This window comes from Micrasema longulum, unplaced genomic scaffold, assembly GCF_059751315.1.
Source record: "Micrasema longulum isolate JH-2025_06_02 unplaced genomic scaffold, ASM5975131v1 h1tg002943l, whole genome shotgun sequence".
Taxonomy (NCBI): Eukaryota; Metazoa; Arthropoda; class Insecta; order Trichoptera; family Brachycentridae; genus Micrasema; species Micrasema longulum.
The window spans coordinates 1-134,303 of record NW_028280060.1 but is presented as its reverse complement, the minus strand read 5'-3'; the positions used below and the strand labels follow the sequence as shown (position 1 = coordinate 134,303).

General features: G+C 30.7%; 1 protein-coding gene across 2 annotated transcripts; it reads right to left on the bottom strand.

Moving 5' to 3' along the window:
- Positions 1-49,722: 49,722 nt before the first annotated feature.
- LOC148271309 (lachesin-like) lies at positions 49,723-107,770 on the bottom strand. 2 transcript variants are annotated; one of them, XM_088241542.1, is made up of 10 exons: positions 107,220-107,770; positions 78,985-79,088; positions 70,782-70,989; positions 69,288-69,443; positions 67,009-67,137; positions 66,120-66,257; positions 65,247-65,396; positions 64,873-64,935; positions 57,477-57,557; positions 49,723-51,893 (listed from the first exon to the last, which is right to left on the bottom strand). In XM_088241542.1, the coding sequence occupies exons 1-10, from the start codon at positions 107,329-107,331 to the stop codon at positions 51,748-51,750; spliced, it is 1,287 nt and encodes a 428-aa protein (XP_088097668.1). In that variant the 5' UTR covers positions 107,332-107,770; the 3' UTR covers positions 49,723-51,747. The 2 variants fall into 2 exon arrangements, with proteins under 2 accessions (XP_088097668.1, XP_088097669.1); XM_088241543.1 differs by having other exon boundaries at positions 65,247-65,393.
- Between the last annotated feature and the right edge of the window lie 26,533 nt (positions 107,771-134,303).

The window sequence follows — 134,303 nt, the reverse complement described above, 5'->3', positions numbered from 1 at the left end:
ATGATTAACAAAGTGTTTCAGGTTAACTAGTGAGTCGATTTAATGATATTTCTAATGAGTTTAAGTATTGTACATATATTATTTTTACTCTCCCATCCTTCGTGAGTCCGATTTTTGTCAATTATGATTTCAGGAAAACAAAGAGTAAAAAGTCATTAGTAAAATTTTTGCAATGGGTATAGAAATGGGGAATACACGTGTGTTAGCTGTTCATTAAGTAATTATATGCAGGTTTATTTTTTAATCTTTGTTTTTCAAGAATTTCTTGTTTGTTAAGTTGATGAGCACTGGATATTCCAAATTTGTGGATAAAAGTATCACTCTTCTTTTGTTTCTATAATAAATAACATACATAGCTGTAAAAAATATATATTGACTGTTTTTTCAATTTTAGTTTTAATGTCCCCTTATGTTTTATATGAATGAAATGTAAAAACAGTTGTTCTTTTTTCAAATAAATAAAATCAGTTTTTTTAACAATTTGATTTGACTAGTACGAAGACAAGGTTATAAAACTAACGCTCCAGCCCTGGTCCCCGATTGAAAGAATATTATTTTATCTTAAGAAACGTTCAACTACAAGATTCCGAGGAAGATATTTTAGTTTTTTGTACGATTTTACTTTATAGACAATTGAAGATAGCTTTATACACGTTGTATGTGGAGCTCAGCTACGAAGAAATATATTTAAAGTACATAATTTTCTTCCTTTTTATTTTTTTACAAAGGAAACACATGAGCTATTTTCAATATGGAATTTATATTCACGAAACATTAGTTGATAACCTAAAAATGAAGAAACAAAAGCGTCTCGTAAATAATTAACTGACCCAAAGTTTGACAACAAATAATAATAATAAAGACCGAAAGCGTTGGGCAAAACTTTCGTTTATTGGAAAAACTAGTCGGAAAATTGGACAAATAATAATTAAAAATAAATACACCGCAGCCTTTTACAGTAATAATTCATTAGCTTATTTGTTGGTAAATACTAAAGACAAAAAATATAAGTTTTCCAACTCAGGAACTTACCTTCTTAATTGTAACGACTTCAAAAATACATGCCACGTAGGCCAAACGGGTAGAGCCTTTAAAACATGCATAGAAAAGCACATACAATCATGGTCTCATAATAAAGAAAATTCAAATTCTGCCAATCATTTAATAGAGAATAAACATTCCTTTGAATTAAAAAATAATGTAAAAATAATTCATATTGCACTTAAAAACCATAAACTTGACAAATTAGAAATTCTCGAAATTAATAGATTAAAAAATAAACCCGACTTAGAATTACTTAATGAACAGATAACACACGTGCATTCTCCATTACTTTACCCACTGTATTTTATTTTAATAATGACTTTTTACTCTTTGTTTTTCAGAAATCATAATTAACAAAAATCACACTCACAAAGGATGGGACACTAAAAATAAAATAAAATACTTAAACTCGTTAAAATAGCATTATATCAACTCATTTGTTAACCCGGAAAAAAAGATAAAAATAACTTTATTTAATTGACCTTCATATAACTTTGAATTATCTATACTTACCTTTGTTTTGTATAAATACATTGAACTCCTTAACAAAGATACCAGTCTCGAAGATGTGGCCAAAGCGATGAAACCTGTCACTATATATTCAAAATTTGTGGATTAAAGTATCACTCGTCTTTTATTTATATAATAAATTGCAATGAATTTACATCAAGAATTTTCACTTACAAACTTAGATGTTTTGTATTCACAAAGTTAATGCAAAAAATAGTTTGTATTTCATGAAATTTAGCGTGTGCGTCGTTTTCAGTTTAGTTTTCTCTATCCTCAGTTTCATTTATATAATGGTTTAGACCAAAGAAAAGGCAGGTTTTCTTAGCTTCTACCTTTATACCTTTATAGAATGTCCAGTGAAACAGTTGTGCTGAGATAACGTTCCTAGCATGACAGGATGATAAATAGGGCTTAACAAGAAGATGGCGTACTAGGAAAAATAATAGGGGCGAAAGATATAATACTCTTGATTGAATACCTCCCATGCTGGGTTAATGAATCTAGCTTTCAATTGAAATTATTTGTATTCATGTTTGTTAGAGTTAGTGTTTTCTGTGTTCGGGCGAATGAAAAATACAGTTCTTTCCGTGAAATAAAACCAGAACCCTCGATGGAATCTCTGGTCGAAATCCGGTAAAATGTTAATATTTCATTTAAATAACCGAAATATAAAATATTATATTTATTAATTATCTTCTCATTTAAATAACTGTTTTTTTTTAATGTAGCGCGCTATGGAAATAAAAATGGAACAGATATATTATCCATTCCATTTTTCACAGTTTTCGTAAAGTGAGGAAGTTTAGTGGTTTTCATGTATTTTTTTTATTCGTTAATAAGATCAAACAAAGACATTTTTTTAAGTTATATAATTCTGAATTCACTCCGCTTGTGACGTCACAATTATAATTTAGTGAGTTTTCCAGACATTTAATAGTAGAACCCCGTACCTGTAAAAATACGGCAAACGTTTAAAAACATGGCTACTCAGAAACTGAACTTCATTACAACACATATTAATGCTAAAATTGAAAGGATACCTAAAACATTTAAGTTTGTATTTTTTTTTATGGAAGTTCGTAATTCAAATTTTGCCAAACATTAAATAGAACATACACAAAGTAGGTGATTCGGTTCAGCCAGATGAATCTCACCAGCATAATAAAGCTTTTAACTCCTTTACTTCACAAAGTCAACAGATGGAAGAGTTGAGAAAATGTTTATGTTAAATTATGGACCGAATGGTGAATGTTACAACAGCCAATGACAGGTCATAAGCCTTCTAAATGCCATATTCCCTTCTCAAAAATGTTTTCCCAATCTGTTGCAATAAATTTAAATGTGAATAACTCTCTAGGGAGGAAATCTAGCTAGTCTGCAAGCATTTGGACATAGTAAAACATTGTTGATATTTCATTGTTCAAATCCAATTATTTAGTTTATCAGCTCTCGATACCTCTCCGTTTCATCAGAGCTAGTGGTTCATAGTTCTATCGAAGAATACGTTCTCTTGTTCCCTACTATCTTGACTGCTTCTGATGCTAATCAAAACTTCGTCGTAGATTTTGGTACAATCAACCCTACAAAGGCCATTCAGAACTAAGATCCATTCGCTTCAATAGGGTCTGCATTGAATGCAACCTATTCAGGGGAACGTACCTAATATAAAATTCACTGTGAACTAGTTAATGGAATTTAATTTTGCATCGGATTCACTCAATTTGGGGCCGTTTAATCATAATGATGTTGAATTTCTTTGTGAGTGAATAATTAATTCTAGTTTTATTCCAGCAATATTTTGAATTTGTTAGTAAATTTACAGACAAGGATTGGCTTTTTACCCTCGAGAAAGTTATTCAAAATTCAGTAATATTTTTATTGATGTACGTTAAATTATTCAGTCGGATGAATCTTACCGGCATTAATTCAAGATAACTTCACAAAAAATGATCAGAAAAAACACAGATTTTCAAACACTGTGTAAAATGACCAATCAAACCAGCCAATGACAGGGTCATAAGCCCTATTGATTGATAAATTTCCGTATTATTTCCTTCTTCTAATTGTTTACCATGTCTGTTATTGTATTTGCCAATCCGCTCATTAAAAAAATATATAATTCATATCAAAAACAAGAGTAATAAGAACGTAAAATGTTAAAACATTTTAACTAGCCGTAAAAAAAGTATTGCTGTTTGGTAAGAATAAACATATTTTTTACATAGTTTGACGTCCAAAGGGTATTTAAACGAATGCTTTTTTAACCAGAATCACTTATATTCTCCTGAAACCTGAATAAAATCTGGCAGTTGTAAAAAAAAATTAAAACATGTTTTAAAATTATCTTTTTTTTTCTAACAGTTTAGTTATATTATTGTTATGTTAGTTTTAACATGAATAAGATTTATTTCAAAAGGTATTTTTTTTCTGTATGGGAAACAAATACCAGTAGCTAAAAATTATTTTATTTAATAAAAAATCAAATATAATCAAAGCATTTATAAAAATTATCATCATCATTCCCTAATCCGCACCTCATAGCGCATAGGCACACTAACTGCAGCGTATCTCAATATTTTAAGATGATCAGTCTAACGTTTCAGGTGCCAGTCCAGGGAATTTGTTTCTAGTGTAAAAACACCTTTTTAAATAAATGTTTCATGTCAAACGTGTCGGGAATGGTAGGCAAACGCGCTGACGACTACACCACGAGGCCGATTTAATACCAGATGTGGCAATGCCAGTGGCCACTTAAACTAGCCAATGACAGGTCGTAAGACCCTGTAAATGCCTTAACTTCCATAAACCCTTCTCAAAATATTTTCGCTTTCTGTTGCAACAAATTAAGATCTAAAAAACTCCCTAAATAGGAAATCCAGACGTCTACAAACATTTGGACACACTCAAAACATTATTGGTTAAAATTTTGTTTCACAATTGTTACGTTTTCGTTGGCAGACTCAAAAGTGTAATTGCTAAGACACTTGACTAACGAACGGAAAGTTCCTGGATCTATTTCCGGTTATTACACAGAATAAAGTTTTTTTTTTCAAGCATGGGTATTCTGTGCTGTGATTCTTCACTGAGATTGAGCCTCCTGGCGTGTTGTGGTGCAAAATAAATCAAATAAATTAAACGGTCTAAACGACACGGTTAAAAAAATTGGCACAAATGAAACAAATATATTTTTAAATAAAACTTAATTTCTTTTTAAAATTATAAATTAAAAAAATTATTTGAGTATGTTCAAATGCTTGCAGACTGGCCGGATTTTCTCCCTAGGGAGGTGTTCATATTTAAATTTGCTGCAACAGCGAGGGAAAACCCTTTTGAGAAGGGAATATGTGACTCTAGGCATTTACAGGGCTTATGACCTGTCATAGGCTGGTTTAAGTGTCCACTTAACACACTTTAAACCAAGACATTGTTGAATTGAACCTGGTAAAAGAAGAAGGAAAATTGTTTTCAGGCGTTGTCTAGTAAAGGTTTCAGCTCTTTTACTTCACAAAAGTCAACAGATAAAAGAGTTGAGGAAATGTGGATATTCAAACATAGGCAGAATGGTAAATGTTTATTTATTTATTTGACACTTTTTATACATATACAATAAATATACATTTAAGGGCGGGCATATTGCCTTAAGTCAATTTCTTCCTACCTACCCAAACCGTACAGTTTGAGAAAATTATAAATACGTGGACATATTGAATCTTACAATTTTATACAAAAATTAAAAACAAAGATTAACAAAAATAAATATATATATAAAAAAAATAACACTTTACTATGAAGAGAGGAGAGGGGATGGGAAGGAAAGAAGAAGGATAGAGGAACAATTTAAATATTTATAGTGACATTTCAATCTTGACTTAAATGTAAATAAAGAAAGGGCGTCTCTGACATTAGTGGGTAGATTATTCCACAATCGAGCGTGAATGTTACACAGTGTGTAAAGTGTCCACTTAAACCAGCCAATGACAGGTCATAAGTCCTGTAAATGCCTAGAACAAATTTAAGTGGTAAAATTATTTTTGTCAAAGTAGTCGAAATGGTTTGCATTATAAAAACTTACAAAACAACACATTTGCCCATTCGATAAAAACAAAACAATTATTTAACTTAAATCCAACATAACTTTGTTGACCCAACCGGCCCCTAGTGGCATTGTTCGCCGAGTGTGGTTATAAGAAGTGAAGTGTCTCATTGCTATTCTGGTCAGAGGCAAGACAAATTAGGGGGCTCGTTGTGTCTACAGCAACCCAACACGATATGTGGACTATGGAATCGTAGAACTGTGGATCACTGGATAGTTCTACTGAATCGTCTACTGCATACTGCTCCATAAACACAACAAGTGCAACTTAATATGGATGCGGTGAGGTGTTTTGTTTTGTTCATTGAGAGGAAAACAATTTAGAAATACATTTTTAGAAACAGTAAGTTTTTCCAAATATTTGAAAACTAATCATGGACTTAAACGAACTAGAAATATATTATAAGTGTAGTTAAGGCTCTCAGAGGTATGGGAAACCAAAACATCTAATAAAAACACTTGGTTTTTTAGATGAAAGGCGCTCTGACTTTTCTTCATACAAACGTTTTCACTTGTCAATTTTTAGGTGACAAGCTAAGAAAATAAAAGGAAAATATATACATATTTTTTTTAATTTTTAAAGTAATAACAGTGTATAAAATACCGTCCAGTAAAAAAAAAATGTTGCTGCTTATTAGTAGCATAAAAAATATTTTAAATTTGTAATTTTGAATTCCTGCAAAAACGGTCATTACATTGGCTACGCTTCTAATGCGTCACGATTTATATTCATTTTGTACTCTGTTCCAAACAATTAAAAAAAAATCTTTTACTATCAATGCCAAAGATGTCACGTTTTTCCAGTGATTTTTTTTTACATTTTCTTTTTAAAGTTATATATGAAAACATTTCTTCACACTATCCATACTAATTTTGAAAGTACAATTAATCATTCTATATCCATTTCATATCATTTTATCGGTATTCGTACGACGTGAAATTTCCATATTGACGAACATAAAAGAGCGTGTTTACTTGGCCACCCTTAAACATTTGCATTTGCGGAACACTTTATAGACACAGGACATCTTTTCACCTTCGAACCAAAGATTTTGTATACAGCTAAATTACAGCGCACGAATAATAAAAGAGGCAATTGAGATACACAAACCTTGTGGTCTTGTGGCTAGTGTCTCGGACTCACGGACCAATGGTCCGTGGTTCGAATTCCTCTCAACTCCAACTTTACTTCCATTTTCTAATAGTGAGTTATTTACAACTTGTTGAAAATGGCCCTAAAAATTAAATATTTGGGTTAATCATAAGAACGCAAATATTTGTTTTTTATAAATAAAAAAAAACACCCAAATAACACAAACAAAGACTACGGGCTGAAAATAAGCCCAACATGGTTCCCTGTACTACACACTACAAGTGACACGTAATGTCCCTACTGCCCACTGTGACACAGTACAAATTACTAATACATAAACACATATTTTTTTTTACAAAACACACACACAAAGTTTACCATGAAAATGGCTCCTGCAATGTTGGCCGAAATGTTGGAACGAATCCAACTTTCACTGGATCACCCAAAAACGATTTATATTGATAGCAGTGACCGTGAAGATCTACGCACTTTTGTATTCCTGTATTTTCTCCCTGAATTATGGTACTACAGCAGTGATTTTTTACACAGTACAGATATATATGTAACGTCTGGTGTTTTTTTTTGTTATGAATTGTTTCTTATGAGAGCTAGAACCATCCAAACTTTATGAGCTACTAAGCACTATTTTATCAAGGAATATCACTATGTGTTCAGGTGGATAATGAATGCAGTTCTGTGTGTAAAAAAGAACTTGAAACCTGGACGATTGCTGATCTCTCCCCTCGTAGTTTGCCTCGTAGTGCAGTGGTAAACGCATTCTCCTACTACTCTTGAGATCTTGGGTTTTCTATAGAACAAACCTTTTGAATTTTTTCAAAGATGGTGAATGGTAATTATATTTATTTATTCATGCATTTCATAATATAATTATATATATACATATACAGTTTTTTGTTCACTTTGCCTAGCTGTGTGAAACAGTTCTTATGATTTTCTTGTTGTTTTACTGTGGAATGTTTTTTTTTTATTTTGTCTTTAAATAGTACAAACATAATAAATGAATGTCCTAATATTAACTTATATCTAATTTTTATTAAAACATTTACCAATTATTACCATTTTTCAAACGATATACGTACACTTAAAAAGAAAACTTCTTTAAAGCTAACACGAATAAGATTACTTTTTAAAATTTATCTGCTAAACACATGTTTTTTTTAATTGACATTTAAATTAAATAATATTTTTTTGCTCTCTTATTTCCAATTGTATTTCCTTTCTTTTATAATTTCAACTTTCTACTAAATATTATGTATAATTTTTAGGTTAATTCTTTTAACATAAATTTTGTAATTTTTTTTTTTTATAAATCTTGTTTTTAAAATTCATATTTGAAAAAATATATATTTATATATATTAAGCCAAAAATGTTAATATTATAAATTTTAGTAAAATGCAGACTTGCCGTTTATGTTAATAAAATAAAATAAAATAAAATGAAAATAACTGGCACAGTTGATGTGCAATATTGATTTTAAAGTTTTTTGGAACTCCAATATTTCATAGTTACTGGACAGGCATCAGAAACGTGAAACTGAGTACCTTACCTTCGAGTAACATATGATTGAGATACGCTGCATTTGGTTTACAATGCATTGTTCTATGCATCACTTAGTGCAAAAAAGAGCACGATGATGTTTAAACTCATTTTAAAATTGAATGTGAACATTGCAATTCAAATGATTTGTTTCCCTTACTGTTAGGAGTTAGCGTTGGGCGTTAGGGTTTTTTTTCGCGAAAATGCTTCGTACAATGGGGCTTGCGGTAACAGGTATATATGTAGCTGCACAACCAATTTATTTCAGTTAAGAAAAACACAAAAAGTAAGATGAGGACATATAACCAAATAAGAAATGACATATTTCTTCTGAAAAAAGAGCAAACAAATATTTTTTTGCTCCACAAAAGAGCAGCAAACTTAATTACTAACTGTAAAGAAAAAATGTGAAAAGTGTAAATGTATTCCAAGTTATAGAGTTTATACATAAAAAGTATTAGGATGGATAATTTTTTTAAATAAATTTGTACATATAAAACAAAAGTGTAATTCAACAATATTTTGAGTTTGTCCTAATTTTTGTAGGCAAAGACTGGATTCAACTCCCTGGGGAGCTGTTTATATTAACATATCACAAAAGGGATGAAGAACATTTAAGATAAGGTAATATAGAAGTCTAGGCATCTACAGGGCTTATGGCCTGTCAATGGCTGGTTTAAGTGGCCACCAAAAATGATCCCCCAAAATTTTCCACTAATTAAAATTTACCTTCAATACATTACAAAGAAAGTATATATGATAATGTAATTAGGTTTTATAATATTTAAAAAAAAAAACCATCATGGAAATATATAAAGACCTTTTAATCTTCATGTTTTTTAAAGATTTTGTCTATAATACTATTAAACACGCGCACCGTCAAATATTTATGTAATGTCGAATGCGCGGGTTATTTCTGTAACTGTCCCAAAGCTAATGTCTTATCTCTAGATTTTCTAATGAGAAAGAAAGAGATGAAACGTTCCGTGCGTACATGAACATCGAAACATTTTGCCCAAAATTAGTTCGATCACGGGCATTATCCTGGGAGATATTAATATGAAACAAGGAAGATAAAAATAAGATTGATAGTAAAAATATGATATTGGCATTGGTCTAAACTGGTTAGAGATACGATGATAAATGAATTCCTATTCTTTTTACATACTTACACAAGGACGAATTCTTAATGGAAAGGATTAATTATAATAATAAAAAACATATATAGTTTTATTCTACTGTAATTTATATTTTTTAACTAGTGACCGGGTTTCGTCGTGACCGACATCGTCAAACTGGCTACTGACAAGAAATATCAGTAGAAAAACTCAATCTATTTGGAAAGGATTAACATAAGTTTATATTTTCACGTCCCTTTTTAAAAGATTGAAATGAACTTTGTGAATTAATATTATAATAATATTTTATTGTTTCTTGCACGTATTCAATTACCTGGTATTTGTCCTGTTTCGTATGCACTAAACTCATGTTGACTGGTAAAATTTAAATCCTGTACATTTTTAGTAATTTGCTTGTGTTTTAAAAGTTAAATGTACTAGTAATTTTCATTTGTGGAATTACGATGATGCAGCTAAAAATAAAGGATGTTTTTCGACGCTAAAGCAAATTAAGACCCTTAAAGAAACTTTATGAGCCAAAATAAAGTGCAGTCACTATGTTAGGTATTTTATAAATTTGTGAATCATATTGGAAAAATCTATATAGATATAAATAATAAATTCATGTATTTTTACAAAAAAAAAATTGTGTAAAAATTGTTGTGAAATACACATGTACCTATTAAGTCAAATAAATGACCCCCCCCCATTTTTACCCCTTCAGCCGTCACTGACAGAAGTGTTAATATTATAAAAAAGGACAATAAGTTAACAAAAGTTTAAGAACAATCATAAACTAGCAGGCAACGGTTGGTTATCGTAAACCATTTCATGCTTTCAAATTTGGCCCTATAGGCCTCGGTTGATTACGATCTCGAGCACCTAGAAATATCACCTCTTTGGGCCCAATAATTTAATTTTTTGTTGTTCGAAACAATCCAAGCGTAATACAAAAGAATCGGTCGCTCAAAAAAATGCTTTCAAAATAAGTAGATATATTAAATCCGAGTTTTAAGAACCAGGTTATGGTTCCGTGGCTAATGTCGTCGACTTACCATCAAAAATCCAAGGTTCGAACTCCCGCTCTACCGCAACTCTTATTCTGCCACGATTCAAATAGTCTTGTGGTGAGTTATTTAACTTGTTAATATTACTCTAAAATAAAATAAAAAATGTAAATCATAAGAACCCAATATTAATTTTTAAACAAAAATATGTCTATGCGAAAACTTCGGTAAGTAAAGCGATTAAAATCGAATAGTAAAGAAATCGGTTATTCAAAATATAATAACAGTCAGCGTTTGGCAACTGTTAAATACTAGTTATTTCCTCATTGATTCAGCTCAACGAGTCTTAGTAAATCTTCCCTCTAAGCCTCATTAAATTAGCCTTACGGACTTCAATTGATAGGTTATTCGAGCCTCGGTTAGTTAGGATCTCGAATGCGCTATACAAGTAATCCATAATACAAATTAAAATCAATATTCATGAAGCAATTTGTAAAGTGCCATTGAGGAACTAATCCCTATAAGGAGACACCATAGAGCTAGCAAATAACGAACATTACAAAAATGGGGCTTTATAAGTTATTCAAAATAATAATAATTATAATAGACATTATGTCAAAAAAAAAAATGGCAATTTTACTATTTTAATTTTATATTCTACTAGCGGACCCGACAGACGTTGTCCTACCCAAACGTTGGCAAAAGACTTTTCATTGATAAGTAGGTACCTAGATACATATAGTTTGTGATTAAATTCTAAAACTAAAAATTGACAATATTCAAAAACTATTTAATTTAAGTAGGTACTTGTTTATGGTTGAGTTTTCTTTTTTTAAACTCTTCCTGGACTATTCTTAATTCTATGGTCAACACATATGGCAAGTAATTTTAACTACTTTTAATTTGAAATTTTATTAACATCTATTCTGAACGGCGACAAAATACTTTTTTTGTAGTCTTAGTCAGTTTTTTCAAAGTGAGGTTTTCAATGTTCAAATAAAGTCAAAATTATTTTAGGGAATGAATTTTTTTTTAAATATTTACAGTGTATTCTTTGACAAAAGCAAGCATTCCCTTTTACCATGTTAATGGTTTTGTAAATTTGACTAGAGTAAAAATATAACACTGTAGGTACCTACTTTTCTGTACATCTTACATACCGTATCATAAGAAGAGCGTGTTTTATCTTGAAAGTATGAGATATTTTTAAAAAATAGGGGTATTCAATAATGTGAAATACATTTATACATATTTTAAAAATTTAACATGTTTTATAAATACAAATAAAATTTTACATATTAAAGCAAAAAGTATTTAAGAAAAAACTTAACATTTTTGTTAAAAAATATTAAGACATGCGTTACACGTTCTACTAAATTTCAAAAATATTATTACAAAAAACAAAAGAAATTGTATAAATACAAACAGCAAACCATCGCGCTGTTTGCCCGTAGAAGTAGGCAGAGAGATTACAAACCTTGTTTCCTTTATTATTACAATCTGTAAGAATTTGTTGGATTTGGTCATGCCATGTCTTTCTCGGCCGTATTCATTTTCTGCATTTATCAAAATTTGCATCGTTAACCTTCCAAGCCGTTATTTCGCCGTCCGTTCGCTGTACATGTCCAAATCAACGCTGAATTCGTTTATTGATTTTGTCAAAATTTTTGTAGACAATATAGGAAGAATGGTGAATGTTACACAGTGTGTATATGGCGACTTAGACCAGCCAATGATAGATCATAAGCCCTGTAGATGCCTAGACTTCTATATTACATTCTCTAAAATGTTCTTGATTTCTGTTGTAATATGTAAATAATGCTTATCTTATGCTTATATGTGCACCTATCGTGCATAGTTCAACCACACAATCGTCTGAGATATCGTGTTTCGAAAGCCCTCAGCCTGCTTTTATCCTTATTTTACCAAATTCAATCTTCACTTGCATGCTTGAGGATCAGCACCAGGACTCCATTGTGAACGGTTAATTTTGCCTACTACGATAAACGTTTTTTTCATCGTAGTGAAATATCTCTCTCAAAGACGTTTTGTAAATTAATTTGATTTTTTGCGGGTTCCATGTTTATTATCCCTGGTTCAGAATGATGAGCAATTTGATCCCATCAGGGACTCCCAAGTCATGTATTAAATTACGGTCCGGACGTCACAGAGCCTTTTTAGCGTAGCTTCATATCTACATTTACGTGAACCAAGCCATATAACGTACGTCAGTAATGGAATAATTAGCATAAACATTGTGAATTCATGATGCAATATGATTTGTGTCAGTAAATGCTAATTGAAACGCTAAAAAAAAGGATGGTATTTTACATATATATTTTTTAAATAAAATACTTTTTACATGCTTTTCGGCTACTTGTTTTATCTTTTCTTGACGTCTATCTTCGGAGGCGGTTTCTAACGATGTGCTTTCCTTCTGCAAACTTGACCACAAGTTCTCTCTGCCAAAAGCAAACAACTAGAAAAAAAGATCTTTAGTAATAGTTAAAAATCAAATCAAATGCTTAGTTAATGTTCTGAAATTGAATTGTTCTTTCTGCTGACGTATAAATAATAGACACGTTATGGCCTTACCAACCGCCTCTCATATTTAGCAAATATTGCGTTGCCCTCAACTATTTGACATAACGACAGAGCAAATAACGATATACATGAAAACATTGGTGTGAAAAATATACATTTACGTTTTCTCGGTTCATATTGCTGTGTAATTCATTATCGTAGCAATGAAACTATCATTGTATTATTTGTGTTTAATTTGTGGGACCTTAAAGTGAAACCTTTCATGTATGCAAATAATGGATTGTCAAAACATTAAACCAACTAATAACAAACTGCTGATATGAGCGGACATAAAATCGCTGAGACGCGCGGAATCAGTACTAGATTTCAAGATATCACCGGGAAGTAAAATTAACACTGGACAATAACTATTTAATTAGTTAGTTTGAAAATTCATGGAGTCTACTCATGCATTCAGTTGAAGTAGTTAATTGAGTTTACCAGTTACGAACAGACGCAGTTACTCTCTGTATTACTCTATTTATTCAAGAAATAGATAAGCCTCAACGCATGACATAGCATTTTTTTATTTGATGCACTAACTTTGAGGTTATTCATTATAAAAATACAATAAAATTCCCTTCTATCATACATTTAACCGGCTTTCTACACAACTAATAATATAGGAACATTGTTAAAAATCACAAAGACAAAGTCCATAAATACAATAAATCTGGGATATACCAATTCAATTTTAATGATTGCGATTCAACTAACATTGGAAAAACTAAAAGAAAATTTTATATAAGAGTAAAAGAACACTTAAAATGCTTAAAAAACAATAATATTTCTGAATTCGCAAATCATCTGATAGAAAATAATCATAACTTCAATAAAGACACTGGATTAAAAGTACTGCATGTTGAAAATACAATATTTAAATTAGACAACTTAGAAATTAAAAAAGCGATTCATAATAAATAAAATAATAATTGATAACCAAATAAACAATATTTCGTTTAGTCCTCTCCTATCTAACTTCGAAAATAATGATATCAAATTACCACCCGTGTAAGGAAAAAACAACTTTATTCATTGGATCCACGTGTAGTATTTAGTGAACATGATAAAATAAAATAGGAATCAATACATTAGTTACGTAAAACTTGACGAAGAAGCTTGTTTGCTTTGAAACCGGTCGGTGGAAAAAAAATAATAATAAAAAAATTAGTCCTTAAAAACCAAGTTGTTTTATTTATTTTATTTATTTTTGCACTACAACAGGCCAGGAGGCCTAACGACAGTAGTGAATTACATCACAGAACACCCAGTCTTGAAAAAAATCTAATTCAAATTTTTGTGTTCTCACCAGGAATCGAACCCGAAACCTTCCGTGCTTCAGTCAAGCGTCTTGACCACTACACCACGAAGGCCGCCTATTATGATACAAATATACATTTTGTATGATCACCTGAACATCACACTCTGCACCATTTGAGCACCATATAATAATTTTAAATAAATAAATATTTGCAATGTCGCGTAGTGCAGTCTCATGCAATTGTCTCTATCCCTAGACAAAATCCAATTTTAAATATTTCATTTTTAGACATTGAACACTTTTGGGCCCACAAAAGAAAAATCCGCCTAAACTACTAAAAATTGCCTCTGGTTCAATCGACTGTCCTGTGAACTACTATGCAAACTTTCTATCAATGTTCCTCCCAAAGTTCTAAGAAATAATATTTTTGTTCACATACTTCTTGTTTCATCTAATTATAGGCAAAATGCATATTTATGGCGAACTTTCAATAACTTTATTGTAATAACTAAATCATTAAACATAGATTTATTTTGAAATAATCTTAATACGAAAACCGATAACGAAAACCTTTAACTGGCTCATTTGTTTTGTTTTAAATATAAGATAAATATAGCTGTTGGTTATCCAAATAAAGAATAAGAAAATAGAAAAAAAGAATAAACCAATTCACCTACTAGAAAACACTATTTTAACGTTTGGATATACTCAAAACATTGTTGGTTAGCATTTTGGCATTCGATTCTATTTGGATTCGCATGCTAACGAAATGAAAAAAATGCATTAATTTAAATCAAGTAAAATAACATGTCTCCATATTAAGTTACCACGTAATTGCCAAGATGTAAATATGGGTAAAACTCGTTAATTCGCACTGTATACGTTATCCGAAAATTCGGCGTCTTATGACACGAAAGGCTCATTAAAAATTCCGATCAATCACGATCGGGTATCACGAACTTTCGATAAATCAATCCAAATTGTACGGATTCCCCCTCAGTGTTAATAATTATCTTTGAGATGCGCGTAAAATGGTGTTTCGATTACATGCTTTTGTTTTTGTTTCGCTTAATGTGGAAGTTTAGTGAAGTGAAAAATAGGATTAAAAAAATATTTTCTTACACGCGGTAAAAATTAGTACATATAATTGAATATATTCTCGAAAACGTGGGAAAAAAGCACAAAGTAGTAACTCAAAAATATTTTACCTCTCTTTTGCTACGAGTTTAAATTTAAATAACTTCCTCGGGAAGAGATCCAGCCGGTCTGCAAGCATTTGGACATACTCAAAACATTGTTAAATCAAATATTGTTATTGAAACGTAAAAGTTATCGAAAACTTAAACTTGTGGAAAACATTTGCGAGTTAAACCGCTTTGAGTTTTTGGTGCTTTCTCTTAATTCACCCCCCATGTCGAACATAAAATATTATTTCCGAAAAATAATCTCCAACAACAAAGTTAACCCTAAGCTGAGGTTAAGGGTTGAAACGAAGGTACTTAAAGGTATTTACCCCCCGGAAGTCCTGTGGTAACCTTCCAAAGAGCAACTCAGTGACAAAGGTTAAAATCCTCCCCTAACTCAAAAAAACCACCGAATTTTATTAAAATTATCATCCTTATTTCTTACAGTGGGGGCTGTATTTTTAAATATCTGGTATAGGATTTTGAATATAAGCTACAGTATCAAAATGTTATTAAATTATTAAAATACCTTTACAATCTAAGCAAAGTACTATCTTAAATAAATAAATTTATTTAAAATATAATTTTGTAAAAACACACTGCTTACTTTTAAAACCTTGGAATAAAATAAATAACTAATTTCAGTTTTGGTAACATTAATTTACGTTCCTGGATATTTCAAAATGTTTTTTGATGCCATTTTTTTATTAATATTTTTAAAATCAACAGTTTTTTTGTATTTGTAATAGAACAGGAAAAGTTAAAATGTCATATTTCATCCAGATTGTGGTCCCGCGGTAGTATTGTGGACTCAACGAAAAAAAAATCGATGCTCAAATCCTACTCTACCACAACTCGATTTCTATTTATCCAGCACATGTTATTTACAATTTTTAGGAATTGGTTTCAAAATTAAAATATTTGAAGAAATAATAAAAACATAAGTCTTCCTCTTTTTTAATTTTTTTTTTTACAAAAATTCACGCACATTGTTAAATAAATAAAAATAATCCAAAAACAATTATTTTGTAAATGAATATTTTTTGAAGGTAGATCTATTTTTTCAAGACCGATACTGCATTGAACTCTCCGACGCGGCGGCTAGTTTAGATTAATTTCTATTTTAAGAGAAATGCAGGCACTAGAATCATTTTTTTTTACATTTCATAAAAAAATATCCCTATCATAATATGTTTACATTTTGAGTTTACCCAAATTTTTGTAGACAGGATCATTTCATTCCCTAGGAAGTTACAAAAATTAACGCCTTACTACATAGATGAAGAACATTTTAGACATTTTCAATTCAATTCAATTTTTTTTTTTTTTATATAACATATACATTACAAACATACATTTAATACGTACATATTAAAAAAAAGAAAAAAATTCATGAAAGAGATTCATGTCAAAGTAGTAGGAGAATCTTGCTCCAGAAAACCCCTTTAGACACATGGAACAGATCAATATCCAGAGCGATGTTGTTCAGCATAGCGGTAGCCTTTCCAACAGGCATAACCATCGGCAAGTTGGTCCTGTATATCGGAATATGAAACAATCTATGCTGACGCTGTTTAAGGTAATTATCAGGAACATACAAACCAATGCTCATCATAATATCAGGATTATCGACAATACCGCGCAACAATCGATAAAAATGTGCAGTCAAATACACATTCCTTCTAGTCTCTAAACGGTTTTAGCCAAGCATACCCTGGAGAAACTCGGTCGGGTAGAGATATCTCAGAAACTTCTTTTGGATTTTCTCTATCATAAGATAGTATTTTAGTTCATGTAGCCCCCAAATCATCGAGCCACTCTCGAGTCTACTTCGCACCAAGGAGTTGTAGAGAGTTCTCAGTACGCGGGCATTTTCAAAAACCCTAGCAGTACGCAAAACAAATCCTAACATCTTCAATGTATTACCTCTGATTGTCTCTATGTGTTCATAAAATGTCAGGGTGCTCACAAATCTAATTCCCAGATCCGAAAGGAACGTAGGAAGTAGTTCCGGTAGGAACGAAGTGTGTAATGAAGGTAATGTACTGCAGGATCTTGCTCTTATGTAGATGGACGTTTTGAGTGCAATACTGTTAGTCTTACAGAATACAATGTATTGTATTGAATATAAAATGATGCCTTGCTTCATCGGTCGTTGTTCTATATTTCAGGTGAAATCATTGCACATATGTGTATCATTGGTCAATTAAGTATGACCGCCAAAAATAAATTAATTTATATTATATTGATTAAAATCAAAAATACTGTTTTTTAATTCAATTCTTTTATACAGCACTATTTACTATAAAATAATATTGTTTAATGTTTTATATTAAATACAGTATTGTTTTTATATTCACGTATTTTGAAGTAACTGATTTTTGTTCAAATTATGTTATGTATTGTGTTTGATTTCTTCATTTCTTTTGGTTTTTAATTAAATGTCAAGGTCAGGTCAATACCCGACTGGCGGTTAAAAAATTACTCGATTTGCGTTAAACATGAGTTAAGTGTCATAACTTTTGAATGCTTAGGGTAAAACGTGGTCTGACTTTTCTTCATTAACACTCGTATTTTCTCCATGGATTATGTCACTAAAGAAGTGATTTTTGCACGATTTTGATTTGAGCACGACGAAACCTCTTAGTCAATCACATGAGGAGATAAAGCGAAAAACTAACCCTTATAAGGAATATATAAATAGCTCAAAAAAGGCAAAAATAAACAACGTGTGTCCTAATTTACGAAAAAGCGTTTGCTGAACCAGCTTATAGCAGGCAAGCCAACGTTCCGGAATATTATTTTTTTTAGTTTTGGAATTCAATCATAAACAAGTACCTAGGTACCTACTTATAAATGAAAAGTTTTTTTCCTTTTATCCAAACACTTTTTGCACACTTTCACGACACAATCAGGATTTTTTCTTTCCATATATTTTGGTTTCGAATTAAATGTCAAGTTCACGTCAAAATACGGCTGGCGGTTAAGAAATGACTAAATTTGCGTTGGGCATGGATTAAGTTTCATAGTTTTAGACTCTGGGTAAATCGCGTTTAGATTTCTCTTCATTAACACGTATTACCGTATTTTCTCGGTGTATTATGGCACTAGAGCAGTTATTTCTGCACAATTTTGATTTAAGCACGACGAAGACTTTAAGCCAATCACATGAGGAGATAAAACAAAAAACTTACTCTTATTACGAATATGTAAATAGCTCAAAAAAGTCCAAAATAAAAAACGTGTGTCCTTATTTACGAAAAAATGTTTGTTCAACCAGCTATAGAAGGCAAGGCGACGTTTGGGCAGGACAACGTCTGTCGGGTCCGCTAGTACTGTGCAAATATATTCTATTTAATTAAAAACATAAACTCATAAATTTTATATAGTTAAAAACATGTTTATGATATTGTATTGGTCGACGCACCTTTTATAATTTATAAAGATACTTAAATGAAAATAAGTTCGTACCGAAATCTTCAATCGAACAATTTGCATTGTATTACAATTTGGTATAAATATATTCCAGCAAAAACGGTCGTCATTTGATTTTCCTAAAAACATTTATTTTACGTAACTACATCTCTAGAGGCTATTTTTTTTTAACAAAATAAGATTATATCACCGCAGACGTAGTGTTTGGTTATGCGTAGGCCATTGAAGTGCTTTGTAAGGTTGTATGCCAAAAAATATCACTGTTTGTCAAAGAGGTAATAATGTTTTACCCTTCGGAGGTAATAGAGTAATGCAGGCAGTCCCCAAGGGCTTCGAAACCATCGTAAGAAAATTCCCATCACTCCCGAAGATTCAGTTTGAAAAGGGCAGACCTTTTGAACAGCTTTCCTGAAAAGAGCTTTCAGATTTTTACTTCACTTTTCAAAATACTTTGCATTGCTTACCTGTATACATTGAGTTCCTTTTGAAAGAAAAAATAAACAAAATGTTTTTACACACTTTGTTCGCGAGGGTTGGTTCCTCATTCACTCCGAAAGCTCTTTGGAAGCATAAGCTAGTTTTAAATCCAGCCTTCTATGTAAAATAAGGCGAATAAATTTTATCAGGATTATAAAAGAGTTAATGTTTGAGTGGATTTGGATATTTTGGATTCAATCACATTTTTTAGTAAAGGGTCTGTTGTGAAAATAGAGTGCAAGTTACTTTATTCAAGTATAGAAACTAGACATTTGAATATCAATGGCTTTCAGAAAGGGACAATTTTTATTAAGAAATGTACAGAAAAAAATTCCCTTTTAAGCCAGAAACCTATTTTTACAGGTTTTTTAAAATTACAAAATTAAGTAATCAGGTTATTTTGATTTAGCCAAATATTTCGATTTCAGGGGTCGTTTTTAATGAATTGTTTAAAATTTGAATCTAGAATCTAAACCCTCTCTGTTCTGCGGATGGCACGACGCGACGCCCGCGTCTTTACAACAAAGCTTGAGAGACACTAATTGTCACCAATAAAAAAGATCGCAATCTTTTGATGATGTGATAAGAAACCAGTACACCTCAAAATGTGCCAACAATTTATTTTACATTTTTAATATCAAAAACATTTTTCGATTTTTGGTATGACATTTTACATTTATTTATTTATGAAGTTTTAAATTTATTGAGTTATAGAAAAATGGGTTTTGAGGTTACTTCCTCATCATCAGAATTTGAATTAACTTGGAATTACTCAAACAATATTTTATAATATATTTATAAACGTACGACTAGATATGTACTTCATAGTCCTAACGCTCCTTTATACCTGTGTGAAAAATTTCAACGCTTATCAGTTCATAGTTTACCTCTTCGTTCTCATTCTCATGGCACTCTCTTAATACCCATACACAATTCCTCTTTCTTCTCTAACTCATATAGTGTCCATGCGGCTCGACTGTGGAATCATCTCCCATCCACCATCAGAGATGTTACTACATTATCTCTGTTTAAATCACGTCTGAAGAAACATCTCCTTTCTCTTCCTTAATCTCTCCTCCTTTCCTTTTTTCTCTTTCCTCTTTTTTCCTTTTTCCCATTGAGCAATAGTTTTGATTTAAGGTAATTTATAAACAAATACGTTTATTTCTATTTTTATATATTGTTAACTTTTTAATCTTTTTTTTTTTCTATTGAATATGTTCTGTAACTTGAATTATAAAAATAAAACTTTTATTTTATTGGTTGGTTGAAAGAAATTGCCATTTGGCAATAAGCCCGCCAATGTACAAATAACATTATGTACAAAAAGTTTAATAAATAGATATTTGTTATTTATTTTTTTTATTTTTTATTTTTAAAATTAAATTTTTATATTATTTTGTTTATTTTTATATTTTATTTTTATAACGGCTGAGAACCCCTTAGCTCTTATCAGGAGACAGTTAGTATTATTCCTGGGGCATTCAATATATATTGCAACAATACCAACAAATCAATGATTTATGATTTTTGCTATTTCGAATATACCGCGTTATCTTTATTTTTATTATTTTTCTACCTTAGTATGTTAAGTATTAAAATGCCAAAGTTATTATATAGAGCATTTATAAAACAACTGTGTAATATGTAAAGATATATTGTTATTATATTATTTCATAATTTTGTAATAGAACACTGTATATTAATTGTATTTATGTTTATAAAAGGCATTTGTGCCGTGTATACACGAATAAATAAATAAATAAATAAGATAGATAGCAAAGCTAGTAATTCAAAGTGAGTTCAAGTCCTTATGATGAGAAAGTAACTCGAAACCGGTCGACGCATAACATACTGAACAATTGCTGAATATACTACTTGATACAAGAAAAAATACCAAAATTATTTTCAGGCGTTGCCTAGTAAGTGAATTAATTCAGTCAGATGAATCTCACCCCCATAATAAAGGTTTCAGCTCCTTTACTTCACAAAAGTCAACAGATGGAAGAGTTGAGAAAATGTGGGTGTTTAAACATGGGCAGAATGGTAAATGTTACACAGTGTATAAAGTTTCCACTTAAACCCATATATTAACAAATTCCATTCTCAAAAATGTTTTCCCTCTCTGTTGCAACAAATTAAGATCTAAATGAAATTAATTTTATTTTTAGAAAACTCTCAAACGATCAGAAAATATCTCAACAGAGCCAAAGAAATATTTTTTGAGAAGCAAATATAGAACCCGTCGGCCTTGTGATATCTAACTTTTTTTTTAATACCCCCATTTTCACTATCATTCCTATGTTTATCCAAAGCCAAAATTCGTATTGATTTGGTGAAAAATCATAGTCTTTATACATCTAGTTTATAAAACTTTTGAGATGGAGATATGGAAATCTGAAAATTGACGGAGCTTATGATTTGTCTGATTCAAGTGATCACTATACATGCTGTGCAACAATTACCATTTTGCTCAGGCTTAAACATTTGTATTTCTTCGAATCCTTCATATCAATTTCTGTGAAGTAGAGGAATTAACACACTCTATGACCCGGGTTGAATTCTCATAAATTATTTCTTCTTCTGAGAACACCTGAAAATACATATCAATATTTATTTAAGACTAGTTGGTCTTATTGCGAATGTTATTTGTACGTTTAAACAAAACCCCTGGGGTGTTAAATGCGCTTTTTGTCTACACAAATAAGGCGTATTCAAAATAATCATGTTATTTGAGTAATTTTACAAGGAAGACATTAAATTTGTTAAAACTTAACGATATAAGAAAAATTATAGACCTTTTAAATCTATTCAAAATTGTAAATTCAATATGAGATTGCTCTGAACTATTATCTCTCATCAAATCCAGGGTGCCTGAAAAAATGACAAGACAGATGCCACCATTTTGTAGCAACAATTCACGGACAGTGTATACTTGTAATGCCGTATTAAATAGACTTTATGAAGGCAAAAGTTATTTCCACGGTTCTGATAAATTTAGTGTAGGGTATTGTTCCTATAGAACAAACCTTTCGATCTTTTTCAAAGATGGTGAATGGTAATTATATTTATTTATTCATACATTTCATAATATATACAGTTTTTTGTTCACTTTGCCCAGCTGTATGAAACAGTACTTATGATTTTCTTGGTGTATTACTGTAGAATGTTTTATTATTTAAACTTTCTACTGAATATGCAGTATAATTTTTAGTTTTTTTTTTATAAGGAAATTTATGTTTTAAAAAAAATATATATATTAAGGCAAATATTTGGGTATTATAAATGTTTGTAAAAGGCAGATTTGCCGTTTATGTCAATAGAATAAAATAAATAAGGCCAAATAAAAAAAATATTCACGTTTTGCTAATTCATATCCGAGTTACGGATTAAAATAATTATAAAACTGCTTTTCATAAACTTTTAACACCCACTTTTAAATGTTAGCGAAAGTTTAAATCTACCTTAGCTTGCACGTAAGTGTAAAATTTATACCTTTATATTAGTAATGAGTGAACTTTGAACTCCGTTTGACACTGTGAAGATTTAGCCTAACGAACCGTCTCATTAAAATGTTTGAACACTCCTTATCCTCATATTCAGAGTCCAAACAAATCCCCAAAGGAGAGAAACGATACGAACGTTTCAGTGTAGGATGATGCAATTTTAAATATATTAATCGTATTTAAGAAATATATTTGACCATCCTAATCCAAAACATTCGTTTGAAAATGGATAGTCGAATTACCGAACCAAGTACTGCGTGAGCAGGGAAGTGTCTTGGGACCCGTTCTCTTTCCTATATATTTAGTCCTTCTGTGATCTAAGCAAAGGTAGAAAAACTATATCGTTTGTCGATGACACAGTTTTGTTGTTTGAACCAAGGGGTTTAAACTCTGTATTTAAAAAAGCTAATTGTGGTATGAGAGCGGTTAAAACCTAGCTTAACAATAATCTATTTACTCTGAATATGGATGAAACAAAACATATCACGTTTAATACAGGTAAAAGATATACCTAAATGCCACCTTAATCTGGAAAAAAATCTAATTTTTTGTGCCTGCTTATAAAACCTATTGACTTCATTAAATTTATGGGAATAGTTATTGACAAAAATCTACGATGGGAGGTTCAGGTTTAATTGCTGGTTTCCAGAACTAAGAAAGCTGTGTAATGTATTCAACTAACTCAAGAACATCTTGGATATTGACCCTCTCAGAACTGTGTATTTTTCTCTTTTCCAGTCAGTAGTACCTATAGTATAAGTGGACTGAGGAGGTTGCACGGCGTGTATCATGTACTCCCTAATAAATATTCAAAAATGAATTAAAAGAGTGATGCTTCGAAGTCCCCCAACTTTAACATCTGAGAAATCGTTGTAATATATGAAGTTACACACATAAAGAGAGACATTTACCCAAGCGTCAACCACAACCATAATACAAGATACTCTAATAGGGATCTGATACTAAGTGAAGGGGTCAACACTGTTCTGGCATCGAGACAACACTATAACGTAGGCAAAAAGGTCCATAACCTTTTGCCAGAATCGTGGAAAGACGGGAGTGTTGTCAAGTTACGGAAGGTGTTGACCTCGCTCTTTCATGACATTGGTCGTAGGGAGTCAGAAAAGTTGATGCATGCCACGGATTGGAGAACCTTACTGGATGTCAAAAATAAAATATAAAAAATTAGGAATAATTTAAAAAAATATATATTTATAGATGACAACCATGAAGTTTCGCATAAATAAATTGTCTATGTTTTTATGAATGTATGTATGTGTATGTGCATGGGTGTATGTACGTGTGTGTGTATGTACATGTGTATATATGTGTATATTTATACATACATGTGTGTATATGTGTGTATGTCTGTATGTATATGAATCAAAATGTGTATCCGAATAAGTGTATATTTTGTTTGTTTGTGCTCTATATTAATTTGTTAAATATTATAATATATAAAAATGTAATTGCCTAGCTTGGAACGGGGTATGTACCCTTGTTAGCTGGGCAAAGTGAATATGGAATTGTATTTTGATAAAGAGTGTGAATAAATAAATAAATAAATAAATAAACTGGATCTAAGAAAAGAAAAAAAAGAGTTATTGACATATTTCTGGTCATGTGGTTACAAGAAATCCAGGCAGAATGCTCGTACGAGGTTTTCCTGTAATTTGAATTATTTAATACCAAAACCACGTACGACTTTCACTGCGATAAATTTATCTTTGGTGGTTCCTAGAGTGTTTAATATCCTGGATGAACATATTCTCCAAAACGAAAGCCATTTTCGAGAAAAGTGTACAAGTTAAGGGAAGAGACCATTGCAGAGGACTGTTGCAAGACATTGTATAGATTAATATTTATCTATTTATTTGCACCACAACAGGCCAGAAGGCCCAATTACTGTGGTGAATTACATCACAGAATACCCAAGATTGAGAAAAAACTTTTTTTTTGTGTTCGCACCGGGAATCGAACCCGGAACCTTCCGTGTGTGAGTCAAGCGTCTTAACCACTACACCACGGAGACCGCTATATATAATACTACTAAGCGTGTTGTCCAGACGTTTAATAAAATGTATGCTTATGATTTAGTTTTTATTTGTAGTATTATTTAATAATTTGCATGCTCTCACATTTTATTATGTTGTTTCACATATTCGCATTTTGAAAAAAAATATTATTCATAAAATAAACATTAAAAAAATAAGTGAACTCAAATCTCATTGTTCGATTAAAATGAATATAAAGGTTTTATGACGGAGTTCTAAATATTCAACTCCAAATCAATAAATAAATTGAAATAAGTTGATCGATAGAAGATAAATTTTCGGTAAATAAATTAACAATATAAAAAGATTAAAAAAAAACTGGCAGAAGCGTTCTAGCAAAAAAAAAGAGGGACATATGAACTAATGTTATATATATATATATATATGAATATTAAAGTCAATGTTCATATGTGTGTCGTCGGTGGACTTAATAACTTCTAAGCCGATTGACTTGCGGTTTTCAGTAAGATGAGCTTTGCCATGAGCATATTTAAAGCATTCAAAATCTTTAATCTGTTAAGTAAAAAAAGTTATGAGTGTTGGTGTTTTATTTATCGTTCACCGAGGCTGCATTCGACCAGAATGCATATTAGAAAAATTGAAAGATTTTGTTTTCTTTGGGTATAAAAAAAAAAAATTGAATGTTTCCAAACAACATTCGCTTTTTATGGATCCCAATAAATTATTTCCCTAAATGCCTCACAATTTCTACTAATTTACTCCTTTTTAATGGATTTTCAGTAATGATAAAACTATATTAGCTAACATAAAACGTTGACAAGTAGGTACTTAGGTGCCAACTTAAATTCAATTTTTGAATTTGAATTATTTTTAGATTTGGAATTGAGTCGTAATTAGGTACCTACCTAGGTTCTTACTTATCAATGAAAAGTTACACCATCTTTTTTCTTTTATCCAAACAGTTTTCACAGGCTTTCACGCACAATCAAGTATTTGGATTTCAAATGAAATATCAAGCTCATGTCAAAACTGGCTGGCGGTTTAAGAACGACTAAATACGTATTGGCCATAACTGAGCTTTTGAGGTAACATAGTTTTAGAGGGCTAGGAGTACGTCTACGCATACTAATAGGTCAATGGTTTTATTTAAGAAAACCATACCTGTTTTTGATGAAGAAAACTTTGTAAGTATACTTAATAATGTTATATCTAGAGAGGAAACGCGGTCTGACTTTTTTTCATATAAATGTATTCCCGTATTCTTACCCTGGACTATGGTACTATAAATATTAACCATTAGCATGTTCCAATAGTTTTGCTTTTTTGATAAATAGATTATTAAAGGAACAAGAAACATGCAAAAACCCATAAAAATGACCAGCTTTATCTGCGTATAGTATACAAATATGATGAGACTATTTTTGAAAAATACAAAAAGTACCAATACAGAAAATTTCATTCTGATACTTTATTTTTATAAAAATAAAAAAACAATTCAGTTTTGAGGTGCGAAAAAAAGAACAACAAAACGTCGATTTTGTCTATTTCAGTTAAGCATAAAAGATCTGAAATGCAGTTGTTTTTTTCGCATAGTAACGGGGAGGCATTTTAAAGACAGTGACAGGAAAACAATATTACCTTTACCTATTTATTGAAATTCTCTGTTCCCGCATATCCTCACAATTTATGTAATCCAAAAAACAAAAATAATAATATATATGTACATATCTAATTTTAACTCAATATAAAATGATTGATAACAAACAATCGATTGTGTTCATTTAATATATATATAAACACGAGTGTGTACTCAAATTTAACAATAGCAAAGCATTGCCGCCGAGTTAAGCTCGTTCAAAATAAAGTAAAATCAATTTTTGAAATCAATGCGCTTTTAATGTAATTTTTTTAATCATTGATTATTTTTGCTATTGGTAATTTTTATGATTCATTATTTAGAACGCATGAAGAAAAAACTTGGTTTATGATTTTACTTTCAGCTGACTGTGGTTCATTTCAACCTGCTTTAGGGAGAACGGATATTTTTTCAAGAATCCCCCAGCGTCTATGAATACTTGTAAAGCAAGTTTATGGCGAATATCTTAGCGTACACTCAACTCATGAATTTCCACCAATTTTCTTCCATCAACCTCACCAGGTACATTGAAATATTACCTGGAAAGTGTACGCTTGTCGTCTGGGCACGTTTCGATTCGAGATTTTCAATAATAATTATCTAATGAACGAAAATCCAATAATGAGATATTTGCTTTGTTTCTTTAATCTACTGAAAGCTCAGATTTCTAAGGAGAATTTCATTTTAAGGATTAAAGTATTTGTTTTTTGCTATTAGCAACCTGTTTAAATTGAAATTTTCCTTTTTTTTATGATCACAGTTAATTGACTTCAAAACTTAATTGAAGATTGAAACTGACTTAAAATTAAATGTTACGTTTATGTATACTCTCGTGTTTTTGTCTGATGTATATATTATACGAGCTGAACCCGGCAATACTTTGCTGTAGCTAGATTTGAGTTCATACTCGTATATAGATTAATTGATGTAGTCAAGTCCATCAGAGATTTAGGAGTTGTTTTGGACTATAAACTGACATACAACGAACATATAGATAATACAGTAAATAAATCACTGAAATTACTTGGCTTCATTAACAGAATATCCTCTGATTTTACTAATGTCCGTACAATCAAAACTCTTCATTGCTCAACTGTTCGCCCTCTTCTTGAATATGCCTCAGTGGTCTGGTCTCCATTCTATGTCAATCGCATAAATCACATTGAATCAGTCCAACATCGCTTGCTTCAAAAAATAGCGTGGATGCTTGGACTAGAGAGAGATAATTATTCTTATGCTGAAATAGAGTCAATGTTAAATATTTCTAGTCTACAAAAACGTAGAACTAATATTGACTCCATATATATGTTCGGCATACTAAATGGTATAATCGATGTTCCATCATTACTGGGACAAGTAAAATTCAATATTCCGACTCGTAAATTGAGAAACAATGAAGTACTGTTCATCGATCAGCATAGAACAAACTATGGCCTAAATTCTCCAATGACCCGCCTTTGTCGTATTGTTAACTCAAGACAAAATCTGGACTTTTTTGGTTTAAGTTTACAACGATTTAAACGAGCACTAAATAAATAGTCCAGATCTTGTCTCGATGTCCCTTATGTTTGTCAATGCTTCTTTCTTTTTTTTTTTAATGTTTTAAACTATTCTAATATTGTAATATTTAAACCTTATAAATTGTATACATGGACAATGTCCGTTAATAAATAAATAAAAAAATTAAAAAAAATAACAAAATCAAATGCTGTCAAAATACAATATCTCATGTGAATGTGTCGTAAAAATAAATACTATAAATGCACAAATGTTGGGATCCGTACATTACGTTAGGCTGAGATAAGAATTAACAACAAAATCAAGAAAAGAGCTCTGCGTTGGTTTGAACATGTACAACGAATGGACAACGAAAGAACGGCTAAAAATATTTACAATGCTGATGTTCATGGATGCAGAAACAGAGGAAGACCGAGAAAGACATGGCAAGACCAAATCCTACAAATACTTGATTATGGATATGGCAAAAGTTGGAATAATTGGCGCGCATGTATGAGAAGATCTATAAATGTAGAAAAAGCGAGATCTGAATGCAAAGATAGAGGGATGTGGCGTTAAATCTTCTCTCCCTACCCTTACGGGGAAACGTCGTGATAGTTTGTTGTTGCTGTTGTTGTTATTAAAAAAAAATTCTCTAATGCCATAATTCAGAGAGAAAATACCTGAATCCGTTGGTATGAAGAAAAGTCGGACCGCGTTTCCTCTTAAGGTTAAACATAATTAAGTATACAAACAAAATTTTACTAAAAAATCTTTAGTAAAAACCGTTCGGATAAACATAAATACGATTTCGTCAAGTTTTTTTGGTAAGTAGGTACATAGATACATGTTTATGATTGAATTTCAAATCTAAAAATAATATGATATCCAAATATTGAATTTAAGTAGGTACCTAAGTACTTGTTTTTGTTTGAATTCCAAACCGTAAACTAATCAATTATTTTCAAATAAAGAATTCTTTTAGCAAATGTCAAATTCTGCTCAGGGATGCACTTGAGTCAGAAATGCGATTTTAAAAAATGTGTAAAATATCAGTTGATATTATTTTAGTACAGCCAAAAATCCAGTAAAAAGAAATAAATGGGTGGAAATTATAAGGAATAAAATGAAATTATCTGATTGGGATCGATAAAAAACTAATGTCGTTTGTAAACATAAAAAAAAACCTTTTTTTAAAAACAAAAAATATTGTCCATCCATTTTTTTGTAAACGCATTCTCGGCAAATGCAACCCTGGTGATGGATAAAAAAAAACATTTACGCTAACATTTTTTTTTTACTTAATAAATTGAAAACTTTATGAGCTATTTACCCTCTCGCGGCAAAGATGTACATTTATCAGAAAACCGCACGTAAATCGGTCCGGTAGTCATCGAGTCCATCGAGGACGACCATTCGAACATTGCCTTTTTTTTATTTTTTTTTTATTAATAAATTTCATAAAAGGTACATGTTTTTTTAAAAATTCCATACATATCTACTTTTACAAATCTAGTAAATGTTATCACTGTAACTCTCCAAAAAAAGAGACTTGCTTGGAGAGTGACTTACACTGTTGTAGTATTTTAATTATAAGAGTTTATATAATTTTAAATACGAGTACATGAGAAAAAAAAACAGGAAATATAAAAAAAAACATAAAACAATAATACATTCATACTAATTAAATTTTAAAGTAGTTTTTACACGTGTTTACATTTATTTATTGATATATAAAGACATATAATACAATGAACAGTAGGTCTCTGATGAACAAAATGACTTTCCTACAAATCTTAATAGCAACTTTTATTTATTTAATTTTTTATGTCCATGGATTTCATAAAACTTACATTTTTACGAAAAAAGTTAAAGAAAATGGCCTACTGGGTTTATTGATCAAGTTTATTTATCAAGAGCATTTTTCACTTCAAAATCAATTACCCATGGTTAATTTCTCTTGTTTAAATACATGTTTTGTACTTGTATTCACAGCGCAGTGCCTCGATGATTATATTATGTCATATGTATTTGGCATTTGTGCGGAATTTGAGCCACCGGGAACTTATTGCAAACATTGCAATGTGGCTCTCCATAAAGGCCAATGTTGGCAAAACTATCATACAGAAATGATTTTTTGAATTATTTCAAATAAATTTGAGAAGTTTCAATTGATTTAACCCAGTATTTTCATAATTATGACACTTTTAAGAAATCCTTCACAAAGCATGAAATTTCACAAAAATGGGCCGGGCACAGAGTGAATTCTATGTGTATTCGGCCGGTACTCAAAATTTAAAAAAAACAAAAGAATCAGTTATAAATTTTTAAATTACGGTTAACAAAAAACATTAAATTTGTTAAAATTTAACGATAGAAGAAAAAATATAGACCTTTTAAATGTATTCAAAATTGTAAATTCAATATAGGATTACCCTGAACTGTTATCTATCATCAACTTCAGGGTGCCTGGAAGAATGACTAGACAGGTGCCACCGTTTTGTAGCAACAATTCACGGACAGCCCAACGGAGAATTAAGGACGCCTAATATTTTCCCTTCCATCAGCAATTTGACATCCGTGCTAGGCAAGCTTTCGGATGCTTTGATTATATTGTTGTCTACGTACCTACTTGAAATGCAACTTACCTTCAACACTGTCCTTCAGGCGATAGTAAATCAAACGACAGTAGCCATTGTTTTAAGGATAAACTTGAAAAGTATACAAGCATCTTACAAAATGTATCTCAAGTCATTAGAAATAACGAAACATATAAGAGTTTATGAACGAACTTGCGATAAATATTGCTATTGATAACTTTAACATTATTTACTTTTAACACTGTAATTAAAACAATAATAGATTAGACGACAGAAAGTGGATATTGTTTTAAGAGTGAACATGTAAAATAACATAAAAGTATCTCAAATCATTAGAATAAAATTATTCAAATTTATTTCATATTTTCATTTTCTATTTTAGTTTTTTGAAAATCCTTTTTCGTTTTATTGATGTAGGTGTGTTTTAATTTTTTAAATATTTTTATTTCTTTTGAATTCTTACAAAATTGATGTGAAATTATGTACAATTATATAAATAATACACTGACTCTCCGGAACGTACCTGTGGGCCAGTGGAGTGGCTACATCCATAAATAAAAATAAAAATATATTGAATATACCGTACCTATCGTATAAACATATTTGTTAACGATGTATTTGTATTTTATTTTGGATTAAATAAATAAAATAAAAATAAGTATTACAGAACGTAAGATTTTTTGTGTTATTGATAAATATTTGGTGAAAGTAAATGATGGCTATCACTGGAAGGGGATTATGTTCCCGTGGGGTATTCCTGTATTGTATTAGCAGTAGGAAACATTGCCAGGACTATAAGAGTGATCATAGATTCAGTTCACTGGGAATAATCGGAGCTATTGGTATGCAAAGCTACTAAACCTATCTTCGAACTTCTCTCGATAATTTATGTATGCAATTCGTACTGCATACACCAAAATACATTCATACTCAAGGGATATAAGGTATAAAGATTTTTATAGTATAAAGAACTAACTAAATGTGCAATGACGATTGGTAGACAATTGTTGCAACTGAATTCTAGTCCTGTAGTAGTTTAGCGTACTCATTAGTCAGATGTCCAAGGTTTAAAACCTGCTCTACCTAACTTTACGTAAACACGAAGAATTTATATCTCAATTGATTTAATCACGAATGACGGAAGTTTTAACAAAAGTGAGTACAGCTCTTGTTTTACAGCTGTTCTTTTTGTCATGTTTTTTTAAAAGTACATTGTATTTTTTTCTGTTTGCCTGCTTTCAACTTGATAGTCCAAATCTAATCTCAGATATAAATTTTGAAAAAATAATCGAATGAAGATAAGTTTACCTCAAATTGTAGCGGTCGGCGGGCTCGATTTTAATACTTGAGGTCCTGGGCTTAATATCTGGCAGGGTGAACAAAAATATTGGTTAAAAGGTGGTTGTAAATCGAAATATTAAAACTGTCCCTGGACTGGCACTGAAGCTAATAAAGGATCACCTAATCTTCCTGGAATAAAAATGATGGAGATATGATGTATATTGGAACGACAGTGAGATTCCCTATGCACCATTTGGTGCGGATATGCACCACTTGGTCTTGGATGATGACTTTAACCAATCCAATAAATAACAAAGATAAATCCCTTGTCGACAAAAATTTGAAAATACTTTAGTGGTTTTGCGTTTGCCTACTATACAGGACATTTTGGGTTCGATTTTCAACATAGCGATATAAAAAAATTTCAGTTTTAAAGATGTTCTTACATCAAAACATTCACGGTCCCTAGATTGGCATCTAAAGCGTTTGTATGATTATCTCGCCTTTATCTAACAAAATGATCGAGATACGCTGTAATTTATGCACCAGTCCAGAGCCCTATGCACCATTATTAGAGGTTAAAGAAATGATGACGATTTATATGTTTATTCCAAAAATACAGGTTATTTAAAGTAAATAATTTAAATGGATATGGAACAAGAAGAGGCTTTTCATTTGAAATAAAAATGTTTTACGCTGTTTATTTTGAACCCTCAAAAAGCCTATATAACGCAACCCTTAGAAATTATATTGCCTGAATTTTGTTTCTTTAAAAATGAAATCCTGCTTTTGACATAAATCTTTAATTAAACATCGAACGAGGGATGTTTTATAAACATTCTCCTTTATCTTGTCCTAATTTGGGGCTGTGGCGTACTCAAGAATAAATATTAAATAACAAAAAGCTTTCGATCAAAGCAGATTTTTTTCCATGATCTCCAATCAGCAAGAGTGATTAGTTAAATAATCAGAAAATGTTTAAATTTATTTCAACAGAGAAGAAAAAAAAATTGTGAAGGGAATATGGAAGTCTAGGCATTTACAGGGCTTACGACCTGTCATTGGCTGGTTTAATTAGTCACTTTATACACTGTGCATCATTCACCATTTTGGCTGTGTTAAAACTTCCGCATTTTCTCTTACAACTCTTCCATCTGTTTACTTTTGTGAAGTAAAAGAGCTGAAACCTTTATCACGTGAGTGAGATTCATCCGGCTGAACCGAATCACCTACTAGGCAACGCCTGAAAACAATTGTTCTGACTGCTGCGAGATATTGCATAGATTTATATACTATCAAGCGTGTTGTCCAGATGTTTAAAACATATGTTTTTGTATTTTTTTTTTTAAATAAATATTTGCGTTCTTACGATTTACCCAAATATTTCACTTTGACGGCCATTTTCAACGAGTTGTATTTATTGTTATTTAACTCACTATTAGAAAATGGGAATCAAGTTGAAGTAGAGTGGGATTTGAACCACGGATCTTTGGTCCGTAAGTCCGAGATACTAGCCACAGGATCACTACCCGATTAGTTAGTTAATTTTTATTTTGGCTATTATTTAATAATGTGCATGCTTTTACTTTCCATTATGTCGAATCCCAACTTAGCACAGGGCTCATGGCCTCATTGAGTTGGGACTATGTTTTGTTTTTTCGGATTATATATGTATTTGTATAAATAAATATATATTTTTTAAATAAATGTAAATATATATTGAATTGTCATTAGCTGCAGTAAAAACTGTTTTTCAGTAAAGAAAAATAAAGGACTGTTACTGTTAGGGACTCGTAAACTAGGCATCAAGTTACGCCTAAGTATAGTGGAATACTTCGTATGGAAATACCATACTTGTTTTACTGGTAGAATAAAGATGGTAGTACACTATACTATGGCGTGTCTTTATCCAAGTTTATGAGTAAGTCCCCTCGCATTTCACTGTTCCCCACCTGACCCTATGCAAAAATGTACAAAAATTTAAATAAATAATATAAGTCTTCATATTTTCAAGTAAAGTGCTTTAAGCATCATAAATATATTTCACGATTATACGAAGGTACTTCGTTCATAAAGGAAAAACTTTTATTATTCACGTTTTATATCTCATAATTACCTGAATTTTTTCAGGACTCATTACTTGGAGCAAAAAACTCTTTCTTCGGGCTATTAAGATACTCCCCGATGATTTGGTATCTCGGAACATAATTGAATTAAATTTTCTGCGGGATCCTCGTGCAAAATCTGTTCAATTATATTTTCGTCATTTTCTGGGTGTTTTTGCCGCCTCGTTCTTCTTCTCTTTTTTTAATATACGCTTTGCGGCGTTTTTATGTTGTAATTCTTTTTTGTGTAAAGGAACCCTTAAAGTGGTTAATTAATTTAAATTACGTGTTTTAGAGAGTTTGTATTTTGTAAAAGTACAATCTAAAACAAAACAAGTAAAATATAAGAAAAAAACATAAAGTTCTATGTGAAATGAATATGCAATGTGATAGGCTGAATTTAAAAAATAATATTTTTTAGAGTTTCAGTGCGGCAAAACAGCGTTTATTTGTTATTTTTAGTATCATGATATAATTAATTACCTACAATGTCTAAAAAATTTTCGCCGGTTAATTTTTCACACTTTGGTATTACATAAATTTATTTATTATCTTTTAACAGTCACTAGAAAGTACTAGGCAGGTATTTTTTTTTTTTCAATAGAAGATTTTCCTTGTCGATGATGGTTTGCTGGAGATCATTTAACGACCTTGGAATATTACTTGAATAACGCGATTAAATATTCGTTTTCCGAAGTCGTTTGTAATTCGGAGAACAACAAGGGAACGTTTTGTTTTTAATCTAGTGTTGTGAGTGTAGGATACTTTTTTTTTAAATTCCAGATCAACAAAGTGAGCTACAATCAATTTGCAATCACAAAGTTGTTTTACCGGCAGGACATAACAGAATTTCAAATTTACACCTTTGCCTATATGTTTCACTCCATGAATTATGCTATTCATGAGTTACATTTACCATTCTGCCTATATTCGCATAATATCACAAATAGTCAAAAAATTGTGGTGAGTGGGGGAAAAAATGTAAATTTAAAAATCGGTAGAGTTACTATCTAATCGGGTAGATTAATTTCAAATTGATAGATCTACCGAAAAATCGATAGAGTTGACAACGCTGCGGGGTTTGATGAACACGTGTTTACAATAACCAATCAATTATGGCGTTATGTGTTGCGATAGACTTTCAGCTTTCGCGTAGCCACGTTCAGGGTATTTTGCGAATACGGGGTCTTTTTCAATGCTAGAATAACTCACTGACTTGAAGTCGTCGGGTCACAGGTGGTGTTGTTTCAAAGTTTTGGTGGGGGTTTCCAAAATTGCACAACCTTAAAAAAATCATAGCGATGATAAAATGATACATCATTTTTTTTTTTGCAATCGATAGTCTATAAACCTTTTTTTTATCAAACCACTGAAATTCATCACTTCCTTGCATTTGTAGACTTTGCTGATGAGAGCGTTTGGAGTCACGAGTTTCACAAACGCTATTAAATATTATATTTCTCCTATTCAGCTTACTTTATTCATTCCGTTCATAAATTATTCAATTTTCTTACAAATACAATAAAAATAGGTTGTCTGAGAAAATAAAGTGCTTAATAAATGAAGATAACAAGGAAATATTTATGGAAAACACATTTTGCTAAGAACCTTGAGCAAAAAAAGGTTTTGACTTAATACAGAATTTTTAGCTGGTAAAAATGAGAAACAATGCTTTTTCGTGACTAAAAATAAAATAATTATGAATTTATATTATTTTTGACCAGATAAACAAACAGTACGTAAGAAAGGTTTTTTATTTTCTTCTGAGTTTAGATCGGTTTATCTGTTATTGGTCAGAAGGTGATTCCTGATACGATGAGTTTCAGCTGTCATTCCATCTCTTTGGGGTTCTTCCGGGCAGCCGGCGACCAGCTGGGATTTCATGGGCCACGATAAAGGGCATTCTGAAGCTGTCTATTCTACTGACGTGATCTCTCTAGAATCTTCTCCTTGTTCGTGCCACCGTACTATGTCATGGGTATCGCAAGTCCGTCTAATTTCTAAATTCCGTATTCTATCTCTTAGAGTTTTTCCAGCTATTGCCCTGAGTACTTTTATCTCTGACGTTCTGAGCAGATTTTCTGTTCTCACCGTTCTCGTCTCTACTGCCGCCATAAAAAAAAATGACGCATCTAACATTTTTTTCAAAAATGAGTTAAATATATATTTGGAATCAGGAAAAAAATACGCATCTACTAAAAATATATCTATCATCCTTAAATAACCACAACCCTAATTTCACTAATAAATGAGTCTTAACTACAAAAACTCTTAAAGATCACTACATATAAAAGGCTGTTCTGACTTATATAATTCTAAAAGACTGATTAAAATACTTATTTTTTCTTCTATTCCGTTTTTAAAAACATTTGAAATTAATGAACATACTTGTTTTCAATTAAATTTAAGATCTGCGGGTAATTTTGAAGTTAATTGATAATAAGGTCGGCGTTACTGGTTTGAAAAGCAGTAAATGGCCAGTAACGTCTTTTTTATTTTGTTGAGTAGAATCAATTGGCATATTAACACTAAAAAAGAAAAATGAGTACTTAATTACTAAATAAAAAGGGTGTTTCTAGATAGAAACGTCTTTTCATTGCAGTAAAAAATATTTTCTTTTTTTTTTTATTAAAAAAAAGATGAAAATATTATTTTTAAATTAATATATAAACTCCGTTAGAACGACCCATAATACATACTGTCGCATAATAATATACTTATTTTTTGTAGTATTTTTCAAACAGCGAATTTTTCAATCTCCGAGTTAAAGAATTTTTATTTTCTCCGTTTTTTTGTTTTATGTAGAAACGTTCTTCTTTCTTATGACGGCAGTCTACTGCATACGTCATCATTGGTCTGACACACGTTTAATACATACGGACCTTGCTTTCAATCGGCATGTGTTTATTGTGATACAATATTCCTCAAGTATCTGGATAATATCTGGATATTCCCGAGGCTTTATTACTTTTTTCCCTAATTTCTGGGTATAGGTCGCTGTGGTTCGAGATTTAAACACCTAAATATTTTAAAGACAAACACGTTTTCACTGAAGATATAACAATTCAATGGGTGCGTAAATTTTCACAATCACTGTTATATAAAAAAATGACACGAAATGTACCTACTGCCAACTACGACACGGTACAAATTAGTAGTACATTATCATTGGAAGTCAGCGCGTTTGCATTGACTTCGTGGCAAAGTTGTCAGCACGTTTACCTACCATGCAAGAGGTTTCGGGTTCGATTCCTGAAACGGTTGAAATTAAGTATTTTATTAAAAGGGTGTTTTCACACTAGAATACTTCATAGTCCCTAGACTGGTACCTGAGGCGTGAAACTGATCATCCTACCTTCATGTTACAAAAATAAAAAAATTGTCTTGCTCACAGTAAAACAATAAATTAAATATAATGTGGCAATTTATAAACATAAAATAATAAAGGGGATGAGTAAAATAAAAACCATAATAAAGTCTAACCAATAATGTCATACATATGAAACAAGGGGTAAAAAAAGGATAAAATTACCAATGAGGAGAAAAACAGAATCTCAAAACTCATTGTACAAGGGATTGAAGCTGTACAGTGAGTTACCTGAAGAAATAAAGGGAATAGAAAAATCTAAATATTTAAAGTTAATTTGAAAATATATGTTGTAAAAAAATTTGACAGAAAATTTGTATTATTATCTAAGTTTATATTAGTTCTTGAGAACTTACGAACTAACTTAATAAAGCATAAATAATAAAATAAAAATTATAAAAATACGCTGTGATTGGTGTATCAATAAAAAATTAGGTGCGGAAAGGGAATAATGAAAAAAAATAATCGTAAGATTTTTTCCATGCTATTGTAATTAATGATGTTTGAGAAATATTGAAAAACGTTCGTTTTAATGATTCGTATTTTTTTGTTTTTTTAAGACTGTATTTCACCTTCTAGGGAATTTAAATATTACAACAGAGACGGGGAACATTTTAGAGAAGAGAATATGGAAGTTGAGGCACACAAAGGGGTCATGACCTGTGTTTACGGAGGTAAGGTGATCTTATGATCAGTCTTACGCTTTAGATGTCAGTCAAAAAACAATGAAATGTAGCAATATTTTAAAAAAATATTTCGTGTCCACCTTCTCGGGAATGGAGCCCGGGATCTCAAATTTGATAGGCGAATGCTCCGACTATTAAACTACAAGACGGAGTTATCTTCACTCCATTTTCATACATTAGAGTGGACATAAACTTAAAAACTCTCTTCGAAGATTCCGTTTTTTTTTCACATTCAAAATTGTATTTTTTATAACCCAGACATGGAGTCTTTACTAACTATAGCTTAAGAAAAATATTTCGATGACAAAAATATTTTGAATCCCTCCTTACAAACAAACAAATCCGCATTATTATATTAAAAGTCAGAAAAGTTAGCTCTATGAAAACAAATATTGAATTAAATTTATATTTTGTTCGTTTATTTTAGACGAAACTTCATCTTTCCAGTTTCAATTCCAAAATTAATATTTACCTGTGTGATTGGAGTGTGTGTCATGTAAAGCAAAATGATAATGACAATTGGTTCCTTAAATATATTCGTGGTAAAATAATCAGTTTATCAAAGCCTTATTATCTATAAATAGCAATGAGCTTTCAAAATGAATCTCTGAAAACAATTTATTGTTTGGCTGTTCGAACTTTGATTAAATTGTTGTTTCTATTATTTTGTTAGCAAAATTATTTTGCGTTGAATTTCACTGAATTTTATCCTTAATTTAAGATTTTTTTTTTACCTACAGGGTCGGTTAGTTGTATTTGAAAATCGGTTAAAGTTATTGTGAAGCTAAATATAGTTTAATAAAAAAAAATAGGAAAAAGTTAAATAGTACCAAAATATCATGGTCAGTATTACTTTTACCTTTTTGATCATGGTCTATAACAGAGGTTCCCAAACTTTTTTGTGTCGTAAACCCCTTGCCATGTCTTTCGGTTTTTGGTAGACTTACTTGATATATTTTTCATAAATTTCTAACTGTAGTGAAGTTTAGTGTTAAAAACTTAAAGTGAAAACAAATTTTAAGTTTTATACATTTATTAATTTAATTTAAATTAAAACTACTCAAAATAAAATTATGTGTCATTTATATTAAATAAAGGTAGCATAAAATAAACTAAGCAATAAGTAAATGTTTTTAGTAGGAAGGATGAACCTAATGCTTTAATAATAAATTATCAACATTTGGCGTCAATTTTGTCAGGTTTAATCTTAAATCTCCTCGGCCAATGATATCCAGTCTGATTCTTTTTTTCGTTAGGAGATTGGTAACAGCGCCCAACCCCCTTTCCACTGGGTATGACGATGGAAAGGAAATTAAAAATTTCCTCGCTATATTCCATAATACAGGATAAGTAACGGGTAAGTTTTTTTGCAGCCAAAAGTACAGAAGTACTATCAGTGTATGTTGAGATCCACTATCGTGGACCCCCATTTTCATTTCATGGACCCCCAAATTATTTTTTCGTTGTTGTAGACCCCTTGCAGGTTGTCATAGACCCCTGGGGGTCGATATAGACCACTTTGGGAATCACTGGTCTATAACTTTGCTATTCTTAGGAGAAAAACATTTGTCATTCCTCTACATTCATCGTTCTACAGCTATTCCTTTTATACTCAATATGTCAGGTTTTGGAATGTGCTGTTTTTTTTCTCTTTAATTTAGGAAACACACAGTACAATTACCTACTAGGTGTATGCTTAAGTCTTTTCCGGTTTCACAAGAGATGGCGCCAACAAACAGTACGCAGCGTATGAATTTGACACAACGTCAATTTGTTCGTCTGAATTTACCTACAAACACACACAAGTTGAGTCTGCCGAACAATTGCTTCGTTCAGTGATCTTGTCGACGTTTGTATCTGAAAAAACATTTGTACCACGCATTGCTTTTTTTATTAAATCAACAGAAAAGGGCCTTAGAAAAACGTCGTTTGCTGGTAGAAACATATGATGAACACGTTCCATTGATTAGAACATGTCAGACATGGTTTCGATCATTTAAACGCGGTGATTTCAATGTGAAAGACAGTGCGCGCTCTGGTTAGCCACAAAAGTGCGAAGACAAGTAATTGCAGGCGTTATTGGATGATGACCCAACTCAAGCTCAACAGCAATTGGTAAAGGCATTGAATGTGTCACAAGAAACCATCAGCAGACGTTTGCAAGCAATGGGGAAGATCAATAAACTTGGTTAATGGGTTCCACACGATTTGAATGAACGGCAAATAGAAAATCACCTAGTCATTTGTAAAATGCTGCTTCGACGCTACGAATAAAAATCATTTATGTACTATTTTTCAAGTATCCCAAAAACAACAGGTGAAAAAGTTATGTAAAAAGAATCTTATCAGTATTAACATAAGTGGAAATAAAATTTAAAATGAATAAACTTACTTAAAGTAACCATTTAAGTAAATAAGAATAAAAAAACATGCTCAAATGCCCAAAAAAAACATTTTCGAAAAGGGAAAATACATATTTATTTTAAAAAATTTAAAAAAGAGCAGGTGAGAGGTAACAATAAAAAAATTAAAGACTGTAAATTAAAGTTAATTTAAAAATCGGCTTAAAAAATAATTACATATTACGGTGAGAAAAGTTAAATATTATTTTTAAAAGCTATTGTTAAAGTTATTAAAAGTAGCTAAAAATTAAAAAAACATACTCAGAGTAAATAAAAAAAATAAAATAATATTTCATGTAATTTTCAAGTTATATCTTCGTATTATGACGCATTTCTATTTTTTCCTACTTTTGTGTAAAATACATGTCTGCCTTTATATTTAAAAATGCACTTCTGTTTTTACCACTGCAATAAATGTATGAATTATATGTTTAATTGTATAGTATACCCATATATTTTATACTAATATGTCAAGATGTTTTTTTTTCATATTTTTTACTTTTATTTTTCTTCCTGGAATCATTTTTATTTTTTGCTACTTTTGTGTAAAGTACATGTCTTTCTTTATATGTATGTATGTATGTAAAACAAGTAAAAGCCTACGAGGCGTTTAAATAAATAACAAATATTAAAAAGTCACCTTCCTTATCTAGTTAAAATTGTTTAAGTTTTTTTAAAACTATCTTAATAAATACAAGACAATGCATTTATGAAACGCCTGAAACACTATTATAATATCCCTAGGATATTTTTTTTCATTCTTTTTTTTTTCTTTCTTGGACTATCTTCCTGTCACATTCTAAACTCATTATCTGATTCTACATTCCTTATCGAGTAATATGTAAAACATTTATATTTTTATGAATAAGTTTATACATGCAAGCTCTGTCTGCGTATTAAAAATGCAGTTATTTAAAAATAAATCTGGGTATCTACATACATTTTTTAAAAACACCTACAAATTTTGACTAATTGTCTTGTGACTGGTCTGTTTTTTGGCTAGCTGGAAGTGCTTTTGGGAATAAACCCGCCTATATGTTTTAAGTGCATATATTTTTTGCATCCGTAGTTTAAAATAAATAAATATTACTGTCACGCTTACGTCAAAATTTGTGAAAATGGGTTATATGTATGAAAAAAGTTTAATGAGTAACTCGTTTTGCTAATTTCAGCAAAAACAAGACAATTATTTAAGTTGAATATTAACTCTTTATTACATTATTGTATTTTTATTACGGATAATTTATATAATGCCATTTTAGTGAAAACCACCTCAAGGGCGCTGAAAATAACTTTTTTATGCATTTTCCAAATATTTTAATTTTGTTTTCGTTTAGTATATTGTGTGTTATGTATTTTAAAGAAGGCAAGAAAAACGATGATTATTTTTACAGACTATTATAATATCTTTTCGTTTAAACTATGGTACCTTTCACATTTATTTATTTTTGATATAGGTGTTTTTCGTCTCTTCCGTTCACCAATATTCCTACTAAAACCTTTGAATTGTCTATCCGTTTGTTATATAATCGTTTTTTTTCTCATTTTTTTCTCTTATTTTATCATACTTACAATCTTGTTCAGCTGTATGAAAAATATGCTAAAACGTAATTTTTCCAAACGAATATGTATTAAATACATGTTATCATTTTGTTATAATAATACGCTTTTTAGTATTAATTTAATACATTGAGTGCGTACAATCATTTACCTAACTACTCGTATTTTTAAAAAAAGAGATAAGTAGGAAAAATAATTTAAGTAACGCTAATAGTTTCTTCCAAAGCAATAAAAAATATATTTATTTATTTATTTCTTTATTTTATTTTACAATACGCCCAAGGGGCATTTACAAAAAAAATACAGGTAAGTACAAACATAGTAAGTATTAATTTAAAAAATAAACGACACTTTTTTTGTATACATGTAGAAACAAAAAAAGCGTACTGCATGGCAAAATAAAAAGTTAAACTTTGCATAATGAAAAAGAAAAAAAATGATAAAATAAAAATTTTAGAATTAAAAACCAATTGTAAATAACTTGTTAAGAATAAAAAAAAATCGTATCAACAAATTAATGTAAATAATTACATTTTATTTTAAAAATGCGTAACGTTTTGAGACATTAAAAATAAAAATTTCTCTCGTAGTGAAATTCCGCGAACCGTTTTAAAAAATGTTTTACTGGGTAATTCGCCATTTTTCCTTTCCTTTTTTCAGAAAACATCGTCATACATTTTACATCCATGTTGTATCTTCAATAATTACAGAATTACACAGATTTAATAGAATTTCATTTGACACTTAAGTATTTAAAAAAAATATTTTTTTGTAGAATCAGTTGTAAACTTTTACTTGTAGAATACTGTTAATTAAAGTGGATTAGCGACATCCATAGTGAAGTGGTTAAGATGCTTAACTTACACACGAAAGGTTCCGGGTTCGATTTCCGATGAGCACACCAAATTTAAAGAGATTATTCGCAAAGGTTGCGAACAGATCGTGCTATTAGTTTTATATAAAAAAAATATTCTACTCTTGTGTTTAGCGGGATTTTTTTTTTATTAGAATAATAAATGTGCTATTATAATAGAAACAAAGTTTAAACCAGGTTATTATTGTCAAGTTTTGTCTTTACTTTTTTTCACAAGACATATGCCGGGAAGAACAAAAAAATCGTCTATCATGCGAACATATCTCAATGATAATTATTCGACAAGTAAAGGGAACGATTATTTTCATTATTTGTCACATTAACATATATATGTATATTTATATATCTTAAAATCATAACTCCGCTAAAGATTTAATTTAACAATGCCACAAAAGCAGTTGTATTTCTTTTGAAAAAAAAATAAATAAAGCCCAAAAGGCCTTTTCTGTGATACAGATTTTTTTTTTTTCTAACTCAGCGATTGAAGCTAGCTAAAATATTATTTACGATAATTCACCGATTTTATATTTTAAATGCAATAGTTTTAAACAATTGCATCAATAATTTTAAAGATTTTAATTTTAAAAAGGCAGTAATATTTCACTTTGTAAATATAAAATCTTTGTTGTGATATTTAGAAATACAGCTCTTACGTTCAAAGACATTGTCTGTATTTGAGCTTTAAGCTACTTGTATTTTAATAAGCATCAGAAATGCTTAAAGTAATTAACCCTTCATTGTTGATCTTAAGATTCCAACTCCAGCATCGCTATCCTGTAAATATAATAAATGTTAAAATTATATACTGCTTCTAAACAACACGTTTGTCTCTTTAGCTATAAAATATAAACCGTTTATAAAATTTCCCAAATAATAACTTTGATAAGAAATGAACACAGAAAAGAATATGCGTTTATGTAAACGTCATTTTTCTCAATTTATTCTACGCATTTTATGTCATTATTGAAACTCAAAAGTAGTATCTATATGATTGGGTTTTAGGGTTTATATAGAAATGTTTTTCTTTCAGATTGATAATAATTCGAACAGGGTTGTGATCCTGTGGCTAGTGTTGTGGACTCACGGATCAGAGAGCTGAAGTTCGAATCCCACTCTACCACAACTTGATTTTCATTTTCTAATAATGAGTTATTTTTAACTCGCTGAAAATGGCCCTTAAAAATTTAATCATTTGAGGTAATCATAAAAAATAAATATTTTTTTTTCCTTAAAAAATTGTTTAAAAATATTTACTTTTTTGACAAAGCGATATAATCGTGTCATTGACGACAAAATTTTAACTCAAACTTTTTTGGTTTTGTTGAGACAAAATTTTGGTTCTTCGAGTTCCATTACACACAGTTAAGCATGCACTGTTATTCCTCTCTATCTGGTGCACAAGAAAATGTTCTTCTTCTTCGTTTTTTAATGGCCTTTTCACCTCTCAACTGATGTTTTTTGATGCACTCCCCAAAAGATTGTGAATGTCAACCAAAAACAACTTTAAAAACTTGATAATATTATTAGCGTCACTTCAAAAATATTCTTAATAAATACTTTAAATATCGTCAACATAGATTGTTCCGAATTCGACTAAACAGGACCAACCTGCCAATTTGATAGAACATTGATATTTTTAACTTGTCTGAAGAGTATCTCGGTACAATATTCTCTTGGTTTTTTAACATATTATCATGATATAACATATGTATGTGTTATTTTTATATTGACAAAACTTTATCGAAACTTTTATTACATTTGCAATATATTGTAATATAGGTACATATAAACAAATAAAACGAATTGAAAACTGAATTGAATTGAATTGTTCAATACACGATTTGATGTGATTATAAAAATAGCAATGTCTTTCTCATTGTCGCTGAACTTGTAATTTGAAAATGTTTGACTAATGAACTGGACGTTCGATATCATTAAAATTAAACAATATCATTACGCAAAAAAAACTAGTTCTAATTATTAGAGATGATTTATTTGATTACTCAATTCATTCAAATGAAAGCCCAAATGCAGTTATTCATTAAAATTAATTACTCATCAAAAAAATTAGTAATTGTACCGAACAAAACGAAATAATTATGGTGAAAATTATTAACTTAGAAACTAAAAAAATCTGTCACTACCCACCCCCAAAATGACAGTCTTTAGTAACCATGACTACGATATACCGGAAATGAATGATTTATTTGATTTATCGAAAAATTAATCTTTAAAATTAATAAAAAAATATCGTAAAATTATAAAAAATATAAGTGGTACATAAAAACCAAGTGATTTTATTTTATTTTTATATGTTAAATAATAATGTATCACAAAGAAAGTGCTTCAGCATCAAAAATATTTAAAAAATCGTTTTGATTGCCATTTAATTATAAAACTGTTCGAAAATATTTCTTATTGTCTGCAAAATTCATATGTTTTATCGTAAAATACTATCGCGAGAGGATGCTGAAAGGCATCGAGCTCCTCTCACAGTGACACCTTGAAGAGCACAGATCCAATGTCACGCCACCCGTTAGCGGGGAGGTACAGCGGAGAGTGAGGAAGTGGAATGCATGTAAAATGTAAAGCATGAAATCCGGTTTTTATTCACAATTACAACACGCGTTACTCAGGGAATCTTCATGCGTCTTAGTTTCGCTCAACGTTGGAAAATATTGGCCATACCGAATTTAATAAACTGCCCGATGAGCTAAAACACGAAAAGTCGAATAGAAAATCCAAAAGTGTCACAACTAAAAAATATTATTGAAATCTTTTTGATAACTCATTCATTAATGTTTTTTATATAGATGGTGTAAAATACTGTGTTTTATGTTTCTTAAATGATGTTTTCTTACTATTTTGGATGTATTAACTATGTACGGTATTATGTATTGTCACAGAAATGTCTTCTTTATATTTTCGGCCCAAATATATTTTTTTAAATAACTCCTCGAAGTATAATATGTACTTTATCTATTTTTTGTTTTATTAATAATAAAAAATAAGTTATAAAGAGAATACACCTGAATTTTAATTTTAATAATTTTTTTTTAATAAACTACCTGAGGGCCCAAAATCACCCCTTCAGGCCCGGAAAGGTAAAATAACTAATTATTCGATTATTTACATCCCTAGTTATTAAATCAAGTTTTTCAAACTGAAATTCTATTTCTTTATGCCCAAAGCTTGTATGCATAGTTAATAAGTGGAATGTTTCGCTTTGTATCGTTTTAATTTAAACTAGTTTTAGTTGTGTTCGAAACTTGTTAGATTTGTGTTTGAAACTTGTTTTCGCCTAAAATCGTGGGACTGTGTTGTTTTCCTGAAGTGATAAGACACGCACTTGTTTGCCCACAAAGATCAAATTATCAAGGGTCGTTACACCCGCGGCCGCTTGATTTATACCCCTGCGTATACCCGTATAACCTCACCTCCGTTCTCCCCACAATGCTGAGATAATTGGCTGAAACGGTTGGATCTAGTTAAAACGTCAGACACGAACCTCGGAATACGGAACTTTTATCCCTTTTCTTTATTTAGGTGAATAAAAACACATATCAACGAGTCACAAGTATTCTGAATCAACTGCAAAAAAAGTTGTTAATTAAAACAAGTTCATTTTTTTTTCATCGCCACCACAGGCCAAGAGGCCCCATTTCAGTCGTGAATAAGATCACAACATCCAGGCTTGAGAATAATTACATTTATTTTTTGTGGTCTCACCGGGAATCAAACCCGGACTTTTATTGGCCACTTAACCATGGAGGCAGACTTTTTCTTCATTTTTTAAAAAAAATTTGAAGAAAAAGAATTGTGGATGTTTGAACAAATGCAGAATGGTAAATGTTACACAAGATATAAAATGACCACATAAACCACCTAGTGACAGGTCATAAGCCCTGTAAATGCTTAGACTTTCATATTTTTTCCTCTCAGTTTGCAACAAATTTAGATCTAAAATAAAGTTATTTTATTAGATATTGATATTTTTTGCTCTGCGTTGGTTCATCATTCACGGCGTTTTTTGTCGTTTTGTTACATACATTTATTAGATGATCATTTTGACGCGCCAGTCCAAGGACTATGAAATATTTTAGTGTAAAAACACATTTTAAATATTTTATATCAACTACTTGTAAGTCGGGAATCGAACCCTAGACCTCTTGCATGGTAGACAAACGTGCTGCTACGAGTATGTTAATAAGCAAATGCGCTAATACACAGATTGTCTTTGTAAAATAGAACAAAAATCCCGGAATAGTGTTTTTTTACTAGAAATAGAGTAGCCTGCCACGTAGTGTAGTGGTTGGTGCATTTGCCTACCGAGCTTGAGATCCCGGATTCGATTCCCGGCAAGTATGATATGAAATATTGATTTATCAAGTGATTTTACACAGCATTATTTTATTATTTCTTGACTGGCACCTGAATCGTAAGTCTGGCGACCTTACCTTCATGCAACAGAGAACAAGATGCACTGCATTTATTGTGTGGGTATTTTACGAAATTGAACCAACTACTGTACTTACAACAGTATACGTTGAGGATAATTTTTGAATTTTTTAAAAAACTTTTTCCTCGTGAAAATTTTCAACGGTTATCAGTTTATGGATTACCTTACCTCTTCATTATTATTTTCATCCATAATCTCCTTATTTTCTAACTCATATAGTGTCCACGCGGCTAGTCTGAGGAATCATCTCCCGTCCACTATCATGGCCTTGTTTAAATCACGACTGAAGAAACTTCTCGTTTCTTCTCTTCTTTCCTCTATTCCTCTCGATTAATACTTCTTTTCCAATTAAAGACAAGTATCTTTATTTATATACACATATTTCTAATTCTATTTTTGTACCAACTTTTTTCGCCTACGTACAAATATGAATTTACAAAAAGTTTGATAAATTTGAAAAAATTAAAAAACTGAAATTTTAAAAAAATTAAAAATCAGTTTTTTGTTCCAAATGCACAGAACATTAAGCAAAACCATTATTTTATTTTGGTTTAATATTTTTACCTTTTTGGTAATCGTGTTCCTAATACTTTATCACCATAGTAATTTACTTAGATTAACAGGAATGAATGATTTAATATATTAACTACTATTTTAGATAAACATTTTTGATATTGAAAAATTAGAAATAATTTCAATTGAAAATTAAAGTGTAATTTACGTTTACTTATATGATAGTTTATTTAAAAATAAATTTGAATTCAGAAAAGGGTGAAGGAGAAATAAACAACACTTTTTCAAAATATCACTTTTTAATAACATATTATGTAGTTAATTATCATCAAGCAAATACCATTCTTACACATAGGTACATAAACAACGTATTGGCATATAAAAAGCAACTATCCATTCATTTAAGAGTATACTATTTTAGCAGTCTTACCAATCATTTGATATTGCGAAACTCTAATCATTTTTCTTTTTTATACTATTTACAATTTACGGTAAATATATTAAATCATAAAGTTTAATTTTAATTCCGTTAATTTATTAGGAAAGGCTAGTAAAAATGTTTTATTTTATTTTATTTTATTTACATCAATAATTATTATCACCTGTGTTACAAAATTAATATGCCTTCACAATATACTAAAACAATGTATAATTAAGCATACCTATGGTGCTTTTTTATTTTAACTTGTTTTAAGGCCTGTTGCACCAAACATTTTTTTAGTAAAATGTAAGTACGTAAAAACGTTGACAAAAGTCAAAATGAACGAAACGTGTTGCTAGAAAAATATTACATAAATGAACCAATTTTGTCAATTTCGACAAAACGCTACAATGATTTTGTAACTTAAACCTTTTTTAAATTTTATTTTTGTTGGTGCAACAGACTCTTAATGCCGTTGAAAACGGAAATATATATTTTTATAATTTTAAAAAAATCTTTGCGTTATTTTATGAAAGCGGCCTGGCTGTTTTTTTGCAGAACATAGAATTGACCTTACTGCACCCAATTACACAAATATATTTTTTTTTTTCAAAACTGTGGACTTGCTGTTTTCTGCATAACTACGTTCAACAAAAAAATTAACCAAATACCAACATTTAATTTTATTTTTTAGCTTACAAAATTTATATAATAATTTTATAAGTACGTAATAGTTCAGAATAACATCGTGACTCAAACTAAATGTCAAATTATCTTACATTTACTTATCTTAATACAAAATATTACTATTTTTAACCTTAATTTATAAAATATCTACATCCTAAATGTTTTAGATGCATTGTATTATATTATGTAGCTACAAAAATTTAATTTATTTAATAATCTTACACATGTGACTTTTTAACAAGTTGATAAACGTATTATTATTTCTAACTATTTACAATTTTAACATTATACACAATAATTAATAGTAAATATAGTTTATAATAATGTTTTTACCTATGCATTTTTAAGAATACAAGTTATCGATGTATTTTATAACACAATAATAATGCTTTTACAGTTCAACCCTTCAATAGTTCAAATGTGTCCAGTGTAAATTAAATCTTTTTTTATATGATAACGCATTTGATGTTATTAATCACTTTCAGTAAATATTATGACGCTTTTAAGTAGTTTCTTCCATTTGCAGTAATTAATTTCAAGAAAATATTCCTGGGGATCAGTTTCGATTAGATCTATCATCCGTTTAGCTGTGTAAAATTACTGGTCCTTTACAAACCTTAATACGATAATTATGATAGGAGTAAATAGGTGCGAAGGTTTTCACGGTCACTGTTATCAATATTATGTATCTTTTTTGGGTGATACCGTGTATGTTGGATTTGATCCGACGTTTCGGCTACCATTACAGGAGCCATCTTCAGGGAAAACTGTGTGTTTTATAAAGAAATGTACATAAACACATACATTTCTTTTAACACACAGTTTTCCCTGAAGATGGCTCCTGCAATGGTGGCCAAAACGTCGGATCAAATCCAACATACACGGTATCACCCAAAAAAGATACATAATAATGATAGGAGTAAGTTGTTTTTTTTTCAAATATTTTTGTGGTTTGATTATAATGCGGGTTATCTATTTCTTTTTGTAAACATATTCATAAAACAACTTTTAAAATTACAATTTCCTGACGGTATAAATTTTTTGCACAGTTTTTTTATTTAAAAAAAACCAAGAAACACATGTAATCGTTTTCAAGCTTTAAATAAAATAATTCTAAAATAAAAAGTTCAAAAACTCCATTTAATCTCTGTTCATAGATCAAATGGTTAAGGCCGCTAAAAATACAACCTTTGGTGATGTTCTAATTTATAGATTCGTCTCAAAGCAGTTATTCAAAATTAAATAAATTATTGTCACTGTTATTCTACAAATTTGGGAAAAAAATGACCAAGAAAAAAGATGTATCATATTCTTTTCTGTTTTGTATTATTTGATATTTCCCCATAGGGTAAAAAAAATGTACTGCATGGTAAAATAGCGTAGGCTGAATTTATTTTATTGGGTTTTTTCTTTTTAAATTTGTTTCATCGAACTTACTTACCTAACCTAACTGATGTACCATGTTTTGTAACTTTAGTTGAAAGTTACTCACGTCACTTTCAATTTACGCAACTTTTGGCATACAATGACGTGCCCTATGCACCACTCGCACAGGCGTGCATTGGCTCGCAGTTCAAGAAACTCGTTAACCGGTAGGTTACCATGACGCGTTAGTGCGGACAACATGAACACATATTGCTAGACCGCTGCCCGTTACTATAAATCGTATGTAAGCAAGCACTAAATATATGTATTTTTAAAAGAAGCAAGTTAATTAGTATTGCGAAAAAAAAATGCGTTTTCATATTCATTTTCTGAATAAAAATAATAAAGTTTTTTTAACCATATTAAGATTTTTTGTCGTTTAATTCTACGACTCATTAAGTTTTCTGTTATGTCGATGATTTTGCTATGAAGATATTCAGTGATTTATTTGTTTAATAAAACACAATATTTTATTTAATAATACACTATCATACCATGTGAGAAAAAAATGTGTTTCCTATTGTCATCGTAACGATTATAAATGTTTATTCTTTTATGTTCTCTTCGGAGAGTTGTCCTGATTAATGGGTTCACAACACTTTCATTGGTTGATTTCGTAGAAACTGTGAAGTCAATTTTAGTTTTTTTTTCATACGTTTTAGAGAAACTTCTCACTACAATAAAATGCTTAAATTTTTTCCGCGTGAAAGAAAACATTTTTTCCATACAATTTCCCGTAGTACTGAACTTTTTCATTTAGCTTAAAATACAAATAAGTTTTAAATACAAAAAAACATAATAATTAGAAATAATACAGGAAAATATATATTTATAATGTTAAAACATGTTTTAAAGATATTCTTATCTTTTTATAACGGAATGAATATTACAATAGTTACAATGACTTACATATTACATAGCTTTTTACATATCATTATGCTTACTTATCACTATTGTTAGGGAAAATAAAAATATTCAGTTTACAAACAACCACATTTTTTTGAGTAAATATATTTTATAAAATAAGTATGCCTAAAAGCCTCGAAATTCTCGTGTATGAGACACAACCCAATTTTCAACAAAAAAAATAACAGAACAATAAAAAATGTTATTTTTTGTATTAAAAATAACCAACCAAAAAAAAAAGCAAAACAACAAAATTGTAGAAATATGTGTAATATGAAACTTTTATTCAAAAGAAAATTCGTTGAATTATATCTACGGGTATATCTATATAAACATTTCGTTCTCTCAATATTAATTAGTAACATAAAATAAAAATACGTTAAGGGATTTCATTAATATAATACACACTTTGTTATTTTCCCATTTGCCTCATATTTATGAATCTCAACTCAATAATTTTATGTTGTACATAAGGGTTTTAATCGTCATTAGGAATAGTAGTATTAGCTTGTGTGAAGGAGCACTTCGACAAGAAGAAGATCCAAGACCCCAAAAAGTAGATCCCGAAGTTCCGAATGTGTAATCATTTTCTGTAACATACATTTATTTTACTAACCTACTTGCACAATCAGTCTAAAGAGTTGTTCGATTAATGTAATTCAGATTTAAACTAAATATAACATTTTGAGTAGTCGAAAGTTCATTTTATTAAAGCTATTAACATATTACAACAGAGACGGAGAACATTTAAGAGAAGGTAATATAGAAGTCTAGGCATCTACAGGGCTTATGACCTGTCAATTGCTGGTTTAAGTGGCCACTTTACACACTGTGTAACATTCACCATTCTGCCTATATTTGAACATCTATATTCCTTCAACTCTTTCATCTGTTGTTGTTTGTGAAGTTAAAGAGCTGAAACCTTTATTAATGCGGGTAAGATTCATCTAATTGAATTATTTCACCTACATACTAGGCAACGCCTGAAAATGTTATTTTTTCAATTTCTATACTTTTTTTTTTTGCACCACAACAGGCCAGATGGCCTAATTACAGTGGTGAATTACATCATAGAGCACCCAGGCTTGAGAAAAATCACATTTTTTAATTTTTGTGTTCTCACCGGGAATCAAACCCGGAACCTTACGTGCGTGAGTCAAGCGTCTTGACCGCTACACCACGGAGGCCGCCATGGACCAGGTAATTTATCAACAATATTTTGAATGAGCCCTGTAAATGCCTAGACTTCTATATTACCTTCTTTTAAATGTTCTTCGTCTCTGTGGAAATATGTTAATATAAACAGCTACACAGGGAGTTGAATCCAGTCGTTGTCTACAAAAATTTGGGCAAACTCAAAATATTGTTATTAAGCTATTTTTTAAATATTATGAATGAACTGACAATTTAAAGTCTACAATATTTTGAGTTTGTCAATTTTTTTGTAGACAAGAACTGGATTCAATTTCCTAGAGAGCTGTTAATATTACCATATTACAACAGATATGAAGAACATTTTAAAGAAGGTAATATAAAAGTCGAGGCATCTACAGGGCTTATGACCTACCATTAGCTGGTTTAAGTGGCATAAATAAAAGTTTCAGCTCCTTAACTTCACAAATATCAACAGATGGAAAGCATTGAAGTAATATAGATGTTGAAATAAGGGCAGAATAGTGAATGTTACACAGTCCACTTAAACCAGCCAATGACAGTTCATGAGCCTTGTAGATGCCTAGACTTCTACATTACCTTCTTTAAAATTTTCTTCATCTATGTTGTAATATGTAAATTTAAAATCTAACTTAAAGCCTAAAAAAATATTTCTCAATAGTTCCAAATGCAAGCATTATGACTACCCATCCTTGATTACGCTGATGTTTTCTTAACTGATTTAAGCAATAAACTGCTTGATAACTCGAATGACTTCAAAATGCATTCATTAGGTAAATGTTTGTTCCTAGGAAATGGTTAAAAATTAAGCAGCAAAGAGGCTATCACATCTTCATTCGTCACAATAGATCTTTACAGGTCGCAGTGACGTCAGGAGCTTGAATAGCACTGACCCCTACCTCTAAGAAAAAGAATCACACCCTCTTACTGTTTTCACTATACTTCATTGTCCTAAAGCTCCAATATACCTCCGTGAAATTTTTCACGCTTATCAGTCCATGGTTTACGTCTTCGTACTCATTCTCAAAGCAACCTCTTAATCCCCATCCATAATTTCTCCATCTCTGTCTCCGGGTTTCCCAAACTACGTTCCGCGGAACACCAGAGTTCCGCGGAGCCTCAACAGGTGATATAAAACAGGTGTTCGAAAATTGAAACAAGAAGACGGGAAAACATAAAAAAAAATAAACCTACTCTTAATGAAGTCGAAATTGGTTCTTTATAAAAAGGGAATGTTTTATGTATGAAAAAACTGTAATAAAAGAAATGGCTTGCCAAAAATTAGGTGCACTGAAAATGTGTTGGATAAAAAACGCGTCGTAATCGTTTATGTCTTTTGTTAATAGATTTTTATATATTTGTGGGTGTCTGTTTTATTTCATTGATTTAATAAAAAATAATATGCTTAAAGTAAGTTTGGATTCAAACAGAAGTTGGACCCCGTACATTGTAATAAAACAATGAATGTTTTTCAAAAAATAGAATATTCTCTTAAAGTACACCGCCAACACATGTTTAATAATTTGTCTCACTCTGTTTCATTGAAATATTGCGTATTGTATCTTTTTCAACTTACTTTTAAATGTACCCACACTTAAGATAATATTTAGTTTTATATAAAATATCCTTACATTGTATAATATTCACCAGTCTGAAGATGCCAATTAGAGGGTGGAAGCGCTAATTGGTCAAATAAATAAGTGGAAGTGTACCAAGTATTTTTTTAATTAATAATTTACATGTTAATATAAGTTATTACATCATTTTCAATAAATAATTTAACTAAAACCTTTTATTGGTTTCTCTACTGGATATTTAATTTCAATATACATCATGATCATCATTCTCTTTCCGCACCTTATGGTGCAAAGGGCACTGCATTGGTGCACCAATCGCAGCGTGTCTAGATTTTTTTTGTTACATGAAGGAAAGATGATCAGTCTTACGCTTCGGGTACCAGTCAAGGGACTATGAAATATTGTAGAGTAAAAACACTGTTTTAAATAAATATTTCATATCAACCATGTCAAAAATCAAACCCGAGACCTATTGAATGGTAGGCAAACGCGTTGACCATTACACCACGAGGCTTACAAACTTATAAACAATAAAAAACATTTATTTATTCTAATATTTTGAGTTTGTCCTAATGTTTGTAGACAATCACTGTATTTCACCCCCTAAGGTGTCATTAGGATTAACTAAACATAAAACAAACAGGTCCAAAAAAAAGTCTAGAAATTCAAAAATTGTTATCGGGCGTTTCAGCTCTTTAATTTCAATAAAATAAACATGTTCAAACATGGGCAAAATGGTAAATATCATTCAGTACATAAAATGGCCACTTACACAAGCCAATGACACGTCATCAGCCCTGTAAATGCCTAGACTTCCTTATTCTTTTCTATAAAATATTTTCCATCCCTGTTGTAACTTTTTTATTTATTTATTAATTAAAAAAAGCCTACTTATATATTTATGATTCATTCCAACTACGATTTAAGCAACTTGTTACCAAAATTATACCGAACGGAGGACATCGGAAAAGTGCTAAAAAATCTACCTGACATGAAATAAAAAATCTAAAATATTTTTTCCAAACATATTAAATATCTAGCCCTATGTTATATATTAAAAAATAAAGCCTAATATTATGCAAGTAGAGCTATGGCAAAATTTTTAGAAAGTGGTTCGATATAGGCTACTACTAACCTAACCTAAAAAATTAGCTTAGTATTCCGTTAAAATATTCGGATTTGCAAGTGTTTCGCTGCTGCAAAACTTTGGAAAACCCTGCCTTAACTCATATGGTGTCAGTACGGCTCGACTGTAGAATCATCTCACATCCATTATCAAAGATGTTTCTACAATAGCTTAGTTTAAAGCACGCCTGAAGAAACATCTCCTTTCTCTTCTTTAATCTCTCAATTTTTCTTCTTCCTTAATTCCCTTCTATTTTTATATCTCTTATATTATTTCCGCAAAAGTTTTGAAACCAAAATATATAAACAAAATCGTTTATTATATTGGTTGGTTGAAATAAATTGCCACTGGGCTATTAGCCCACCAATATGCAAATATGAATGTAAAAAAGTTTAATAAATAAATAATAAGTGATGTCCCATCTCTGTTGCAATCAATTTTTTTTCATGTTCCCAACCGTGTCACCAGAAGTCAAAATCTGCTATTTATAAAATCTTCTAAGAGCAACTTTGGTTTTTATGCCCCAATGTCCAGAATGTGTAGATTAGTCAATTCATCAAACGACTTGGAATTTTTTGGGATAGATCTTCCGGCTTTTCGTAGATCTCTTCGTGACTAAACAGTGTGGGATGAAGTTGGATTGGCATGGTTTAGCTCAAAGTTTTAGGTCGTTCGTTTTTTTTAATATATTGTATACAATTATTGTTTTGCCCTTGTTTGTCTTTTCTAAATAATTTTATGTTCTTTTTGTACAGTTTTTTGCATTTATGTTTCTTTATGTAACTGTTGTAATTGGCTTAGGCCATATATAAAATAAATAAATAAATAATCAAATAAGAAAACGAAATTAATGGCTTGTTAAAATGTGAAATAAATTTAATTCTGTAATGATTGTAATAATTCGTATAGGATCAAGGTAGAGTTGAGAATATAAAATAGTATTAACTCAGTTTTAGAACTTCCATATTTATTCCTACATGAATATATTTCTTCAACGAATCTTACCCTAAATATTATTAAATATTTTGAGATAACCAATCACCGAGTTTTCTATGTCTACCGGTTTTAAAACGCACCCGTCTCTTTGCCAGGACACCAATTAAACCAACATGGAAAACCCTATTCAAACCTTCGCCATAGTTGTTGCACAAAAATATAAAACCAACATTTTATCCATTTTAATAAGCAACATGCAATGATTAGGTTATGAAAATATTTTATGTTGTTGGAAAAATAGCGGTCAAAGAGAGGGAGGGTATGAATAAGAGGGAGTGAGTTTAATAAGTAAAGGGTGACCATTACATTGGAACAACGTTTAATGGGCTATATTGAAAGATTGTTAAATTATTGATCAAAGAAGCATTATTTTTTAAAGCTTTCTATATTATTTTTTTTAAACCTTTATTATTTGTATGTAAAATTTTAACTCCTGTGTCTTTATTAAATACCCTTCTTTCATCCCTTCCTCTCTTTTGTCAACTTTTTCTCCCTCAACATAAAATGTTTTCACAACTTAATCACTGTATGTAAGGGTTGCTTATTAAAATGCGTGGTCTGTTGGTTTTCTATTTTTGTGCTAAAACTATGGGAAGGTGTATAGTAGAATTTGTATGTTGGTTTAATAGGTGTCCTGACGAAGAAACGGGTTCGTTTCGAAACCGGTAGATAAAGAAAAGTCGATAAATGGTTATGTACAAATATTTAATGACATTTTGTAAAATGATTAACCATAAAGTTAATGTTCACAATAATAAAGGATTCAGCTCTTTTACTTCACTAAAATCAACAGATGAAAGAATTGAAGAAATATGGATGTTTAAACATAGAAAAAATGATGAATGTTGAAAAACCAAGTAAACCACCCAACGACAGGTCATAAGCCCTGTAAATGCCTAGACTTTCATATTCCATTCTCTAGAGTGTTTTCCAGCCCTGTTGTGATTTGTTAAACAAAGTAAATGTTTTAAATATGAAGAATGTTAACCTTTTTTTCTATACGTTTAAATTAAATCATTTTATATCTTTTCTAATTTGTTTATTAAAGTTTTTTATAAGTAAAATGTATGGTTTTTGCTAAAAATCACCTAAAAATTTTTGCTATTCAGCAATCTTTGCACTGGTTTGGTCAGTTCCAACTTTTATGGTTCTTATTTTATATTTTCTGTTTAACATTTACCATATTATGTCTTAATAAAATTTGAATAACCAATTTTCGCTTTACATACTTTCACGGTAAACTTTCAAAATAACATGGGAATTTTAAAACTCCATAAACGAAATGATTATATTATACAGACCTGCATTTTTCCATTCCTTGGTCTCGTAATCTCCAACGACGTTGTTTTCGGCAGAAAGCGGTTTCCAGTTTTTACGATGATCTAAAAACACATGGGGAATAATAATAATATCATGGTGTCTATTATGTTATAGTTAATTTTTTTTTAATTTACTTATAGGTTTTTCATTACACATTCTTTGAGACATAAGTCCCAACTCCATAGGACTAAACGTCCTGAATTGAGTTGGGAAAAGCCATAAATTGACACAGACTCATATAGTATCTGATAAATCCAACAAAAACCCTAATTATACTTGTTGGTGGTAAAAAAACGTATTTAAAAGTAAACTTTTCCACACGTTCTCTTTTCTAAATAGATGGTTCAGAAATTCCATTTATGACTTCAGTCAAAAACTTAGGTATTATCATTCATGAGCATTGAGGGTGACACGATCAAGTTAACGAAGTTAGTCGTAAACTTTATAGCAGTTTGCACTTACTTAAAAGATTACAGAATTTCTTGCCAAATTATTTTAAGCAAACATTAGTCCATAGCTTACTTTTTCCGGTCCTTGACTTTGCAGATGTATGTTACCCAGATGCTAACTCTAAATTGATCTTCACGAATTCGACCACATAACCGAATATCGCACGCAACTTCAATGGCTCCAGTATCAGGCATAGAATAAACATTTACATTTTCTTCTTCACAATATTTTAAATAATCCCATTTCGCCTGTTTGTCTGAAAGGGCTCTTCCAACCACTATCACAACGCGGACTATCCCTTCGTCCTAGTAACGAAAGAACCTTTTGAATACCCTTTCATCGCTCTATTTTCTTGCCTCCTCTTTTACAATAGTAGTTGCTCAATTGAGGAATAATCTACTCACTTATTTTAGAGACGCCCTTTTTTAATTACATTTTAGTCAAAATTGAAATGTCGCTATCTAAATATTTGAATTGTTCCTTCCTTCTTCTTTTCTTCCCTCCCCTTTTCTCTCTTCATCGTTTAATGTTTTTTTTTTTTTTAAGTTTTTTTTTGGTTTTTAATTATGTATAAAATCATAAAATTAAATATGTCCATGTATTTGTAATTTTCTTAAACTGAACGGTTTGGGTAGATAGGAAAAAATTGCCTGAAGGCAATATACCCGCCCTGATATGTATATATATATTGTATATGTATAAAAAGTGTTAAATAAGTAAATAAAAATATCATGAAAAATATTATAAAAGATCAGAAACATAACAATAATAATAAAAAAACAAATATACGGCACATCAATACGTTAAACAGTAAACTCAAACATTCGGAAAATCATCAAGAAGCAACAGTATTACAAAAAATTCTATTACGGCATTCTTCCTGAGGATAGGCAGAGGATCCCCTCCGGTATGCCACACAAGTATATAATTATTAAAATGCTTTATTTTCATGAAAACTGCTAAAATCTACTACATTTTTGTGGTAAAAGATTTCTCTACTTAGTCGACTTCGTGATGTCTACCTGCCAAGCAAGAGGTCTCGGATTTGATTCCCGACATGATTAATGTGAAATACTTATTTAAAAAACCAATGTTTAAACACTAAAATATATCGTTATCCCTGAACTGGTGGTACCTGAAGCGTTAAATTAATCATCTTTCCTTCATGTAACAAAAATGATAAAGATACCAATTGGTGTACCAAACAGTGCCCTATTAACCATAAGTTGACGAAAGAGAAAAAAGATTTCTAGTCAAAGACAAGTCTTTTTGGCGGTGCCCACATACACGAAAATTTTGCTGGTTGCCAAACAAGAAAAGCTGCCAGAGGAAGCTCTTTGTAATCTGGTAGCCTTAGCAACTTTGTGCTGAAAGTAGGTAATCATGTAATAGCTTAATTTTATGATTTATTTTTCTTAAGTGTATTTTTGTAATTATATTTCTATGTAAATTAATATACTCGTATGTATGGAAAAATATTTAACAAATAAAAAAATTAATCCAGAAATACTTAATACGTACTTCATTAAATTGATAAAAAGAGGGAATAGTACTTTTTACTGACTGTTTTAAGGCGGACGTTTTTGCATGCAGTGTATAATAATTGTTATAAATTATGGAAAAAATAATTATTTAACAGCATGTCTATATCCTTTTTTAAGGTCTGGACTTCAACCGTTTGCTTGTGGTTACACGATGTTACATCATGGCGTGTAAAGCAATTTTGCAGCACAGCTTTTTAACAATGAATTAATCATAATTTAATGATACTCGTAATATTACAAACGATTTTGGATTTCAAAATAATTTTTGTATTTAGATTTTTACTGCGTAATTATAAGGATACTGTTTTCGAATATAAAAACTTTTTACAAATCAATAATTATTATTTTCCAATCAGGATGTTTTTGATTAACTTCATGAAATTGGCATGACAAAATACGATAAATAATTAATAAACTGATAAGTCATTTTGAATCGAGGTAAGTATCTTTGACAAACCAATCAAATAAACAAATTTAGTTGACAGCAACAATGGTGTGTTATTGCAGCTTGCGGTCGGTGCAATTTCCTAAACAATTAATTTCATTTTAATCAATTGAGGCTCAATATTCATTGTTTGCAGTTGAACAATATTTGGCGCACTTCCAAATCATTTATGGAAATTGATACAATCTATTTGTTCCAGTCGAGCAAAAAGGATTTACCTAACACGCTCTCATTCGGTGAATTGGGAACGTAGGGTACGGAACAAGAGAAATGTATATGCTCTAGATTTATTATTAAATGAGGAAAAACTTAAATTATTTGAAATAACGTAAAAACATCACATTGAGAAATTTTCGCACTCTAGAAATAACAGTAATACCATTTAGGTTTCTTTTTTTTATCAAATCAATACTTTTCTATGAGGTTAAGAGAACTGCAATACAATTTCGATGCATATATGAGCATTTTAAATTTCTTTAAAAACTTTTTAAAAAACATTTAATTATTCGCAATAAATGTTATTTCAATTGAAGTTGAGAAAAACACCTAATCAAAACTATCTCAAAGAGGCGAGCCTAATGGATCGGCCACATTTTACGCCATGGGGGTCTCCTGCATGATATCATACAGGGAATGGCTGAGGGGACAAATCACAGAGGGCGCCCCCGACGAGAGTATTTGGAGCAAGTGTGCGAGGATTTAAACTGCGCCTCATATACCGAGTTGAAGAGGGCTGCAGAGAATAGAGTCCAGTGGAAAACGAGATCCAGGACTTTGCTGCAAACTTATCTCCAAGATTGAAACTGCGAAGAAGAAGAAAATTTTGTCCATTTTAAATCGTAGTTTTCAATATTAAAATATTCGGTGTAAACAAGTTTTTTTTTTAATGTAAAAATGAGCACAAAATCATTATCATAATCATTATCATTCCCTTTACTCACCCAATGGTGCATAGGACACTGAATAGTAAAACTATTGCAGAGTATTTTGATCATTTCTGTTACATGAAGGTAGAAGATCAGTTCCAGTGTGAAAAAACCCTTTTAAATCAATATTCGAACAAGAATTCTATAAAAATCGAACCCCAAACCTCTTGCATGATAGGCAAACGCGTTGATTATTTTTTTTAAATAAATGAGCACAAAAAAAAGCAAAATGCTAAATATCATTTGGAAGAAAATTTTCTGATTTGCTTCTGCGTAACGTTGTTACACTTATTATTTTATATGATTACAAGACTTCAAAATGGAATGTCAAGTAAACGAAAGTGAGCATTTTCAACGCTTCTTTGTGTTCACGTTCAATCGAAGGAATAAAGCTGCCAAAGTTGCTCGCGATATTTGCTCAGCGTACGGAGAGAATGCTACGAATTATTGATTTATTTGACGGACTTGTGCAGTCCATTCTAACGATGGTAAATACAATATCTTATAATAAATACAGGCACTGATAAAATAAAATACAACTAAATAAAATTAAGGCTAGGATAAAAATATAAAAAAATTACTACCTCAAGACAAGATCCGGTCTATCCCAGTGATTTTTAAAATCTATAAATACTTTCACCAAAAAAGTCCAGATCTTGTCTCAAGTTTAAAATACGACACAATCGGGACATTGGTGCATGCAGGCCATAGTTTTTGCTGTGTTGATCGAGGAACAGCACATTATTATTTCGCAGCCGGCGGATTAGAACATTGAATGCCACTTTTTCCAGTAACGATGGTACATCAACTAAGCCATTCAGTAAATTAAAAATAAATATGGAGTCAATTTTATTTCTACGTTTTTGTAAACTTGAGATATTTGACATTGACTCCATTTCTCCGTAAGTGTAGTCTCCCCTCTCGAGGCCGATCATCCATGGTACTTTTCTTAGCAAACGATGTTGCACCGATTCGATATGATTTATCCGGCCAACATAGAAAGAAGACCAAATCACGGATGCATATTTTAAAAGAGGACGAACAAGTGAGCAATTAGTGTTTTAACCGTTTATTGGCTTATTTGTCGTTATTTTCTTGTTTTAATTATGTCCTTTTGTTCTCTTCGTTCGAAAAAAAGGGACACAACTTATGTTAACGCGCAATGGAAGATTTAAAATATATTTATAACAAACAAACCATCACGCCGTTTCCCCGTAGGGGTAGGCAGAGAGGATAGAACAACATATCACTCTATCTTGGCATACAGACCTCGCTTCCTCTACATTCATACATCTTCTCGTGCACGCACGCCGATTATTCCTACTTTTGACATGTCCATCTTCAAGTATTTGATGGACTCTCTCGTGCCATGTCGTTCTCGGCCTTCCTCGTTTTCTGCATCCATCAACACTCGCATCGTAGATCCTTTTAGCCGTTCTTTTGTTGTCCATTCGCTCTACATGTCAAAACCAACGCAGCACCCCTTTTTTGATTCTGTCGATAATGCATATCTCAGCCTTACACAGTTCACGGATCTCGACATTTGTGCACCTATCATACATCGTTTTGCCACACATTCGCCCGAGGGATCGCATTTCGACAGCATTTTACCTACTTTCATCATAATTTTTCCAATTCCATTTTTCGCTCCCATACATTAGAGTTGGCACTAGAACTCCGTTGTGAACTGCTAGTTTAGCCCCCTGAGATAAACATTTGTTTGCCAAAGTAGATTTCAGTGCACCGTTCACCCTGATCCCGGCACTCACCCTCCTTTCAATATCGTTCTTGGTCTTTCCATCCCTCGTAAACATACTTCCCAGATACACAAATTTATCTACCTGATTCAGAATATCTCCGTTCACACTGATCTCACATTTAGTTGTATTTTCATCCATCTCGAAAACCATCACTTTCGATTTATCAACATTCATAAGCAAATCGCTTGCATACATCGTAGACTTTTGTTACCAAGAATTGCAGGTCTTTTTTGCTGCTAGCAAGAAGCACGGCATCATCCGCATACAGAAGACAGCTAACAGTTATACCACTCATTTTTGCTCCTGTTTTTAAATCTTTCAGTTCTTTCATACAGTTATCGATGTTTATGTTGAACAACATTTATTATTATCATAATGCATGAAGTCAATCTTAAAATTATCGAAAGTATTTAATTTTGAATTTTATTCGCATACGTATCTTTGCAGATCAGTTAAATAATGTTTTAAAATATTTTCTCTGCAAAAATTCGGATATTTATCCATTGAATCTATCAAGTGCAACCAATTGCCTCAAGCAGTACTACAAATTCTCAAAAAAATCCTATCAAGTCAGCAAAATCTTATTCCCCTTCTAAAGGTCGTTTGCTGAGCTGTGAAAGATTCAGTTGGCCAGCAATCCGGATATGTACATGGTGTTTCGAAACAAATCCGAAAACTTCATAAAACCATTTCTAATAAAAATGAAAACAAATAACTTTTTTACTGTTTTTTTTAGTTTAAGACAATTCGAACATGATTATAATACCAGAGAAAAGGTTTGAAACAGGCTTTTATTTATAAAAAAAAGCACAAAATTCAATTTCAGTAAAAAATTATTAGGATATGGAAAAAAAACATTTATTATGAAACAAATTAACCAAATTTTAAACTTATATAAGTGCAACAGTAATACAACATGCAATATATGAAATACAATTTAAAAAATTTCATTATTAGAGCACACATAAAAATATATTTATGGGTACCACATTTCAAGATTTTTAAAAGCCTTAAATGTTTCAATTATTTTGGAAAGATCTCGATTAAAAGTGTGTCTTATTTAATTTATTTCAATGCAAATTCAAATGCAATATCACGAAAGGAGCCTTTGCGCTGGTTTGGAAACGAAGAGCGAATGCATAACGAAATAACGGCTAAAAATATTTAAAATCCAAATATTGATAGATGCAGAAATAGATTAAGTCCAAAAAAGACGTGGCATGACCAAATCCAACAAATGCTTGAAGATGAACATGCCAAAAGTCAGAATAATTGGCGCGCGTGCGTGAGAAAATATATGAACGTAGATGAAAAAAAATGTAAAAAAATGTAATGAAGCGAGGTCTGCGTGCAAAGATAGAGTGCTGTGGCGTTCTATATTATCTGCCTATTCTTACGGGGAAACGGCATAATGGTTTGTTGTTGTTGTTTTTTTTTTGCATTTCCGTAAAGTAATGTTTCTAAAAAAAACCTCATTGCTGATACTCAAACTGATCTGCCATACCAATCAAGTTTTCGGGCTACCATCCCCTTTATTACACACCAATGTGAGATTTTTGTTTTTTTTATAAATACCGTGATATATTATGTAATAAAAAATGCAACAAATGTCAACAAAAAAAATGTAAATAAAAAATAAAAAAAACTACTAAAAATACTGAGGGACTAGTTAGCCATAGATTTGGTGTGGTGCGAATGATGTCTGAGTGTGGAGGTGTTTGTATATAAATGCAAGTATACATTTATGGAAGAGTTGATTGATGGTTAACACAGGGAATTTAAAGAACAGTGTATTTGATAGATAACTATTGGTTCTTTGTTGATTATTCTAATTATTGTACTTTATGCTTGAAATAAAGATTTAGTTAGATATTGCTACTGCACCCTAACTGATTTTTTTTACAATATTTTTTTTTTGTAAAAATATTAGTAGAATGGCAGAATTCCTAGGCTTCACTAGTCAGGGGCGTAAAATATTGCAAACAGTTTTTTTTTTTCTCCAAATCGTTTGTATTATGTACAATTATTTTATGTAGTTGATTTTGCGTGATGATAATTTACTTTACATTTTTTTAAATACAAAGTTAAAATATTTTTTTGATTTGAGTGTTTATCTTATTTTTTTAATTGAGATTTATGTAATTGTTTTACATACGTGATCATGTGGGATACGTTTTTAAAAATTCACAGATAATTCTGAAACACGCTGTAGACTCAATCCGACCCTGATGGAATTATTCAAATGTACTGACCTTTTTTCTTGTTGGAGTCCGAAGCCGCAGTGGGAGGGGTCACGGTGGAAGGGGCGGGTATTTCTGCGAACAAAATGGACCACAAATACTGTCAACAAATAATATTGATAAAGTTAGACCTGATTCCGATCAGTTCTGGCTTTTATTTTTAATATTGAAGAAGAAAAATATTGCGAATCGAAATAGAAATTTCATTAATAAATGTCAATATCATCCTTCCATTCTTTTGACGTTTTAAAAATGTTTACTGTTTTATCAATATTTAATGTTTCTAAAATATGAAAGCGGCTATATTTAAACACGATTAATAACACCTGTTATTCATAAATGTTGCTTTCTGTAATGTATTTTACTAAAAATCGTGGTTATCTTACCATCAAGTCTGATGACGCCATCCGTTTCTCCCAGAGAGTTTTTGGCCACACACTTGTAAGAGCCAAAATCTCTTGAAGAGACGCTTCTTATCTTCAGCATCATGTAACGATTGTACCCACTGTCCATTGAAACTGTCTCGTACTTATCTCCTGGACAAATGAAACAGTTGTTATTCACTGATATGTGAATCAATTTATTTATTTGATAGCGTTTTAAAGCTTATTATAACGTTTATTTTTATTTATTGCTTACAAACTGTTTAAAATGCATTGCAAATGATCATCTGTACCCGAAATAACAGTTCGCTGTACCTATGACTTCTACAAAATTAGTGGAATTTTTCTAAACATATGGAGGCTCTATTTTTTAAAACAGTGGGCATGAAGCAGTGATAAATAAATCAAAACAATTGTGAACTAGGAATTATACAAAATGTTTTTGATCCGGTCGACCAGAGAAATTAGCGCTTGTTGAACATCAAATAAAAAAACCCATACCCCATAAATGGTAGATCAAAACATTACTAAATTAGTCTAGCTAAAAGTTACTGAATACCATTAGCACTTCAACAATTATAATAAATATAGGGAAAGCGCATAAATCAGATTGCTGGTAACAGATATTACGCATTATTTCAAAATATAATTTTATAAATCGGACGGTTGTAGTATTTTGCAATGCAAATTAAACTTTTGACATCACTGAGACCTGTATAGATCTATTATGATGAAGATGATAACAATATAGTACGATTTTGAATTTTATAAGGTTCAACAAGCAACGACTGTAGTACAAATCATACTATTAACTTGCCATAGTTATAACAACCAAGAAAACGCTATCAGACCATGAAAATCTGTTAAGACTCTTACCAGATATGATCATATCTCCTCGCTCTGTCGTCCAGTAATTTATAGAAGCTGGGTATGCTTCTGTATGACACTCAAGTGACACGTCTTGTCCTAAATATGCACCTTCCAACTGGTTTGGGATTGAGAGCATTGGTGGAACTAGAATCAAAAGAATAACCTAGCACTTTATTTCCCCATTTATCCGTTATAATTATTTTATTGTTGGAATCTGCGTATTGAGTATGGTAACACTGGAGTTAATAGAACAGTTTGTTTTTATTTGGAAAATATGAAAACAACGCAGTTATACATAATATATAATAACTCCTGTACCGTAATTTAAGTGCATTTGTAAAAAATTTTCTTTGCCATTAATCGACCCATTTAAAGCATTTGTAGGTTAGGTTTATACATTTTTTTAATTATATGATTTCTATTTTATCACAAAAATGAGTTTTAATAACGACTCATAAAAAAAATCTAAAATGAGTTTCGTTCCTTTTTATTTAACAATCAATAGGGTAATTAGAGTTTTAAAAATGGTATTGTTTCGTAGCCCAAGGGGCTTAAAACTGGTGAATAACCTCAATAACAGAAAAAAATCAATTAGAAATAAAGTTTTTTCTTGATTTTTATGCCGTACATATGTCTTTTGCAGTTTTGTAACCCAGAAAAAATAATCTGCTCCTGAACAGCTATGAAAGCCTTAAAAATGAGATGTCATATTTATTTACAAAGTTGTACACAGAATTTTGTATTGTTAAGAAAGAGCGCTTCTTTTTTTAATCATTACATTAGTGCAATTGTATTATGATATGCATTATTATTCAACATTTAAACCTTCGTGTCAAACTGTTTACCCCACTGTTACCCTACTCAGATTCATTTCATTCAAATTATGAATTCTTACATTGCACCATCAGCATTACTCTCTTGCTTATAGAAGGAGGAACTCCATTTGATGCTATGCATAAGTAAGCTCCCATATGAAGTCGGGACACTTTGGTTATAGATAGCACTTCTCCGTCAACTACATTAACTGAAAATAGAAAGATATTTTGTAAAACAAACATAGTAAAACACTTAAATGGCTTCATAAATTGAAGAATATTCTGAGGTTTTAACAAAAACAAAACTGTTTCAACATTTACAAATATCTCACAGGTGAATGAAGAAACATATGAAAATTGGAAATGTGGAAAACAAGCATAGAAGCAAAAACAAAAGGTAGCTGGATTCGATCATAGACAAAATTGTAAATGTTTGACAAAGTGTAGTGTTCACTTGAACTAGCTTACGATAGCTCAGAAGACATGTAAACAGAAATAGAAAAGATTTAAAAGTCCACTGCCCACACGCAACCGCAACTGTTATACAGTTCTATAGCTCAATCACAGATGTTTAAAACGTTGATAAGAAGTCTTTAGCCAACTTGATCGATAACAGGAGAAGTGGATTAGTTTATTGTGGTCAAGTGGGTAAGCGCCAAACGTCAAAATCAACCTGAGTCGTGGTTTGTATAATCTGCACGAGTTTCGGTTTATCCGTTTGTCGTTTATCGTTTATTTCGCACGTTGCAAGGTTATCTTTCTAAAAGAACTTATTAGGGAAATATCACAAACTACGCAAAGCGATAAAAATATATGAAAATCAATATGAATATTGTGTAGAAATGTTTTTATACATAAATTTAAGAAATACATTTTTTAAAATACGTCACTAGAAAAACGCGACATGTTTGGTCTTGATGGTTGTGATGTCAAGATTTGTGACAATTTTCTTAACAAATTTGAATGGTCATGAACAAATAAACATTAATCGTGACGTATTAGGGGCGCGGCCAATGAAATTACCGTTTTTGAGGGAATTTGAAATTACAAATTTAAAATGCTACTTATAAGTAACATTTTTTTTTACTGGATAGTATTTTATGCTACTTTATTACCGTAAAAATGTAAAAAAAGTGATGTTTTCTTATTTCAACTTCATTAAAAAGTATAGGCTTCCCTCTCTGTTGAAATAAATTTAAATATGAATAACTCCCTTGGGAGGAAATCACGCCAATCTGCAAGCATTTGAACATACTCAAACATTGTTGGATAATGAAAGTGTTTAGGTTGTGTGTTTTTTATTTTTTTTATTCTTTTACAATCATATTATTCTAGACTTTGTCTTACTAAATTAATATTTACAATTTTTTTTTTTATTTCAGCATCAAATTGATTTACAAATATACTTGTATCATTGTAAAATGCGCAAAAACAATTATAATACTATAAAACAATTTTTTTTTGGTGTATTTTCCATTATTAACAATTATAATAATGAAACGACGCCAAATATCGTCATTTGGAAAACGAAAATACTAGCGAAAAGTATTGCCACGCATGAGTTTAAAGTATGGCAATATTTAAAAAAATATAATAACTCCTAGTTGACAAATTTTAACCGATGTTCCATTAGAAACGCTAAAATGATAAACAATCGCGGTGAGATGCTTTTATCGCGTTGATTATTACCGACTAGTGCGGCGATTGTGATTGAGCAACTGGAGAACTGGTTAACAGTGCATGGAGAAAAGTTAACTAAATCAATGTAAAGGAATAAAAATTCTATCCAGATTAACGAAGATGACAAGGATGCTTGTATGTACAAAGGTCTACATGTCATCTCCTCGCCTGTGATTACGTCAATGTTTCTGATTTTAATAAACCAAATTTATATATAAAAAAAATATCATGAGATTCGAGGGTGTTGTAATCCAGCATTAATGATGGATACAAAAAATAATTAATTTTATATTCTTAAAAATATAAGTAGCGTAAATATATATATTTAACTTTCTCTATTTTAAGAATGGGGTTGGACTCAGTTGGGTTCCAAATTATGGAACAGGATTTTAGTACGCTGCGGACAAGTGCATCATACAATGTAAATACTGCAGTTATATTATTGAAATATCTAGTTTCGAAGTACAAATCCAAGTTTAAATGCATTGACTTTCGTATTCGAAGATATTTGTATTGATTCATGAAATTGGTTGTTCAAATATCAAATACGATTTTCAAGAATCAGGGGTTTTGAGATAAATCTCTCTTTTCGCGAAAAATTATCATTTTTCAATATCTAGAGAAATTCATGTTAAAACCTCAGAATACAAATGTATTTCTTTATGATTCTTCCACATACCATTGTCACCATTATAGTTTATATCTTCTCCATCTTCTCTCCTCCACATAACGTATGGTTCTGGATATCCGGCGGCTTTGCAGACCAGAGTGATATTGCTAGATTCCCGAACCACGAGGTCAGTAGAAGTCTTATTGTCTATTATGGCCGGCGGAACTGTTAAAAAAACAGAGAAATTACCGACTCATCTTATTTTTAATGTGGCATGAGGCGAAAAGCAACTAGAAATTTTACTGTTTTTTTGTATTGGGTGTTAACATAAGATGTGTCCGTTTTTTTCAAATGAAGAGAACAAGAAAACACAAAAAAATAATACAACAAGTTGGTCAATTAATTAAATGTTGTTTTTAAACATTTAAGTCATATTTGAGTTTTTATTTTAAAATTAAGAACACAAAATTAAGGAAATATTATTTTTTTTCAATATTTTTTCTACAGTACTTGAAGTTCTTGAAAACCTTATATTATAATTTTCTTCACCGTGTAATAATATGTATGTGGGCGAATGTGCATGTGCGTGTGAGTGAATGTGAGTGTGTGTATGTATATAATTATACATGCGTGCGCACGCATGCGCATTTGCATGCACATGTACATGCACTTAATAATAAAAAATGTTTTCTAGACCTTCATTTTTTTTTTTGAAATATATGTTTATTTTGTACGTTAATTATTAATATTTTAATCCCACAGCAAGCATAAGAGGTTGCCTTTTTTTGGTGTGTTATTTCGTTTAGTTTTTTGTTTCTGTACTTTTGCTTCATTATGTATTATTTTGTGTTAACATGTTTTAACTTAAAAGTTTATTTAATATTAAAAAAATCGATTCTATTTTACAGCAAATGAGTCAATAATTCATTGCATCATCACCGTACACTGCTCAAATATCGCGAGCAGCTTTATTTCCACGATTGAACGCCATCAGAAAGAGTTGTTGATCATGCTCACTTTCGTCTACTTGACCTTCCATTTTGAACGTTTGTTAGACTAAAATAAATGTATGTTACCAAAAAGCAAACGCAATATCTTGTAGATCAAATAATTTTCTTTCGACTTACTTTAAATCTTTACTATTTTGGTTTCTCATTTTTTGGTGTTCATTTTTTAATTTAGGAAAAAATGGAAGGAACTCATGTTAAGACATATGAATTCTAAAAAAATGTGTTTTATTTTGACTTGACATTTATTTTGTAGAACTCCATATTATAATTTTAATATTGAGAACATGCATTGATTTAAGTCTAATAAAACAGTTAATTAAATCTTCACATTCGGTTAAAAATGTCTTAACTAGGCGAAAAAGTTGTCTGATTTTTATGTTTGTGTTTAAAAATTAAACAAGTCGTTTAAGAAAACTCAAATCAGTGTTTTATTTAAGTATTAAAATAAAAAAAATGTGAATAAGAGTATTGCTATGCTTTCCATTTTACTAGACAATGTGTGTGAAAAGTCTTGCCATTCAACCGATTCGATAAATTAATGTTAATTTCTTACCTACAACTTGGAGATATCCTTGCCTGGACCGCATCGGGTCTGTGTTGACTTGGCACATGTACCAACCTCTATCACTCTCTTGCACGCTCTTGATGTGGAGGTACCAAGAGCGATGATCATTGTATGATAGGCTGATTCGAGGATTTTGAGATATGATGTTGTGATGTATACTGAGAATGGTTTGCGTGTCAACCTTTACCCACGCCACCTGTACAAAACAAATGAATAAATAAATCAAACATATTCTTTCTTTTACTTTAATCTACTCCTGATAAGGCACTGCATTTATTTTCACTCATGTCCAGACCGAATAAAAAATACAGTTCTCTGAGTGAAAAAGAACCATAATCATAGACGAACGTTCACCTTATTCGTTACTTTAAAAAAATGAAATAGAGTAGAGGATAATCCGCTTCATCCGTTTCGCCTTTTCTAACTCTGTTTTTCAATTTAAAAAATAAATATTTCATTTTGATTTTATCCTGGTTATGTAAAAGCCATGCGGGCGTATAAAGATAATTAATAAATAAATCATATATGTCAATAACATTATTTACAGAGTTTGGTAATCGTCTACGTAAATTCAAATCACGAGTTTAATAAGGATACATGAGGTAAAATTTTACATTTAAATACTAAGAACGGACTTAAATAAAATAACATGAAGATGTATCGCATTCAAAAAAGGTTTAAAAAATTTTACTCCCTAATAAATAATGAAATATGTTTTCAATCAACCTACTTTTTTATTTAAAAAATAAGCAATTGTGTAACATTCTTCCTCCAAAACCCTCCCCTTTCCAAACTCCCACCCCCACCCATTCTCAAACGTAAGATTAATTATTTGTAACCCTATTTTTAGTGCATGTTTGGACGGAGTGGTAATTGCGTCCCCCTATAACTCTCCATGTATTTGATTTATTTTTGTATACTACGGTGAAGGTGAAAGCGTATCTTAGTATTAGCATGTTAGTATAATGATTGTCCTGACAAAGAGACGTGCACGTTTTAAAACCAGAAGATATTAAAAAAATGTGAGGGTTTCGACACTAATATTAATTAACTTTAGTTAAAATGTCAATTATACTAAAACTCCAATTGAAATATCTTAAAAAAACTCAATACTCTTAAGAATACATTTCATATTGAGTTTTGCGCTTTATAAGCATAAACTTTTAGTAACAACGACGTGGAATAATCTCCGCTTGATTTTCATTTGAAGAGATTTTTAATTGATTGTTTTTCCGCAAAAAAATATGCTATTGGCCAGAATATCAAATAAAATTACCTTTAATTGAGGAGGAATTCCGTTAACGAATTCTAAATTTAATTTACGTAAGTTGATTTTTTAATTAGTCATAATGTTGCCAGCATTGTCATTAACCGGCAGGTACTTACCTAATAAAGCAAGTCTCGCTAGGTCAGTATATTTAATTTGTCTAAAACTCGCCATCTCGCTACCGCGCTACTCGCTACCGAGGGTAACTTTTCCAACTTCTTAATTTAATCGCTAAAATGAATATCTCACTTAAGTTGGCGCTTCGGCGGTTCGCAATATTATATTTTCCATTCATTTTGCAGTGATAATGGTGATCAAGATTTATTGTTCCTAACTTGAACAGAAGTGACTGAAAAATATTCGCCACCATTAATATTTTTATTCATTTTTCATTCAACAAAATTGAAACCACAAATACAAATCTTTGCATAAAAGTGGTGGATTATTAATCCACTTAAGATTTTAGTCCGCCTTGTGGTTTCATGATTTTCTTTTCAATTTCGTAATCATTAGATTGGCATGATACTGATTATCCTGCCATCTTCTGACATGAGCCGTGGAGAATTCGGTTAGATGGCCAACAGTGAAACAGGTTTCGCAGGTTCGATTCAAGTAGATATGGTTAATTTGGTAAGTGGCTTTATATGAACATTGAATGAAATAGGAAATAATTTTTTTTTTAAATTTTTTTTTATTAATAAATTTCATAAAAAGTACATGTTTTTGTAAAATTCTGTAACTCTCCAAAAAAAGAGACTAACTCTTGAGACTTACACTGTTTTAGTTGTTTATTTATAGGAGTTTATATATTTTTAAATTCGAGTACATGAAAAAGAAAAATAAAAACATAGGATATATAAAGAAAAAATATAAAACAATTATACATTCATAGTATTTAAAATTTAATGTTATTTTTACACTTATTCAAAAAATTTCTTTAGATTAGCTTTAAATTTATTTATTGACATATTATTTTTTATAGTTTTTAGTTTATTAAGAAGACTATTCTATTTTTTTACACCTTTGAAGGCAAAGCTATTTTGACCACGACATGTATGGAATTTAGGAATTTTAATATTCATATAAATGTTCATATAGTTCAATAGTTCAATAGTTCATAGTTCAATAGTTCATATAAATGTTTGTAGAATCCCTTAATTGTTCTTGAAAACCACAAAGTTAGATATCACATATAACTAGGTGTTTAAAGGTTATTTGCACAACTATCTAAATAAATACATTGCACACAACATTTTTAAACGAGGCAAGGACTGTCTTGACTAATGAACCGGGACTTATGACCAGAAATTATACAATAAACTACAAGACGAAACTTAACAAAAGATTCAGACAGCCTTTACAAAAGATGTGAAAAATATTACAACTAACAGGAGTATGAATAAAAAATATGAATTTTAAATAAACACCAATAAGCTACAGAATGTGGCTAGGTGGGATTTTCTTCTTTTTTCTGTGCCATATCAGGTCTCCCCGACGTTGGCGATCACTCTTGAGTAGGCATTCCGGTCCTGGGCCAACTGGAACAGCGCCTCAACCCCACGCACTCCCGTCCAGTCGCGGATGTTTCTCAGCCAGGGCATCTGTCGCCTTCCAACCCCACGCTTTCCCTCGATCTTTCCCATCATAGTAAGCTGTAGAAGCGTATATTTGCTTCCGCGCATGATATGGCCCAGATATGCGAGTTTTCTCTGTTTTATTGAGGACAGTAGGTTTTTTTGGCACTGGCTCGTCTCAACACCTCCACGTTGGTCACTAAATCTGTCCACGGGATTTTCAGCATTCTCCGGTGAAGCCACATTTCAAAAGCCTCTAATCGGTTCATGGAGTTCACCTTGAGAGTCCATGTTTCAACCCCGTAGAGCAGTATTGACCACACATAGCACTTGACCATCCTCTGTCTCAGTTTTAAATTAAGACTTTTACTGCAGAAGAATGATTTCATGCCATTGAATGCTGATCGTGCTATTTCTATTCTGCATCTAATTTCCTTATCCGGATCCAGATCAGAAGTGATTTGACTGCCGAGGTATTTAAAGTTAGTCATTCTCTCTATCGTTTGACCATTTATTCGCAAAACAGCATTATTGTGAGGGTTTCGGCTAAACACTATCATCTTTGTTTTGGCCACATTGATGTTCAAGCCCATTACTCTACCAGCTTTGTCAATTTTATTAAGAAGTTCCTGAAAGACACATGCGTTGTCAGCCAGGATAACGGTATCGTCAGCATATCGGATGTTATTGATAATTTCGCCGTTAATTCTTATTCCCTTTCTGAGAAAGCATTCTTAAATATCTTGTCCGAGTATAAGTTAAAAAGTAAGGGCGATAATATGCAGCCTTGTCTCACTCCACGCTTAATTGCAATATCTCTCGTTACATTGTGACCTAATCTTATCACAGCTGTCTGCTGCCAGTAGAGGTTTTTTATGAAATTAACATCTTTGTCATCCAGCTGGCATTCCCGTAACAGTTTCAGTAATTCTGAATGCTTTACTCTGTCGAATGCCTTCTCTTAATCAATAAATCAAGCAAAAACGTCTTTTCGCTGATCTCGACATTTTTGTAGAAGGACATTCATTCCAAATAGTGCTTAGTGTGGTGGGATTTTAATTTTTGCAAAATAAAATTTTATCTCTTGTTGATTGTTAACTCAGTGCTTGCCATGGTCTTCCGAGAGATAATAATGTCTCACGGGTAAGTACACAATGTTTCGACATATTGCGAATCTATTCGTCATTTCGACGAATGGTTAGGGTTTGCGTGTATTTTTATATATTAAAGAACTAAATATTGATAAAGAAACTGGTGAAACAAAGTTGTTTTGTATTTATTTAATTAAAATGAATAACCACAAAGTCAGTGATTCAAATATAAATGGTGTAACAATATGTTTCTTTTTTGGGTGATACCGTGTGTGTTGGATTTGTTCCGATGTTTTGGCTACCATTGCAGGAGCCATCTTCGAGGTAAACAAATCCAACACACACGATATTACCCAAAAAAGAAACATATTGATAACAGTGACCGTGAAAACCTTCGCACCTAAATAAATAGTGTATTTTAGTATTTGCATGTTAGAGTAGTGAACGACCCGAGAAGAGGCGGGGACATTTCGAAACTGGTAGACATAGAAAGTCGGTAAGTGGTTATGTACAAATATTTACTTACATTAATGAAAGTTGTATTATTTTTTTTAACTCACACGTCCTGTGTTGATATTCCGAAATCGATATTTTAAATCCTTCTAATAGTTAAACTATAAAAAAACTTCAAATTACGCTATATATACAAGTATAAATAAATGCTTTTACAGGCCTCCCAAATTGTTATTTGCCGGTTTAATTAGAAAATGTTATTTGTGACTATTGATTTGATTAAAGGAGAGTCAGTTGATACTTTGTTTATTAAATCATGTATTCCAACATAATTTGCACTAATTAAAATGTTTTTTAAACAACATGCATTAAGCTGCAAGTAGAATAAAGTGCACATGTCTATGATCTGTTGTAATAAAAATTCATGAGCTGCTGTTGAAAGTTTCTCCTTGTTCTGAGCTGTGCATTTGGAAGTTCGGAACATTGTTTTATTCCAACGTACAAACATACATAGGTGGTGCTTTATACCCAGCAATAATACAATTCTTGGAAACTCCTCAAATGGAATTTCTCTGTTATCCAAGGGAAATCATATCGAAGTGTTTTCTCTCTTGTACGTATGTAAATGCGTATATGTTAGTTTATATATGTATTGCATGTGACTGAATCATAACACGCTCACTCCCTCTGTTTTAAATTTAAAGATAATACAAAAAAATCCATATTATATTGGCAAATCAGCCGCATACTCGTTGATCACCAGAACTCTAGCCAAAAGTAATGGAGTGGAGATTAATCCGCACGTGGATAGTAACTAGTCAAAAATTTTGCCGACACTGCTTGAGTACCCGGGTTTGATTCCCTGGAAAGTCAATGTAAAACATGCCTTTTAAATCTAGGGTTTCATGATGATATTTCATAGCTTTGCCTCTGGACTGAATCTGAAAAGTTATACTGATCATCTTGCCTGCAGGTATTAAATTGTAAAGAGTCAAGCAGTTTGACTGCTTGACTCTTACGACTGAACTGTACAAAAATAACTTTGATAGTCAATAGAGAAATATCACATACTACAAATACCGATAAAAATATATGAAATGGATTAAGAATAATTTATTGTATTTTCAAATCAATATGGAAATTGTGGAGAAATGTTTTCATACATAAATGTAAAAAAGAAATTTAATTAAAATAAGTTGGTATAAAAACGCGACGTGTTTGGCTTCGATTGTTGTAACGTCAAGATTTGTGATAATGTTCTAAACAAATTTAATGGCCAGGAATAAATAAATATGAATCGTGACGTATTAGGGGCGTCACCAATGGAATGACCGTTTTTGCGGGAATTCATAATTGCAAATTTAAAATGCTACTGATAATTAGCAAAAAAAAATAATTATTTACAGTATTTCATAGAATATTGTTACTTGTAAAATGTAAATAGAAAAAACGTGATATTTTCCTATTCTTGACTGAAATTGAGACGGTGAAAATTTTACAAAAAAATTGCGTTGGGAAATACAAAAAACAGTATTCAAAAATACTGACATACACATAACAGCATACAACAATACCACCCCATAAAAAAGTAGAAAAAAACGCAAGACAGTCAAAAATACTATGTTATGAAATTCTGAGTTACCCGACTACTTGAAAAATTGTATTAGAGCCAAAAATCAATATAAAAAAGCACTTATGACTACTGACCAGACGAGACATAACATGACTTGACCTTATGATGTTACATACCGTTTTTTTCCGAAATTCAAGGCCTTATTGGAAAAAAACTAGTTATTTATTTATCATTCGAAATTTTTTTTATCGCTGATCGCTACTATCTTCCATACTTTGGGCAGCGAACAAATCTGACATTGAAAAAACTACTCATCATTTGAAACGATCCACGAATAGATTTAATTTTTTACTTCTTTATAAGACTGGAGGTGGAATTTGGCTCGCAAACTGACATTTTCAATCGAGAATAACTTTAATTATTTATTTATTTATACGCCCATTATAATATGTATACATAGAATTATTATAAAAGAAAGTAGAAACAATGGTTTAAAGTAGACTTCGTGGGAGTAAATGAGGGAGAGAGGTGTTTATAATTGAATTTGATTCAGTGATCGTATGAAATAAGACACCTTGTTATCAAAGAAATCAAGACTGGTATGTTGTTGGCAGACCTAAGGATTCTGGGCATAGAGAAATGAAAACCATAGTTAGTCCTATGGTTATCGGTATGAAAAAGTATGTTTTGTCAGAGGTTTTTAGTTCGGTTATTTTATTTTATTGAGCTCAGTAGTTCAGGCGCATAGAAGAGTGAGTTGAGAATTTTTAATAGGACTAGAAGGTCGGATTTATTTCAACGGTCTTGAAGAAAATATATATTTAAGCAAGTTTCTAACTCATTATAGGAAACTAGTCTCTAAATAAGCCAGACAAATGATGCAGTCACAAGTCGACCAACGTTTCGTCGAGGTTATGTTGACAGATGCCCCAGTTTACTGCATGGCATGTATGATATATTTATTGCAATTACTATTACGGCAGAAGTAATATTACACACCTAATAATACAACCATAACGGTTTTATTTTTATTTGAAAATAAAAATAAATAAATATCGAATTGTCCTGAAAGTTAGTAGTGTAAGTACCAACTTTTTTTTGATATGGTACTAAAAAATATTAACGCAGAAAGCTTCCTGCCATATAAAAATAAAACGGAGATAATAGCACTTAGTGAAAAGAGTGAATAATCAAATCTACAAAACAGTTGGAATGTTTTTGACTTTGACAAATGATAAACTTAATGCATTAGTTTTTTTGTATATTTCAAACAAGTATCTAATTACGTATTTGACCAGTTTGAGTGGTAGTTTTTAAGTACCGTACGATTTTTTTAGAGCTGTGGGTGTTTTCTGCAAATTAAAAATGCCGTTTCTGAAATCGACACTAGTTTCAGAAGATGATTATTTCAGTTTCTTGTTTGAAATTGGCTTGGCTGTTTTTAACAGAACATAGAATTGACCTTACTCCACCCGATAACACAAATATCTATTTTTTTCGAAAATGTGGACTGGCTGCTTTTTACTTAACTACGTTCAATTTTAATGAATTTTTCCGTGTATTTTGGATAAATTTTATCATCATCACTGCACTCAATTGGTTCCTACAACAATCGCAGCGTATCTTGATATTAATTTATTTTTTTTATATTTTCTTTTTCGCACCACAAGAGGCCAGGAGGTCCAATCACAGTGGTGAATGACAGCACTGAACACCAAGACTGGGGAAAAAATTAAGTTAAATATTTGTGTTCTCATCGGAAATCGAACCCGGGACCTTCCATGCGGGAGTCAAGTCACGGAGGCCGCCATCAATCAAACATAAATATATGTTTATATTTTTTATGTTTTATGAAAATAAGATGAAAACTTAATTGGTACACCAATCGCAGCGTATCTTGATCATTTCTTTTGTTCAAGAAGATAAGATGATCAGTCTTACGCTCTAGCTGTCAATCTAGGGATTTTGAAATGTTCTAATGCAAAGGTACCCTTTTAAATAAATATTTCATATCAACCATGTCAAGAATCAAATCCGAGACTTCTTACATTTTAGGCAAATGCGCTAAACAAAATAAAAGGTTATTAATTTCACCATACAATAAAGGGCCATTCAATATTTTCAAGATTTTTTTTCCAATTTCGTGCATCACTAAGCTTCATCGCCGTACTGTAAGTACCATATCCCGTCGATTCCATATTGACTAGGCTATGTTTATTTTTATGTTTCCTACCTTAAATGTTTTAAGGTTATCTACTACACAGGCCAGCAGCGCGTCCCTCCCTACGGAGACAGTAACGTTCGGGATTGGCTCCGCAAAGCGCGGGAACTGCGACTCTGAAAACAAAAATCACATTCCTTATTCAAATTTCAAATACAGTAACAGAAAGAGATTTTTTATTTTGAATGTTGCAAGGAAGACGGTAGTAGATATTTGTTTATTTATTTGACGGACTTATGCATTCCATTCTAACGATGGTAAATACATTTTTTTATTAAAAATACAGGTACTAATAAAATAAAATACAATTAAATAAAACTAAAGCAAAGACAAAAAAAATAAAAATAACGACCTCAAGACAAAATCCGGTCTGTTTTACTAATTTTTTAAATCTATAAATACTTACACCAAAAAGGCCAGATATTGTATCGAGTTTAATAGATATAACAGTAGATTATTTAAGTTTGTAGTTATAACAGTTTTAGGTATTTTATAAAGGAGCACATGAGTATATGTTATTTAAAAAAAAAAAACAATTATAAACCCATTTTATAATATATATTAAAATACGTCGCGCTTCAACAGAGATGGAAGGTATTTTTAAGAAGAATATGAAAGTCAAGCCTGATTAGTCATTTTTTGTAATAAAATAAATAAAACAACTATGTTTGCTGTAAACTTATATTTTAAGTTATTTTGTGTTTTATTTTATTTATTTGAAACGCCTTAGCGGGCTTGCACAATTAAAAAATATAGATAAGGGGTCAAAATTTGTTGCAACAGAAAGGGTAAACATTATTGAGGAGGCAATATGAAAGTCTATGGCTTGTGACCTGTCAATGGCCGGTTTCAGTGGCCACTTTACACACTGTATAACATTCACCATTTTGCCTATGATTTCCCTCCCAAGTGAAAAAATCCAGCCTGTCTACAAACATATGGACATTTAAAAACATTGTTGATACATTCGCAGGATGAGACTTCAAATTGCAAAGTGATACACTGTACAAAATAAAAAAACGCGAAAATAGAAATGGAAATGAAATTATATAACTCAAATCATACAAACAATAATTATACTCGGAAACAAAATGGTTTTATGACCCAATAAATTATTCTACCATTAATAAAAGTCTTTATTTAAATTTCGATATTGAACGGCAAAAGATATGCTCACAGGCAATGCCTACGGGGGATTTTTGTTTTAATAAATGTAGTAATACGTCTGTACCTTAAAGCTAAAAGGCTGGAAGTCACATTTTTTGCAAAATTGAGTTATAAATGTCATTTTTACTTTTTATACTTAAGTTCGAGAAGGAATTAGGACGCGGGCTGGGCGGTTAAAACAAAAAACATTGAAGTCCCATAGTTATTTGATAGTCAATATTTTTAATGTTTTTTTCTTAAATATTCTTATCAATAGCCTATGAATCCAAAAAAACAGCAATAAATGGTGATTTTACTTCGAGAGATATATTTGAAACAGTTTTACAACTTCTTCTGAACAATTTACCGAATGTGATTTTTGGCATTTCACCTTTAAGGTACAGATATGTAATTTTTTTATTTTAATAATGTAATTATACATATGTACAAATTTCAAAAAAATTCAAATGTCATATTTTTACTAAAACTAAAATCCCACCAAGCCACTTTCTGTAGCTTGTTGGTGGAGATTATACTACTTTCTTTCTTTCTTATTTTTTGTACCACAACAGACCAGGAGGCCCAATTACAGTGGTGAATTACATCACAGAACACCCAGGCTTGAGAGAAATCACATTTCAAAATTTGTGTGCTCTCACCGGGAATCGAACCCGGAACCTTCCGTGTGTGAGTCAAGCGACTTGACCACTGCACCACGGAGGCCGCCGATTATATTTACACTAACTTAATAATATTACTTACATTTATAAAAACAATGAATAACAGATATAAATCAACAGCCGGAGAGATCAAAATATACATGTATATACAAATAATAATAAATAAATTTATTATTAAAAACAAGAAAATATATGACAAATTAAAATAATTACAGTTTATATTATTCATATATAAACTTTTGATCGAGTAGCCACTCTTTTATTTTGCTCTTGTTACAATGTGATTTAAAATTCTTTCGGGAATAAATTAAAAATCCTAGGTACTAAATATTTGAGAGTTATATGACCATACTTATTACGTACTTTTGGTACTATGGTAATGAGAAATGTATTTAAATGAAAACAAAAAAATATAAATAAATAAATATCAATAAAACTAAATGCATTACCAAATTTATGTAGTCTTTGAATAGGCCTGTGTTTGTCGCGTACGACTCTTAGGCTAACGCCACATTCAGAGATTTTTGCCAATACACTATGGGTCTTACTCATAAACTTGGTATAAAATTACGGCTAGGCATAGTAGTAGAATACTGGATACCACTATGCCTATTCATAACTTTATACCAGATTTATAAGTAATACTCATTAAATCAAGGACATCCAACAGGCCATTTAAAATTTATGACCTATTGCTTGTTTTAGGTGATCATTTTATATTATTTATTTATTTGATATAAATACCAAAATACATTTTCACAATACTTATAAATTATTCAACATTTTAGAGTATAGAATGTCACGCTTGTGTGATGTGTAGGTGTCTAAAAGAGATTGTTAATCTTATAACACCTATTCTGGCCCTTGGTGTCACTCAAGGGGAAAAAAAGAAATTATTCAATCCATTCTATTTTGGTAAGGCCATTTTGTGATTTTTGTTTCAAATGGTCTAATTCCAAATTTTTTTATTTATTTTTTTGGTTGTCGTATTTGTTTATATTAAAAACATTTAACATTAAGACGAATTATTGAATGTTAAATGTAAATTGAGGGCTTTGTTATAAGACGGATAGTGGTGCTTTTAAATTCAATATTTTACCGGTCGAAAAAATACAAAAATGAATTGTGAGAGTTATATTTAAAAACGTCTACTTTTCCCACTGTCCAATAGGGAAATATCGCGTTTTTTTTCATTCTGTGAATTAACAAGCATCTATAAAGTACTGTTAATTAAAAAAAATACTGCTTATTAGTAACATAAAAAATATATAATTTTGAATTCCGGCGAAACCAGTTCATTGCATTGGCCACGCACCTAATACGTCGCGATTCGCGTAAGATTTGATTGTAACGATTTAAATTTAATGAGAACATCGTCACGAATATTGATGTCACAATTATCAAGATCAAACATGTCGCGTTTTTGTATGGACATATTAAAAAATAATTTCGTATGTAAAGTTATGTATGAAAACGTTTCTCTACAATATTCATATTGATTTAGAAATTACAATCGATTTTTCTTAATCTATTTCATATATTTTTGTTGGTATTTGTGGAATGTGATATTTCTAAATTGTTTAAGACATTCGGGGATTTAAAACAATCGTTTTATTTAAATTCATGAAGGCAACATGCCCATACATTGAAGTGTTTCTACGTCACAAAATGTAAATACGCGACCTAGAGCAATCGATAACACCTTAATTCCAAAATTAAAACATCTACAGCACATAATTATACTTACAGGGAATATTTTTTTCAATTAAATGAACAAAGGACATAAAAAGAGAAGTCAGAAATACAACGTATTTAAGAAAGAAGTCAAAACTCATATACATAATCATTCTTTGTGTGGCACTGATTGCAAACACCGCATTTTTTTTTGTAATTTATATTTTATTCTGAAAACATTTATTAACTAAAAATAAAATAAGCCTATTATTGTAAGACGTCACTCCCTATTATGTAAACAAGAATTGTTTTTTTATTCTACGTAATGGGAAAGTTTATAAAGGTTAAGGTTATACAAATTTAATTAATAAATTTATAAAATTTGTATAATAATTATATCTAGTTTTAATAATTTATTTTTTATTTAAATTTTTCATTGATAAACCCATACGGGTTACATACATTTAACCAAATATTTTTACTTTTAAAATTCACATTCTACTGTTAATGATAATATTTTTAACATCTTTTGTAAAGGTTGTCTGAGTCTTTTGTTAAGTTTTGTCTGGTAGTTTATTGTATAACTTCAGTCCATGGTTTTTAGTCTCGATTGTCCTTTTCTCATTCTAAATTATATTTTTATATTTTTTTTCTGAATAAACCATAAGATTTCTTTTCTGTTATTGAGACATTCTGCTAAAATTTGATCGTTTCGGCCTCGAACAAGTTGCGTTTTTACAAAATAAAAAACAATTCTTACATTATTATATCAACAATCCAACGCTAAACAATCATCATGTGATCATCACATGATCATAACGTAATCACCACACAATCACCACATAATCACAGCAACATCATCACACAATCTAGATATCGTCAGGTTTCTGGAATATGTTGGTAACTATAAACATACGAAAAGTGAGATTTTTTTATTACGTAATTGTGGTTTTATTTAAATATTTGATTTGGGATTACATTTTAGCTTTTAAAGTGCAATATAGCACAACTAGTGAAATGTAAGTTACCAACTTGTGCCAGATACTTGACGGTTCAATCATCACGGGATCACCGAGTGACAATCTCTTTTTTTAATTTGAATATTAAAATCAATCGCTGATTTGAGTCCATTCATTTATTTATTTTATCTTCTAAAACAAAAACGAAAATCGAACAATTGTTGGGGCATTTTCTAACAAGTGATGATCTTCTTAACACCAAGCGATCATCACGTGATTGCCGGGTATTTATCACATAATTTCTGTGTATAAGATTACAGTTCATCACAGATTTAAAAAAAAATAAACGGGGTTTCTATGCTGTAAATTCACTCTCATAATTGGGGCTTTGTATATATCAACATTTATTTTATTCACAATGTATTTATGTAACATTTATCTTAGACAAAAATCCCAACTCCATGGAACTAAAGTTCTGTGTTGAGTTGGAAAGAATATAGATATGCATAACAAAAACATGGTTAAAAAAATACATGGTATATTCAGATATGAAATTACATACAGTAAAAATACATTCGAAGTACAAAAATAATAATTTTAAAAAATATCGAGATACGTTGTAATAAGTTAACAAATTAAATGCCCTATGCATAATTTTGAACAAATATTAAAGCAATGATTACGATTGAAAAATTATATTATAATGTCTTTACAAGCTTTTTGTACAAAGCATAAATTTGGGGAAACTTTAAAAGTAATGAATAAATTGAATACCCCTGAGGCCGTATTAATAAATGCGCTTTATTAGTATTAGTAGAGTTTACCGAGGGTAAATTTTCGTTCTCGTTGGTTGCTTTTTACCTCTTAAAACCTAAACCTAACTATACGCCATAACAAGTCAAACTTATTGCAATATTAAGACAAATTGTGGCTATTCATTTTCTCCATAACAGCTTTGAATGGGTTAACTAATTTCTCCTTAACCCGCAACACTTAAAACAGGGTTTTACAATCGTTTAATTAATATGGATATAAATTTGATATTTGAAAATAAACGATTGGCTTAACTTACTTATAAGATATTAATTATACAATTTTAAACATTTTAAATTGATGGATATAAATTATACCATTTTAATTTAATTTGATATTAATTTTACCATTTCAAACATTCTACATTGATGGAAATGTTGAGGGAGTGTATTATAGACACCAAAGATCAATTGTTTATCCAAAACCTATACTGGTACTAAACAGCTGAAATCAGACGCGGAAACGAAATATCAGATGCAATGCCCATTCAGCGGTGAGTGCGACAAGGTTGAATCCTGTCCCCTTTGCTTTTCAACTTGTATTCTGACTATGTTTTTAAAGCGTTGAATGACAATGAAAAAGGCCCAAAGATCAATGGAGTTGTAATCAACAATATCAGGTACGCTGACGACACTGTTTTGCTGGCGGATACCATTGCCGATCTTCAAGAGTTGTTTAATAGTGACGTGGGAGAAGAAATATTTGTTCTCAATACTTAGAAAGGCCTTCTCGAATTTACTATTTCCTTCGGTCCTCTGTCAATCTTCCCGTGTCAATTCTCCTTTCTTCCTATCCTGATGTTGGACAAAGTACATGTGGTTATTATATATTTCAGAATGTTGTAAATCTATGTATCTTGTAAACTGATATATTTTAAATGATGGGGATTTGGGTTGGATTATAAAGTCATATATAATTCTATTTACTTAGCTGATGATTCCGCTCTTTACATCAAATTGATTTATTTATTCATGTTTTTAGTACGCTGACGACACTGTTTTGCTGGCGGATACCATTGCCGATCTTCAAGAGTTGTTTAATAGTGACGTGGGAGAAGAAATATTTGTTCTCAATACTTAGAAAGGCCTTCTCGAATTTACTATTTCCTTCGGTCCTCTGTCAATCTTCCCGTGTCAATTCTCCTTTCTTCCTATCCTGATGTTGGACCAAGTACATGTGGTTATTATATATTTCAGAATGTTGTAAATCTATGTATCTTGTAAACTGATATATTTTAAATGATGGGGATTTGGGTTGGATTATAAAGTCATATATAATTCTATTTACTTAGCTGATGATTCCGCTCTTTACATCAAATTGATTTATTTATTCATGTTTTTAGTACGCCGACGACACTGTTTTGCTGGCGGATACCATTGCCGATCTTCTGGAGTTGTTAAATAGTGTGGATTTATTTGGCAAACAACTGGGTTTAACAATTAATGTTGGCAAAACTAAATGGATAACATTTGGCCGCCTTGATTACTCCGCATTTTCTCTCAAATTAAAGGGTATTGACATTGAAAAGGTGGACAAATTTGAATATAGAAATTAAATGCAGAATTGAGGCAGCAAGAGCTGCTTTTAATAAAATAAAATCCCTCTTCTGCAATGCTAATCTCAACTTGAAAATAAGGCAAAGGTTGGTAAAATGTTATGTGTGGTCTGTATTGTTGTATCGCTTTGAGACTTGGACTCTGAAAGTGAACACTATGAATAGGCTAGAGGCTTTTGAGATGTGGTTGCATAGCAGAATGCTTAAGATATCTTGGACAGACCTGAAAATGAGCTCAGAAGTTTTAAGTCAAGCTATAACGAAGAGAGAAATCTTAACCACCATAAAAATTCGAAAAATTTCAAATCTGGGGCATATAATGCGTGGAGAAAAGTACCACGTGCTTCATTTAATTTTGAAAGGTAAGATTGAGGGTCACAGAGGGGCTGGAAGAAGACATATGTCCTGGCTGTGAAATATACTAGACTGGACTGACTTCAGGACTGTGGAGCAGATTTTCCGGGCAGCACAGGACAAGGAGACTTTTGCCAGGGTGATTGTCAAGTTGGGGATACCTGACAGGGCACTAAGAGAACATGAAGAAAAATTGTATAAGGGTTGAAAATTTTTTAAACAAAACAAAAAACAAACCATCATGCCGTTTCTCTGTAGGGGTAGGCAGAGAGTATAGAACGCTACATCACTCTGTCTCGGCACACAGATCTCGCTTCCTGTACATTTATACATATTCTCATGCATACGCGCCCATTATTCCAAATTTCGACATGTCCATCTTCAAGTGTTTGTGGACTTTGGTCATGCCCAGTCTTTCTCGGTCTTTTTCTATTTCTGCGTCCATCAACATTCGCATCGTAAATCTTTTTAGCCGTTCTTTTGCCGCCCATTTGCTCTGCATGTCCAAACCAACGGAGAGCTTTTTTCTTGATGTTGTCGATAACGCTTATCTCAGCCTTACATAATGTACGGACTTCGACATTTGTGCATTTATCGTACATAGTTTTACTAGATATTTACCTGAGAGATCGCATTTTGACAGCATTCAGCATACTTTCATCCTTCTTTTTCCAAGTACATACTTCACTCCCATACATCAGAGTTCATTTATCAAGGTTGATTTAAATGCACCGTCACTCTGTTCCCGACACTAACTCTCCTTTGAATATTTTTCTCAGTCATTTCACTCCTACTCAACTTACTTTTTAGTAAACAATGTTTTCATTAAACATATTCATTTATTTTATTGTGGAACAATTACAGACAACTAGACATTCATTTGCAAAAGTAACATGCAAGATATATTACATAAGTGGACTCGTCACTCTTTTTTAATTGTTATCATTATTAATTAACATAGTTACATAAAATGATTCTTTGAAGTCTTTTTATATATTCTGTATTTATATATTTAGTTAATCATTTAAATTCTTGGAGAGTGATGTACACTGTTATGGTCATTTTGTAATTAGAAGTTATATATGTACATAATTTCAAATGTACTTATACAAGAGAATGAAAATAAAAAATTATACGAAAAAAAGAGAAAAATTAAATTAAATAATATTGTAATACTAATCGAAACTACATGTTGTTTTTATTCCAGTTAAAAACATTATTAAAATATACTTTGAATTTGTTAAGTCATAAAAAGTTTTAATAGTTTCTAGTTTATTATAAGTTGTTGCTATGCATATATGTACTGCATAAATATTGTTCAAAGCATGCAATGTGTTACAAAAAGGTCTTTTTAATTTTTTATAATTATTTAAGCTTAAAAAAACAGTTAAGTAATGGAAATGTAATTTAAAATATTTAAAAAAATATTATTCTAGATACTGGTTCACTCATAAACGCGAACTCAGCTATTTCAATCCACTGTAACCTATTGAATAATTTATTGGCTAGGAGGGTTGTGTTCCTAAAAAGCTAATACGACTCACGAAGATGATAATGTTTAAAACACAATGCTTAGTGAAGGTCCAAAACAGTAAATTACATCCATTTCAGACGTACCTTGGTCTAAGGCAAGGTGATTCCCTGGCATTTTTGTTTAATATTCATGAGATATGCAGGAGCAGAAACAAAAGGAAGTATGTGTAGAAAGACCTTGCAGATATTAGCCTATGCAGATGACCTAGACTTAATCTCCCGAATTATCCCGTGATTAAAAAATGAATTCTTTAAGCTGGGGATGGCTGCAAGTGACATGGGTCTTAAAATAAATACATCCAACACGTTAGTAAGAAAGTCACAAATAAATTATGCACACCAGGCAATTGACATTAGGTTACACAATAGACAATGTCAACTCCTCTAAATATTGAAGTGCTAAAATAACTAGTTACAACAATTATAGTGCTGCAATTAAAATACAGCTATCGGCAGCAAATAAATGTTAGTATGGCTTGTTTAATCATTGGGATCCAAATTGTGCTCTAGAAAAACTAAGACCATTATTTACAAAACTCTCCTCAAACCGGTCATCGCATATAGTGCCGTATGTTGTGTTATGACCAAAAGAGATTAAAACATGGTATTTGTGTTCGAAAGAAAAATATTTAGGAAGATGTTTGGTGCTATCAACTAAAATGGAGTGTGAAGAATACAGTTTAAACATGAATAAGATGCATTATATGGCAAACCCAATATTACACAATTCATAAAAATAAGAAGATAATAATGGTTGGGCTATGTGCACAGAATAAAAAATAATCGTACTCCAAATAAAATCTTTATACCACTCCAAAAGGCAGAGGAAGCAGATTCAGACCATAATTAAGATGACTGGATAATGTCGAAAGTGACATTAGAGCAATTGGTATGACAAACTGGAGAAGAGCCGCGGGGTGCAGGAAGGAATGGAGACCGATTCTGGAGGAGGCCAGGGCCCACAACGGGTTGTAGCGCCACTGATGATGATGATGGTGGGGTTGTGTGGTATCCATCCTAAAACCTCTTATCATTTTATAGAAGTAATCACTAAGAATTATTTTCTGTCGCCCTTCAAGATAATCGTCAGAACAGGTATTCCAATGCCCAAATGTACTGGTTCTGAGACAACTCTACCTAAAAGAAGCATTGACACTCTTCTGATCGAACAATAACGAGTGACCTCGGCAAAATATCCGTACGAAGTTTTAAGAGCACGTATTACGTTATTTCCGAAACCCGTGCGACTTTTGCTCGGGGCCACCTCCTCCTTTATCGCACTGAGAGTGTTAAGTATTTTGGAAGAACGCATTGAACTCTCAAAAACAAAACCCATTTTCACCAAATTTAAAACAAAAAAGCGGTCGCGGAATGGATTTTCCTTTGCAGGAGAGATTTAAGTAGGAAACTTTTATTTTTTAAATATTTTAGTTTTTTTTTTCATATCGATGAGCCATGTATATTTTTTGAACTATGTTTCTGATTTTGTAGTGTTTGAGATATTTGTTTAAGTTAATTAATCGTTACAACTCAACACAGGACTTTGATCCCTTGGGGTTGGGGCCTATTTCTCAAAAAATAAAATACTGTGAGTAAACAAAAAAATTAAATATTTAATAAGGGAGTCGATAAAAAGGCAATCAAAAACGTAAGGAAAATGACTTAATAACCAACTATGAAAGCTGAATTCGCTAAGTGAATTACCAAAAATATCTACATACATCTTTTGCATTGTGCTTGTAAACCTTATAGTACTGCCTGTACGTGCGAGAGAGGATATTACGTATAATATCCTGTATTCGAGGAAAAGTGCTCAATTTTTAAGTTGTCAGGATTACGAAGTCATATATTAGCGTGCTGGTTTATTCATTTATTTTACGGAAACAAACAGTCGTCAATGATTTAATAACATTAAAAAGATACGGTTTAAAGACAGACCAGCGAAGTTTCTAAATAAAAATCATACTTTTTAAATGGTGGTATGTTAGCGTGTTTATTGTATGAAACCTTTTTTTCGATTATTTACTGTATGCTTTTTGAATAATAAACAAATATTCCTTAAATAAGTTGACCAAAAAATAATTGTAATAAACAACAAATAAAAATGTTCATAAAACTATGTATGTACACGTTTAAGATTAAATCAATAAATAAATATTAATAATACTTGAAAATATTGAATTAGTGATTATGTAACAACTCATATTTATATATAAATAAAAGACAAGTGATACTTTAATCCACAAATTTGTAAAATCCACTAAACGGTTTCATCGCTTCGAGACTAGTATCTTTATTAAGAAGTTCAATGTATTTATACAAAACAGAAGTAAGGATAGAGAATTTAAAATTGTATGAAAGCAAATTAAATAAAGTTATTTTTATCTTAAGGATCATTATCAAAACTTTTTCGGGTAAACTAATGAGTTGATATAATGCAATTTTAATGAGTTTAAGTATTTTAATGTAAGTGCCCCATCTTTCGTGAGTGTGAGTTTTTTCAATTATCATTTCTGAAAAACAAAGGGTAAAAAGTACGTATATATATATATTTATTTATTTATTTTTACTTATGACTTCCATCAAGAATTTTCACTTACAAACTTAAAACTCATGTTTTTACATTAGTATATTATTGGTACATTTAGTGAACCAAGTATTTTAATTTATAACTCATGTGAAAATCTAAATAAATAAAATAAATCGAATAAATTAGTAATGCCTTGCCACCCCTGCTTTCTATTGTTACGCGCAGATTGATCGACAATGTCAAATCATTTGCGTTTTCAGCAATCATAATCGTTACTTAAAGGTTTACAACCCCTACCTACCTTTCCCGCCGGAATTCCAAGTTTTGAATATTCATAATTATACCACGTTGCTTTTTTTTCATTATAAATTGTGTATCATTAATCAAATTTGTTTGATGTTTTAAATTAATTACAACCCTTGTAATTAGTTTAGCCGGGGTTAATTTTAACCGGATGTAAATCTGCTGTACAACAATGTAAGGAACTTGGGGCGGGGGTGTTTGATACGTTTAAAACTAATATGATTTACGCGTAAAAAAAAGGGAAAACAAAAAAAGGTTCGCCAGAGAAAATTTTGTAGACTAAAATAAAATTTATTTTATGAAGTTTTTGGAAAGACCAATTTTTTGGAAAAAAAACTGAAGGGTTAGTTAAGTTATATATTTTTTTCATTCCATAAAGGTTTATTTATTTATTTACTTTTGTTTTCTGTAAAATGTGAACCCCTCAAATAATGTGTCCTTACTGGGGTAATTCGTGTCGATTACATTTTACAATATACTTTTTTCAGATGTGAGAATGTACATAAAAACGTATTGTTTAGTGAGAAAAATACAAAACTGTATTACTTACATTTTTTTTTCATTTAGTCATTCAGTGCGCTTCAGACAGTAGACGAGAGAGTTTTACGCGCGGAGTAAAAAAATTAAACTGTGAATTTCCCCCATCTGCTGACTTTTTTATGGGAAGCGAGGAGTAAAAAGGGTTTACCCGTAGTGTAACGTGATTATATAGTTTTTCTGAGGTAAGATTATATTAAATAATATTAAATCCATCTTGATAATCCATAGATAAAAAAGGCTCGTAACCTTTTGTCAGAATCGTGGAAAGACGGGAGTGTTATCAAGTTGCGGAAGGTGTTGACCTCGCTCTTTCATGACATTGGTCGTAGAAAATCAAAGAGGTTGATGCATGCCACGGATTGGAGATTCTTACTGGATGTCGAATATAAAATATGAAAAAAAGAATAATTTTTAAAAATAAATATAGATGGCAATCGTGAAGTTTCGCATTATAAATACATTGTTTATGCAACATTATTTTTTTGGTATGTGTATTTTTTTTGTACATACACAAATCTGGATTTCTCCCGAGGGGGAGTAGGTATATATAGGAATTTGAAAAAATTCTACCTCATCTCTGTAGGAATATTGATAAAAAAAAAAAAAAAAACATTGTTTATGTTTTATTAATGTATGTATGTGTATGCGCACGGGTGTATGTACGTGTGTGTGTATGTACATGTGTATATGTGTGTGTTTATATACATGTGTTTATATATATGTATGTGTGGTTATATATATTTACTATTTTATTACTTTATATTGTATTTTTTTTAAATTTATGTTGTTAATACACTCATCTTTTTATTTTTATACCAACCATACTTCTTAACACTGTTCCTATATTTTATTTCTTTATATTGTGTTTTTTTTTTTAAATCTATGTTGTTTATATACTCATCTTCTTTTTTTTATACCAACTTTACTTCTTAACACTGTTCTATCTTTTGTTGCTTTATATTGTATTTTTTAAATTTAATGTTGTTTATATACTTATATTTTGTAAAACTTTCATGGTTGTAAAAGCCTTATGGGCGTGAAAAAATAATAAAATAAAAAAAAAAATAAAAAATGTAGTGTGAATGTATATGTATCAAAATGTGTATGCGAGTAAGTTTATATTTTATTAGTCTGCGCTCTCTTCTCTATTAATTTGTTAACTATTATCATATATTAGAATGTAATTGCCTAGCTTAGAACGGGGTATGTACCCTTCTTAGCTTGACAAAGTGAATGTAAAATTGCATTTTTGATAAAAAGTGTAAATAAATTAAAAAATAAATAAATTTGAAGGTTTTTCAAAAATAAGTCCTAATTCCATGAAGAAAACACTAAGCCTATAAAGAGAACGTTCTCCTCATAGGACTGCGGCGTGTTCTCTTCATGGTTATTTATGTGTGTTTTGTTTAGTAAAAAACATTATTTAAAATTATCTCTCACAAAGAATTAACCAAATCATACATTATTTTAGACCATAAGCCATTCCGAAAATAAATCGTAAGACGGACGACGAATTCAAAGATGCAATAGATCCCGTCATCGTACAAAAGAAAAGCATTCTCAGTGTTGCTAAGGAGACAAGTATAGCAACAACATTATTGTGGAAAGTTATTAAACGATCAAAGCAGGCACAAGAAGCCGAGGAGAATTTTGAATACCATAACCCAAAACTCGTCTTCGGAGTGTGACATCATTATTCGTCTTCCAGATAAGGATCAATTAGAATCACGGCACACTTAGAGCATGGCAGATAATTTTCATGTTGAAATTAAATAATTATTTGAGCCTTAACCATCGAACAGTTTTAAAAGTAGTACACAACTCGGGATAATTTCTTCTCATATAATTCGACAATACTAGAAGGCACCACCAAAAAAAAATACAAAAAAAGGAGAACCACAAAAAGGAAAACCGACTATCATTACAGATACACCAGAAAAAGATTAGTTGATCAAGAAAGATATTTAAAAAAAGAAAAAAAAACAAATAAAGGAAAACAGCTCTTATAGTAAAAAAAGGAGCGAATAGGGGACAATAATGATAATATAATAAGCATTGACTTAAAATGATACTTTTTTGGATTTAACCCATTGAAAAAACATATTAAATCAATAGAAAAAAAAGAAAAAGGATATGTTTACATAGAAAGCAAAATATAGATAAATAAGGCGTGTGTCAGGCCAATCATGTTAAATGGAATAGAAACAACAGCTGACACTACCAGGACAAAGAATCTCCTTAGAACATCGGTGCGTTGTTAGTTTAGTTTCATTAGTTGTGCGATGGAGCAAAGCTAGAAGAAGATTTTGGAGAGACAATGTTAACAGAATGGACAACTCCAGAATCCCTTACATCGCAGCTAAGGAAATTCCACCCGGTCATCGCCTTTCAGGTAGACCGTCTTAAAGTTGCAGACAGTTGGATCTCAACGTCCCAAGAGTAGCAACTTTCTGCCAAAACAAATCAACAGATATATACAAAGTGAAAGAAAAAGATATTATGCCTTTTTAATAAAATATGTGTTCATTATAACATATAACACATACAAACATTTTTATATCTATTGATTTCGAGACGTGCCTGTTTTTTTGTCAGTGCGCTAATTACACTAATAGAAAAGTATTATTTGCATGAAAGTTGAATATGCTATCATTGTTAAATGTTCGACCACAAATTGAAGCCTACGTGAAAACTAAAGATTTGATATGCAACTACTATGGGGAACAGGAAATTAAAATGCCATGAACAGAATACGAAAGCAGCAAAATAAAATATTAAAGTTATGACCTCTCTATATGACCTCTCCTATCTAACAGCAAACAAAAAACTCTTTAAACAAACTGAGCAATTTAATGTAACCAAATTCTTTAAACTCAAATCCCTAAAATTTATTTATAAATTAGCCACTGATGTAATTGTAGACGAAGAATTAAAACTTGAAAAAAACTGTAGTAAACATGAACACAATACTAGAATATCTGAAAAATATCATATACAACCTTCTAAAACGAGACAAGGATAGTCGAGACTAATAAACCAGGGACTGAAATTATACAATAAACTACCAGACAAAACTAAACAAAAGACTCAGACAACCTTCACAAAAGATGTTTAAAATATTGTCATTAACAGTAGAATATGGAATTTAAAAGTATTTATATTTTGTTAAATGTATGTAACCCGTAAAAGTTTATTAATAAAATTTAAAATAATTTTTTTATTTAAATGCTTTTGATATCACTCGCAAACGAGTGGAGGCGTATTATAAACATTAAAAATAATAACATACCTTTTTAAATTAAAAATATCAATTTCATGTAAAAAAACATCCTCCGTTTATGTTGGAGATTAATAGTTTTCTTGGGTAAAGGATATCCAATTTCACAAACCCTGAGCTTGAGATGTTTGCCAAATAGAAAAATGCACTTTGGGATTTCAAAACAAACATGAATTCAATTAACTGAAACCCAACCAAGCGACCAACCTGAGAAACCTTACTTACGTATGTATAAGTTTGAAAAACCTTTGAATTTATGACTTATTTGCTTCATTCAGTATTTTTTATAAAGCTTTTAATATTAACCCGTCCGTCCCTATAATATTTATAACCGACGTTGCAAATTATACTTTATTAATCAATTTCTTGGCAATTACTACTAATATTTCCAAGAATTTTTTTAATCTTTAAGAAAATCTTAACACATGAGAAAAAAATTAACTTAAATTTTGCTACATCAAATAATTTAAAATGAAATATTATGTTCATCAGGATCCCCACAAATGATAAAATATCTAGTACCCTATGACAAATAACATTACAAATTAAAAAAATTTTGAGAGAAAGACATGTAATCTAATTAAATCACTAAGCAAGACATACAATTAATATTAGTAAGATGAAAAGAGACAGTGATTATCAGGCGATTAAATCTCAACCTCGGGTTTCCACACAGTGACACAGTGAAATGGTGACACGTATTCAAAAGGGCCATTTTTTACTAGTTTTTTATTTAATTATTAGTTTTCGTTAGCTAATTCCGGCCTTCTTAATTTCTCTACAATTTTACGCCGGATGGCTAAAGGTTTAGTTAAATATAACTTGAAGTCAAAAAGTCGTTAAAATCATTTTGCGAATTGTGTTGACCCTTTTTTTTATTGGCCATTATTTTTTATACCTAAATATCAACCACGTAAGTGTCCACTATTTAATGTCCAAACCCTAAAAGTAATAATATTATCTCTCGCGAGATCGATCCCTGGAGGCTCAAAAAATTAAATGTAAGTAACATTTGGCGATAGCCAACTTATTTTTTCTAGAACTTTATACTTCTTTTTATTATGTAAGAAAGTAAAAAAATCTTACATTTCGAAGATATTTGAATTAACACCCGTGTCGAAAGGGTTAGGAGAGTCCAATCATGGGTCTCACAATGTTCAAACAAGTGCTTATGTTCAATGTTTGTTGGTGTAAATTTGAGAACCTTAAAGTTATTTCAATGTGATATTTTTGAAGCTTTTGCTAGATTCGCAATTTAAAAGGTACTAAGATGAAAATTTAAACTACTACAAACTAATAATTTTTGTTTGAAAACCGCTTTTCGGGACTTTTCTCCATAAAGACCAATGTTGGCAAAACTGTTGGCAAAAATGACATTTTAAAATGTTTTAAATAAACATAAAAGGTTTTAATTGATTTAACATAGTATTTTTATAATTATGACACTTTTAAGAAACCCTTCACAAAGCATGATAATTCACAAAAATAAGGCACAGAGTAAATTCTATGTGTATTCGGCTGGTGCTCAAAGTGTTTTATTAAATTTCTCGTATTTTTAACTCGAAATAAATGGAAAGCGTATTCGGAATTACCAGAAAAATCAATTACAAGAACTTTTTAGTTCTTGTAACTTTCAAAAGGGTTAATTTTGTATATCATAATTACAGGCTTATTTCTGTGAAACAATGTAAAATGACACTTATCTACATTTAAAACGTATGTGTAGTGTGTTTATCACATAGGTTCCGTACAAGAGAGACAATAAAGGGCCTATTGTTAGACCTTTATTACCCCTTTGTAATAAACCTTCCAGTTATATCACGAATGTGCAAAACTTAATTATTTTTATACGACTCAGTAATTAATTAAATTTGGCAGGATTGTAAAACACCAACTCAGCAGATAAAACGGTTTTATATAACACAACAGATTTTTTTATTGTAAGGCTAAATTAAAAAGGTTCAGTACATCGTAGACTATCGTTATTTTAAGAAAACGATACCATTTGATTTTCAAACTATTTTTTTATTTATTATAAAACACTTCATATTTTTCAAAACTCTACACATTTTCAGTTTAAGAAAATAAATAAGTTTTTGGACATATTCTAGTTATATAAATATTTTTTATTTTTTACTAATTAATATAGTTACATAATATTTTACTTGTTGAAAGTGACATACACTGTTATAGTATTAAGTCATTTGAAGTTATATAATTTCGAATATACATGAGAAAAATACAAATTACACGAAAAAAATAAAAAAATTATATTGGAATACTAATTAAAATAGAATGCAGCTTTTACTCGGGTTCAATTTTTTTTTCAAAATTTACTTTGAATTTATTTAGTGATATATTAGTTTTAATAGTTTTTACTTCATTGGGGAGATTATAATTTTTTTTCTTTTGAAAACAAAACTTTTTTGACCATGACTTGCGTAAAATTTAGGAATTTTGCACTTGAGTGACTTATATAATGTTTGTTCTTTTTTAAAAAAACTAAGAATTTACTAAAAATCTACTCTTTACTATGAAGAGAGGAAGAGAAATGGGAAGGAAAGAAAAGGGAGACAAGAAAAAATTACATATTCAGATAGTGAAATTTCATTTTAGATATAAGCTCATGCAATTTTTGTGACATTTTGTGTGTTATCACCTCAAGTAACAGTCGTTTTGCCTTACAAGGGTATCAAACTCAATCAAACTTTTATGAGTTTAAAACAGTTTTAAAAGTTTGTTTGTGAAAATTCTGAAAATTCATTGTAACTAGCTAACTTAAAGACGTTTTGTATGTACTCGTTTTTATACCCGAAAATTATGTAAAAAAACTTGTTTTTTATATCAACACATATCATGATAATAATAAAAATATCCGCTTTTAAAATCGATAAATATATTTAACTTTTTTACCGATTTGCGAAAATTCCCGTTTTGATATTACAGGCAATTAATTTTGTAATAAATATATTTTGAAGGTTATTCAAAATTTTTTAGTGTAAGTAAATGTTTCACTTGTCGTTATTTTTTACTTTTAATTTTATATCATGGGTTACTCGCAATACTGTATCTGTGAATTCCTAGCAAGCTTATTTTACCATGTGCATTTTCACGAAGCAACTTCCATCAGACTTCTGGATTAAAATTATGCAAGAAATACAAGGAACACAGTCCTTAAGATTTGCAAACTTTTGATTGGATGACTCGTGTTAACTTGAAAGTGTCGCATGTGTGCATAACTTTATATAGTTCGGTAATTTCCCCTCAAATTGGTAGAACTTCATTCAGGTGTCACGGGAAATTAGACGAAGTTTGTTAGAAGAAAATCTACAACTCAAGAATGAGGTTTTTTGAATCAGAAATGTGATTATTACAAAAATTCAAGTTACCCAAAACAGAACAATCAGGGTAGTACCATTGAAGTGTTAAATCAACATCAAATAATTTCATCTTTACTTACATCTTACTAGATTAACAAAAATAAATCGTTTATTATCAAATAAAAAAGCGAGCTGCTTTCAAATGATATTATGTTGAAGAGTATTAGGTGCAACGAAAACTTTCACAAGCATCAAACATGATTTCAGGTTGTCTAATGTAAAACTGACTGAAAATCAAAACAAATAGTTTTATAAGGGTTAAAAAGTGTTCAATAAGTTGCCAGAAAGTCTAGTAGAAGCTGAAACCGTTGCTACCCTCCCAAAAAAGTCTCAATACTCGTTTGTATAACTAAATGTTATAAAATATTTGTATGTAACCACTTACCGACTGTTTAATGTATACCGGTAAGTAGTTATTTCATATTTTTATTTAATTAGCAATACGCCCAGGGGGCATTTACAAAAACTATACAGGTAAGTACAAACATAGTAAGTAATAATTTAAAAAAATAAACAACGCTTTTTTGTTTACATGTAGAAACAATAAAAAGCATACTGCTATTCAAAATAAAAAGTGAAACTTTACATATAGTAAAAAGAAAAACAATATGGATATAAGAAAAGTGATTGAATTAAAAAGCAAATTGTAAATACTTTTATATATACATAATTATATAAGTCTGAAAAAATGGTAATTACAAATTAATGTTAAAAACAAATAATAAAAATTAGTTTATAGTATTATACATAAGATAATAATATTATTTATGCTACACAAAAATATTCAATACATTAATTTTAGAAAGATATAGGATAATAATAATACAAATCAAAAACAGAAAAAAAATTGCATGAAAAAGAAAGTTTTATTACGACATTAAAAATAAGTTTTAAACAGTGCATTAAAAAACGTTATAAAATGAATAATTGTCGTTTTTAAAATGTCTATATCACAAGTAAATTTGTTGGCTAAGAAATTTAAAAGCAAAATAGGATAGTGTCGTGCATAGTTGGTACCTACGTTAATACATACAAATATTTTTTTAAAATTCGTAAAACGTTAGACTACAAAGTCAATGCTTGAAATATTAATTGTTTATCAATACGTATTCTTTATCCATACCTCATTATTCATTGATACACCCTCAGCGTAATAATACGCCACCTGCTAATGAATTATTACTCTGAGGTTGCATCTAAAGTAGTAGAGTATTCCATATTTTTTTTGGGGAAATTTCGGGGACAGCAAGAATACAATTTGCTATGTATAAACATAGAGATTCAGTCCACGTTAAATTTTCGTTAGCAAAGCTTTAGATATCAAAAATTGGGAAAATTTTATTTTAAATCATTTTAGTTAACAAGGACAAAAACTGTTTTCAAACGTGTTAAGGGCTAAATTTTCCTAAGTGAGGGGGATCTTAGAATCGAAACTCTTGATAATTTTACGAATATATGACCTCTTTTTTTATTATTGAAAGTTAATCAAATGTTTGTGTTTGCGGTTTATTAAATTGATGTGCCATGTATATATATTCTTTAATTTTTATTACTTACCTATCTTATTTTTTATAAAATTGGTGGTAATATAGGGTCAAAGCACTAGTTAATGACCACCCCTCAGTAAATAACCATTGGTTAATAATTAACATATTACAACAGAGATGAAGAACATTTAAGAGAAGGTAATTTATGTGGGTGAGATTCATCTAATTGGATTATTTCACCTACATACTAGGCAACGCCTGAAAATATTATTTTTCAAATTTAAATTAATAAAATAAGATGAGAATATTCATTTTACCATACGACAGGTGGAATTCGCATAATCGATTGTCATTTTATTGTTATTATTTGGAATTTCATAAAATAATATATTAATGAACGACAGCATTGCACGTTGAATTCAGACTATCATTAATTGACCAATCTGTTCGAGTGATAATTGAGTTATTTACATTTCAATGGACTTGGAATTCAATTATAAAATGAAAGCCTCAATTCATGTCTGCTATTATTGTATTTCAATATGAAATTGCTTATTTTGACAATTCATATAAATAATTGATTTATCTCTTGAAATAATGAACTAATTACCAATTAAAAATAGCAAGATATACATTTTTTATACGTGTATTTTTTAAACCGTGATTTAAAAAAATACGTACAACTTAACTTGGACTTGGTAAAAAATAGTGAAATTGTTTTTTTTTAAATTTATTTATTACAATCTACAGTCGATCACAATAATACATTTATAATATCTGTACATTTATATTGAATTGGTACTGGATTTTTTCTGCTACATTTGATCACAATAATACAGTTATATAGATATTTGTTTTTTTTTTTAATCGAAATTTTCATATATTTTTTGAAATTTTTAAATTATTTTTTTTTAAAGGTTAATTATTATGTTTCTTTTCATATTTTATTTTTAAAACGGCTGAGAACCCCTGAGCTCTTATCAGGAGACAGTTAGTATTATTCCTAGGGCATTCAATATACATTGCAACAATACCAACAAATCAATCATTTATGATTTTTCTATTTCGAATATACCGCGTTATCTTTATTTATTTATTTTTCTACCTAAGTAGGTTAAGTATTAAAATCCCAAAGTTATTAAATAGAACATTTATAAAACAACTGTGTAATATGTATACATATATTGTTATTAAATTATTTCATAATTTTGTAATACAACACTGTATGTTAATTGTATTTATGTTTATGTTTATAAAAGGCATTTGTGCCGTGTAAAGATTAATAAATAAATAAATAAATAATATCTGTACTATTAAATTGAATTGGTACTGGATTTTTTCTGCTTTTTATTTGTGATTCTCGTTGCATGGTGATCGTTTTAAAGTTGCGTGTTCAAGCCGGCTTTGAACAGATGCGAAAATATTTTTTTAGGGTACTCGTATTTATATCACTGAACGATTTATTGACTCTTGTGACGAAACCTAACATTTTGTATGCATCATCTGTAATTGCCGGACATGTTCGATGAAATCGAGTTTACTATTTAATAGAACACCAAAGTTCCAAAAAAATTTAACGTTCTCCATAAATTTTGTATCAAGGTTATTTTAATCTGGAAGAATCGCAGTATAACCATTAACACCAAAAAGAGACTGGTGAAAGCCTTGGTTTTTTCAGTGTTCATGTACGGTGTGGAGTGTTGGACACTGAGGGAATCTGAAAAGAAATAAATCGAAGCTTTCGAAATGTGGTGTTGGCGGCGAGTGCTGCGGATTCCGTGGACGGCCAGACGTACGAATGCATCTTTTCTCCAGGAACTGGACATAGGAGAAAGACTGATATCCATGTGCGAGAAAAGAATCCTGCAGTTATTTGGGCATATTTCCAGGGGAGATTCTGATGGTTTGGAGAAAACTATTCTCCTAGGAAGTGTTGAAGGGACAAGGTCGCGTGGACGTCAACCGACAAGATGGAGCGGTACAGCCACTGAGTTATCAGAATCATCACTGACGAATGCCCATAGAAGAGCACAAGACCGTTCCAGATGGAGGGAGACTGTCCACAGACGAGCCATGCCTGGAGTCAGGCGTAATCACCATCCTCAGACATGAAGCACGGATTGAAGATATTTTAATTATAAACGTTATTAATATTTATCGTAAAACCAAGTTAGAAGTATATGGATATGTTAAGATATAGTTTATAAAGTACAATATAAAGACAGGCCGTGTAGATATTTTTTTGTGAACTAATACAATCGTTTAATCATGTGTTTGTAAAATTTTGAGGATATTAAAAGCTTTGCTTTATTATAGATTTACGTTTAAGAGATCCTTGTCCGTGACTTAGCGAATAAAGAACATAGTTTTGTGTTTGAAATATAATAAAAACCCTCAAAAAAGGAAACGCTGTCTCGCTTCGCTTCATTCAAATTTATTCCCGTATTTTCTTCCCGTATACTCTGATTTTATTATACAATATAGACCATTGTCGTGTCTCTACTCTTTTTTTTTGTAATAAATCTCCAAAATAAGTTTCTTTCCAAATGCCTCCCCGATAATTCAAAAAAGACAACTGCACGTAGGACTGATTGTGCCTAAATAACTTCGACGTTTCATTGTCCCGTTTTCCGCGCTCTTTAACTCAACCGTTTTTGAAAAATATTTTTCATATTTGTTTACCGTATGTCCAAAGACGGCAGATAAAACTAGGTGATTTTACATTGATATAAAGAGATGATACTTCATACATATCCGAGCTAAAAAGTCGTCCCAAAAAGAAAAAGAATGACCAGCTGAGGGAACAAGTGTCGCGCGTCATAATATGTTGACTTTGCTAAGCAAAACATGTAGGAACGTAAAAAGCACTGGCTGTTTACATCGGTCTACCGTAAGTTCTATTCAGTATTTCGCTCTCTTTCGCATACGCGTCATCTTTGTTTATCGTTTCACGATACGCCCGACTAACTGAGCAGGACAGAGACAGGAGATAGCTCACGACCGGTGACATATTAATAAAACGTTTTTTTACATTAAAATAGCTATTTCAAACAAGTATTGATTAAGATAAGAACATAACTTACCTGTAAAAGGTTAAGCCATAGCTTTTCCGTGTCGATTTGTGCAGTATCTTAGCGTATTTTAGTAATTGCGAGGAGAACATTTTTGAAAAGTAGCCGGCGAACACTTGCAACAGACTAAAGTCCGTTCTATCAAACATATGCCAATTGGCCGCAGGTTGAGAAACCATATTTCAAACGCTCGAGACTCTTATATATCTCAATGCGCTTTTAAGGGTGTTTAGATGATTCTAGCTCCTATAAGAAACGAATTATCAAAAAAAAGGAAAATAAGAAGTCAATAGTAAATATCTATACTGTTTACAAAATGGTGAATTTTTAAAGAAGGTTCTTTGTTTTGATACAACTTCAGGGCTAAATAATTAATTTTGGACAAATAATATGATTTTCGCAATAACAGATTGATATAATATGTACGTCTGTAGTATATTCAGTATGTCTAAATGTTTATAGACAGGTTGGATTTCCTTCACTCCACTACCCACCCGATGAAATTATGCCATAATCTACAATGGTTTGACACATTGAGTAGTATACATGATTTAAAGTTGTTTTGTCAAGAATTTTTCTTACGGTGTTAAATATATAAACAAGTTTTTTAACATAATAAAATAAATAAAACAACTTTATTTTTAACCACAATTTTTTTTTATTTATATTTTTTTCCACTAACCGGTTTCAAAGCAAACAAGCGTCTTCGTCAAGGTTTACGTAACTAATAAATTCTTTCCTATTTTATTTTTATCATGGTAACTAAATACTGCACGTGGAGCCAATCAAATCTTTTTCTCCCTACAAGGGTGGTAATTTGATATCAATATTTTCGAAGCTAGACAGGAGAGGACTAAAAGAAATATTGTTTATTTATTTATTTATTAATTAAGGTCTTGATATAGATACAAGGTACAAAAAAACAATTAAAAAAGTGAGACCAATTACATATTTCACACTAATTTATTATGAATGCAGGAGGAGAGGGGAAAAAATAATTACATTCTAAAAAAGGAAAAAAATAAATATTAAATAAAAAGAACATAAAAGGGAGAAGACATTGTATAGCTCCAACTTTACTTTCCTCCCTCTCTCTCTGCTTCCATTTATATTTATATTTCTTAGTAAAATACACGACTAACAATAATTAATTAGATGCAGGTAGTAGATGTACACATGAATAAGTATAAATTAAGAGTTGAAATTAAATGTTAAAATTAAAATCAAAAGTAAAAGTTCAAATTAAATTTTTTTTTTTTAATTTAAAGTTAAAATTAAAAGTCAAAATTAAGAATTAAAATAAAAAAGTTAGCATTGAAAGATAAAATTACAAGTCAAATTAAAAGTTAAAAGTCAAAGTTTATTTGTTTATCAATTATTGTTTTCTTATTACGAATCGCTTTTTTAATTTCTAAGATTTCTAATTTGTCTAATTTTAATATTTTATTTTCAACATGAAGTACTTTTAATCCAGTGTCTTTATTGAAGTTATGATTATTTGATTATTATTATTATATTTATTTTTATCAGATTGTTTGCGAATTCAGAAAAAATATTATTATTTTTGCACCTTACGAGTAAGTGTTTTTTTACTCTCATATTAAAGTTTCTTTTAGTTTTTCCAATGTAGAATGAATCGCAATCATTACAATTTAATTGTTATATCCCAGATTTATTATATTTATGGGCTTTGTCTTTGTGACTAGTGTTTTGTGTTAGTTGTGTAGAATGTAGGTTTAATGTTTGATGGTAGGGAATTAGATGATTGTTTGGAAAACACTTTTTAAACTTTTGTCAAGTCCAAGGTACAATAATTGTGATCAATACCTAAACAGAGACGAAGGAAATATCACAGATATTTCAACCGATACGAAGGAATTATAAAAAAATATGATTATCTCATCATACACATGTCTTATAACCTTTAATTGGCTGCTTTAAGGCTGTAGTCTGGTAAAACGCGTGCAAAATTAGAAAATAATACGATTTTTCTATTTTAAAACGATTTTTTTTTAAATACCGAAATAATTAAAAAAAAAAAAAAACATGAATTAGATAAAAACAATAATTTTTAAAGGTATTTCTATTAAAACATATATTGGTAGCGGTAACGGCAGGTATGAAGGTCATAAAAATGTAAATAAAATGTTGTTATAAATAAAATATTACAACCGGAAGTCTCCTCTTTAAAAAAAAAAACAATTCTATTAAATAAGGTTTTAACTAAACTATTTCAATAAATATATCTTTTTTAAGTATTACCAAAGGCATAATTTTACGTAAAAATAAAAGAAAATATCATAAAAATGTATGTGGTTTAAAATGCTTGTATTTCTTTTCAAAAACAAAAAAATATGATTTTGCTGCCGCTTCTTTCATGTTAAATATTATTTTAATTTAAAAATAAAACAAATGGGTAATTCTGTTTGTTGTCAACTGGATTTCTGGAAGTTGTCTTAAAATGCGCTTCATTGGCCAGTAATATAAATATTATTATAAAATTTTTACGACAAATTTTAGTTCAATACTAAGTATTTATTGAGATCTAAGATACCTTAGTTAAGCCTAAATTTGAAATGGCAAAATCTGCCGGATTAAAAGTAATTATATTTTATTTACATAAAACTTTTAAGGCTATTATTTAATTGAAATACATTTGAAAATTATTGTTTCTATCTAATTAATGTTTTCCTATTTTTTTATCACTGCGCGATCAAAAAAAACATTCGTTTTAAAATAGCAAAATCGTATGATTTCCTAATTTTTCGCGCGTTTTACCAGACTACAGCCTTAAATGATCACTTAACTCACTGTGAAATATTCAGCATTTATAGTTTACAAACTCGTTCGTATTCTCAAATCACCCTCTTCATTCCCATCCACAATCGGAAAGTTCAGAGATTTTTTAAAATTATTTCATTTTGAGAATTAAACTAATCCAAAAACTTCTTTTTTTAATTTTTATGAGTCGTGTTTTCAGCGTTGTGATTTTGTATTTTTGAACTTACAAGGCGTGTGACGTCTCAAATTCTCTTCCCCTTCTTTTCTGTGAGTTCTGCTGATTGGTCCGTTGACATACCGTAAACAGGAAATCTATCGCAACTCCCCAATAATTGGATGATTCGGAAGAACTAGTGACGTCGTTCAAAGAAATTCGTTTTTATTATTTTAAAACATTTTTTTTCAGTACATTTTCAAGAAACTTCGCCGTACAATTTAACGCTTTAACTTTTACTAAACGTAATAATACATTTTTTTTATCCAACTCCAGTAGGACTGAGCTCGCTTGTTCCTCCATCTTTTTTTACTGATATAGTGTCCCTGCGGCTCGACTGTGGAATCATCTCCCATCCTCTATCAATGATGTTTCTGCAGTATCTCCGTTTAAATCACGCCTGAAGAAACTTATGTAATCTCTTCCTTAATCTCTCCTTTATTCTTTTATTTTTATTACATCTTTCCTTTCTCTTTATTGCTCCTTATTATCATAAGAATCAAGTATCGATTTGGTCAATTTATATACACATATTACTAGTTCTATTTTTAAATACATTTATTTTTATTACAATATTTGTTTAAATTATTAAATATGAAATAATTAACAATATTTTTCCAGATAAACTATGAACTAATATTTTGTCACCGTGTGCATCTTTTATTCACATTTGCACATTTTTCTTATATTTTTTTAACAATTAGCGTTTTTATGATTTGACCAAATATTAAAATTTGCGGGCCATTTTCAACGGGTTGTAAATAATTTGCTATTAGAAAATGGGAATTAAGTTGGGGTAGAGTGGGATTTGAACCACGGAGCTTTGAGCCGTGAGTCCGGGACTCTAGGCATGGGACCAAAACCCGATTTACATTTTTTAGTGTCAATAAAAATGAAAATAAATATGATTATGTGCAAACTGTGCAATCGAAATTAAGTTGTAGAATTATATATTTTTTTAGTAATGTGAGTTACATCGGCATATTAATAATATTGCGAGTTATGTACCGTTGGTTATTTTACATTATGTATTATATTTATGAAACTATTATCTATGTTACCAATACTAAGAGGAAGCCTTTAACTGGACCTTCTGAAATGTATTTGTAATATCTGTCTTATATTTTTTTTAATGTCTGTGAAAAAAATAAAAAAATAATAAAAGAGTTGCTATGTAAACTGTAAATATAAATAAACATAATGAACAAAAAGGAGTTTAAAAAACAGTGGAATTGAAGAATAAACGTAAACATTGATTATGGTTTCAATGCTTTTAGAAATCTTTTTTTTCTAAATTTATTTCAACAGAGAGAGAAAACATTTTTGAGAAGGAATATGGAAGTCTAGGCATTTACAGGGCTTATGAGCTGTCATTGGCTGGTTTAAGTGGCCACTTTACACACTGTGAAACAATCACTGTGTAATATTTACTATGTAACATGGCAAATGCCTAGACTTCCATATTCCCTTCTCAAAAATGTTTTTCCTCTCTATTGAAATATATATAAATATGAATAACTCCCTAGGGAGGAAATCCTGCCAGTCTGCAAGCATTTGAACATACTCAAACATGGTTGATATTTTTTTTCTCGCATGTTTTGAAATTTAAATTATAAGCCCGCAAATGTACAATTATGCATGAACAAGAAGTTAAATAGATGTATGAAAGATAAAACAGAGGAAGATAGACGCGGTGTAGCAATATTTTCAATTGCTGTTTCAAAAATATCGCTAAATATACTTAACACTCATCCACTACAGCTCAGTTGTCTTGAATTATACCCAAACAGTTATATTAAAACACCTGATGTCGACCAGTTGAAGTTTTTATAGCGCCAGCGAGTAAGATTTTTTGTTCGGATTAAATTTCTGTAATAGTCAACAAAAATTTGGATAAAATCCGCATATATATATATATATGTGTAAGATTAAAAACAAAAAAGTAATTACCATCAGCTGTTGTTATGATGACCAGGCCAAGAAGAAGCGCTGTGATACAATAGCGAAAAGCCATATTCTCTGCTCCTTCCGTCATCTTTAAATGTTCACTTTTACCTGGCATTTTTTATTAATTCATATTGACTATTAATAAAATGCATTTTATTTCAACAGCCCCAATTACGGAAAACTAACAGAAATATTATTTTTTATACGACACTTAGAAAACAGTTGGAGCTTTAACATTTTCATTAGAAAAAAATCAGATTTGAAAACGAAATGGCAGTTAATGAAAAAAAAATCACATTCATTCAAATTCTTGTCAGAATCGTCTGTTTATTGTTCAATTTTTTTTTAAATCCTAATACTTCACGCTAATATACATCTGTTTTTATATATTTTTATTGCGTAATTTTAAGGTGATTATATCACTTATTGAAAACACTGAACATTGTCAATTTATGTTTATGCTACAAACATTAATGTTAACTATGGTTTTAGGCTTAGCGCGCAAATTATTGTCTCTCGCGATGTTTTTAGGAACAACTGATACACCCTCCCTTGCCGAGGGATGAAATAGGACTGGTTAGTGGAGGTTTTGTTGCAGACAATCAAGGAAATAAGGGATGGTTTTCTGCGCATGTGCAAACTTAGGCTCCTCCTACGATCTTAAAAGTGTAATCATATCATAAGAGTCAAATAAAAAATACACAATTATAGCATTTGTGTTATTAAATTATTATAAAACTGTCGCAGCACTTAAAAGTATAAGAATTTACAAAAATGTGTTCATTGGACTTGAATATTTTAAGTGTTTTATAAAATATTCTAATTGAGTGAAAGCTTGATAATTAGAAGATTTGATTAACGTATTTATTTCCTTTAATTTAAAAATAAAACAAATGGGTAATTCTGTTTGTTGTCAACTGCCTTTCTGGAAGTTGTCTTAAAATGCGCTTCATTGGCCAGTAAACTTCGCAATCTTTTACAATTATTCAAAAGGGATTATACTTAAAATTGAACAGTAACCAAGTGAGTTCAAGTCGGTAAAGTACACATAGGTTTTTCTTACGATTTACACAAATATAACAGTTTTTGGGACCATTTACTGCGTTGTTTTATAACTCAGTATAAAATAATTATAATCGAGTTATGGCAGAACAGGGTTCGAACCTCAGACCTCTGATCTCTTAGTCCTCTTAACTATCAAGGATCCACAACCCGGTTGTTTAAAAATACGTTTTCAAGTTGTTCCTGTTCCTGTCTGTTCCCCGAATTACAAATTACTTTGGAGAGCGAACATTAAATTGCGTTGTTCCAAGATTGTTCAATGATCTCCCACAAACCATCATTAACATGAAAAATCTTCAAATGAAAAAAAAAAGAACTGAAGAAATATCTTCTCGATACTTTATAGTGCCTGTTTATAGATAAATCTGTAAAATATAAATAAAATAAATGTAATATAAACCTGTCATAAAAAAAAAATGCGTCCCACCGAAAAGTCTTTAGACTTAGTGGGTAACAAATTCTTATATGTATTAGTACTTATATGTATATGGAGTAGTGAACTCAAGAGAACCACGCGCCGACCATGCTCTAGGACCCGTTTCGTCTGCTCTAAGATCTGAGAGATTGTTAGGACGATTAGGGTCTTTGCATAGGATTGTTTCTACTGCTGGTATTAGGATAATGGTTTTTGCGAGGAATTCAGTATTATGACGAGAAGTAATTTCGAGTGAGTTCGATAGGGATCATGTCAGGATCTGTGTTAGGATTTTGCCAGTAGTGTCTTAATAATTTGATGTTCGCCTGTGATTTGGTATGGATACGTATTGTTTATCTTCTGTTGCTTGAGTGCATGTTGTATAGGGCAAATTATTCCAATGTTTCCTATATGTATTTGGGTTTTGTGTTGTTTTTTTATTTATTTGTATTACTACGTTCTTCTTCCTTTCCAAGGCGGAATCTGGAGCGTGCGGCCGCGGTCTCAATTTGTAACTAACACTGTATTCCTTCACTCTCATACTGGGAAATTAAAAAAGGGTTGTTGTGCTGACCATGTGTATTTGATTGATCACAAATTGACAATATTGCAGTAAGGGGTACAATGAAAGCATTTAAAGTTTCTTTGTTTTGTAATTACCGTGGTTTGATTGAAAAGAAATAATAAATTTTCGCTTAATTAGTTCAAAAAAAATTATATTGATATGTGAAACTGAAGAAAGACTCAAGTCTTTATGAACAGTTTCGGGAAAGGGATGAATGCTTTCATTGTATTGTACGACATTTAATCGCTTTTGAATAATTTTGTATTTTGTTTTTTATCTTTTAAAACTTCAAAACATGTGAATGAAATCAATTATTTCATTCACGCAACCTTACAACAAAACTTTGGTTAGTCAAGCTAATTATTTCATTTACACAAAAGATTCCACTACATAATTAGTGACCCCGGCGTGATTGAAATGAAAGATTTCAACTACAACAGTAACACTGTGAAGAAATAAAATATATTTAAACGTTTTAGAAATACTGGAAGAAGCAGATATTACATAAATTTTACTATGATAAATTCAAATTTTTCCTTTCTTTTTGTTATATTGAACATAATTAAAATTATCGTCTTAAGTGAAAACAATTTTTCGGTGTGTGCATAGGTGTCCTTCACTAATATGCAAATAAATGTTCAATGTATTTCGTACATACCGTATGTTTATCCAATAAAATACATAAATTATTCAAAGTTAAAGAAACAAACAGAGGTATAAAAATAAAATAAAACCTGAATAGTGAAGCGTTTATGAAAAACATACATAATACATAATTATGTGAGCAAATATTGTGTTCCAAAATATATTTTTCGTGAGTTTTTTAATACTTATAAGGAAAAAATCGCATTCATATGAAAACGTTGAGATTTTCGGGTAACGTCCTAGTTATTTCTAGAAGTATAATATGCCTAGGCATAACTATATGTTTTTACGACTATTAGGGTAAAGCAAGCAAAGATTGCGCACTTCCCAAACTTTTAATTTTATAAATATTGTTATGAAAAAAACCTACCGACAATAATTATAATCATACAAAAATACAACTTTTTTAAAAACTAAATTATATATTGTTAATAAATGAACAATAAAAAATTGTATCTTTTTTCGCTCTTATTCCTTCTTTATACTTATCCTTATATCCACTTAATATTTTTTGATGTCTCGTTCTTTTTTTTTATAAATTTTAAGCCCTCATTTTGTTGCTTTATTGATTACTTTAATGTATACTTTATATACCATGCGTAAATTATTTAAAAAAATATATTTTTGTACCATACAGTCTATCGATTATAATGGTATTAATATTTTGTGTACTGGTTTACGTTTATGTATTAATTTTATTTTATTAGGGATATTAACAGTTCTACAAACATATTTATAGTAAACAAACAGATATAGTGTATAAATTCAGAACTAATAACAGATTTCCACAAAGTATACAAAGTTAGTAAAAAAAAAAATTACATATCAAATAAATATATTAATGTTTATACATATCAAAATGTTATTTTTATGTACTCGTAAATATTTTTCAATAATCAAATAATTTTTCAATATTTTTTTAGGAACAGTAAGTTATTGTAAATTGGGCGGGATTAGGACAAGAATGCTTAAAGAGAGGATAAGGAGGGGAAGGGATATGTACGTATTTATTATTATAATGTCTACTAAGTTACATAATGCATTTGTTACCATATGGACATAACTTATATTCTATTACTTTTATAAGTTCGTTATGTAATTTCTTTTTTTTGGAATGTTATTTTTGTAAAGGTAATTGTTATTTTTTTATATTGCATCAAACAAAATTATTATTAACAAATGTTATTTCTCGTATATGGATTGTTTTTTTTATATTTATATTGTATCTTATTTTTTCATTTAATTCACTTTATATTTTGTTGTTGTTAATTATTATGGACACAGCCTAAAAAGCAATAATATTTTGTTGAATGAGTTTAAATTATAATAAATAATTAAAGTAGAAAAAAATGAACGCTTAAAAATAGCATTTTTGTTTACTATTTTCTTCCATACTCGGTAACAGTACGCATAATGATTTCTTTGTAATAGTAATTTTTTGACACACAAATAAAATGCTCCAAAACCAATGTAGTCAGTGCACTCATCGTGCTACTATGATTCACATTTTAAATCGGGTACAATCCACTTTTGGTGGGTTAGCGTACATTTCTTAGCCAAGTGGCTAACGAAGGACTTGTTGGTTCGTTTGATCACCCAAAATTATTGGTCTCCAACCGCTTTTTGGTTACTTCCCTGCTTTTTTTGATTTTGCTAGTAATTTTTCTGCCATTTCCTTCTTTTTCATCTTTTCTTCATTTTTAATATACTTTTATATACATTTGCCATTGAGTACTCTTTGAGTGCGTCCTCTAAGTTTTGGCACCCATGTGTCGACATAACCAATATTATTTATAAAATTACACGACGACACGCCGATTGATTGTTTAGGCTATATATATTGGGCGATTAAAATTGCAGTGTTGTTTACTTTGTTGGCCTCGTGTTGTAGTGATCAGCGCGTTTGCTTACCATTCAAGAGGTCTCGGGTTCAATTCCCGACATGGTTGATATGAAATATATATTTAAAAGGTGTTTTCAAACTAGAATATTTCATAGTCCCTGGATTGGCACCTGAAGTGTAAGGCTCATCATCTTACCTTCATGTTAAATAAATAATCAAGATACGCTGCAATTGGTGTATCAATGCAGTACCTTATGCACCATTAGGTGCGGAAAGGGAATGATGATGATGATAACTTTGAAAACGGGTTTCAAATAAATCACGCTGCACATTCGTTGATAGTGCGCACTCTTTGCTTCCTTAACCCTATATCTACAAATATACATTTTCAAGAACCCATCTTAAGTCGCGTTTAAAATTAGCTACTTAAATGTAAATATGATTGTATTACTGTACCGTGTAGACTCAAGACCGCAAAAATTACTCTTAAGGGTTTCTTCGCCCCTTATGAAGCACAAAGCAAACCTTTAAGATGATCATTTCCACCCTGGAATGGCTAAAGGCAGTATAAACACGTGTATTGGTGCTGCGAAAGCTCATTTTGCTCGTAACACTTTATGTATTACGCATATTTTTATCAATGTTGAGCACATTTTGTGAGGATAGCAGTAAAGAGGGATTTGCAAAATCCGAGATAAGTTCCAAGCTTATCTTATTGTTTGACTTTATTCATATCATATCCGGAGTTGTAAAAAAATTCTCCACACATTTTTACCGCTTTGGCGAAGCGATGTTTACCGGTTAGGTAATCCTATCGTAGGGGTAGGATGGGGATGGTGGAAGGGTGTAGCCGGGAAAAAATATTGCGCCTGGAGACAAAGGAAATGGTTTATAGGCATTCGCGGGCCCAGGAAAGGTCATTACGTCAGGTCTTAGAAAATATCGTAGCGACGCGACGCCGACGCCCGCCGGAGCCCGCGTGGTGCGGCGTCTATCTCTGATTCTTCACACAATTTGGCCCAGTCAACTATCTTCACACATCTTTGTTTTTTCCGCTCAAATACAGGATGCTTTTGAAGGGACTTTTTTTCTGATGTACTAAAATAAGTACGCGCATATTTTTAAGTCAACTTTTTTTTAAATGCTGCCCCCGTGATGAAATTACTAAAAGCTGAAACGCTTATCTCGCATAGAGAAGTTAAAGATTCAATAAAAAAGAAATAATGAACAATGCAAACACAGGCGAATGCAAATTGTAAAATAATACAGTGGATTAAAGATAGACGTTGGCTTGTAATAATGAAAAACTTATACGCAACATAAATATGTTTTTTTTGTATTGAAATAAATACAAAAAAGCTAGTCCTAAATTTGATTTTAATATAATATTCCTTTGAAAAATAACTTTTTTTAAAATGTATTATTGTTCAAACTGCCTTAAAATGAAAAATACAAAAGTCGTTGAATATTTTGGAATTTATTTAGACGACGAGCAGATTGAAAAGTTTGGTAATAAAGTAAGGTATACGCCATCTATGTTTAAAAGACCAAGGGCCTTACTTATAAACCTGGTATAAAGTTACGCATCTGCATAGTGGTAGAATAAGAATGATACTCCTATCCGTATTCCACCACTATGCCTAGGCGTAACGTGATCGGGTTGTGGTCCTGTGGCTAGTTTCTCGGACTCACAGACCAAAGGTCTGTGGTTCGAATCCCACTCTACCCCAACTTGATTCCATTTTCTAATAGTGAGTTATTTACAACTCGTTGAAAATGGCCCTCAAAATTAAATATTTGGGTAAATCATAAGAACGCAAATATTTCTTACTTTAAAAAAAAAAAAAAAAATTTCAAATTTATGAGTGAGGCTTTAGGTTGTTTTGTTATCTTAAGTATTTAAAAAAAATATTTATCTATGTATTTCACAGTTTTAAATGCACAGAGTTTTTTTGTTTTATGTCCCGACTAGCTAAGAAATTCCTGTGTTTAGGAAGAACCTTCTTTTTAACATACGTTTTTTTAATTTCATTAAATGATGCTCAATAAATTCAAATAATAATAATAACATCAAAAAAATTCAAAATAAATATACATTTGAAAACTTGCAGGTAGTAATAATAAAAATTGAATCATTAATATAACTGAGAAAATATATTATTAGTAATTAAGAAATGAGATATAAATATAAATTGGAAAACGTACCGATAATAATAAAAATTTAAGCATAAATATAAAGTCGAAAATATACCAATAATAATAAAAATTGAAGAACAAATATAAATTAGAGAATATACCATTTATGATTAAAAATTGAAACATACATGTAAATACTAGTAATAATTAAAAAAATAAAACAAATGTAAATTAATGAATAAACCGAAAAAGTAAGAATAACATAAATAAAAACAATGAGGAGATATTTTCAATTAAAAGCAACACAATTTTTAGTCATAAAAATAATTTACAGTATGATAAAATTGAAATAAAATTTGTAAATTTGTACTTTCATACGTTCGTACTAACAAAATAAATCGTTATGACGTACAGAGTATGCCTACGTCCGCCTTTTTTTCTTATTAAATACCTTGCTTTCCATGCCATGTATATTTACTGACAACTTGTGTATAATCCTAAATTCCAAGTCATAACATAAACTAATTAATTAGCGATTACAATAATTCGTGGTTATATTCGTAGTAATTGCTGAGATATTAATGAATTAAGTGCGATTTCCAACGCCAGTTATAAAAATCACATGGACGGGCGGAATATGTCAGGTCAATGGCAGATCATAACCCCTGTGGATGCATAAACTTCTATATTCCTATCTCTTAAACTTTCTTCGTCTTCTGTTGTAATATATTTAATTAACAATTCTGTTCAATGTATCGAATTTAAAAAACTCCCTAGGGAGTTTAATCAAAAATATTTAGCTACTATTAAAATATTTAATCAAAATCACATTTTATTTCTTTCAATATTCATTACTTCATCTCGATAGAAACATATCTCAATTGAAATCGAGAAACTCTTCAAACGTTAATGCGCAGATTTTTTTAAGTCTACTTGTTTGGTTTGAATGTCAAATTGTTAAAAAAATAAAAGTTGATGAGTCAACGGTTTTGAAATACATTATATAATAAAATTTATTTATTAATATGTAAAACCGTGTTTCATTAATAAAATGTGCAGGGATGTTAAGCTTTACATTTTTCATGAGATCAGTTTGTTTTTTACTTTTAATGATACGTTTATTGTTTTAATTGTTTATCCTCTTTTTTGCAATACATTTCAAGAGATGATGCTTTTGGAAATATGGGAGTCTAGACATCTACATAGCTAGTGATTAGCCATCAGCTGTTTGACATTGACTATTTTTCCTAAAGGTAGGTAGTGGACCAAATTCACGTATGGTATTTTTCGATTCTCCATATATGCCAGGTTTAAATATTCTATTTAAATACACGAGTGTTTGGCCTACTATGAAAAACAAAAATATAGTAAAAATAATCGACATTTACTGTTGACAAAGAGGTATGTTTTTTACAGACCAGAAATCATTATACTGGATTGGTTTCCAAATAAACAACGGTGATAGTCCAACAATGTTTTGAATACGTCCAAACGTGTAAAGTGGCGACTTAAATCAGCCAATGACAGGTCATAACTCTATAAATGTCTAGACTGCCTTATTCTCTTCTCAAAAGTGTTTTCCCTCTCTGTTGCAACAAATTTACACAGTGATAGTTTTTACTCTAATTTTTTTATTAACCTTACTTATAATAGAAGTATAATTTTTATTACAATATTTTTCTAATGTCGATATTTGCAATACCAATACACATAATAATTTATTTTTTTTAAATATGGGTCGATGAGACAAATTTCTATAAAAAGTATTTTTTTAAAACAAAATAATTTAACAGAGATAAAGAACATTTAAGAGAAGTGAATATGAAAGCCTAGACATTTACAGGGCTTATGACCAGGCTTAAGTGGCCAGTTTACTTACTGTGTAATTTAAAATGTGTGTTAATTTTTTCTAACGACTCCCTAGGGGATGAAATACAGTATTTTGCCTACAAACATTTGGACCAAAATAGTGTGAAAAATTCTCCCAAATATTTAAATTTGTAAAGTTAAAGAACATATGACAATAATAATTTCTCTGAATTCGCAATCACCTAATCAATTTAAATCATGACTTCACGAAAAATACAGGAGTTATAATCTTACATACAAAAAATAAAGGGTTAAAAGTGAATTATATGGAAATATTTCACATTGGGAAAGTTTTAAAAAATAATGTTCTTTTGATCAATAATCAATTAAACTTCCAATATACTCCTTTATACAATGTTCCACTATAATGGTCACCCTATTAAACCTATTAAGCTTATCCCCTCCTTCCATCCCCTCTACTTTTTCCATTAATTTTCAAACAACAGAATATTTTAATAATTTAATCAGTGCATATGCTTATTAAAATGCATGTAGTGTTGGTTTTATATTTTTGTGCAACAACTATGGTGAAGGTGTATAGTGGGTTTTGCATGTTGGTTTAATTTGTGTCCTAACGAAGAGACGGGTACGTCACTTTGTGATTTTCGATGTAATTTTTTTGTTGTTGTTATTTTTAAGCTTGTTCGACAGCATGTTTTAAAGCTTGTGGAACAGTCGTGTTCTGAATTCGGTCAGTAGATTATATTTATTTATTGATTTTACACAAAGATAATATTTATAGTCCTTAAAATATGGCTTGATTAGAATGACAGCTGTCAAACTAAAGTCATTAGTGATGAGAAATTACTGATCGCTGATCAAATCGATTTTATCAGTTATTTCATGCAATCATGAGACTCTGTTTCCGAAAATTGATCTAAAAACGCAAAAACAAGCTTATTATTATGTGTTTTACGTAATTATTCACAAAAAATAAGACATTTATACTTTTTTCAGGAACAACATCAAATTAGTTATTTTTTATTCGATCAATTTGTCACATCTTAAACGTTTTTGCAAAATGATGTAACCTTTTAAGAACGTCGTTAATAATTAGGTTTATTTTTGTTTTTGTTTTTAGTTTTAAAGCTGATTTTATATTTTTATGTTGATTTATATGTCAATCATTGTATTAAAAAAATAAATCAACACGCCGGATACGAATGATTTTTCGTGTGTCAATATAAATAATTCCTTAGACGTTACTACAAAGTTATGTCGTCACTTTTTCTGACAAATTTCATTCTAAGCAAGCTTTATTTTAAGAACTATAGTCATTTTATTAGATTTTAAACACGCAAATATAAAATTTAAAATAATTTACATCGACAATTTTTCGGGAAATAATCTTAATAAATTACTTAAAAAACGGAAGGTTTGAAACAGCAAAAGCCATGAATAATAAGCAAACTGAAGCATAATATTTTTTCTTCCATTTACATAAGTGCAGAAGTTTTACCCTTACAATGCATTTCTAAGAGAAGTCAGTGATAAACGTGTAGAATCGAACATAAAATGGAAGATGAACGGCGCTCAAAAAGTGAACTTTTTTTCATTAAGACAAAGAAATTGTGCTTACTATTTCACGCCAAGCGTTACGTATTGGATAATAAATCTGTCATTTGCATTTGCTGTCGGAAAAAGTGCGGGAAATAGTTTAGAACGCGAACGGAAGATAGCGCCATCTTATGAGTTTTTTTACTTTAAAGATGTAAGCGCAGGTGTTACCGGAAATAATGTTCGGATGAATAAAATTGCCATCAGAGGTTGCCAACCGAATAATCAAGTTCTAAGTTTCAATAAAGTTTGAGTCACATTTGTCCGCGTCGTGATCAAGTAGTTGGCGCGCCTGTAAGAGAAAAAAATATATAAAGGTAACTTAACTATAAGATGGGCGATCACCTTCTAGGGAACCAATTGGTAACAAGGCACACATAACAAGAATACAAAGACAACAAAATCATAAAACTAACATACAACTTACCCTACTTGATCCGTAAGACTGAACTGTCCGAAAAAACACGCCAGTTTGTATTTTTAACGCCAATTAATATTTTTATTATATATTTATACAGAATAAAAAATAAGTAAGTAGGCAAACCATAGAAAAACGTAGAACAACGCAGAGGCAGAATACACCATACTCTGCAGATCTCCGTTAGTTGCGCGCGCACCTTCAAATTGGTGTATCAATTCCCTTTCCGCGGATAAATTGGTTCAACAATTTGTCTTATTATTTTATTTTAATTAAAATATCCATTAGTGAATTCAGTATTAAAAGGTAAGGTTTTATAAATTTTTAATTTTATTATGTGAGTGAAATATTTTATTCATTAACTCTTAAAAGACTGCGATAAATAATATTCTTGCGCGCAGTGATGTAACATCGTGTTACTACTTGTAAAAAACAGAATTTTCTAAAGCTCAGATTGAAAACAAAACATTGATTCGTACTGTTCAATCGTAAGTCCTTTTACATAATTTATGCAAATCAACATATATTTGCCCTTTTATAGCAAAATAAATTAAAAATCATAAATACACTGCTCATATTACGAGCGTGCGTCCCCCATCACTGCCATTAACTGACTAAATCTGTTTTACACCATACCCCCCACAAATAGCGTCTCTGTCTTCTTTGTTATGAGTTGTTATCTTCGCGCTCCCTCTTATACAAATATGTTGCTGAATTAGCGGGCATTCATTATTCGCGTAGCAAGGATAAATGTTTTGTATTGACATCCAGCATAGTTTTACAAATTTTACTTTCCAAATCCAGAGTGAAAACGTCCATTTGAGGATTTTAAAAAATACGAGTTAATCATTTAAAAACATAAGAGATAGACAACTTTATGTAAAAGCTTTGTTACTATACGCACGTAAACATTATTCTCTACCTTCCGTTACAAATAGAAGAGTAACTAGATACTCCACCCTGATGCTGCAAAAAAATAATAAAATAAATACAACCTTCGGTCAAAGAGGTTTGGCCTACTACTCGGTTAAAGTGTACAATCTACTTCCATTACCCATAAGGACAGTTAGTAAGTTCTCACAATATAAAATTGCTATTAAGAAATGGATAGTGGGGGTGGGTTGCACACGGATCGATGAGTGGATCAAGCCAAATAGGTAAAATATGTGTACTGTTAATGAAATTTGTTCAATTGGTTATGTGTTTTATGATTATTTTATTTTTTATTGTGTTAATGATAATTAGGTTAATTGGATTATTTACGTTTTTTTTGTTGTTTTTATTTTGTTAGCTTTGTTAAATAGCTAATTCAAGGCATGTTTCACATTTTGTAAAATGTTTCCCTCGGCACGGGACACACCAGTGAGGGAACATTATTCTGTATAAAAAAAAATAATACAAACAATGTAAAAGTATAAATAAATATCAAGTCTTGTGTCCTATGTCGACTAATGTGACATCAAGCCATACAAGAATTAAAATACGCAACCTCACTTCCCGTGTAACAACCCACTAAAACACGAGGTAAGTTAATATTCTAATCATTCACACATTAAGAACTATCACTACACCTCATTCTGCAGCAAAAAAATGTTCCGAGTTGACCAGGCCTGAGTTATTGCAACGAACATCCCGTTGAGTTATAGCAGGCAGTTTTATTGCAGGTCTGTTTGATGCACGGCCGCGGGCCACAAGGGTCCTTCTTTGTTTCCACTCCCAGATCCGCGATTTTTACACATCATTTTACCTCTTTTGACCGCCACCTGACCTCCTCCCACTGATACCCAGATCCCGAGGAGAGGGAACTATACCTACTTTGATAAGATTAGAGAATTGTTCTTAGCGCCTTGGGCGCTTCATATAGCACGAGATAAATCTTGAGATGTGCGACAAGCAAAGACTAATGTTTAGAAGGTTATGAAATTCTACCGGATTTATCTAAAGACTGCAAATATTTCCTAGTTTACTTCCGCTTTTCTTTTATCTGCACCTAATGGTGCATAGTTGGATTTATGAGTGTTACACACTCTCTAATCGCTTTCTTTCCCACGTGTAGTTTCAAAGTGGTTGGAACAAGTTAAGTTATCATTGGTAGGTAGATATCATTTTGAGTAGAGCTCCTCCCATTTTTCAAAATTGATAAGTTTTTATTCGGTTTGATTCTTGCATGTTTTCAAGATTGACAGGTTTTTTTGTATGTATTGATTCATACGTGTTTTCCAAATTGATAGGTTGTAATTATGGTTGATTTCTACATACTTTCAAAAGTAAAAGGTTTTTTATGGTTGATTTCTACATACTTTCAGAAGTAAAAGGTTTTTATTTCGATTTTATTTTACATGTTTTCAAGATAGTTAGATTTTTATTTAAGTTGATTCCTAGGTTTTCAAGATTGACAGGTTTTTTGTATAAATTGATACCAACGTGTTTTCAACATTGATAGGTTTTTATTAAGATTTATTTTTATTTGTTTTCAAGATAATTAGATTTTTATTTAAATTGATTCCTATGTTTTTAAGATTGAGAGGTTTTTGGTATAAATTAATTCCAACATGTTTTTAACATTGATAGGTTTTTATTTAGATTTATTTTTATATGTTTTCAAGATTTAAAGGTTTTTATTTTGATTGATTCCCACATGCTTATAAGATTGATAAGTCTAGATATTATACGGTTTCTGACCTGTTTTTGACTAGTTTAAGAGTTAAATTTACACACCGTGTTACAAACACCATTTTTTTTACAAGTGTCTATAAAATTGTTGACATATTTTCAATAATGAATAAAAATTCTTTAAATATTCTTTTATTATCGAGCAAGGGAACGATACATGACCTTTTATTCAATTTTAAGTGATCAGAATATCAAAACAAAAGTTTCTCTTAGACGATTTTATGAACATAACAGAGCTGGGAATATGAAAAGAGATTGATTGCAACATACAAAACTTTCAATATCAATAATTTTTTTAATGTATGTATGGTCCATCTCCGTTCTACGTTTCACTAATAAAGATAAAGCTATATTTCAACATAGAAATAATTAACCCTTTGAATTTCTAGCAACTGTGCCCATTTTTTTTAGAAAACGCAGCTAGATAGAGTCGATACGTTCAATATGAGTCCTTTAGAATGGAGTCCAAATTGCACAAGCATTTTAAGATTGAAATGAATAGTGAATGGTAGTGTTTTGATAGAATTAATATGTTTGAAGTCCGCTGTCATTTTATTGATAAAACCTAGATATAATAACATGAAGAAGGTTCAATGCAAGTTTTTTTTTTTGTACAAGTTTATTTTAAGATAAATATTCCCATTGAAGAGGAAGACTATAAATGTACTTAATAATAATGAAGCAGTAAAAATATTACATATTTTTGGTAGAATGAAAATGTCGGATTTAGTTCTACTATTCAATGTATTAAATAATGTTTTGGACCATCCCTTGAATATTATATTTTTTTATTCGAGACAACGTAAAACGAGGCAAACTGTTGTCTTCATTTTTTATTTGTACAGGTCAAACTACGTTAAATAATCGCCTTTTCCACGGCTCCATATGTTAGCAAAAAAACTTTGAAATCAAGATTTATTTCATTCATCCTTACGCATATGAAAATCTTTACTTTAAAGCATTTATTTTCTAAACTGAAGTTATTTACAATGTTAAGTACTGTTTCTGGCGCTGATAACCTTAATATGTAGGTAAAACATTATGAAAATTGCCTCTGTCAATCCAGTAAAATATATCTTTTGTTTGTGAATAATTTATGTTCAAATTAAGAGTTGAAATATTTATGAATGTTTTTGTTGTAATTGTTTTATTTGCTACTGTTTTCATGCCTACGTATTTGTTGTTCATTTTGTTTATATCCAAAAAAAAAAATATTTTGCTTTTATAATTATTTTTTAATATTAAAGGTAAAAACCATTAACGTTTTGCTCACTGACACGACGCCGACGATACAAATTTGTCCTAGTGTATAATAACTTGTATAATATGTCTTATTTGAGAATGCACTTAATGTTACTCGATAGGTACATATTTTGTCATTTTTTAATAGTATCGGCAATTTTTAAGTTATTATTTCAAAAAATAACTCCTGGGAATCACTTTTACGTAAAACTATCACCCATTTAATAGTGTAAAATTACTACTCCTTTACAAACCTCAATATTTTAATAAAATTATGATGGCAAATGAATTATATTTATTTCAGATATTTTTGTGGTTTGATTGATGCGGGTTTTTCATTTATTTTTGTAAAAACATAATATTGGAAAAAAACAACAGAAATACAAATTTGAAGCATTGTTTTTTTTAAGATAGTTACAAGAAAAATAAGTTTACAATTTCAAGGTACAAATATTTTTTTATTTTTTTTAAAGTTGAAAATCTCTACTTAATCAATGTTTAGGGAACAAAGGGTTTTTCAAATAAATAAAATATTTAACAATAATATTTAACCCGACATTCGGACAAATGTAAAAAGAATATTTTTCTTACAAATTATTAAATAGGCTTCCAAATAACATTATCAAACTATTAAGAAACAATATTTCGATTGCGAAATCAAAATCTGGCTGAAGAAAATTGTGATTGTGACAATGTAAAGAAAAATGCACACTGTACAGTCCTTCTCAGAACTGGTTTTTAGTGAGGAGAATTCTTGAATTACCTTTGTATATGAAATATTTTTTATGATAAATAGATAAATAAATAAAAAACAAATCTTTTAAAAACTTGGGCACATTTATAACGCTATACATAACATACGTACGCCCCCATTTTAAATATTTCACTGCTATCTGGTCCCCTGTTTATAAATTAAATATAAATAGAATCGAGAGTGTTCAAAAAAATTCTTGAAACGTGTAGAATACAAATTTCATTTGCATTTTCCAAATTATATAGCTTCTTTCAAATTTCATAACCTTGATACATTAACTCACAGAAGAGATATTTTCGATCAGATCCTGCTTTACAAAATTGTAAATAATAAATTTGACTCCCCAGAACTAATTCATCTACTTGCTTACCGTGTCCCCTCCAGACAAACTAGACTCTTTGATATTTTCTATATTCGTGATATTAAAACTAATCATCGGAAATATTCTGCGATCCCTCGTATATGTGAAGAATTAAACAAGAATTTTAATAGTCTTGATATATTTAACACTCCATATAATTGGTACAGAAGAGAACTAATAGGCTTGATACAGAATAACAGAGAATAGACGATTTGTCTCTTTTCTTGATCTTAATCATTAAATTAATTACAATTTTCCACTCCTACTTTCCTTCAATCACCCTTCACCACTCCTTATCAATCTCCTTCTTTCCCTTCTTACTATCTCCTTGTTTTGTCCATATTTCTTTTATTTTAATATTATATAGTATATTTATTATTTAAACAGTTTGAACTTTAAGCCGTCGTCGCTTTATTGCAGTATAATTAAGTGAATGCATATAATTGGACGGCAGGCCCTACTATATATCCATTTTTATTATATTGATTTAACCTGTATTGTATCTGTTTGTATTCGAAATAAATTTTAAAAAATATATATATTTAAACTGTTCTTTTTTTAATCTCCAGAATTACCTAAAAGAAATTGGAATGTGTTGGGGGGTATTGTGAATTGTGAATATACATTTTTTTGGCTCAGAATGGAAAAATTTTTGTGATATTTTTTAATACATTCCAAGCACGTGCCGCAAGAGCGCGCTGCATTTGAAATTTGAGAAACTTTTTTGTATTTTTTCACTCCATTTGTTTTCGTTGTCATATACGATTATCGTTTTATCTTTATTACAGCGTCATTGTCGTTTACGACACTATATAACTGCAAGATCATTTCGTGGAATTACAAAGAATTCTGCCTATGACACACAAAGAAATTCCGTAAAGTGTGTACTGTAATACCAAAACCTTCCGATAACAGGACCTATGTAATATGTAACTAGATGGCCTAATGATCACCACGATTGCGTACCATATATGAGGGTTCGATTTCTGACAGGATTGACATTAAATTTAAAAAAATAAAAATACCTATTTGCGTTTTTATGTTTTACCCAATTAAAGGACCTTTTTTAAAGAGTTGTAAATATCTTAACTTGTTGGAACACAGAGGGAATACATTTTCGAGACGAGCAAATGGATGTTTAGGCATTAACAGGGCTTATGACCTGTCATTGGCTGGACTCCTTTTTTTCACATTATAAACAATAATAAATAACAAAAAAATATAACCTCACTTGGGTTACCCGTGCCGAGGACACTTAACACTATACTTTTTTTACTTTTTTACATGTAAGAATATACAGAGAAGACTCAATATACAGAGAGAAATTGCTAAGACAGTTTTTATCACTACGTGTTTATGTTTTATTTGGCGTAAGTATAGCCTGTGAGCTCGCCAATACATGACAGATGACATTAACATAACCATAGAAAAACATAGCAGTTGAGCTCTCAGAAGTAAAGCAACGTGAATGCAGCAATGCTTGAACTACATGTCAATAATATTCTAATAATAAATAATATTATTTGGCCATACGGAACTTTAAAGCACACCTTGGTTTAATTACTAATAGTATTTTATCGGTTAGGTAGGTGTATTTAAAAAAAATGTTGCGTACCTGAAAAAAGCACAAATAATTATGTTTTTGTAAATGATATCAGTAGCGACACTCAGAGAGTGGCTTTGTGACGTTTTGACATTTTTTATAAGAAATTCATGGCGTAGCCGAAATACTGTTATAAAAACGAGGATGTTTTTGTTGATTGACGTTAGCAGGCGCTACCCAGGGGCGACTTTGTGACGTGAGAAATTATTTAAAAAAAGAGATTTATGGCGTAGCCGAAATATTGTAATTAAAACGAGGATGTTTTTGTTGATTGACGTTAGCAGGCGCTACCCAGGGGCGACTTTGTGACGTGAGAAATTATTTAAAAAAAGAGATTTATGGCGTAGCCGAAATATTGTAATTAAAACGAGGATGTTTTTGTTGATTGACGTTAGCAGGCGCTACCCAGGGGCGACTTCATGACGTGATGAAATTATTAATTTAAATATTTTTTTTCATTTTACATAGCGTAGCCGAGATAAGAAATTGCGTGGTGTTTCGAAATTTAACCGTGTAGGTAGCCGCCTAGTTACAATATTATTTTTGTATTTGTATAACTCCTGTTTTATAATGTTTATGTATTTATCGCTATAAGAATTAAACTAAAGATAGTTTTTACTTTTAATCGCTATCCGTTTTTTAAATTATGTTTGTAACACTCAGTAATATTTATTTTTCAAGTATTTAATGTTATTTTTGCATTTTAATTAATATTGTTAATATAAAGCGTATTTTTATTTATTCGAATTTACTAGACTGTTTTTATTACAAAAAATAAAAATGCATATTTCTCTATGTATTTTTCTGTTATAAACAATCTATTAAAATAATACACATCAAATTTCCATTGTCTGTTGATTTTATTTGCAATCTTCTTTTTTTTCGATGGTTAAAACTCTAGGAAATTCAAAGACAATAAAATTTTTACTGTCATATATTGGCGAGCTCACACGCTATACATAGCCCTTTTATTTCTGAATACTAATTATATTATAAAACGCACAATAAAAGAACAAAAATATAACATAAATTATACGTTTGTGGAGCAAGTGCTTTAATATTGGTTTGGGCGAATGAGACAACCCATTTTACTTGTACCTACCTCCAATATTATTTTTTTTATAGCCCTTGGGAAGATTTTCTCTTTACTAATTGTCTTAAGATTCCACTTCACACCCTGTGTAACTATCACCATTCTGCCTATATATTTAAGCATCCACATTTTAATATTTGAGTTTGTACTAATGTTAGTAGACAAACTCCCGAGGGGGTGAAATCTAGTCTTTTTCTACGAACATTTGTGCAAACTCAAATATTATAATGAAACCAACTGGTCCAAGAAGAAGTTTAAAATTCAAAAAATTGTTTTTATGCGTTGCCTAGTATGTGAAATAATTCAGTCAGATGAATCTCTTTACAACAATAAAGGTTTCAGCTCTTTCACTTCACTAAAATCAACAAATGGAAGAATTGAAGAAATATGGATGTTTAAACATAGGCAAAATGGTGAATGTTACACAGTGTGTAAAGTGGCCACTTAAACCAGCCAATGACAGGTCATAAGCCCTGTAAATGCCTAGACTTCCATATTTCCTTATTTAAGGTATTCTCCATCCCCGTTGTAATTTGTTAACATCCACATTTCCTCAACTCTACCATCAGTTGACTTTTTTGAAGTAATAGAGCTTAAAGTTTTATTGGTGTAGGTGAGGTTCTATTTCACCTACTAGGCGATGCCTGAAAAAATGTTTTTCAAAATTTTAAACTTCTTTTGTTTGATGTTTTATGTTGTAACATTGGCAGAATGGTGCGTGCTACACAGTGTGTAAAATGCTCACTTAAGCCAGCAGGTCATAAAATGTTACACATCTCTATTGCAATTTGTTAATTTTGTTTTTCTATAAAAATTTGAACGTACTCAAAATCAAACCCTCTTCTAGAATATGCCTCCGTGGTCTAGTCTCCATTCTAGGTGAATCGCATAAATCTCATTGAATCAGTCCAACATCGCATGTTTCGAAAAGTAGCGCGGATGTTTGGACTAGAGAGAGATAATTATTCTTATGCTGATAAAGACTCAATGTAAAATATTTCTAGTCTACAAAAACGTAGAACTAATATTAATTCCTTATATATGTTCGGCATACTTAATGGTATAATCGATGTTCCATCATTACTGGGACAAGTAAAATTCAATATTCTGACTCATAGGTTGAGAAACAATGAAGTACTGTTCATCGATCATCAAAGAACAAACTATGGCCTTAATTCTCCAATGACCCGTCTTTATCGTATTGTTAACTCAACACAAGATCTGGACTTTTTTGGTTTAAGTTTTGAGCAATTTCAACAAGCACTAAATAAATAGCCCAGATCTTGTCTTGATGTCCCTTATGTTTGTCAATCCTTCTTTTCTTTTTTTGTGTTGTTTTTAACTATTTTTTTATGGTAATATTTAAACCCTATAAATTGTTTAAATGGACAATGTCCGTTAATAAACAAATAAATGAAAGAGAGTTTTGCTCATAAATCCCCCTGTCGTGAAGAACCCCAGAAGGGCATTCAGACATATATGAAGAGGTGCATTTGTACCAGAAAGAGCAAACATCGCGCTTTTGGGAATCGTACACAAGGGCAGATGAGATATCACTCACATTGAATGAAATTCTATTCAGGGTACTTTTGAAGGGCTGTTTAAGCATAAAATGAACGATTTACTCGGTAAATTATTTTGTGAAATTACGAGAAAATATGATTCAAAATTAACGCTTTGACTTTTTGGACAAAATTTAATGAATGTTACTTATTATTTACACACGTGTTTCGCATGAAAAACTTTAAAAAATTTTTTTTTTTTTTTTAAAACATTTTTTATTTTATTTGAAAATGGATTAAATGACTAGCATCTCTTTTACAAACCCCTACCCCTCCCCTATTAAAAAAATATATAAAAAATATTTAACCAACAAAACGGTACCCACCGAACGCGGACGAGGGAAGCGACTGGATAAGGGAGAGGTAGATGGAGGTATTTATTTATTTTAAAGAAACAAACAGTCGACAATGATGTAATTACTTTTTTTTTAAATACGGTTTAAAGACAGACCAGCGAAGTTTCAAAATAAAAATCATCCATATTATCAAATTGTGTTGCAACAAAAGGATGTGTATTTGTATGAGAGTAAGTGTAGATGTGTGTTTATGTGTTTTAGTGTGGGAGTAAGTGTTCAGGTGTGTGCATCATTGAATAGTAAGTGGGATCGTATCGCAGCCAGAAATAATAAGACTTAATTTATTTTTCGTCGTGATAAATTAAGGGTCTTGTAAAATATATCAATAGATGAAAAAAAACATTATATGGTATGGAGGGGGTTAATAAAAAAAAAAAAATTATTTAATCCATTTTTAAATTATAAAAAGAGTAAATCATTAAATAAAAAGAGTTTTCAGAAAAAAATACTAGGATTTTTTTGCGAAATACTTTTATAAAACAAAAGTAATAAATATAAAAATTTTGTCACCTTTTTTCGTTCTAATAAGCACTTTTTTCTATTTAACTTAGCAGGCAAGCTAAAAAAATAATTGTATTTTTGAAAAGAATGTTTTAAAAATACATCAATTGTCTTAGATTACGGTTGGTGTGGCTTGACACATTTTCGCAAAACACATTTGCTGTGTAAAATTACACTTTATTTTTTATGCTTGAGTAATCTGAGAACTTATACACCGACAAAAGGTACGCTTTTGGATTCAAACTAGGATAGGTACTTTTTCTTGCCTAAATCGTTCTTACACTTTAGATGTCATACTAAAATATCAAATTAAAAATAGAATCACGTGATAAATTTTATAAATCCATCTTTATCTACTTTACGAGATTTTTCAATCCGAGCAATACGTTATCTGTATTCCACGCTGATGAAATATGATATCCATACGTTTCAAAATATCTCACCCAGATATTTTTGACACCAGCATTTTTCTCGAGAAAAAACTCTTCAGTTTAGAAAAATAATAAACTCAACATTCGCTTCAAATTGATACGTCAGTCTGTAACATGCTGAACATAAAAAATGAATTCAATAAAGATGGGCATAAGTCTCCCTGCTTCCCCAGCAAAGACCCCTTTTGACAAATGTCCCTTTGTGCTGGGTAGCGAAAAGTCATGATATTACGGATCGTTTTGCTGATATTAGAAAGACGATTCACTGATATTCAATAAGAAAATATATCAATTCCATTCGTGATCTTTGAGCACATCTCTATCTGACCTTTTTATATGAAAAACGAATTTATGCACATCAATACTTTTTTTAAATAATTTTCGTTAGAAATCGGTTTGTTACACCTAACAAATTTTCTACTATTTTTTTATTCATAAAACGCCCATAGGGCTTTTACAATACAAATTTGCTTGTACAAAACATAATACATAATAAAGTGTATAAAAAAATAGGTAGCAGTTGTACGAGTACAGAGGTCAAAAAATTAAGTAGATTAAAACATTGTGTAAAGTGGCCACTTAACATGACGGGTAATAAGCCCTGTAGATGCCTAGACTTCCATATTCCCTTTTCTAAGGTATTTACCAATCCTTGTTGTAATTTATTAATGATAAAAACATGTTTGAAAAGTTATAGTAGAAGTTATTCAAAAGTTCGTAATTTACTTGTTGCAATGTGTAATTTAATATATCTGAAAGATAAAAAAAGAAAAAAAAGGATATTAAAAGCATATACACATATTTATATAAGCAAATATAGAAAAGTTATTTCATCACTACAATAATTTAGTAGCAAGTGACTAATTAAACATTAATTCAACTCGTAACTTATTGCATTGTACTTAACATATTTTTTACATTAAAACAGGCGAAGTTTTAAATATATCAAAAAGATGGTTTAATTTAATGGCATTTAGGTGAAATCGAACTAACGGAGAGGACTGAGCATATTTTTCTTGTGATTACATTTTTTTACATTACATTACATTTTTTTTTGCATCACATCAGGCCAGGAGGCCTAATTACAGTGGTGAATTACATCACAGAGCACCCAGGCTTGAGAAAAATCACATTTTAATTTTTGTGTTCTCACCGGGAATCGAACTCGGAACCTTCCGTGCGTGAATCAAGCGTCTTGACCACTACACCACGGAGGCCGCCGATGTGACGACTTGGTATGGAAAGTACTTCTAAGTCTGGTGGTCTTAGAAAGTATCCTAAAATTTATTTCATTTACCAAGCATGAACAAAGTTGAAAGGGGGGATATGTGCATATTTTCTAATAAAAAAATATATGATATCTCAGAAAGAGGTGGACCCATCTTATAGTTTACATAATATCGTAGGAACTTCTCTCTAAGTTATCAATATTTACTTTATAAATCGGTGACCAGATTTGAGATGCATATTCTAACAGAGACCTCACAAGTGTGCAGTACAATCATTTAATTGAGTTAATGCTTTTAAAATGTTTCGTATTCCTAATGACAAACCCAAGAATATGAATTTTTATTTTATTTATTTATAAATTCTATGCATAAATGATATACATATTTAATAACAGGGAATCAATATAAAACCAATTAATGTAAAATGAAAACGGAGTGTTCTCTGTTTATGATAGTCTCCATCTAAGATGGCACAGCCTGTTCTAAGATGGAGATTTTTTATCTTTAGAGTAGAAGTAGTCGTATACTAATAAAACAATAAAACAAAAATAAAAAGCTCAAACTACTTAATTATAAATGCCTAGCTAATCAAATGTAAGAAATTAAAAATCATTATTAACAAATATAAAGTATATATATATGTGCCAAAAATGCATGTTACTTTAAAATAAATAATATCGTATAATTTATAATAAAACAAATTCTTAATAGTTCTTAAAATATAGCTTGATTAGAATGACATTTGTCAGAAAAAGTGACGACAGAACGTTGTAGTAACGTCTAAAGAGTTATTTATATTGACACATGAAAATTCATTCGTATCTGGCGTGTTAATTTATTTTTTTAATACAATGCTGGACAAATAAATCAACATAAATGTATCAAATAGGCTTTAAAACAAAAAAAAAACAAAAAAAAACCTAATTAGTTAGACGTTCTTACAAGGTTACATCATTTTGCAAAAACGTTAATGATGGGACAAATTGATCAATGTAAATTAATTTTAAAATTGAATAATTCATTTGACGTTGTTCATGAAAAAAGTATAAATGTCTTACTTTTTTGTGAATAATTGTGTTGAACACACTATGATAGGCTTGTTTTTGCGTTTTTAAATTTAAATCAATTTTCGGAAACAGAGTCTCATGATTGCATGAAAAAACTGATTAAATCGATTTGATTGGTACATGATCAGTGATCAGTAATTTCCCATCACTATTGAAATGAGTCATTTTAATCAAGCTAAATTTTAAGGACTATAGCGACTGACTATTTTAATAGTTCGAAATAAATTACATTAGAACAACACGCTGTAGTGGTTTTTAGTATGAATTTAATAATACAATTTTGCAACGGACGGAATATATTTTCGGGTGCTGATGTTATAATCATCAAATAATTAAGTTGATGAAATATTTGGTAAAACTAAGCGGATTGAATACCTAAAGTGCTCCCTGTAGTATTTTGACATGATTTTGGTATAATTGAAATCGATACTGTTTCGTACCGCAAAGGATTAATTTATATAATCTTTATGTAACAAGGCGGTTCTGTGCGGGAATAGGATGCACCCATCACGTCACTTTTAAGCTGATTTGTTTCACGATAGACTGTTCCGCCTATTGGGAAACAGATGCAAATCGGCTTACGGGATGAACACCAACGTGCAACGTGAACACTCTGTTCAAAACCGAATTGATCTGATTAAAACGTGTGCTCCTGGCATCGAAAAAGTGTAAATGCTAAAATTTACCAAATAACGCACGGCAACAGAACTCCTTCCACATACCCAAACATCGTTTTAACGACCAGTGGTCTGCGTATCGGTTTGGTCATGCTTTAAAAAGTCATTTTTTGCAAGAAATTTAATTACTTCATTGCAAAAAAAAAAAAAGGTTTGAAAATTTATTTAAATACCCTTACGGATTATTACATTCATTTTATATATTCTCGTATTATGCCCATGTTGACTACAATTTTTTACAAGTTTTAGTTCTTCACCTACAATTACATTAGTGGCTAATTTATGGATACATTTCAATGATTCTAGTTGAAAGAGTTCAGTTATATTTAATTGTTTAGTTTGTTTTAAAAGTTCTTTAGTTGCAGGAAGGTCATATACTAACGTTAATATTTTATTTTGTTGTCTTTGTAGTCTGTTTATGTCATTTTGATATCCTGTTCCCCATAGTAGTTGCGTATAACATATTTTAGTTTTTTACAAAGGCTTCATAGATTAGATTTTTTTTCCGTTTTTGGAACAAAGTTTTGGATTTTTAAAAAAAGACTTGATAATGTCGCCACTTTGCTGATTTAATTGTTGATATGAATTGTCCATGTCAATTGTCTGTCTATTGTTAGTCCTAAGTATTTAACATGTTCAATTTCAGTTTGGCGTTAATTATTTATGCAAGCATCTACTTTATGACATTTTTTTCTAGATTCAAAATGGATAATATTGCATTTTTTTTTCACTAAGTGTAAGTAAGTTTGTGTTTGTCCATTTAGTCAACATAGTTATGTCTTCGTTTATGTCATTGTTTGTTAATACGTCTGTTTGGTTTCTATAGAATAGTCCAATGTCGTCGTCATCATCTCAGGAAACCACGAATTCAATTTAATTTAACTGTACTGTTTTCTTTGCCCCTTTCACAATTAGTTTGGCTAATAACATGGAGAGCTTTTATCGGATGTTGTAATTTTTCCTCATGACCGAATAGCAGTTACATGAACAGTAGGGTGAGCCGATATTTTTTTTTTCGGAATTTAGAAATGACAGGGGTCTAAAAAGTTGCCTTTTGGATTACTCGGAATGCAAAAAATATCGAAAAAAATTCAATACTACTTTTGGCCCTCAACCAGAGCTTAAAATTTTCGAAAAAGTCGATTTTTGCGCTAAACCGGTTGTCACTTTGTATTTAAGTAAGAAAATCAATTCAATTAAATGTTATAATGTGCATTAAATCTTATGTTAAATAACCATCTAAGGGCGAGAGTTGCACTTTGTTTTGTAATAAATGGCTTGCATTGTTTTAATAAGCCATTTTTTTCGTCAATATTAGCCAGGCGCTCAACGGAATCAGTTCCGCGGGGTGTAAACTTTTTGCATTTCGGTAGTTTCAAAATGTGTTTGAATTTGTAATGTGATTTAGTTTTATCTTAACTATAAGAAAACAATTTTATCAATAAAGATAATTAACAAAATGTTCAGACAGTGGTAAACTTCAATTCTCGGTTGAGGGTCAAAAGTAGTATACAATATTTTTTTAAATAATTTTTATGTTGAATGTGATCCAAAATGCAACTTTTTAGACCCCTTTCACGTTGATGTCTGAAAAAAAAAACCTCATACATCATCGGCCCACTCTAATGAACAGTAGAAAAAACTGTTTAATAAGGAAGTTCAGTGGTTTGTTATTTGCTAATAGACTATCAAGCTAAGTCAAAATTTAATAAAATATGTTTTTTTGCATAATCAGCGCTATGATATTTTTAAGTTTTGTTGTTTTGAAATTACTCCGCCTGCAACGTCACAAGTTCTTTTTGGTGAGTTCTGCTAATGAAGAAGATCAGCGTTACGGAAATTTGGACATAAAATATGTATTCTCTTTATAAAATTAAAGCATTTGAAATGTAAAGCGAAGTTCCTTGAAATTGCATGAAAAAAATAATAAGAAATATTTTAATAAAAACGAACTACTTGGCTTAACATCAATAGTTCTTTCGGATCAACCAATGATAAGAGAGTTGTGAAAGATTTCCGGTTTACGGAAAGTCAGCTGACGAATCAACAGAACTCATCGAGAAGAAGGGGAAGAGAACTTGAGACGTCGCACGCGAAGTAATTTTAAAAATGCAAATCATAATAACGCGATTATATAATAAAATCCGGCGGCCTCCGTGGTGTAGTGGTCAAGACGTTTAACTAACACACGGAAGGTTCCGGGTTCGATTCCCGGTGAGAACACAAAAATTAAATGAGATTTTTCTCAAGCCTGGGTGTTCTGTGATGTAATTCACCACTGTAATTGGGTCTACTGACCTGTTGTGGTGCAAAAAAAATCTCATTACTAGAAATACAGCTATGTAGCTGTTTCGATGCGAGTCTGTTTTTAATATTATTAAAAATAAAAAAAATTCTTCACCCATTTCTAACTCTTCTATATCGAAAGTGATAGGAAACGTTAGTATCTACTCTCTGAAGCACCAGAACGCCCCCAGGTGGCACTCAAGGCCAGTTACCGGAAGCGCACCCAAAAGCAGCAGACTTACCCAAAAACTACTGGTTGCAAACCAACTTTTGCCACCACTCATACCTACTCAAACTGTAATTATTGAAGAATTTTACCTCATCAAGCGAAAGCAAAAAAAGAGACGTATATACCGTGCTCAGGGAAGTCCTCAGCAAAAGATTTCCACTGACCGGGGCACCCGTAACCAAAAACCTCAGGCCTCAGACACGTCCGGCGACTCCTGTTTAGTAAAGGATTAATTACCCCCACCTTCCCTTACATCGGGACAAAGACAGCACAGACATGAGTACCGCACCTCGACCAGCAATGATCCATTCCTCTCGTATATGTGTTATCTTCAGATGCAGTAGGCCTGGGTGTTATCTCGGTCGAGATCGAGGGGCCCCAAACAGGTCCCACCTTTGAACCCACCCCTCCACAAACACAGAAAATGCCCTCAAGTTACTCCTATTTGCCAGTAAATAGGTACACCAAACAGGTCTCGGCACGTCGCTCAGACTACAAACCATCATGTAACCA

Excerpts from the sequence above, each read along its gene's own strand:
- LOC148271309 (XM_088241542.1), bottom strand. The coding sequence starts at position 107,331 with ATGCCAGGTAAAAGTGAACATTTAAAGATGACGGAAGGAGCAGAGAAT. Across the intron at positions 79,089-107,219 it reads CATCATAACAACAGCTGATG|AGTCGCAGTTCCCGCGCTTT; the intron begins GTAATTACTTTT and ends TTTTGTTTTCAG. Across the intron at positions 66,258-67,008 it reads AGTAATGCTGATGGTGCAAT|TTCCACCAATGCTCTCAATC; the intron begins GTAAGAATTCAT and ends TTTTGATTCTAG.